The sequence below is a fragment of the Trachypithecus francoisi genome, unplaced genomic scaffold (genome assembly GCF_009764315.1).
Source record: "Trachypithecus francoisi isolate TF-2019V2 unplaced genomic scaffold, Tfra_2.0 Lachesis_group20, whole genome shotgun sequence".
NCBI lineage: Eukaryota > Metazoa > Chordata > Mammalia > Primates > Cercopithecidae > Trachypithecus > Trachypithecus francoisi.
This window is the reverse complement of record NW_022681466.1, coordinates 59729626-59873804: the sequence shown is the minus strand read 5'-3', so window position 1 is coordinate 59873804 and position 144179 is coordinate 59729626. Positions and strand designations below refer to the sequence as shown.

The 144179-nt window shown below is 39.9% G+C and overlaps 1 long non-coding RNA gene across 1 annotated transcript; it reads left to right on the top strand.

Moving 5' to 3' along the window:
* Positions 1 to 54501: 54501 nt before the first annotated feature.
* LOC117067677 lies at positions 54502 to 141925 on the top strand. The gene is made up of 3 exons (XR_004430822.1): positions 54502 to 54611; positions 95086 to 95393; positions 139733 to 141925. It is a non-coding gene; the product is annotated as an uncharacterized LOC117067677 (long non-coding RNA).
* The last annotated feature ends 2254 nt before the right edge of the window (positions 141926 to 144179 follow it).

Genomic DNA, 144179 nt, shown 5'->3' with positions numbered 1-144179 from the left:
TATTACATGGTAGAGCCTGCCACCCTACCATGCACAAGGATCTCCTGCCAAGCACCACTGTCCCCCTTGTCAAAGTACTAGTGCTGCCTAAGGTATAGAAAGAAGTGGAGAAGGCTGGGTGTGGTGGTTCACACCTGCAATCCCAGCACTTTGGGAGGCCGGGACAGGCAGATCACAAGGTCAGGAGATTGAGGCCATCCTGGCCAACATGGTGAAGCCCTGTCTCTATTAAAATACAAAAAATTAGCCAGGGGTGGTGGCGGGCGCCTGTAGTCCCAGCTACTTGGGAGGCTGAGGTTGAAGTCCAGAGGCAGAGGTTGCAGTGAGCTGAGATCACGCCACTGCACTCCAGCCTGGGAAACAGTGCAAGACTCTGTCAAAGAAAGAAAGAAAAAAGCAAGAAAGAAAGAAAGAAAGAAAAGGAAGGGAGGAGAGAAAGAAAAGAAAGAAAGAAAAGAGAAAGGGAGGGAGGGGGGAGAGAGAGAGAGAAAGAAAAGAAAAGAGGAGGGAAGTTCTAGCCCTCTTTTGAGTTACGCTCTGTTGGTGGTAACCTGATCTGTGACTCTCTGTGCTCCATTTTCTCAAGAGATTATATGAACTGGCTCATCCTCTTTTCCATTTATTGTGCCCCTATTCAAGAAAAGACTTGAACACAGGACTGATGGCATACCTGGCTTGACTGAGTGACAGACAATCTGCTAAACTCAGAATGACCTTGCTCCTCTAGGCCCTGTCTTGACTTAGTACCTAAAAAAAAATTAATGAAAGGAGCCTATTTTCCTGTTTCCTCTTTTCCTTTAAATGACCTCTAACGCAACGAACTTCTCCCGTCCTCAGGAAAACTGACATCTGGTTGACCCACAGGAGCATGTCCTGACACATATGAGCTCCGGGGGTTAAAGCAGCTTAGACTAAAACTGAGGCAGCCACTGTACCTCTCTCATTGATGAAATTTATAATCTTTTGTAAAGTTTTCAACTCAGACATCTTATGAAATTGGTTGATATAAGAATGAGTAATGCTGTGTTTTCTGAATGCATTCAACCATTTTTAAATCCTGAATATTGATTTTTATTCCAGAATTTGGTCCAGATATTTGATAATTTTATCAGGAATTTTTTTCCTAAGAGTTATGAGAAGTTTTTGAAATGATTTAAGCATGGGGTTAAACAATATCAGACTTATAGCTCTCTGGCTGCCATGTGAGAATCTGATTAAGAGGAGCTTTAACATGTTTATAGCTGTCCAAGAGAGATGATGGAAGATTGGACTCCAGTGGAAACAATGAAAGTGGATAAACGATCTAAGAAATTTAAGAGATATTTTGGAGATGTGACACAGACTTCATTCATTTCAGGTGTCTTTGTAAGCTTGGGTTGCCATAACAAAATACTGTAGACTGGATGGCATAAGCAACACAGATTTATTGTCTCACCATTCTGGAGGCTGTAAGTTTGAGATCAGGGTGCCAGCGGGGTTAGGTTCTGGTGAGGGCTCTCTTCCTGGCTTGCAGATAGCTGCCTGCTTACTTTGCCTTCACATTTCAGAGAAAGAAGGAGAGCTGTTGGATATCTCTTCTTGTAAGGGCACTGACTCTAGCATTAGAGGCCATCCTCAGGAACTCATCTGTACCTAATTACTTCTCAAAGGCCCTCTCTCTAAATACTGTAACATTGGGAATTAGAGCCTCAACATATGAATTTCAAGGGACACAATTTTGGCCATAGCAGCATGTGTACGCACACACACACACTCACAAACACACACACAAACACAGTGGCCGCAAAATCTTCACCCATGTCTACTTGGGGAGAAGTTACCCTCTAGGTTTCAAAATCAACCTGGGTGATCTGTGATGGTGATGTCTGCAGCTTAAGATTTACACGTAATTAGCAAGTTAAGTTACTGACCCTCTTCAATCTCAGTTTTCCCATCAGAAGACTGAAATTATTAAAATGTACTCTGTAGAAGCTTAGAAGTTCAAGATAGTACATTCTGAGGGCTTGTTTGAGATCCTGCTATATTTTAAGATAGAAATGGCTGTCAGATTTTAAAGCTGATGTTCTGCATGTTTTCTAGAAAACAGAGTCAGAGAATAAGAATTTATTAGTGTTTATCCAACATTCTCTTCAAGTCAGTAGACATGAGTCACCAGCAGTGTACTCTGCATTTAAACATTGGTGTTGTCTGTAACTTTAAAAATGGTCAAAACTATGTATGTAGTCAGGAGTTCTATACATTGAGGACCAGCTCTGTGCCAGGTACAGTGCTGAGGACTTGGGACCTAGCGGTGAGCAAAAAAAAAAGGCCTGGTCTCAGCCTCCCTGGAGCTCGCTGTTTACTATGAGTATAGATTTTGAATAAGTGGCTGGAAGTTAGAGGGCTGTGAAATGGGAAGTCTGTGATGGATGGGAGCAGGTAACAGGAGGAACTTAACCAGTCTTGGCGATCAGTCAAGTCATCTTTGAGGAAACAACCATTGGATTGAGATGTGAAGGATGAACAAGAATGACGTAGGCGAAAATGGGGAAAGAAGCATATTTCAGGCAGAGAACAGTTTGGAGACACAAAAGAATATGGCTCCTTAGAGAAACTAATAGAAAAAGCAGTGCACTTAAGAGTAGAGTGAGCAGGACACAACGGTCCAGGATGAGGCCAGGGCACCAGACAGAGGACAGAGCATAGAGGGTCTTATGAACCTTATTAAGATTGTTGGATAGTTTTTAAAAACTGTTAGGAAGCTAATGAAGAATTGCAATGAAATACCACACAGAGGCTGGGCGCGGTGGCTCATGCCTGTGATCAAAGCACTTTGGGAGGCCAAAACAGGCAGATCACGAGGTCAGGAGATGAAGACCATCCTGGCTAACACGGTGAAACCCCGTTTCTACTAAAAATACAAAAAATTAGCCGACCTGGTGGCGGGCACCTGTAGTTCCAGCTACTCAGTAGGCTGAGGTAGGAGAATGGCGTGAACCCGGGAAGCAGAGCTTGCAGTGAGCTGAGATAGCACCACTGCCCTCCAGCCTGGGCGACAGAGCAAGACTCCGTCTCAAACAAAACAAAACAAAATAAACAAACAAGCAAACAAAAATCACACAGAGATTTTCTACCCTCTAATCAAGAAATAGTAGTAGCAAGAACTATGACAGAGTAGAGGATACCTAAAGGCATCACAAAGAATAGGGACCACCACGACTTTTGAGGGATTCTGTCTCCTTCTTTAAGAAAATGCTGAGCAGTAACTCTAAGAGGCAGCTACCAAGAGATACTTGTAGAAAGAAATGGAAGGTAGTTGTGTCCAGACATAAAGACATTTTTAGGCCTACAAATAAAATTAACACAACATCCTATGACACTAGATACATGGAGTGAAAATATGTCTATCGGTTAAACATTACTATGTTGCAAATAACAGAAAACCCACTACTCACTAGCTTAAGGGTAATTAAATAATTGTCTCAAATAATTGGAAATCCAGCAATAAGGCCACTTCCAAGGTGAGCGGAAGCTGGATTCCAGATCTATTTCTCTGCATTTGTCTTAGCTGTACCATTCTCTGTGATGGCTACGTTTTCTCCTGGTGGCAACATGGCTAGGGTACTACACACACCACCACCCATGAGAGGCGAGGGTGCTTCTTCCAGTGGGCCTCTATTAAAAGCAGAGAAGCTTATTTCCCAGAAACCTTGAGCAATCTTTTCCTCATATGATTCAAATTAAGTCCCATAACCATTTTTGAAAGAATCCCTGTGATTGGGAGGGTTTCCTTGTGCTGAGCAGCTGAGACCCGAGCTCCTGTTCCAGTTAATGTGGCAAACTTGATGGGACCCACATTGGACAGGTCAGGCTCACCCCCACTGATGGGGGACAGTGATCACCTCTTGAAACACCTGAGATGCATGGGAGAGAGATCGAACATAGATAAATCAGGATCCTGTTAGAAAAGAGAAAGTGAGGAATAGATTCTGGGTAGAAACCAACAATTGCTTACCCCAGGGATGGGCAAACTTTTTCTGTGAAGGGACCTTTTAGGCTGTTGCAACTACTCCATTGTCTTTGTAACAGGAAAGCAGCTGTATGGACAATATGTAAATGAATGAGCGTGGTTATGTTCCAATAAAACTTTATTTACAAAAATAGGTCAAATGTGGCTCCCAGGCCCAAAGTTATTGACCCTTGATTCATTCTATCCTATATTAATCCGCACATTTTAGCTTTCTCCTCTAGATTATTTTCCATCTGAAAATAATCTTGTTGTGAATTTTCTTGTTGTTAATTTTTACCTTATTTCATTCATGTATAAAATTGCTGGGGCCAGGGTACAAGTGGCAATGACTGGTTACAAGATAGCAAGATAAAGAATGTATTTTATCCCCAAGTCCTGCACTCTGTGGGTAGATTCCTATAGGGAATGGCTGCTGTGTCATGCTGTGACATTTTCAGATGGTGTTATTTGAAAAGCTTTAAACTTAATCCAAATAAAGAATGCAGACCTCATTTCATATTCATTGCCTTGCACACTAACAAAGCTTTAGAAATTTTGCTAAATGTGGACTTGGACGTGAGTCATATGACTTTTACTAGTGGAGTCATAGCTAAATTAGAAAGACAAGACACAAAGACATTAAGGGACATTAAAGGTGACGAGTATGATATGTTACTGGGACTGAGGAGCCAACGCTTGTATGCTCTTCCTGGTCTTTGTCGATTTTAGAATAGAGATTGGGAAATTAAATTCCAAGAGGGGAAAGAGAAGGATTTACTTTCAAGTTGAAAGGAGCAAAGAAAGAGTAAATAGTTTCCCACTGAGCACGATACTGCTCATTTTCTGGCACCGTGTTTGACAAGAAGTGATTTCTGACTCACTTGCAAAATAATCTCTTCAGATTGCAACTGAGGAGACTTGGATGAGGTCAGGAGTTGCAAAATGGACGCTTGGAATCAGAAGAGCCACTAAAACCAGGAAGGAAGAATGGGGTGGGTGAAAAAGGAAACATAAGGCAGAAAACTGCAGATATCAGAAAAATGTTACATATAAAAGATGCAATAATCCTGATCAATCATGAGACATCATCACTGGCTGGAAGGAAACAGGTGGGATGTGTCACTTCGAATTTTTGTGAGTCTGAAATGCAGCAGTAAAGAATGAAGGAGTAAGTCACATTTGCAAAAATCAAGAAATTATGTTTGTATAGTTTCTAAACCCACTGACAAATTTAGGTTTGACAGAATACAGTGGAGCTGTTACCTTTGGCTGGATAACCATGAGGAGATGTTATCAGTCCAAATTGCCTTGACTGAATCTTTGTTTACCCCAACACTGTAAAAGTTTCTTTTTTATTTTTTGCTTTTAATAATATAAAGAATTAGAAGTTAGGTAACAGTCCTCAAAAATCTTTCTTTGTGCTCTTGTCAAATTCAAATGTTTACTAAGATACATCATGAATAGAAAGTGGTGGAAGACTTGCAGCCTCCTGTGAATACCCAAATAAAGATAATAATTCAGAATAACATTGAAAAACAACTTGACAAGAGGATAGAAGTGTGATTATAGCATCAATTGGGCTGGGCATGGTGGCTCACGCCTGTAATCCCAGCACTTAGGGAGGCCGAGGTGGGCGGATCACGAGATCAGGAGATCGAGACAATCTTGACTAACATGGTGAAACCACGTCTCTACTAAAAACACAAAAAATGAGCTGGGCATAGTGGCGAGTTCCTGTAGTTCCAGCTACTCAGGAGGCTGAGGCAGGAGAATGGTGTGAACCCGGGAGGTGGAGCTTGCAGTGAGCCAAGATGGCGCCACTGCACTCCAGCCTGGGCGACAGAGCGAGACTCTGTCAAGAAAGAAAGAAAGAAAAGAAATGAAAGAAAAGAAAGGAAAAGAAAGGAAAGGAAAGGAGGAAAGAAAGAAAGAGGAAGGAAGGAAGGAAGGAAGGAACAGACAGACTTGACAAGAGGATAGAAGTGTGAATATAGCATCGGTTGTCCTAATTGTAAAACAGATAGAGCTGAACTAATAAAATCTCTACCCAGGCTTCTGCTTAAGGCAAACCCATGAGACAGTGTTATCTTTCAAAACAAAATTTCCAAATGCTTTTATTCACTGCTGGCTTCCCATTATTTGTCTCACGTCTCAGAAATCCATGGCCTAAACTAATGAGAAAATAGAACAAACATCCCTCTGAAAATCCTTTAAGTGTGTTCGGTTGGGCAAGACATTTATTCTTCCTAACATCTCCCTCATTCTATACTCCTGTGAAGATTTAAAAAAAGAAATTCAGGGGCCAGGCACGGTGGCTCACGCCTATAGTCCCAGCATTTTGGGAGGCTGAGTCGGGTGGATCACTTGAGGTCAGGAGTTTGAAACCTGCCTGGCTAACATGGTGAAACCCCATCTCTATGAAAAATACAAAACAATTAGCTGGGCATGGGTGACGCACACCTGTAATCCCAGCTACTTGGGAGGCTGAGGCAGAAGAACCGCTTGAACCTGGGAGGTGGAGGTTGCAATGAGCCGAGATCATGCCACTGCACTCCAGCCTGGGCGACAGAGCAAAACTCTGTCTCAAAATGAATAAATAGATAAATTAATGCAGGAAACTAGCTGGCCTGAATAGGGAAGACTGGAGTGGACTGCTCTATCAGGAGGTGCCATCTCTCAGAGTAAAGTGGGAATGAAATCAGGAAGGATCTCAAGAGCTGTGCATTCTGGGGATTTCTGGTTTGCAGGCACTGCATCAGTCCAGAAACCCAAGAACCAGGTGATAAGGAGTGATGGAACAGGATGCTGTCACAGAAGAATGGAAACATACACGTGACAACCTGCTGGAAGCCAGAAATTAGACTAGAGCATAAAAATACTTTATAAGCTCTAGAGTTTGGAAGTGGATTTACCATAACAGAGTGTACAGATAATAAGACCAAGATCCACCCTTTCACCTAATCTCCATGTGAGAATTGAGTCTGGGTGGGTTTTTCTTGTTCAAGGATGTGAAGAGAGCAACATCGCCAAAAGTTTAACAAGGAGTGCATTAAAATGATACTCTAGCACCATAGAAAAGGACAGCATTTGGATGACTAAGAAGAAGCATCTGAATATTATTTCATGCAGAATCCGTGTGAAAATTCAGACAACTATTTAGCTTTCGCAGTTTGGTTAAAGACGCCATACTCTGTGTGCCTCATCAGAAAGACTGAATAGATTGAGATAAAGGCAACTTGAGTTGGAGCGATAAAATTTGAGAAAGAGAAGATGGAATTGCTTTCAAGATATAGAAACTGGGATATAGATGGTCTGCAAGAAATTAAAGAAGTAATAGTAGAATTAAAATTAGTCTCCAAGGCAGTAAAGGGAAATCAAAAATGATGCCATAGAGGCCAAATTTGCAGACTTCCCAGCAAGGGCATGGCTCCAATATACTTCTTCAGCGTTTAGCCACACACCCCTTGCTCCCTTGTCTTCAGTCACAGGTTTTCTTTTCTTTCCTCAAATACATCAAGCTTCCCCCTCCGAGGACCTGTCATTATTTCTGGCTTGAATGTATTCCTCCCTCCTGTTTACCAGGCTGGGTTTGAATCCCAGCTCAGGCAATTTGCCTGATCTCTTAGAGACTGTCTCCTTATCTGTAAACCCAATTAATACCGTATCTTCTTCACTCTGCTGTCATGAGAATTAAAGGAGAAGTTACTCTTTTAATGACTATCTGGCAGACGAGACAAACAATAAGCTCCAAAATACCAAATATTTGCCTTTTTTATTTGTCCTTATATACTTTATACCTAAAAGACATAGCAAATATTATACAAGTTAAAATTCAAGCTATAGTAGAAGGACATATCTAACTTTTTGTGTGTTCAGTGAGAACACTTATAATCTACCCTGTTAGTAAATTTCAGGTATACAATATTGTTAACTATGGAAGGACATCTTCTGAGCCAAAAAAGAGTTATTTATACAGAATAATGCTCAGTGTGTTTCACTCAAATGTATACCAATACACAATCTTGATAAAACTCTTTAACTACATAGATGAAGAAAATTTCAACTTCTATATAAGAAAATAGTTTTAAAAGTAATCCATCAGTAGATAAGTAAAAGTTAGGCTGATTTATCAAACTTCTTGGCCTTAAATGCCAGAAGACAACAGGGAACCTCAAAGCAATTCTGAGAAGAAAAGGTTGTGATCCAAGGATTTTTTCTAGTGTTAAGCTGTGTTTTTATATGTGAAAGCAACAGAAATACACCCTCAAAAGAAAGGACTCAGAAAATACTAGGCATATACTCTTCCTGGAAAAGAGTTCCTTGAGAAGTATTGCAACCAACTGTAAACTCGAAATCAGATGTTTGAAGCTGGGAAAAATAATCATAAAAGTATTGGCAATGCGCACTGAAGCAAGTTAAGCTGAAGAGAGATCCAAATAATTGTAAACCTGTCATAAAACTGAATGCAAATGACCATTGTCCTCACAAAAGAAGATAAAATATTTTAATGAAAAGTGATATGCATAATCTCAATCTATAAAACCATATTACATTAACAAAGACCAAGATGTGAATGGAGAAAAGAAAATGTAAACATACGTTAAATATTTTGCTTATATTAGGGTGACTGAAAAAATACAATTTCCTTAATTCTAATAATTTGCAAACTGATAGGTTAAAGAATATATTTTAAAAGCCTAAAGATAATTCGTCAGAGAAAAGGAAAATGTTTTCTTTTTTAAAAAAAAACTCTGTCTGCTTAAGAAAAAAGAAAGTAAAGAGAAATCTCAAGCTGCAAAAACAGAAAGGAAAGAAGCCATAGACCAAATATAGTATTTACAAGAATAACTAGAAATGAGATAAACTCAATTATTCTAGAAGAGATCCTCAAATTTGTATGTTAATAAAGCAAAGCCCAGTTATCTTCTATTCACTTAAGGCTTACCTAAAGCAAATTCATATAAAAATATAACAATGCAAATGCAAGCAAAAAGGAAAAACCTGAATTATAATATTAATAGAGGACTGTGTAGAATTTAAGAATGAGAGCATCAGATGAGACTGAAATGAAGGACACTATTTGAGTGTGTAAAAACTAGAAGTTCGTGTGGTGATAGGGCACCGATTAACCTTTCTGTGCCAAAATCAGTGCTTAAAATATATGTAAAGCTAAAATGCTTAGAAGCACAAGGAGAAATTTATAGAGGCATGTCTATCTCCAAGTAATTAAAGAATAAGGAATAATTTGGAAAAACGTTAATAAAAGTAATAAGGTTTATTTTAAAAATACATTTTGAACTATGAATTCTACAAAAAATGAGTGTACCCCCACCAGAAAATAGGGACTTTGTAAAAAGTACTATATATTAAGCTTCAGATAAAATATCTGGCTTCAAAACAGAGAGAAAAAATAAATATAAGAAAAGAAAAGCCTTTCCCTATTTACCACTAAGAAGTATGTAGAAAATATAGTAGAAAAAGATCCTAATCACTAAAGCAATCACAAATATAAACTTCCTGGAAATAAGCTTCAAAATAAAAGTACAGATGAAAAAAAAACCAATAAAATTTATTGACAAGCTTAGAATTCAATGGAAATCCATGGAGAAGCACGTCCTGTTCAGGGGATAGCGGGGCCTAATAGTGAGAAGACATTTGTTCTCCCCTCAGATCTTAAATTTCAATGCAATTTCAAAGAACATTAAAATGGAATTTAGGAGAAACCTAGATTTCCTCTTTGGGGAAAAAAATGTGAAAATAGCCAAGAAAACTGGAAATGCAAGAGTCATTTAAAAAGTATAATGCTATTGAGAATGTCTGAGGAAACCCTAACAAGTACCTCCTAAGTGGAAGTTACTATAGAGGCAACCAAAGTGTGTAGGGAAGAGAAGGCACCTTTAAGAAGAAGAGTCTGGGACAGGTGGTTCTAAGTGTGGTCCTAAGACCAGCAGCTGAGGCATCACCTTGACTCTTGTTGGAAAGGCAAATTCTCAGGCCCCACCCCAGAAGGTGGGGCCAAGGAATCTGTCTTTCAATGTACTCTTTAGAAAATTGCACAGTGAAATCTGAGAACCACTCATCTATGTATAGTATGCTCACTTATCAGAACCAGAAACTTAGTTGCACAGTTATGGTAATGCAATGGAAATTAACAAAACGAAAATAATTCTAGATGGCAGAATCGGGAGGATGAACGAGTAAAGGGAATCTCCTATCAGTGCAGACTAAACAGTCTAGGACTGAGAAGTTCCTTAACAGGAGTTCCAGGTCTAGGTCCCTACTCTTCTATAACACAGCCGGGTGACCTTGGACTCATTGCTTCACGCTTCACCTCACTTGTGGCCTGCATTCCTTCGATCCCTTGTCTTTGTGATGATGGGTGGAACGTGGTGACATGGGAAGTCCCTTTCCATCCTAAAATGCTTCTGAATTTATAATAAAATTGTACATCCACAAAACTCAGTTGGAAATGTATAAAATATCCAGCTTTATTTTTTCTATAATTTAACTTAGTTTCTATCTCAATTTCTATCTCCATTTCTCCTGCTGGCAGAGAAAAACAGAACTTTGTCATTTCTCAGAAGATCCGTTTCAGTATAAATCACTTAATTCTGGATCCTTGGTGGCACTGAAGTCCTGAGGACTGCACATAGAAGAACAATATGGGACTAGGGTGGAGATGCATCTGCCCCACACCTTTCGTCAGTCCTAGGCATGGCATCCACTGGAATGTTCTGTGCTTCCTGGACATCCCTCCCTGTGGGTGTCTGTTGCTCTAATGATCCCATCTAGCCTCCAGAGCTACACAGTGCATGCTATTTTCTGTTACAGCATCTTCTCCTACTGGCAATGAGACTCCTTTAGGTCCACAACCTTTTACCCAGCTAACTTCAGTGCCTCTCATTTCACCTGGAGACCATAGAACTCTGAGAGGCAGTTTGAGATACTCTCTGCACCTTCTATCCCACAAAACCATCTGTCCTCTTTTCTGCTTTATCATGATTGCTGGGGTTACCTGAGAGGTTGCATTTGGCTGTTTAGTGCTGTTCAGTTTCTGATCCACACAGATATTTACATGGTTGTGGAGCACAGATACATGTTTTCTAATTCAAAGGAGTTCTCCCATCCCCAAGTTTCTAGAAGTAAAAAAAAATTCTTTGAAATCAAAAACTCAGCCGGCAAGTTACATTCTAGACTTGACACAATTGAAAAAAGAATTATTGAATTAGAAGATGATACTAAGAAAATAACTTAGAATACAGCATCAAAGCCACTTGAAAACAAGAAAAGTTACAATGAAAGAAAGGTAACTGAGGGGTTTTAACATGTATCTAATAAGAGCTATTGTATAAGGAAGAGACAGAAATATCATTCAAGGAAACATGCTTTGTTGATCAACAAATTAAGGATTTTTGTAAGTGTTCCACACACACTTACAAGAATGTGTATCCTGCAGTTGCTAGGTACAATTCTGTATATGTCCATTAGGTTAGGGTTGCTGCTAGTGTCCCTCAAATAGTCTATTCCTTATTAACTCTTAACCTGCTTGTTCTAGGACTGCAAAATAGATGTGTTTTTTCTCCCATATGGCTGCATAGAAATCCAGAATTATCTCTTTCTGATGAACTGAAATATTTATCATTATGAATTGCCCCTCTGTACTCTAATAGTACATTTTGTCTAAAAGAAGAATCTGATATTAATATAGCTACCCCAACTTTATTTTGGTTCGCGTTTTGCATAACATACCTTTTTCCATCTGCCTTCTTTAAACCTGCCTGTGTCCTTCTGGTTGGATGGGATTCATTTAAATATCATCAGGCTTTTATCTAGTATGATAATCTTTGATTTTCAATTGGAACATTTAGTCCACTTACAATTAGTGATTATTAACGCATTTGAATTCCAAACTGCCATCTTACTCTATGTTGTTTGTCTTGCTCTATTTATTCCACTTTAATCCTTGTTTTATCTTGGAGACAAGAGTTAGTGGTGACTCTGTGGATGACATCACATATTTATAATTTATCAAAAGCTAATACTAACTGATACTTTATTCCCTTCCTGGACAAGGCAAAAACCATTGAACCCTTTAACTACTTTTATCCTCTGACTTATATCCCATTATTGTCATGCATTTTCATTCTTTCCAAATTTTGAACTTCACCAGAACATTGTTAATATTTATGGATAGAGTCAACATTTATATACATTTACCCACATACTTACATATCCTTTATCATTAAGACGTTTTCCATATTCACATTCAAATATCTACAGATCTGTTATATGTTCCTTTGGGATAAATGGATGAGGCAATGTGGCTTCAAAATTTTTAACGATGTTTCACAATCTCTTCGGTTTGCAGTCTAGTCACTGCAGGCATTTCCTGAATGAAAACTCAAAAGCCTGCAGCCTGGTGCGTGCTATGACAATGGGCCACCAAAGTAGTAATTAGAATGACTCAGAAAATCAAGTACGTAGGATGGCTTCGTCTGGAATTGTTTGATTTATTTTAACATGATCCTACCCTCAACCACTTCATATATCCTAATTACAGTTCTAAATTAAAATGAGGTTTCTGTGGCCCTCCTCTGAAATGACTGGAAAAATTCTGGCTATGGCAAGTCCAATGGCAAGAATTACGTAAGTGAAATGAGCCAGTCGGCTCAAATATTTGACTGAAATGCAATGTTCAGGGATTCTAAGTGAGATAACCCGCTCAGTTTCAACAGAGATGGTTAAGCAAGCAGGGTTGCTAGTGAGAGTAGAAGGTGGTCCATCTGGGAGGGCAAGGAAGCATTTCTGAGGTTGGGCAAATTATGTGAGCTAATGCCTTTCAGCAGTTGGTCCTTTTGGAATCCCAGGACTGAGATCCCAGGGATGAGGTTCCATTTTGCCAGATAAAAGACAGTAAATAGAATGCTTGGGACATCCTCTTTTCCTTGTCACTTGGAGAGTTCTGTGAGGTTTTCTGGGCTCTGCGTGACCATGGCTACAGAACAGGTTACTTCCGCACTTCCACTCTGATTTCTCATAAGTGACTTCCCCACTTTCAAGCTTAAAATGGGAAAAAGTGTTGGGGGCATGAAGATTCCAAGTGAATTCATAGGTCTTGTCCAGTGTGATGTTTTCACCGCAGAGAGAATCTTCTGGCCATCCCCAGATCTCTGGCCATGGTGAGGAGAAGATCATGGTACTTTTTAGGATTGTGATTTTTCCCTCCTCTTCTTTCAGTATAGGTCCTATGGCTGCTTAAGTCTGTCTGTCTGGTTCTGATCCACCAACTCCTACAGCCTGGCTGCTACTAAAAACTCCTTTCTACAGTAACACATGACTTCCACCCATGACAGCATGTAGATGCAGAGAAAAGTCTTAAATGCAAAGGTATAAGCTGTACTGTTCTCTCTGTTTTCTTTCATCTCTACACTGCACAGAGACCTAGAAGAATTTAGATCTTATCCACAAGTGAAGACAGCAGTACAAAGGCAAGATATGCATTGTTATTTACTGTTAACCTAAGTTGAGGCCAAAGCTGCCTCCTTACATATTTTAAGTCTGGCTTAAAGTTTCCTCTGGACATAGAGAGCTGGAACCTAACTGGATGTGGAAACAGACTGTAACCTACACTTGTGACAATCACTGAGTTTTGGCCAATCAAAGGTGGCCAAGTGTTCAAACTGGATTCAAATAAGGCAAACACAGAGCTATTACCAATCTGGCTGTTTCTGTGCCTTACTTCCATTTGCTATACGTCACTTTCCTTTTTCTGTTCATAAATCTTCTCTCTAATTTTCTATAACCCTTGTTTCTTAGGACTACAGAGTTAGCAAATAAAAAATGTAGGACACCCTAGTATTGCGTGGGACATACTTATCCTAAACAAATGATTCACTGTTTATTTAAAACTTTAAATTTAGCTGTGCACCCTCTATGTTATCTGGTAATAGCTTTTTTTGGAGTCTTGTCGCACTGCCCTCTCTTGCTCACTATCTGTTGTGTGTCATACATTTTGCTCTACAAGCCTGTAAACTCTCGGGAATTGCCTCTAATCCTTAATTGCACTTGATTCAGAGCTGAATTTGTATTATGACTGAATTAGCATAAGATGAATTTGGTTTAACATGGATTCCTTCATATCACTCTAGACAACAGGTTTAAAGTTGTCGAGAGTATTAGACGACCCAGCCCATAGGATCTAAAGATGTTCACGTCTGGCCCCATTTCTTAGGTATCTTTTTCCAGAAATGATCCTGCAAGCAATGCCTCTTCTTTTAAATCAGCAGGTGTAGCAGCAAGATTTAGATCAGTGCACTCCAACAGAAATACAATGTGAACTTCATGCATGACTTTAAATTGTTCTAGTAACCACATTTAAAAAACAAGAAGAAATAGATAAAATTAATTGAAATTATGTATTAAACTCAGTGTATCCAATATTGTCATTTTATCAGAGTCAATATAAACTATTAATAAAATAGTTTACAGTTTTTCATACCGAACCTCTAAAATCCAGTGCGTATACATTTGTTGAACTTCTCAATTTAAGTGCTAAATTTCATCAGAAATACTCAATTTGTATTGATTTTTCATGAAATGTCATAGAAGTAGATGGAGACATACCCAAGCTAAACAAAAAACACTTGAAAGTTTTCCAGTAATTTAATTGATACAGTTTTTATATTTAAATTTAATTTTATTAACAGTAAATTTAAAAAAATTGAATTCATTATTCCCAACTAGCCACATTTCAAGGACTCGGTAGCCACAGCAGAGCCCTAGATAGTGACTAGAGCTTCTTCTAATATCCTCTTAACCCAACCAAACAAGCCAAATAAAACAAACCTGCAAGCAACAATATCTCCACAGGGTCTGGAATCAACAGTATTCTAATTCCCTCTCATGTCTAGTAATTCCTCTTTGTTGCCACAGAAAATCTCCCTGGCATTTTTTTTTTCCCTGTGACAAAATCATACTATGTACTTTTACTTGAAAGCCACAGAGAAACCTAACACCATCCACGCTGTGTGAATTTCTTGATTTTTCAGGTTGCTTTGCAGATGATGTTTTAATTAGGGAAGCCCATTCGAGAATCTTCCTAAAGACACATAACATCCTCAGCCATCTGAAACTATCTGAACCAGTCTGAAAATCTGAATGCCAGAACCTCCCCCGCAGTCCAAACAGTTTGTGGATTATGTCTAAATAGTCTGTTGCACTAACCACAACTGAGGAATTTATGAGAGCATTAAAGTACTGTAACCAAAATGTTGTCATTCAAAGGCTTGCAGGAGGAGTGGAGTATTCCGAAAGCTAGACACTGGGGCTCTGGCAAGACGCCAGGCAAAGTGTCAGGATCCTGGGATCAAAAGGTGATTGAGAGACATCTAATTGAGGAGTGCCGCCCTGATATTTGTGGTTTCCTTTCCGGCAGTGGAATTTGGTGCAGATCTTTGAACAGCTCCACAGCCAGCTCTGAGGCCCTGCAGGAAAAGGCCAGAGTAGATTCCTGGAAATTACAAATAATGGGGGTTGGGCACTTGTCTGCATCCCTCTGGGACTAGACTCGCCATGTTTAATTGTCTTTACCCAAAGCAGGACATTCTAACCAGTAGCTGGGATCTCGCAGTGTGATTTAATTTATACTTAAGGCTGATGCGAGTGCTCAAAACATTTAATAAGAAAAGCAAAAAGATGGTGAAAAAACACAAAAGTGTACATTTGGGAAAAAGGTTACAAGCTGTTAATACAGTCATGCATTACTTAACAATGGGAATACATTGTGAGAAATTCCTAGTTAGGCGTTTCCGTCATCGTGAGAGCATCATAGAGTGCACTTAACACAAACCTAAATGGCACAGCCTACTACCCCCGTAGGCTATATGGCATATAGCCTATCGTTCCTAGGCTACAAACCTGAACAGCGTATTACTGTACTGAGCACTCCAGGCAACTGTAACACAATGGTAAATATTTGTGTATCTAAACATAGAAAAGGTAACAGTAAAAATACAATATTATAATCTTACGGGACCACCACTGTATATGTGGTCAGTCGTTGGCCTAAATGACGTTATATGGCATGTGACTGTATAAATGTTAACACCACTAATCATCCAACTCATTATATGTGTAATTTCCATAATATGTATAATTTGGATTTTTGGCATCTTTTTGGCTATCATAATTAGTCATTTCATTTGATGTCTTAGGCAAATACATCTCTTTAAAGCACTTCCTTGTACTTGATTAATTTCCCAGACTGTTAATATGTTTTCGCTGTAACTTTTCTGGTGCTTGACGTTACAGATAAGGGTGGCAGGGGATGTAAGGGGAAGAGAAAAGATAAAGTAACTTAATTCTTTCCTTTGTTCCTAGAAAATATTGGAGTCCTGATGAAGGGGAAAACATTTGTTTGGTCATTTAATCAATATTAACTGAGTACTTAATATGTGTGGAACATGAGGGGTACAAAAAGATGGAGGGTGGTGGATCATTATAGAAATTCCAGCTTCACTACCTACTGGTTATGTGCTGTTAGGCCAATTATTTACATCTTTTAAGGCTGTTTCCTCAATTTTTAAATCAAGATAATAATAAAGTGATACAGGAGAAAAAATATGTAGATTACTAATAAATTGAGTCTATTATAATAATGATTATTAAAAATGAGTCATCACCTCCTTAATCACCAGTAGACTTTTTTGTTTTGCTAATTTGGGTTGCCAGAAATATGTTGTTATACCTAGACAACAGGACACCATCATTTAGATTTGATGTGGATCATTCATTGGCTAGTTTACATTCTCACCTTTTTCAAGGTTCAAATGCCTACATTTCTTGCCTAAATCAAAAGTTACGTTTATAAAAAGAAATATACCTTTATATCCCCAAGGGAAGAAGATAACGTGACCCAGGAAAGTCTTTCTTGTTGTAAAATTAACATTTTAAAATGAACTGTGTAGAAATCCAGCCACAGAATCCTAACTTCAGAGAAACACAGGGTAGTAGACATGACTTAGAATTAAGTTCCTGCTTTCAGATAGCACAAGAGGATGAGATGCAGGCATGTTGGGGTCACTTGAGCTCTCTTTTGAAAGTGATTCCACAGGTCACAGTGAAATCCAAATATGCTTAATTTTATTTTAAGTGTTTTTGCTTCATTGAGACATTTTATCTTATTTGTATGTAAAGCCATCCCAGCTTTACATATGGCCACCTTATCAAATTGTCTTATTAATTCTTTTTATTATTATTATTATTATATTTTAAGTTCTAGGGTACATGTGCATAACATGCAGGTCTGTTACATATGTATACTTGTGCCATGTTGGTGTGCTGCACCCATCAACTCGTCAGCACCCATCAACTCGTCATTTACATCAGGTATAACTCCCAGTGCAATCCCTCCCCCCTCCCCACTCCCCGTGATAGGCCCCGGTGTGTGATGTTCCCCTTCCCGAGTCCAAGTGATCTCATTGTTCAGTTCCCACCTATGAGTGAGAACATGCGGTGTTTGGTTTTCTGTTCTTGCGATAGTTTGCTGAGAATGATGGTTTCCAGCTGCATCCATGTCCCTACAAAGGACTCAAACTCATCCTTTTTTATGGCTGCATAGTATTCCATGGTGTATATGTGCCACATTTTCTTAATCCAGTCTGTCACTGATGGACATTTGGGTTGATTCCAAGTCTTTGCTATTGTGAATAGTGCCGCAATAAACATACGTGTGCATGTGTCTTTATAGCAGCATGATTTATAATCCTTTGGGTATATACCCAGTAATGGGATGGCTGGGTCATATGGTACTTCTAGTTCTAGATCCTTGAGGAATCGCCATACTGTTTTCCATAATGGTTGAACTAGTTTACAATCCCACCAACAGTGTAAAAGTGTTCCTATTTCTCCACATCCTCTCCAGCACCTGTTGTTTCCTGACTTTTTAATGATTGCCATTCTAACTGGTGTGAGATGGTATCTCATTGTGGTTTCGATTTGCATTTCTCTGATGGCCAGTGATGACGAGCATTTTTTCATGTGTCTGTTGGCTGTATGCATGTCCTCTTTTGAGAAATGTCTGTTCATATCCTTTGCCCACTTTTTGATGGGGTTGTTTGTTTTTTTCTTGTAAATTTGTTTGAGTTCTTTGTAGGTTCTGGATATTAGCCCTTTGTCAGATGAGTAGACTGCAAAAATTTTCTCCCATTCTGTAGGTTGCCTGTTCACTCTGATGATAGTTTCTTTTGCCATGCAGAAGCTCTTTAGTTTAATTAGATCCCATTTGTCAATTTTGGCTTTTGTTGCCGTTGCTTTTGGTGTTTTAGACATGAAGTCCTTGCCCATGCCTATGTCCTGAATGGTATTACCTAGATTTTCTTCTAGGGTTTTTATGGTATTAGGTCTAACATTTAAGTTTCTAATCCATCTTGAATTAATTTTCGTATAAGGAGTAAGGAAAGGATCCAGTTTCAGCTTTCTACTTATGGCTAGCCAATTTTCCCAGCACCATTTATTAAATAGGGAATCCTTTCCCCATTTCTTGTTTTTCTCAGGTTTATGAAAGATCAGATGGCTGTAGATGTGTGGTATTATTTCCGAGGACTCTGTTCTGTTCCATAGGTCTATATCTCTGTTTTGGTACCAGTACCATGCTGTTTTGGTTACTGTAGCCTTGTAGTATAGTTTGAAGTCAGGTAGTGTGATGCCTCCAGCTTTGTTCTTTTGACTTAGGATTGTCTTGGAAATGCAGGCTCTTTTTTGGTTCCATATGAACTTTAAAGCAGTTTTTTCCAATTCTGTGAAGAAACTCATTGGTAGCTTGATGGGGATGGCATTGAATCTATAAATTACCTTGGGCAGTATGGCCATTTTCACGATATTGATTCTTCCTATCCATGAGCATGGTATGTTCTTCCATTTGTTTGTGTCCTCTTTTATTTCACTGAGCAGTGGTTTGTAGTTCTCCTTGAAGACGTCCTTGACATCCCTTGTAAGTTGGATTCCTAGATATTTTATTCTCTTTGAAGCAATTGTGAATGGAAGTTCATTCCTGATTTGGCTCTCTGTTTGTCTGTTACTGGTGTATAAGAATGCTTGTGATTTTTGCACATTAATGTTGTATCCTGAGACTTTGCTGAAGTTGCTTATCAGCTTAAGGAGATTTTGGGCTGAGACGATGGGGTTTTCTACATATACAATCATGTCATCTGCAAACAGGGACAATGTGACTTCTTCTTTTCCTAACTGAATACCCCTGATTTCTTCCTCTTGCCTGATTGCCCTAGCCAGAACTTCCAACACTATGTTGAATAGGAGCGATGAGAGAGGGCATCCCTGTCTTGTGCCAGTTTTCAAAGGGAATTTTTCCAGTTTTTGCCCATTCAGTATGATATTGGCTGTGGGTTTGTCATAAATAGCTCTTATTATTTTGAGATATGTTCCATCAATACCGAATTTATAGAGCGTTTTTAGCATGAAGGGCTGTTGAATTTTGTCAAAGACCTTTTCTGCATCTATTGAGATAATCATGTGGTTTTTGTCTTTGGTTCTGTTTATATGCTGGATTACGTTTATTGATTTGCGTATGTTGAACCAGCCTTGCATCCCAGGGATGAAACCCACTTGATCATGGTGGATAAGCTTTTTGATGTGCTGCTGGATCCGGTTTGCCAGTATTTTATTGAGGATTTTTGCATCGATGTTCATCAGGGATATTGGTCGAAAATTCTTTTTTTGTTGTGTCTCTGCCAGGCTTTGGTATCAGGATGATGTTGGCCTCATAAAATGAGTTAGGGAGGACTCCCTCTTTTTCTATTGATTGGAATAGTTTCAGAAGGATGGTACTAGCTCCTCCTTGTACCTCTGGTAGAATTCAGCTGTGAATCCATCTGGTCCTGGACTTTTTTGGTTGGTAGGCTGTTAATTATTGCCTCAATTTCAGAGCCTGCTATTGGTCTATTCAGGGATTCAGCTTCTTCCTGGTTTAGTCTTGGGAGAGTGTAAGTGTCCAGGAAATTATCCATTTCTTCTAGATTTTCTAGTTGATTTGCGTAGAGGTGTTTATAGTATTCTCTGATGGTGGTTTGTATTTCTGTGGGGTCGGTGGTGATATCGCCTTTATCATTTTCTATTGCATCTATTTGATTCTTCTCTCTTTTCTTCTTTATTAGTCTTGCTAGCAGTCGATCAATTTTGTTGATCTTTTCAAAAAACCAACTCCTGGATTTTTTGGAGGGTTTTGTGTGTCTCTGTCTCCTTCAGTTCTGCTCTGATCTTGGTTATTTCTTGCCTTCTGCTAGCTTTTGAATGTGTTTGCTCTTGCTTCTCTAGTTCTTTTAATTGTGATGTTAGAGTGTCCATTTTAGATCTTTCCAGCTTTCTCTTGGGGGCATTTAGTGCTATAAATTTCCCTCTACACACTGCTTTAAATGTGTCCCAGAGATTCTGGTATGTTGTATCTTTGTTCTCATTGGTTTCAAAGAACATCTTTATTTCTGCCTTCATTTCATTATATACCCAGTAGTCATTCAGGAGCAGGTTATTCAGTTTCCATGTAGTTGAGCGGTTTTGATTGAGTTTCTTAGTCCTGAGTTCCAGTTTGATTGCACTGTGGTCTGAGAGACAGTTTGTTATAATTTCTGTTTTTGTACATTTGCTGAGGAGTGCTCTAGTTCCAATTATGTGGTCAATTTTGGAATAAGTGTGATGTGGTGCTGAGAAGAATGTATATTCTGTTGATTTGGGGTGGAGCGTTCTGTAGATGTCTATTAGGTCTGCTTGCTGCAGAGATGAGTTCAATTCCTGGATATCCTTGTTAACTTTCTGTCTTGTTGATCTGTCTAACGTTGACAGTGGGGTGTTGAAGTCTCCCATTATAATTGTATGGGAGTCTAAGTCTCTTTGTAAGTCTCTAAGGACTTGCTTTATGAATCTGGGTGCTCCTGTATTGGGTGCATATATATTTAGGATAGTTAGCTCTTCCTGTTGAATTGATCCCTTTACCATTATGTAATGGCCTTCTTTGTCTCTTTTGATCTTTGATGGTTTAAAGTCTGTTTTATCAGAGACTAGGATTGCAACCCCTGCTTTTTTTTGTCCACCATTTGCTTGGTAGATCTTCCTCCATCTCTTCATTTTGAGCCTATGTATGTCTCTGCATGTGAGATGGGTCTCCTGAATACAGCAGACTGATGGGTCTTGACTCTTTAATCCAATTTGCCAGTCTGTGTCTTTTAATTGGAGCATTTAGTCCATTTACATTTAAGGTTAATATTGTTATGTGTGAACTTGATCCTGCCATTATGATATTAACTGATTATTTTGCTTGTTAGTTGATGCAGTTTCTTCCTAGCCTCGATGGTCTTTACATTTTGGCATGTTTTTGCAATGGCTGGTACCGGTTGTTCCTTTCCATGTTTAGTGCTTCCTTCAGGGTCTCTTGTAAGGCAGGCCTGGTGGTGACAAAATCTCTAAGCATTTGCTTATCTGTAAAGGATTTTATTTCTCCTTCACTGATGAAACTTAGTTTGGCTGGATATGCAATTCTGGGTTTAAAATTCTTTTCTTTAAGAATGTTAATATTGGCCCCCACTCTCTTCTGGCTTGTAGAGTTTCTGCCGAGAGGTCTGCTGTTAGTCTGATGGGCTTCCCTTTGTGGGTAACCCGACCTTTCTCTCTGGCTGCCCTTAAGATTTTGTCCTTCATTTCAACTTTGGTGAATCTGGCAATTATGTGTCTTGGAGTTGCTCTTCTGGAGGAGTATCTTTGTGGCGTTCTCTGTATTTCCTGAATTTGAATGTTGGTCTGCCCTACTAGGTTGGGGAAGTTCTCCTGGATGATATCCGGAAGAGTGTTTTCCAACTTGGTTGCATTTTCTCCCTCACTTTCAGGCACTCCAATCAGACGTAGATTTGGTCTTTTTACATAATCCCATACTTCTTGCAGGCTTTGTTCATTTCTTTTTCTTCTTTTTTCTTTACACTTCTCTTCTTGCTTCATTTCATTCATTTGATCCTCAATCGCTGATACTCTTTCTTCCGGTTGATCGAGTCGGTTACTGAAGCTTATGCATTTGTCACGTATTTCTCGTGTCATGGTTTTCATCTCTGTCAGTTCATTTATGGCCTTCTCTGCATTAATTATTCTGGTTATCAATTCTTCCACTCATTTTTCAAGATTTTTAGTTTTTTTGCGCTGAGTACATAATTCCTCCTTTAGCTGTGAGAAGTTTGATGGACTGAAGCCTTCTTCTCTCATCTCGTCAAAGTCGTTCTCCATCCAGCTTTGATCCGTTGCTGGCGATGAGCTGCGTTCCTTTGGAGGGGGAGATGCGCTCTTATTCTTTGAATTTCCAGCTTTTCTGCCCTGCTTTTTCCCCATCTTTGTGGTTTTATCTGCCTCTGGTCATTGATGATGGTGACGTACTGATGGGGTTTTGGTGTGGGTGTCCTTCCTGTTTGTTAGTTTTCCTTCTAACAGTCAGGCCCCTTAGCTGTAGGTCTGTTGGAGATTGCTTGAGGTCCACTCCAGACTCTGTTTGCCAGGGTGTCAGCAGCAGAGGCTGCAGAAGATAGAATACTGTTGAACAGCGAGTGTACCTGTCTGATTCTTGCTTTGGAAGCTTCCTCTCAGGGGTGTACTCCACCGTGTGAGGTGTGGAGTGTCGGTGCGCCCCTAGTGGGGGTTGTCTCCCAGTTAGGCTACTCAGGGGTCAGGGACCCACTTGAGCAGGCAGTCTCTCCGTTCTCAGATCTCAACCTCCGTGTTGGGAGATCCACTGCTCTCTTCAAAGCTGTCAGACAGTCGTTTGCGTCTGCAGAGGTTTCTGCTGCTTTTTTCTTGTTGTTGTTGTTGTTGTTTAGCTGTGCCCTGTCCCCAGAGGTGGACTCTACAGAAACTGGCAGGCCTCCTTGAGCTGCTGTGAGCTCCACCCTGTTGGATCCTCCCAGGGCTTCGTTTACCTACTTAAGCCTCAGCAATGGTGGGCGCCCCTCCCCCAGCCTCGCTGCTGCCTTGCAGTTAGATCGCAGACTGCTGTGCTAGCAATGAGGAAGGCTCCGTGGGCGTGGGACCCTCCTGGCCAGGTGTGGGATATAATCTCCAGGTGTGCCCATTTGCTTAAAGCGCAGTATTGGGGTGGGAGTTACCCGATTTTCCAGGTGTTGTGTGTCTCAGTTCCCCTGGCTAGGAAAAGAGATTCCCTTCCCCCTTGAGCTTCCCAGGTGAGGCGATGCCTCGCCCTGCCTCAGCTCTCACTGATGGGGCTGCAACAGCTGACCAGCACCAATTGTCCAGCACTCCCTAGTGAGATGAACCCAGTACCTCAGATGAAAATGCAGAAATCACCTGTCTTCTTTGTCGGTCGTGCTGGGAGCTGGAGACTTGAGCTGTTCCTATTTGGCCATCTTGCTCTGCCCCTTATTCTGAAATTTTCTTAACTTTCAACATATACAACTTCTTCATTCCTAAATAATGATAATTCTACCTTTTTATTTTCATTATGTACTATTTCTTCATGTTTTTCTCTGTGTAATCCATTACATAAAAATTCTAAAACCTTCCCCAGCAATTATTGTTATTGGAATAGCTTTATACATAATGATTTTATGTTACATATTATGCTGTCTTTAGGTAAACACTCAATGCTCATTTTAAGAACGATTACTTTTTTAGCATTTCTATTAAGAATGAGACTTGATAAGAGTGATCGACATTGACTTTACAAAACCAGATTTGATTTTAGTTGTCACTTCCAGCGACTTTTTTTTCATAAATTATTAATTTTGTCTCTCCAACTTTCTCTATTTTTATTTTGATTTTATTTTTTCAATAATAATTTTATTGAGATACTCACTTACTGTAGAGTTCCCCCACTTAAAGGGTAGAATTCAGTGGTTGTTTGTATATTCACTAGTGTATTCACAGATATTCACAGTAGAACTGGACTCTCAATTCTACTCCATTGGTCTATAGGTCTGTCCTTATGCCAGTACCACATTATTTGGCTACTGTAGCTTTGTAGTAAGTTTCAAAGTCCAGAGTCTTCTGACTTTGTTATTCTACTTCAAGATTGTTTGGGCTATTCTGGGTCCCTTGCAATTTCAAGTAATTTTCATAGTCTATTTTGATTTCCTTGTGCTTTTTTGTCAAAGTAGCATCATAGCTCATTTAATTTCAATTTATTTTTATAAATAACAAAAACAAAAGGTCATAATTTTTTTTTCCAAAAAAAGTTTTAGCTATAAATCGCAGGTGTTAATACAAAGAGTTTTCTTTTTCATAAACTATATATTGCTGGGTTTATTTTATCAAATACAGGCATTAGAATCGTATTCTTTAAAATCCATGAGGTTTTTTTTTTTGACAAAGTCACATTTTTTATGTTTATTTCATGTTTTCTTGTATTATGGTCATGGATTTTGTTCTTTAAAACAGTTTGGAATGTGTTAAGGGTTTCTTTGAAACCAACTACATGATCAAAATTCATAGATATTTATGGGCATAAGAAAACCATATGTAATTTTCCACTTGTGACCTAACAAAGGTCCATACTATCCATCTTGATGATTTAATATCCTATTTATTTACTTTTTATCTACCATCAAGTTTTGAAAAGGTAATACATATGTATATAACTCTATGTATATAGTCTCTGGATCATGCTTTTTTAACACCATACTTTTTTTTGAGATGAAGTTTCACTCTTGTTGCCTAGTCTGGAATGCAATGGCACAATCTTGGCTCACCACAACCTGCGCCTCCCAGGTTAAAGCGATTTTCCTGCCTCAGCCTCCCAAGTAGCTGGAACTACAGGCATGTACCACCATACCAGGCTAATTTTGTATTTTTAGTAGAGATGGGGTTTCTCCATGTTGGTCAGGCTGGTCTTGAACTCGTGACCTCAGGTGATCCACCCACCTCAGCCTCCCAAAGAGCTGGGATTACAGGCATGCACCACCGTGTCCGGCCACTCAATTTTTGTTTTTTAAGATTAAATCATGTGTGCAGCTCTAGCTTATGCATTTTCACTACTAGTTAATATTTTTTAATGGCAATGAACCATTGCCATTAAAAATGTTTTTAACTGTTTGCCTGTTGACAGAGATTTGAGCTATTCCTATTTCATTTGTCCTGCTGAGACATTCTTGTTCATGTCCACTGAGGCACAGGCACAAGAATTGCTGCTGTATATACAGCTATGAGTAGAAATATTACATTTATCATATTTGTGGCAAGAAAGTGTGGATTTTCTTACTCGGACTCTTTGAATTTTTGTAGAATTACTTGATGCCCTAGTCCATGATTAACTTCAAAAAATAAACCATGTGTACTTGAGGAGAATGTACATCTCAGGTCTGTTGGATGCTGAGTTCTACTTAAGTGCATTAGTACAGACTTATAATTTGTATTGTTCAAGCCTAAATATTGTTATTGACTTTTTTGTCTATTTGATTTATACATAATTGAGAGAGATATATGGCTATTTCTGACTCATCTTACTCTGAACGTTTCAGTGTTCTTACATTTCTTATGTTTTAGTTGTGTCTCTTCCAAATGCAATGGAGTTTGATATTTTTCTTAATCTAACCACTCAATCTCTGTTCCTCTTTCTTTCTCTCTCTCTCTCTCTTCTTTCTTTTCTTTTTTTTTTTTTTTTGAAAAGGTTTCACTCTGTGACCAAGCCTCTGGAGTGCAGTGGTATGATCTTGGCTCACTGCAACCTCAGCTTCCTGGGCTCAAGTCATTTCCCACCTCAGCCTCCTGAGTAGCTGCAACTGCAGGTGTGGGCCACCACACCCAGCTAGTTTTTCTATTTTCAGTAGAAGCCAGGTTCTCTGGTCATGGTCTCCCAAGGCTGAAATGAAGGTGTCAGGCAGGATGGATTCTTATCTAGAGATTGAGGGGGAAGAATTTTCCTCCAAGTTCATTTAGGTTGTTGGTAGAGTACAGCTCCATGTGGTGGTAGATCTGAGGTTTTCTTTCCTTACCGCCACCCGCATTCCATCTCAGATGATTCCCTCCAAGTTCAAAGGCAGCAATTGTGTGTGTAGTGTTTCTCACTTCTCAAATCTCTCTGACTTCTTATGCCTTCTTTTTCTGCCACCAAAATTTCCTTGCTTTTAAGGGTTCATGTGAGCTCCCTGGGTAATCTCTGTTTTGACAAATGAACCATGTCATATACCATAACACAATCATAGGAGAGTATCTCATCACATTCACAGTTTCCAGGGATTAGGGAATTAAGTCTTGGGGATGGAGCATTTTAAAAATTCAGGCACCCACAGAAATATTTTGATGAAGAGAAATTATTAATGTTAAAATGGTAAAATTCATTATAATATTTTATTGTATTTAGAGTGTTTTGTATCCTGTTGCAAACACTTTTTTGTTGCATGGTCATAAATATATTCTATATTATCTTCTAGAAGCTAAGTTATTTTGTTTTTCACATTTATATTTAAAACTCATGTGGAATTGATTTGTGAGGTAGAGGTCGTTTAATTTTTTCTGTATATATATTGACCAACTGTCATTTGTTGAAAAGGCCATCCCCAGTACGGTACTTCCCCACTATGCTATAGTTTTGTGACTATGCAGATCTATTCCTGGACACTATTATTTTCCATTGCTCTGTTTAGCTATATTTGCAACAAATATGAGTATTTCTACACTCCCAGTTATTTTAACTTTATGATAAGCCTTAGTATCCGGTAAAGCAAGTCCTTTGATTTTGTTTTCCTTGAAGAGTATCTTAACTATTTTTAACATCTTCTTAACACCTTCATATAAATTTTATAATCAGTTTGTCAAACTTCACCCTTTTTTTTTTTTTTTTTTGAGACGGAGTCTCGCTCTGTCACCCAGGCTGGAGTGCAGTGGCTGGATCTCGGCTCACTGTAAGTTCCGCCTCCCAGGTTTATGCCATTCTCCTGCCTCAGCCTCCCAAATAGCTAAGACTACAGGTGCCCGCCACCTCGCCCGGCTAATTTTTTGTATTTTTTAGTAGAGACAGGATTTCACCATGTTAGCCAGGATGGTCTCGATCTCCTGACCTCGTGATCCGCCTGTCTCGGCCTCCCAAAGTGCTGGGATTACAGGCTTGAGCCACCGTGCCTGGCCCAAACTTCACACTTTTAAATACAAAGTTTGCTAGGATTTTGATCGAAATTGCATTGGGGAAACTTTGTATTTATACAAAATAGAGTCATCGAATCCATGAAAATAGTATACCTTCCTCTTTGTACCTCTGGTAGAATTTGGCTGTGAATCTGAATCTCTCTGGTCCTGTGCTATTTTTGGTTGGTAGGTTATTAATTACTGCCTCAATTTCAGAACTTGTTATTGGTCTATTCAGAGATTCAACTTCTTCCTGGTTTAGTCTTCGGAGGGTGTATGTGTCCAGGAATTTATCTGTCTCTTCTAGAGTTTCTAGTTTATTTGTATAGAGGTGTTTATAGTATTCTCTGATGGTAGTTTGTATTTCTATGTGGACAGTGATGATATTCCCTTTATCATTTTTTATTGTGTCTATTTGATTGTTCTCTCTTTTCTTCTTTGTATTCTTTTTATGTGTTGCAATGCTTTATCATTTAACATCTACTTTGTCTACTATAAATAAAGTTAACACTTTTTTCTGTCTAATTCTGTGCTAAACTTTTATCTACCTTTTTAACTTCAATTTTTCTGTATTATGTTAGATGTGTCTTTTTAAATAAGAAGATAGCTTGTTATAGTTGTTATTTAATCTTCCACACAGTCTATTGTTAAGGAAAATTCAGTGGATCTCCATTTAAAGTTATTACTAATAATTTAGACTGCAGTCTATCATCTTACTGTTCTTGCCTTATTTACATTGCTCTCCTCCTTAATGTCTTTTCTCCCCTTTATTGATGGCTTTAATTTGATTTAAAAAATTATTCTGCATTTGCTTTTATTAGTATAGTAATAATATACTCTTACTACCCTGGAAGTTACAACTACAGTTTTACTTATCAAAGTCTGAAATAAATAAATAATATTATCCTTTTTCTAAGCAATAAGTTTAGAACCCGTAACTCTCTTAGCTCTATTCAGACTTATTTGCCATTTTTTGACATCTGTTTAATTCTTCAAACTTTAAATGTCACAGACATTATTATTATTGTTATACACATTCAATAGGCATTTGGATTTAGTCACATGTATATCACATGTGTATATATATATCTTGTACATGTCACACATATATGTATATGTAGTCACACATATATGTATATCTTGTACATTGCTCTTTGATTTTTCCTGCCTCTTTCAGATTCTATTTAGATTTATAACTGTGTGCTTGAGAACATCTTTTAGCTTTTCCTTTAGTGTGGTCCTGATGGGAATAAATTCTCTCATTTTTGTCTTGTTTGAATACATAACCGTATACTATATTATTAAAAATTAGTTTTCAATTTGCAGAGAATTCTAGAAAGGCAATATTTTTTTAAATTGTGAGATAAAACTTTAACTTGTGGCTTCCGTTGTTTAGGCTGACAAATCTACTGTCTGTCTAAATTTTTCTCCTTTAAAGATAATCTTTAACTCCTTTTAAGATTTTCTCCTTGTATATTTTTAATAGTTTGACTATGATGTACTGTAAATGAATTTAATTTTGATACTTATAAGCAGTCCAAAGAGGGCTTCTTGAATATCTGACTTGTCTCATCAGTTTCAGAAATATCTCTCACTTTCTCTCTAAATATTGCTTCTGTTTCTCTTCCTGCCTTTCTTCTTCTTAGATGTCAACAGTACATTTGACTTTTTCTTTTACTCTATTTAAAATACTTTTAATCCGATCATTCATTCGTAACAAGCATGCTATTTTTTTTGTTCAGTAATTTTGTTCTCTTTTAAAGCCCCAAATATATTATTATAAACATCACTATTTCTCCAAATGTAAGTACTTGGCTTAAATTTTTATTCTTTTATCTGGTTATCTTTTCTTTATACACTTCAAGATATTTTCCTGACATCATTTTTCTTTTTTAAAGTATATCATCTATACGTTTCCTAAGTGCAAGTCACTTGGTTTTAAACTCTGTCTGTCTCTACAAATATCTTTATATTTACCTTCATTCTTGAAGGTAACTTTCTTGGCAACCAATTCTAGGTTGATCATGACTTTCTCTCATCATTTCGAAAATGTTATTCCATTGTCTTCTGGCTTTCATATTTGATGTTGAAAAGGCTGTTATCATTTATTTATTTATTTTTTCCATTCCTATGTATGTGGTGATCTTTCTTACTGGCTTCTAACTTTTTTTTCTGCATTTCAGTTTTGCTGTGGTATATCTAGAAATTTGTTCCTTTTAATTTACTTGTTTTTTTGGCATACTTTGTGCTTCCTGGGTTTTTTAGTTTATGGTTTAAAAGATAATAATTTCTAAAAAATTACAACTATTAGCTCTTAAAATAGTGCCTTTCTTCTGTTCACTAGTCTCTTCTTTGGGTACCCAATAAAATGTGCAATAGACTTTATTATTCCATAATTCATACTTCTTAACATCTATTACATGTTTTCCATCTCCTTGTTTCTCTGAACTGCATCTTTTTTCAGTTCTTATCTCCTATTCAATCCAACTTTGCATATTTTTGTTTCAACAATGATATTTTTCATTTCTAGACCTTTTGTTTCTTCACATTGGCAAGTACACTCTTACTTGTGGTTTACAAATATACACTGCTAAAATACATAAAGCACTGTATTTGATGGTCTCTTGTTGCATTCTGCCCTTTGTAATAGCATCTTTAATTTTTGGAACATTTGAGATACTCGTCTCTGTTTTGTTTTTAACAGTTCCAATATTTGCAATACTTGTGGAGCTAAGGATATTGTCTGTTGTTTCTGCCAAATGCCATTAATAGTAGCTTCACTTGTAATATGTTTGAAAATGTTATCTTTCATGTAAGCTTATTGCTTAATCTTAGTTTCTGGGAATCATTTGGGCCTCAGTTGGGGAAGGTTTTATCCTGAGTGAATTTACTTCTGCTTCTGCTGGTAGCCAGATGTAATTAACCTTGCTCATCTTCAGTTTTTCAGATGGTCTTTATTCATGAGTGAAAATACCTCGCTATGAGAACTTAGCACACCAGTAGCGTTGCTGCTGTGGGCAACCAAATTCAAGCAATTATATTCTCCAAGATATTCACTGCTGTAGTCTGGGCTACCTACTAATTGGAAAACAATTTACTTATTTTCATAGCTTCCTTACCTCTTTTGACACAACTAGTATCTCAGAAGTTTTTTCTATTCATGACATTGTTTTTATGAATTGTCGGTGGAATTTCTGAAAGAATTCATCAAATTAAGCATATGTCTGAAGTTGAAATTTGTATTCTTTCTATAGTTATTGCTTTTCTTATATTTGACCTTTTTTTCTTCTAGAATTTTTCTTATTTGCATATTAGGTATATTGTATCTATCCTCTAAGCTTTCTTCTTCTTCTTCGTCTTTGTCTTTGTCTTCTTCCTTCTTTCTTCTTTCTTCTCCTTCTTCTCCTTCTTCTTTCTTCTTTCTTCTTTCTTCCTCCTCTTCCTTCTTCTCCTTCTCCTTTTTCTTCCTCTTCCTCTTCTTTTTTGACTGAGTCTTGCTCTGTTGTCCAGGCTGGAGTGTAGTGGTGAGATCTCGGCTCATGCAACCTCTGCCTCCCAGGTTCAAGCAATTCTCTGCCTCAGCTTCCTGAGTAGCTGGGATTATAGGCGGCCACCACCATGCCCAGCTAATTTTTGTATTTTTAGTGGAGACGGGGTTTCACCATATTGGTCAGCCTGGTCTTGAACTCCTGCCCTCAGGTGATCTGCCTGCCTCAGCCTCCCAAAGCGCTGAGATTACAGGCGTGAGCCACCGTGCCTCGCCTCCTCTAAGCTTCTTCTATTCTCATTTATGGTTTTAATTTTTTTATGTTCCTTGTAAAATGTTTATTTCATGGGATCTTGCAGACCATTAAAACATTTTCTCAGCAGTAGCTAGTCTGTCAGTAGTTTGATTGCATTTAAAATTTATACATATTGTTTTCAGATCCAGAAGCTACACTTTGTGCTCTCTCCATCTTTTTGAGAATTCTTACTATAATGCTATCTTACTGCAGAATCTTAGTCCATCATGCCCTTAATAGTGGATATGATGATTAGTTTTCTTTTGGAAAACTAAAAAATTTTAAACATATTGGATATTTTTCAGAAATATTAGAAATATTTGAAAATCATGGATATGGTGATTACCTTTGTTTTTGACTGAAAATGACCATCACTGAGTTGTCACAGAGGTTTTCCTTTCATTTTTAAATTTTAAAAATTTTTTTTTGAGATGGAGTGTCACTCTTGTCACCCAGGCTAGAGTGCAGTGGCCACGACCTCATCTTACTGCAACCTCCTCCTCCTGGGTTCAAGCTATTATCCTGCCTCAGGCTCCTGAAAAGTTGAGATTACAGGTGCCCACGACCACGCTGGGCTAATTTTTGTACTTTTAATACAGACAGGGTTTCATGTTGGCCAGGCAGGTCTTGAACTCCTGACCTCAGGAGATCCACCTGCCTTGGCCTCCCAAAGTGCTGGGATTACAGGCTGAGCCACCGTGCCTGGCCAGAGGCTTTCCTTTCTGTAGTTCTTGCAAAAGGAAGCTGCAGCAAGTTGAACAAGCTTTGAACAGTGTACTTCAACCCCAAGATGTAGCTAATAGAACCAGCATGTATATGGACCCATGAGAAAACAATACAGAGGCTCACATCACTTTGTGATCTGTAATAGTGGCCTGTTTGTTGTTCTTGCTGTTGTTGTTGTTTTGTTTTGTTTTTAAAATGAGCTAGACAATGGACTCTCTGTCTCAGGAAGTTGAACAAAATGTATAGAAGGATTGCAGTTGCCAAAAGAGGCTGAAGTCAGGAGGATATGGGCTAGAGTGAAGACCATAGATAGGAGAGTGATAAACCGAAGCCAGGAGCGAGACAGATGAAGTTAAGAGAGAGCAATACTGGGGGGCGGAGCAAGATGGCCGAATAGGAACAGCTCCAGTCTCCAGTTCCTAGCGTGAGTGACACAGAAGACAGGTGATTTCTGCATTTTCAACTGAGGTACTGGGTTCATCTCACTAGGGAGTGCCGGACAATCGGTGCTGGTCAGCTGTTGCAGCCCGACCAGCGAGAGCTGAGGCAGGGCGAGGCATCGCCTCACCTGGGAAGCGTAAGGGGGAAGGGAATCCCTTTTCCTAGCCAGGCGAACTGAGACACACAACACCTGGAAAATCGGGTAGCTCCCACCCCAATACTGTGCTTTACCAAGGGTCTTAGCAAACGGGCACACCAGGAGATTATATCTCACACCTGGCGGGGAGGGTCCCACGCCCACGGAGCCTCCCTCATTGCTAGCACAGCAGTCTGCAATCTAACGGCAAGGCAGCACTGAGGTTGGGGGAGGGGCGCCCACCATTGCTGAGGCTTAAGTAGGTAAACAAAGTCGCTGGGAAGCTCGAACTGGGTGGAGCTCACAGCAGCGCAAGGAGGCCTGCCTGTCTCTGTAGACTCCACCTCTGGGGACAGGGCACAGCTAAACAACAACAACAACAACAAAAAAAGCAGCAGAAACCTCGGCAGACGCAAACGACTCTGTCTGACAGCTTTGAAGAGAGCAGTGGATCTCCCAACACGGAGGCTGAGATCTGAGAACGGAGAGACTGCCTGCTCAAGTGGGTCCCTGACCCCTGAGTAGCCTAACTGGGAGACATCCTCCACTAGGGGCAGACCGACACCCCACACCTCACACAGTGGAGTACACCCCTGAGAGGAAGCTTCCAAAGCAAGAGTCAGACAGGTACACTCGCTGTTCAGCAATATTCTATCTTCTGCAGCCTCTGCTGCTGATACCCAGGCAAACAGAGTCTGGAGTGGACCTCAAGCAATCTCCAACAGACCTACAGCTGAGGGTCCTGACTGTTAGAAGGAAAACTAACAAACAGGAAGGACACCCACACCAAAACCCCATCAGTACGTCACCATCATCAAAGACCAGAGGCAGATAAAACCACAAAGATGGGGAAAAAGCAGGGCAGAAAAGCTGGAAATTCAAAGAATAAGAGCGCATCTCCCCCTCCAAAGGAACGCAGCTCATCGCCAGCAACGGATCAAAGCTGGACGGAGAACGACTTTGACGAGATGAGAGAAGAAGGCTTCAGTCCATCAAACTTCTCACAGCTAAAGGAGGAATTACGTACTCAGCGCAAAGAAACTAAAAATCTTGAAAAAAGAGTGGAAGAATTGATAACTAGAATAATTAATGCAGAGAAGGCCATAAATGAACTGACAGAGATGAAAACCATGACACGAGAAATATGTGACAAATGCACGAGCTTCAGTGACCGACTCGATCAACTGGAAGAAAGAGTATCAGCGATTGAGGATCAAATGAACGAAATGAAGCGAGAAGAGAAATCTAAAGAAAAAAGAAGAAAAAGAAATGAACAAAGCCTGCAAGAAGTATGGGATTATGTAAAAAGACCAAATCTACGTCTGATTGGAGTGCCTGAAAGTGAGGGGGAAAATGGAATCAAGCTGGAAAACACTCTTCCAGATATCATCCAGGAGAACTTCCCCAACCTAGTAGGGCAGACCAACATTCAAATTCAGGAAATACAGAGAACGCCACAAAGATACTCCTCCAGAAGAGCAACTCCAAGACACATAATTGCCAGATTCACCAAAGTTGAAATGAAGGACAAAATCTTAAGGGCAGCCAGAGAGAAAGGTCGGTTACCCACAAAGGGAAGCCCATCAGACTAACAGCAGACCTCTCGGCAGAAACTCTACAAGCCAGAAGAGAGTGGGGCCAATATTAACATTCTTAAAGAAAAGAATTTTAAACCCAGAATTGCATATCCAGCCAAACTAAGTTTCATCAGTGAAGGAGAAATAAAATCCTTTACAGATAAGCAAATGCTTAGAGATTTTGTCACCACCAGGCCTGCCTTACAAGAGACCTGAAGGAAGCACTAAACATGGAAAGGAACAACCGGTACCAGCCATTGCAAAAACATGCCAAAATGTAAAGACCATCGAGGCTAGGAAGAAACTGCATCAACTAACAAGCAAAATAATCAGTTAATATCATAATGGCAGGATCAAGTTCACACATAACAATATTAACCTTAAATGTAAATGGACTAAATGCTCCAATTAAAAGACACAGACTGGCAAATTGGATTAAAGAGTCAAGACCCATCAGTCTGCTGTATTCAGGAGACCCATCTCACATGCAGAGACATACATAGGCTCAAAATAAAGAGATGGAGGAAGATCTACGAAGCAAATGGTGGACAAAAAAAAGCAGGGGTTGCAATCCTAGTCTCTGATAAAACAGACTTTAAACCATCAAAGATCAAAAGAGACAAAGAAGGCCATTACATAATGGTAAAGGGATCAATTCAACAGGAAGAGCCAACTATCCTATATATATATGCACCCAATACAGGAGCACCCAGATTCATAAAGCAAGTCCTTAGAGACTTACAAAGAGACTTAGACTCCCATACAATAATAATGGGAGACTTCAACACCTCACTGTCAATGTTAGACAGATCAACAAGACAGAAAGTTAACAAGGATATCCAGGAATTGAACTCATCTCTGCAGCAAGCAGACCTAATAGACATCTACAGAACTCTCCACCCCAAATCAACAGAATATACATTCCTCTCAGCACCACCACATCACTTATTCCAAAATTGACCACATAATTGGAAGTAAAGCACTCCTCAGCAAATGTACAGGAACAGAAATTATAACAAACTGTCTCTCAGACCACAGCGCAATCAAACTAGAACTCAGGACTAAGAAACTCAATCAAAACCGCTCAACTACATGGAAGCTGAATAACATGCTCCTGAATGACTACTGGGTACATAATGAAATGAAGGCAGAAATAAAGATGTTCTTTGAAACCAATGAGAACAAAGATACAACATACCAGAATCTCTGGGACACATTTAAAGCAGTGTGTAGAGGGAAATTTATAGCACTAAATGCCCCCAAGAGAAAGCTGGAAAGATCTAAAATGGACACTCTAACATCACAATTAAAAGAACTAGAGAAGCAAGAGCAAACACATTCAAAAGCTAGCAGAAGGCAAGAAATAACTAAGATCAGAGCAGAACTGAAGGAGATAGAGACACAAAAAACCCTCCAAAAAAATCAATGAATCCAGGAGTTGGTTTTTTGAAAAGATCAACAAAATTGATCGACTGCTAGCAAGACTAATAAAGAAGAAAAGAGAGAAGAATCAAATAGATGCAATAGAAAATGATAAAGGCGATATCACCACCGACCCCACAGAAATACAAACTACCATCAGAGAATACTATAAACACCTCTACGCAAATCAACTAGAAAATCTAGAAGAAATGGATAATTTCCTGGACACTTACACTCTCCCAAGACTAAACCAGGAAGAAGCTGAATCCCTGAATAGACCAATAGCAGGCTCTGAAATTGAGGCAATAATTAATAGCCTACCAACCAAAAAAAGTCCAGGACCAGATGGATTCACAGCTGAATTCTACCAGAGGCACAAGGAGGACCTGGTACCATCCTTCTGAAACTATTCCAATCAATAGAAAAAGAGGGAGTCCTCCCTAACTCATTTTATGAGGCCAACATCATCCTGATACCAAAGCCTGGCAGAGACACAACAAAAAAAGAGAATTTTCGACCAATATCCCTGATGAACATCGATGCAAAAATCCTCAATAAATACTGGCAAACGGATCCAGCAGCACATCAAAAAGCTTATCCACCATGATCAAGTGGGCTTCATCCCTGGGATGCAAGGCTGGTTCAACATACGCAAATCAATAAACGTAATCCAGCATATAAACAGAACCAAAGACAAAAATCACATGATTATCTCAATAGATGCAGAAAAGGTCTTTGACAAAATTCAACAGCCCTTCATGCTAAAAACACTCTATAAATTCGGTATTGATGGAACGTATCTCAAAATAATAAGAGCTATTTATGACAAACCCACAGCCAGTATCATTCTGAATGGGCAAAAACTGGAAAAATTCCCTTTGAAAACTGGCACAAGACAGGGATGCCCTCTCTCACCACTCCTATTCAACATAGTGTTGGAAGTTCTGGCTAGGGCAATCAGGCAAGAGAAAGAAATCAAGGGTATTCAGTTAGGAAAAGAAGAAGTCAAATTGTCCCTGTTTGCAGATGACATGATTGTATATGTGGAAAACCCCATCGTCTCAGCCCAAAATCTCCTTAAGCTGATAAGCAACTTCAGCAAAGTCTCAGGATACAACATTAATGTGCAAAAATCACAAGCATTCTTATACACCAGTAACAGACAAACAGAGAGCCAAATCAGGAATGAACTTCCATTCACAATTGCTTCAAAGGGAATAAAGTACCTAGGAATCCAACTTACAAGGGATGTCAAGGACGTCTTCAAGGAGAACTACAAACCACTGCTCAGTGAAATAAAAGAGAACACAAACAAATGGAAGAACATACCATGCTCATGGATAGGAAGAATCAATATTGTGAAAATGGCCATACTGCCCAAGGTAATTTATAGATTCAATGCCATCCCCATCAAGCTACCAATGAGTTTCTTCACAGAATTGGAAAAAACTGCTTTAAAGTTCATATGGAACCAAAAAAAGAGCCCACATTGCCAAGACAATCCTAAGTCAAAAGAACAAAGCTGGAGGCATCACACTACCTGACTTCAAACTATACTACAAGGCTACAGTAACCAAAACAGCATGGTACTAGTACCAAAACAAAGATATAGATGAATGGAACAGAACAGAGTCCTCAGAAATAATACCACACATCTACAGCCATCTGATCTTTCATAAACCGGAGAAAAACAAGAAATGGGGAAAGGATTCCCTATTTAATAAATGGTGCTGGGAAAATTGGCTAGCCATAAGTAGAAAGCTGAAACTGGATCCTTTCCTTACTCCTTATACGAAAATTAATTCAAGATGGATTAGAAACTTAAATGTTAGACCTAATATCATAAAAACCCTAGAAGAAAATCTAGGTAATACCATTCAGGACATAGGCATGGGCAAGGACTTCATGTCTAAAACACCAAAAGCAACGGCAACAAAAGCCAAAATTGACAAATGGGATCTAATAAACTAAAGAGCTTCTGCATGGCAAAAGAAACTGTCATCAGAGTGAACAGGCAACCTACAGAATGGGAGAAATTTTTGCAGTCTACTCATCTGACAAAGGGCTAATATCCAGAACCTACAAAGAACTCAAACAAATTTACAAGAAAAAAACAAACAACCCCATCAAAAAGTGGGCAAAGGATATGAACAGACATTTCTCAAAAGAGGACATGCATACAGCCAACAGACACATGAAAAAATGCTCGTCATCACTGGCCATCAGAGAAATGCAAATCAAAACCACAATGAGATACCATCTCACACCAGTTAGAATGGCAATCATTAAAAAGTCAGGAAACAACAGGTGCTGGAGAGGATGTGGAGAAATAGGAACACTTTTACACTGTTGGTGGGATTGTAAACTAGTTCAACCATTATGGAAAACAGTATGGCAATTCCTCAAGGATCTAGAACTAGAAGTACCATATGACCCAGCCATCCCATTACTGGGTATATACCCAAAGGATTATAAATCATGCTGCTATAAAGACACATGCACACGTATGTTTATTGCGGCACTATTCACAATAGCAAAGACTTGGAATCAACCCAAATGTCCATCAGTGACAGACTGGATTAAGAAAATGTGGCACATATACACCATGGAATACTATGCAGCCATAAAAAAGGATGAGTTTGAGTCCTTTGTAGGGACATGGATGCAGCTGGAAACCATCATTCTCAGCAAACTATCGCAAGAACAGAAAACCAAACACCGCATGTTCTCACTCATAGTTGGGAACTGAACAATGAGATCACTTGGACTCGGGAAGGGGAACATCACACACCGGGACCTATCACGGGGAGCGGGGAGCGGGGAGGGATTGCATTGGGATTTATACCTGATGTAAATGACGAGTTGATGGGTGCTGACAAGTTGATGGGTGCAGCACACCAACATGGCACAGGTATACATATGTAACAGACCTGCACGTTGTGCACATGTACCCTAGAACTTAAAAGTATAATAATAATAATAAAATAAATAAGTAAATAAAAATTAAAAAAAAGAAAAAGAACATGGAAATATTATGAAAAAAAAAGAGAGAGAGAGCAATACTGTTAAGTACACAGAGAAGCCACCGCTCATCCATTCCAGGTAAGCCCTAATAATCACCTCCTTTTAGCCGTTATGGCATCCTTATTCCTTGGTTTTGAATACACCTCAATAAAACATTTTCTCCTGCTACTGAGCAGCTGGAACAAAATCATTGCCATAAAACTCAATAGGGTGTCGATCTCTGATACCCAAGGTTTCTAATGAACAGGGTACTGGACAGTAGCAATCTTTGTATATAAAACCTGGGGAAAAAAGAGAATTTCTCTGATTGTTTACAATAACTATATAACCTTCCCTCCAACTTATCCCAAGTCTTTGATTCTCTGGGAAAAAAAGTATAGGTCCTGCTTATGATGAACAGGCTTTAGTGTAGCCATATCATCCTTGCCTCTTGGAGTCCATGCCCTTATGTAATTCTCTCTCCTTGAGGGTACATAAGACTCGTGACTTGCTTCTAACCAATGTGGCAAAGATAATGAATGATTAGGTGGTATTACATGCAATCATAGGTGGTATCTCTCATGATTAGGTGGTATGATATGCAAAGGTGGTGGGATGTGATGGCCATTATTACATTACTTTATATAATACTTCACCTTAGTAGACTGAAACTAAAGTCTCTTCTTAGAGGCTTAATGAAGTAAGCGGCCAAGTTGGAGAAGCCTAATGGGCAAGAGGCCGTGGGTGTGCTGTAGGATCTGCTGTCAGCGTCTAAGATCTCAGAGCAACCTTCAGTCAACAGCTAGCAAAAAACCATGGCCCTCAGTCATGCAGCCACAGGAGATTAATTCTGCCAACATCCTGAAAAAGCTTGGAAGCAGATTCTTCCCTAGTTGAGCCATCGAATGAAAATATAACCTGAACAACACTTTGGTTATAGCCTAGTGACTCTGAAGAAATCACTCAGCTAGGCTATACTCAGTTTCCTAACTATGAAATAAATACTGTTTTAAGCTACTATGTTTATGGTCATTTGATATGCAGCAATAGAAAACTTACACACTGTCAAAGCAAGGGATGTAAGAAAGTACAAAACCGGCCAGGCATGGTGGCTCATGCCTGTAATCCCAGCACTTTGGGAGGCCGAGGTGGGCGGATCATGAGGTCAAGAGATGGAGACCATCCTGGTCAACATGGTGAAACCCCATCTCTACCACACACACACATACAAAATTAGCTGGGTGTGGTGGTGTGCTCCTGTCGTCCCAGCTACTTGGGAGGCTGAGGCAGGAGAATTGCTTGAACCCGGGAGGCAGAGGTTGCCGTAAGCCCAGATCACGCCACTGCACTCCAGCCTGGCGACAGAGTGAGACTGCATCTCAACAACAACAACAACAAAAAAGTACAAAACCAGAAGGCTAACTCTGCCCTTGCCTTACCCTTTTCAGTGTGGCATGACACAGGCAGAGCAATGCCACGTGCTGTTTCTCCACCTGGGTTACTACATTATTTTACCATCTATCCCTCCTTAGGCATTTGCAAGACTCCAGTGTACCACGAGAAAATTGTATCAGGCTATGATTAAGTGTGTTTATTTACCAAGGTAAACTGGCTGTGGAAATTGTTGAATTATACTTGAGCAGAACTTTTGCCAGTTTTAATATGTGTTTACCCCCATTACCTCACTTGATACTCATTATAATCCTGCACGATGTGTAAGTATTCTGTTGAAGTTGAGATATTAAGTCATTTGCTCAAGTTTCCCAGCGAGTAGTGGTACAGCCAGAAGTGGATCTAAGTCTTCTAAAACCAAGGCCAGTTTTCTCCTTTATGTGAAAACCACCTCTTAGAGAGAAGGCCTTACCTGAACCTCCAAAATAATGTTTAATGATGACAATATCGTCTCAGTTCTTTCAAAAGTAGAATAAAATTAGAAAATGGAGATCAGCACTTCCTGCAAAATTGTGGAAGTCATCTGGTAGAGAGTAGGCTTAGTGAAAGAATGTAGATGTATCATATGTGATGGAATTTCTCTGTCATCATCAAAGAACATTAACAGTGGACACATGTACCCTCACACACGTGTCCTTGTGTCAAGTGTGGAATTTATACTGACTAATGTACTCAAAGGAAAACTTCAAATACAGACTTTATTTGTACTCAGAGGTTAGAAGTCAAAAAATCCAAAGTCTACTTACTGTAGGCTTTGGATAGAATAATGAAGTCTTGCTTATCTTTGGAGGAAGATAATTATCCCCTTTGACATTCTGAAAAAAAAGTTCGTGTAACTTAAACGTCTTGAAAGTTTGGTATAAGAATGAGCATGTCCAAAAATACTGTTCTGTTACTTGAAAAGTGATTGTCAGGCTATGCGCGGTGGCTCACGCCTGTAATCCCAGCACTGTGGGAGGCCAAGGCAGGCGGATCATGAGGTTAGGGGTTTGAGGCCAGCCTAGCCAACATGGTGACACCCTGTCTCTACTAAAGATACAAAAAATTAGCCAGGCATGGTGGCACACACCTGTAATCTTAGCTACTCGGGAGACTGAGGCAGGAGAATCGCTTGAACCTGGAAGGCAGAGGTTTCAGTGAGCCAAGATCGTGCCATCGCACTCCAGCCTGGGCAACACCGGGCAACAGGGTGAGACTCCATCTCAAAAACAAAAAAAAAAAAAAAAAGAAAAGAAAAGTGATTGTCAGATGAAAATAAAGGCAAAAAAGATGAGTGAGAACTTATTCTCACTTCCAACTAGTCAAAGAAGTCTTCCAGAATCAATAAGACTTCTTACTTTACAGTAAATGCTAGTTTACATGGTAATATTAACATAGGATTCCTGATCCAAATCAGTTTTCCAAACAAGATTTTAATAATTGTATTTGATGACTACAAATGTGCTCTGCGTTCGGTAGGAAATGCAATGGTTTCAACCGATTTTCTAGGTGCAAGTATATGGTGATAACTCATAGACAAAGATGGTAGCCAGAGATATGATGAATCAGATTCTGCCAACAACCTGAATAAGCTTGGAAGCAGATTTCTTCCCTAGTTGAGGGAAGGAGAGCCTGACCAACACCTTGGTTATAACCTAGTGACTCTGAACAAAGCTTTCTACTTTGAAAGCAGAGAGAGCATTGGATCATGTATGGAATTTGAGAGAAATAGGAAGAGTCAAGGTTAACTAGATAATTTTTTAGCTTAAGAAACTAGAAGAATGGAGTGTATAGGAATTCAGTTTGGGACATACCGAATTTGAGATATTTATCAGACATTCATGTGAAGAAGTTGAATAGATAGTTGGGCAAACAAATGTGGAGTTCAAGAAAGAGATCTGGCTGCAGTGCTAATTTTGTTAACCACATAATTTCTCCAAGGGATTGAATGAGGCAGAGAAGAAGCGGAGGACCAAACATTAAGCCCCAGGAAACACTGAAATTAAAAGGTGAGGCAGAAGTAAAAGAGAGGAGATGACTGAGATGACTGACTCAATATATTATCAGTGAGGTGAAAGGCAAGCTAAGAAAGTGTTTGGTGTCTTGGAAACCAGGTGAAAATGTGTCAAAGAAGGAAGGAATGATCAGTTGAAAATATTGTTGATATGGCAAAAAAAAAAAAAAAAAAAAGTGAGAACTTCATAATTGACATTGGATTTAGCAACATAGAGTTTGCTGGCAACTTTGGTAAGAGGAGTAGTTTGGGTAAAGTTTAACCTCACCTCGGGTGTTTTGGGGTAAAGTTTAATTAGAATGAATTTAAAAGACAATGAGAGGAAACAAATTGGAGACCATTAGGATTACATAACTTTGTTGCGGCTGTTGTTACAAAAGGAGTTTTGCTGCAAAAAAAGAACAAAGAAATCTTATAATAATCAATGAATGAGGTAAGACCAAGAGAGAGGACTTTTTGGTTTTGTTTATTTTTAAGAAACAGTGGCATGTTACTTGACTGATAGGAATAATATGGTACAGAGCTAAAAATGGGTGAGAGGAGTTAACTGTTGAATGAGGTTCCCCGTGTGAGCAAGGGGTCAGGAGCCTGGTGCCTTAGTACAGCTGTTGGCCTTAGATGGGAGTGTGGGTGGTTTTTGCGTAGGACTACACAGAGAGACAGAACATGTGAGTGCAGACATTGGCAGGTGGGTAGAGATGTTGTGGTGGACATCTGTGGAGGTTCTTTGCTGATTGCTTTGAAGATCTCAGTGAAGTAAGAAGTCATATGTCTAACTAAGGATAAGAATGGGGAAGGTTTCTGATGTCTAGTTCTGGGTTTTTAATCTCACTGTAGTAGATCTCCCAGTGGCCCCCTGAGAGGGGTCTGGGAATCACTCCAGTTCTGATAAGAGTCTGCTGTTCTTTGTTATTCTCCAGGTAGTAGGAATCACAGCCACTTGTGAGCTACTTTGAAGAGTAGCAGATCCCTCCTCTTCCTCTCTACCCACAGACAAGTTGCAAAGCTAGCACTCTCAGGCAAGGAAACACCGGCAGGCAGATACTCTCTTTGCCTTTCCTTCTCACTCAAAGTGTTGATACTTGCTAAATAGTATTCATTAATATGTTATTGACAAATTCAGGTTGCAGAGATTTGTTATGAAGGTACAGAATATATGCCAAATCTCACCCTCGAATGCTACAAAAAAAGAAGGGAAAAAGCAAAATAACCTTTTGCCTTTAAGTAGCTACAAATAAGTTCTGTATGCATAAACCATGCCTTAGCATTGAACTGGATTCTTTTTTTTTTTTTTTGGAGACGGAGTCTCGCTCTGTCGCCCAGGCTGGAGTGCAGTGGCCAGATCTCAGCTCACTGCAAGCTCCGCCTCCCAGGTTTACGCCATTCTCCTGCCTCAGCCTCCCGAGTAGCTGGGACTACAGGCGCCCGCCACCTCGCCCGGCTAGTGTTTTGTATTTTTTAGTAGAGACGGGGTTTCACCATGTTAGCCAGGATAGTCTCACTCTGTTGCCCAGGCTGGAGTACAATTGCGTGATCTTGGCTCACTGCAACCTCCGCCTCCCTGGTTCAAGTGATTCTCCTGCCTCAGCCTCCCGAGTAGCTGGGATTACAGGCACACACCACCACACCACCATACAAAAATACAAAATAATTTTTGTATTTTCAGTAGAGACAGGGTTTCACTATGTTGGCCAGGCTGGTCTCAAACTCCTAATCTCAGGCGATCCACCACCTCGGCCTCCCAAAGTGCTGGGATTACAGAAGTGTGCCATCACACTGGCCAGAATTTGTATTATTCTTTTTTTTTTTTTTTTTTGTGAGATGGAGTCTCACTCTAGCCCGGGCTGGAGTGCAGTGGCCGGATCTCAGCTCACTGCAAGCTCCGCCTCCCGGGTTTACGCCATTCTCCTGCCTCAGCCTCCGGAATAGCTGGGACTACAGGCGCCCGCCACCTCGCCCGGCTAGTTTTTTGTATTTTTTAGTAGAGACGGGGTCTCACCGTGTTAGCCAGGATGGTCCCGAGCTCCTGACCTCGTGATCCGCCCGTCTCGGCCTCCCAAAGTGCTGGGATTACAGGCTTGAGCCACCGCGCCCGGCCCAGAATTTGTATTATTCTTACACTGCTTCTAGAGCTTTCATAATTTGCGTGGATGCTTTTTAAAATGAGACATAATCTACATACAGTGATGCATACAATTTCGATCTGTTTTGACAAATTACACCTGGGTAACTTTCTCTCTCTCTCTCTCTCTTGTTTTTTTTTTTTTTTTGAGACGGAGTCTTGCTCTGTCGCCCAGGCTAGAGTGCAGTGGCCGGATCTCAGCTCATTGCAAGCTCTGCCTCCCGGATTCACGCCATTCTCCTGCCTCAGCCTCCCGAGTAGCTGGGACTACAGGCGCCCGCCACCACGCCCGGCTAGTTTTTTGTATTTTTTAGTAGAGACGGGGTTTCACCGTGTTAGCCAGGATAGTCTGGATCTCCTGACCTCATGATCCGCCCGTCTCGGCCTCCCAAAGTGCTGGGATTATTGTTTATTTTTTTTGAGATGGGGTTTCTTTCTGTCGCCTAGGCTGGAGTGCAGTGGCGCGATCTCACACCTGTGTAACTCTCTCTTATCAAGTTAGAGAATACTTAGTTTATCCTAGAAATCCCTTGTGCCCCTCCCAGTCATTCACCGTCAGAAGCAAATACTATCACCACAGGTTAATTTTGTCCATTCTAGAATTTCATCTAAATGAAATAATATAGCACATATTCTTTGGTTTCTGACTTTTCTCCCAGAATAATGTTTCTGAGATTCATCCCGACTGTTAGATAAAGCAGTAGTTCATTCCTTCTTACAATTGAGTAATATTCCACTGTACAATGTATCTGTTCTTCAGTTGATGCTGATGAGTATTTCAGTTTGGGATTATTAAGAATATGCTATGAATATCCTTGTACAAGTCTTTTTGGGAACACATGTTTTCATTTCTTTTGATAAATACCTAGAAGTAGAATTCTGGGTCACAGGATAAAGGTATGCTTTTAAGAAACTTCCAAACAATTTTCAAAGCGATTGCACAATTTTACTTACCTACCAGTAATGCATGAGAGTCTCCGTTACTTTGAATCCTCTCCAGTATTTGATCTGATGTGATCAATCATCATTTTCTTTTTCTTTTTTTGGTCTTTTTTTTTTTTTTTTTTTTTTTAAGTGACAGGGTCTTGCTCTGTCACCCAGGTTGGAGAGCAGTAGTGCAATTATATCTTACTGCAGCCTAGAATTTCTGGCCTCAAACCATCTTCCCACAGAGTTAGTGCTATAGGTCACACCACCACAACCACACCTGGCTAACTTCAAAAAAAGGTTTTTGTGGAGACAGGGTCTTGCTCTATTGGCCAGGCTGGTCTCAAACTCTTGCCCTCAAGCAATCCTCCCACCTCAGCCTCCAAAAGTGCTGGGATTGCAGGCAGGAGCCACCATGCTCAGCCCAATTATTTTCATTTTAACCACTCTAATGGTGTGTAGTAAAACCTTTTTGTGGTTTTAATTTGCATTTCCCAAATCACTGATGCTGATGACAGAAACTTTCTTACACGTTTTTGTCCATTCTCCTGTCTTCTTTCGTGCAGTATCTCTTCAAATCTTTGCTTATTTTTATTAGGTCATTTTTCTTCTATTATTGAGTTATAAAAGTTTTCATATATTGTGGATACGTGCCCTTCACAAGATATATGTGTTGTGAATATTTTCTTCCAGTCTGTGGTTTGCCCATTAATTTTCTTGATGGTTTTTCGATGACAAAGTTTTAAATTTTGATGAACTTCCATCTATCATCTTGTTAATGATAACTGTTTTTTTTTTTTTTTCTTTTTGTGGCTTCTCTAAGAAATCTTTCTATCTCTACGGTGAGAAGATTTTTTTGCCTTATGATTTCTTCTAGAAGTTTTATAGTTCCAGTTTTTACATGTAGCCTGTGGTCTATGTCAAATTAATTTGTGACTTGTTGTGACATAGAGATTGAACTTCTTTCTACCATATTAGATTCCAGTTGTTCCAATATCATTTGTTGCAGAGGTTTTCCTTTCCATTGGATTGCTTTTACAATTTTTCAAAAATCATTTGTATGTAATTGGGTCTATCTGTGGGCTCTCTATTCTGTGCCAATGATAACTTGTCCATTTTTGTTGTTGTTAATACAACACAGTTCTGATTATAGTCATTAAGTTTTGGCCAGGCGTGGTGGCACACGCCTGTAATCGCAGCACTTTGGGAGGCTGAGGCAGGTGGATCACCTGATGTCAGGAGTTCGAGACCAGCCTGGCCAACATGATGAAACCCCCATCCCTACTAAAAATACAAAAAATTAGCCGGGCATGGTGGTGGGCACCTGTAATTCCAGCTACTCGGGAGGCTGAGGCAGGAGAATCACTTGAACCCCAGAGGCAGAGGTTGCAGTGAGCTGAGATTGTGCCTCTGCACTCCAGCCTGGACAACAAGAGCAAAAAAAAAAAGTAAGTCTTGAAATTAGGTGGAATAAGTGCTCCAACTGTGGTTTTTTTTTTGTTTTTTGTTTTTGTTTTGTTTTTTCCACAGTTGTTTTAGGCCCCTTTGGCATGCCCATATAAATTTCAAAATTGTCTTGTCAATTTCTACAAAAAAGAATTCTGCTAGATTCATATCAATTAGCTTTGGGGCAATTGTTATGTTAATAATATTGAGTTTGCAATCCATGAACACAGCGTATCGTTTTTGTTGTTTAGGTTAAATGTAATGTCTCAGCAATAACTTGGTTTTTTTAGGATAGCAATCTAACGTATCTTTGTTCATTTTATCTCTAGGTATTTGATATTTGGGGATGTTTTCTAATTGGTTGTATGAGGCCATTTTTGCATTGCTATTAAAAAATACCCAAGGCTGGGTAATTTGCGAAGAAAAGATGTTTCATTGGCTATTGTTTCTGCAGGCTGTACAGGCTGTACCAGCATCTGCTCTTGTTTCTGCAGGCTGTACAGGCTGTACCAGCATCTGCTCTTGGTGATGCCTCAAGAAGCTTCCAACATGACAGAAGGTGATGGGGAGCTAGTGTGTCATATGGAGATTGAGAACGAGAGAGATGAAGTGATACACTTTCAAACAATCATCTCTCTCGTGAACTCACAGCAAGAGCACACTCATTACCATAGGGAGGACACCAAGTCACTCATGAGGGACCTGCCCCCATGACCCAAACATCTGTCACCAGGCTCCACCTCCAACATTAAGTATTATGTTTCAGCCAGGTGCAGTGGCTCACGCCTGTAATCCCAGCACTTTGGGAGGCCAAGACAGGTGGATCACGAGGTCAGTAGATCGAGACCATCCTGGCTAACACGGTGAAACCCCATCTCTACTAAAAAAAAATACAAAAATTTAGCCGGGCATGGTGGCAAGCGCCTGTAGTCCCAGCTACTCGGGAGGCTGAGCCAGGAGAATGGCATGAACCCGGGAGGCAGAGTTTGCAGTGAGCCGAGATCACACCACTGCACTCCAGTCTGGGTGACAGAGCCAGACTCCGTCTCAAAAAAAACACAAAAAAAACCAGATTATGTTTCAAAATAAGACTTGGAGAGGATACATATCCAAACCATATCAATGGTATTTCAGTACATTTTAAAATTCTGAATAGTTTTAAATTTATAGAAAAGTCACAAAGGTTCTCGTATACCCCTCATCCAATTTCCCCTATTGCTAATGTCCTGCATTATCATGGTGTATTTGCAACAATCAAGAAAGCAACTCTGGTACATTACTGAGAACTAAACTCTACACTTTATTCTGATTTCACTATTTTTTTCCCACTAATGTCTTTTTTTCTGCTCCGGGATACCACATGACATTTTGTCATTGTGTCTCTCCTCTCTCCTCTTATCTCTGACAATTTCTCAATCTTTCCATTTTTAAAAAAAATGTCATTGACGGTTTTGATGAGTCCTGGTCAGGTATGTTGTAAAATTTTCCTCAATTTTCTCACAGTTAGACTGGGATTATGGACTTTGGGGAAGGCTGCCATAGAGGGGAAGTGCCTTTCCCATCATATCGTATCAGAAATTCATGCTACCAACTAACGGCGTTAGCATTCAGCCTCTGGATGAGGCAGTGTTTGTTGCGTCTCTCCACTGTGGAGTCACATTCTTCATCCCTATTCATATGCTACTCTTTGGAAGCCTGTCACCTCCCGGAGAAAGCAATATTTACATCAATTATTTGTCGGCCAGGCATGGTGGCTTACACCTGTAATCCCAGCCCTTTGGGAGGCTGAGGCAGGTGGATCACCTGAGGTTAGGGGTTTGAGACCAGCCTGACCAACATGGAGAAACCCCATCTCTACTAAAAATACAAAATTAGCCCGGCATGGTGGCACATGCCTGTAATCCCAGCTACTCGGGAGGCTGAGGCAGGAGAATCACTTGAACTCAGGAGGCGGAGGTTGTGGTGAGCTGAGATTGCGCCATTACACTCCAGCCTGGGCAACAAGAGTGAAACTCTGTCTCAAAAATAAATAAATAATAAATAAATAAATTGTTATTCTTCTGTAAGGGAAGATTTGTCTTTATTTACTTACATATTTAGATCAGTACAGACTTACGGATTTTTATTTTGCATTTGGGGTTATAATAAAATGCTACATTATTTATTTTGTTGCTCAGCTCGTTCCACCTTCAGTCATTGGGAGCTCTTTCAGGTTGGCTCATAAGTCTCTCTGACATGCATGTCCCCCATCAGTTTGATTTTTGAGCATTTTCTTACTTTCTCACCCTATAAGATAATCCAGGCTCATTTTTGTATGCTTCTTGCACCAGTCCTGGAACCAGCCATTTCCCCGAGGAGCCCTGGTTTCTTGATTGGAGAATGGTAACTGAGATCAGGGCACTTGGTAGGCTTATTGTTACACAGGTGTTACTGTTTCTAGGCTCTCCCAGTGGACAGACCTGCCTGCGTATACACATGTACCATAAGAAGTTCTACATGCATTCATTATATATATATATAGAGAGAGAGAGAGAGAGAGCACTAAACCTGACTTCATGCTGATCCTCATCCAGGACAAATTACTTCATCCTAGCTTCCTGCCTTTGCTTTTCTATAACTCTCCTCTTGAATAGCAAGAAAACTGGCTACTGTCCTCTACCATCCACTTACTTACTTACTTGTCAAACCTGCTATGCATGGAACACAGTTCTGGAACTGTTAACCAGTAATCCCACAAGAAACAACATTACCAACTAGAGTACATTGTATAGATACAGCTGCTTTTGTTTTAGCCTTCCAGTTTTCAGTCAAAATGCTGTTTTCCGAAGTTACTTAGTTCAGTCCTCCCTGTCCCCCACCCATATCCTGCAGTGAGGTTGTGTCATATATTGTAACACAGATTCTTCTATCACATTCTACATTCTATTCTAGGGTCCCCTAACATCCTGTGGGTTTTTTTTTTTTAACTTTGCATACATTGAAATTCACATCTTGTGCTATAAAGTTTCATGGGTCTTGACAAGTGCAGAGAGTCATTAATCCTCTCCTACTTTGCCACACACAATGGTTCTATCACCCTAAAAATTCCCTTCTGCAACCTCCTTGTAACCAACTACTCCTCCTTCCCCAAGTCCTGACAATTACTGATATAGTGTTTTCCATTCTATAGCTTTGCCTTTTCCAGAACATCATATGAATGAAATCATACAATATGCAGCTTTTTTTTAGTCTGGCTTGTTTCCCTTTCACACACACCAGGGAAGTAGACATATTTTTGAGTGCATCATATTTTTATGGATGAGTAGCCATGCAGGAGGATTAAATAAATTAACAGACTTTGTTTTAAAAAAAGTGTTATATGCATATAAAGTCCAGTCACTTGCTGCAGTGCTCTGGCTGGCAGCTAAGCAGAGCAGAGTAAAACACCTGGGACTATTGGGTAAATATGTGGATTGTAGAAAAAATTACTACCACTTAGTAGCTCTGTTATCTTCGCTAATTCTCGCCCACTCACTAAACAATTATGGAAGAGTTTGTTAGAGGAGAATGAGCTTTCTTTGGGCATCAATGCGGTCTGTTTTGCAATAGCATTCAATCGGTTTCTTGCTTGCTTCTTTCTCACTTCTGGGAAAATGTGGCCACAGAGCTTAGTTTTCTCTTGCATCTGTCTCCGTTATTTTTCATGGATGTTGCCCACCATCCTACTCCATGAGTGTCTCCAGCTAACACCCGGTCCCGTGCACCAGTCATGCCCTCTTGCCTCTCAGCTCCACACCCATCCTTCTGCAACCTACGCCCTCATCTGCTGACTTCTTACGTTCTGCCAATAGGTGGTGCTAGAGAGAGAATGGACTCCTACTTTATTAATTTAGCGTTGCTCAGATAGAGGCAGGTGCCTGTAACCGCCGGGCTTTTCTGAAGCTTCCAGAACCTTCTATGTCCTGTAGAGCCGCCATCAGCAGTAGCTATGCCCCTTCCTCAGAGATCTGAGCACCACTGCCTCAACAACTTGCATTTTTTCCTTATGCTGCATCAGCTCAGAGGTAGAAGCAAATTACATATCTAATTCCTGAGACAGAAGAAATGACAGGGCCAATAATTTATAAATGATGTAGGGATGCATGCATGTATGCACAAATTAATATACGCCTATGTATTTTCTTATAGTTTGCCCTGTTTTCCAAGAAGGAAATTGAGATAGTTTATAAGGATACTCATTTATCATATACTGCTTAATAGTATATAATTTTATTTGTGGAAATGACAGAGTTTGGTTATTAAAGGAAACTGAATAACCAAACTTCCTCAGTATTCCTTTTGCACATGCAGTCTTCCAACACCTGAGGAATCATTCCTGTATTAAATCCTGCTTGTTCGAAATTCCTGATGTCATTTCTGCTTCCCTCACTGTATTCTGACAAAACCAGTTAAAAGTCCAGTCTTCCTGCCCCATTCTTGTGGCATCTTATTCCTTTAGAAGATTTCTCATCAGGCCAGGTGCGTGGGCTCACACCTGTAATCTCAGCACTTTGGAAGGCCGAGACGAGCAGATCATCTGAGCTCAGGAGTTCAAGACCAACCTGGCCAACATGGTGAAACCCCATCTCTCCTAAAAATACAAAAATTAGCTGGGCGTGATGGCATGTGCCTGTAATCCCAGCTACTCAGGAGGCTGAGGCAGGAGAATCACCTGAACTCGGGAGGTAGAGGTTGCAGTGAGCCGAGACTGCGCCATTGCACTCCAGCCTGGGCAACAAGAGCTAGATTCTGTCTCTAAAATAAAATAAAATAAAATAAATGAAGAAGATATCTCATTCAGCGCTTCACACGATTCTCTTTTTTGAAGAAAACCTCATGTAGATGTCAAGACATTTTATAAAGACTTTAATATCTATACTTTACAATAGGGGGAGCATGTTTACTGCTCTCAGGGACATCCCACAAATGGAAGGTGGTGCTTTTATTATTCTGAGATGAAGTTTCAGTTTCCTTTAAAAACCAAACTCTGTCATTTCCACAAATAAAATTATATACTATTAAGCAGTATATGATAAATGAGTATCCTTGTAAACTACCTCACTTTCCTTCTGTGAAAACAGGACAAACTATAAGAAAATAAATAGACATATTAATTTGTGCACACCTGCATGCATACCTACATCGTTTATAAATTATTGGCTCCTTTTTGATGGCTGCATAGTATTCCATGGTGTATATGTGCCACATTTTCTTAATCCAGTCTGTCACAGATGGACATTTGGGTTGATTCCAAGTCTTTGCTATTGTGAATAGTGCCGCAATAAACATACGTGTGCATGTGTCTTTGTAGTAGAGTAATTTATAATCCTTTGGGTATATACCCAGTAGTGGGATGGCTGGGTCATATGGTACATCTAGTTCTAGATCCTTGAGGAATCGCCATACTGTTTTCCATAATGGTTGAACTAGTTTACAATCCCACCAACAGTGTAAAAGTGTTCCTATTTCTCCACATCCTCTCCAACACCTGTTGTTTCCTGACTTCTTAATGATTGCCATTCTAACTGGTGTGAGATGGTATCTCATTGTGGTTTTGATTTGCATTTCTCTGATGGCATGGATGCAGCTGGAATCCATCATTCTTAGCAAACTATCACAAGAAGAGAAAACCAAACACCGCATGTTCTCACTCATAGGTGGGAACTGAACAATGAGATCACTTGGACTCGGGAAGGGGAACATCACACACTGGGGCCTATCATGGGGAGGGGGGAGGAGGGAGGGATTGCATTGGGGAGTTATACATGATATAAACGTCATGCACATGTACCCTAGAACTTAAAGTATAATAAAAAAATAAAAATAAAAAAAAATAAAAAAAAAAAAAATTATTGGCTCCGCCATTTCTTCTGTCCCAGGACTTAGAGATGTAATTTGGTTTTTTACACATGTAAAACCAACAAATAAACAAAAGAAAATGGAAAACAATAGTAACGGGGAGAGTATTTACATTTTCAGCTACTCTGTTCCCCAGGGTGCGTGGGGTCTAGAGCTCCAGGTTATCACCATTTTACACATGTGGCTTAAACAACAAAGAAATTAGTGACTTGCCTCGATTATCCAGTTAGTAAGTGGCAGCTCAGCCGGCTTCACTCTCCATGACTGTATGCACCATTTTCCTAAAGTCTAACGGTCCTCTGCCCCCTGCCTCCCAGGTCCCCGATGGTATGCGTACCCTTGAAAGAATGCGGCCGTCCCTGTCAACCTGGATGGAGAGTTCAGCCCCTGGCTTGGGAAGTTACGCCTCTGACCATGAGTTTTACTCTCCCCTCCTTTAACTTTTCCCTCCCGTGAAGAAGAAAGTTATTTTCAAACCTCCATCTGTTTTGTGTTTAACGTGCAGAAAGGTTGCACATTTTCAGGGACCTTGTTCATAAGCAGTAGATCGTACAATAGTTTATTACACAAGTGGAGGTTTTTATGGCTGGCCTTTGTTGAGTTGCCAACTGGGAGAAAGAATATAACGTGCTTAGTAGTCCCTATCAGGAAAAATGAGAAAGCATTCAATACCAGTCAAATCGTTAAGCATCGGAAAGCTGGTAATCAAATCCAGAAATCCCTGGAATACGGTTGATGAGGAGGGTTTTCTCATCATATTTTTACATCCATAATCATTTTCCAAGTCACTGTGTCACAGGCAGTGTCTCAAAGCATTATGTGAGAAGTGCCTCAATGGTGGAATAAACGTATTGACCTAGAAAGATTCATGTCTACTTTGAAATCTGGCCCTGGTCAATGCAGGGCATGAAACTGGAACCCCAGGAAGAACTTGATATATTTTTAATCACATAATAATGTTGAGGACATCAGCTACGTAGAAACTTGCTTAAGACTTACTAGGCTTCCTTCTGTACCCAGGCCATATTCTCTGTACTGCTAGGAGGGAATGTAATTTACTAGTGGTTTGTCCCCAGCCATGGGATAGAGGGTAGAAAACTCCACAAAGCATCCTAGTAAACACTGCATCAGAACCATTCCAGTTGTAACCAGCCAATGCCAATGGTAATGGATCACTCTTGCAGCTTCCTTTTTAATGTTCCCAAAAGCTCAGACCATCACAGAAACTGCCCAATAAAAGTCGGTAGAGAAACATTTCAGTCTTCTAGCAGTTCTCAGCCCAGGCTGAACATCAGAGTCCCTGGGGGATTCCCATCCCAGCCTAATTAAATAAAATCTTTTGGAGTGGGCGAGGACATCGGTACATTCTCCAGGTGACCCTAATACGCTGCTTGGATAGAAAACACGGGTCTAGTCTAGCTACCTAATTTTACTGGTGGAGGTAATTGAGCCTGGAGAAGTTACTGTCCACAATACTTGATTCACACTGCCTTGGTTCTTTCTCAGGGAGGTGTTTTCTCACAATCACTCTGTAACTCCATAACTTCCTGTCTCACGTCTCCTAACCCTGTGTTTATAAAAGCAACACATTCAAACCTAACCCAGTCCGCTTTTTGCTTGTGCACAAATACCGTGCAGTAGCTTGTGGAAGCAATATCAGCTGCTCCCGTGTTCCCGAGGAATAGGAAGAATAATGTCAGGACTGTGGAGAAAATGCAGCTAAAGAACCCACTTTTTTCTCCAGATGGGTCATGGAGAAGGGAGTTAAGAAGTGGTCCTTAAACATGAAGGAGATTCAACTTCATTTTCCTTATTAGTCCGTTATTAAATCCTTGTCTGTTTGTGTTTGAAAAAACAGTTGTGTTGTGTGTTTGAAAAAACAGTCCTACTTTATTCCTGATATAAATGTTAATGGTCTCCCCAGCAATTCCCAAAATGTTCTAAGATGGTTATTAAATTTTATGATCACCCTACTCTGGACGAATCCCACCAAAAGTGTCACACATGCTGTTACTGAAACATCCTTCCTTTTTCAGGTTGAGAATCAAGCCTTTTTCCAACCCACAGGCCACGTTGTAATTGCTTTCTTCCTGGGAGTCTGATAAACAGTGTTCTCAATCTGATAGACAGCTAATACCCGGGGGGGACATTGGTCGGTAGCCTTGGACTTCTCAGCTTAATCGCCCTAGCTTTAATGCCACTTAAATCAGAATGTAAGCACTGAAAGAATTTCAGGAATCCAATGATATAAATTGTATTTTTAGAGCCGTGAATGACTTGAGCGAGTGAAACAGTGCAGTGGCTTAAGATAGTTCGCTTCAGTTTTCCCATGATTTATCGCAAGCAAGTTCACAGCAGGTTAAAATAATTGAATGCGGTGATAGCATACATACTGGCATGATTTTATGAGCCATCAGTCATAACATATTTGTCCCGAAGCATAATTTCCATGATAGAACTCTGATTCACATGTAATTTTTTTGCAGCGACGACACAGTTGAAATAACTCTTTTGTGGAGGCTGGCTACATTTTCACAGCGTCTGGTTCTAAGCTAGATCTTCGGGAAAAGGGAACAAGGAAATGACTATTCCTCCAAATAAAATGTAAGTATATCCTGATAAAATGTTCACTTTTTTGGAGAATAAAGAGAAATGTTCTTTCCGGGAGAATTGTGACTCGGAGGTTATGCCTTGCAGTCTCTACCTATTTCTCACTACTTCTTTTCTTTTTCTTTTTCCTTCATTGTTTATTTTCCACTTTTCTCCTAATGTACTTTTTCTTCTACTTATTAGCTGTGTCCCCTGGGCAAGTAATTTTTCCACTCTGTAATCAAATGCCATAATATGGGGATGATAAAAAATAACTCCACAGGTCAGTGTGCAGAATAGAGATAATGAATGTGTGGGTACCTATGGGCCCCCAAACTCAGCTGTGTAAGAAAAGCAACTTTCTTTTTATATTTTTATAACTCGACTTAGTTTCTATTTTGAGTCCCTATTTGGCTTCATCATGGGGATGTAATCTCAAGTCAAAGCAGGATGCCCTCATCTAAACCTGAGAAGGATGTCGGATCCATGTAGCTTTCCACCTTCAGCCCTGCCTGCATATTCCACCACTGCCCCGCCGGTTAGCCAGGCTGGAGGCAGGTGCTACACGCTAGGACTCCTTCCTGGGAACTCAACCATCATGTCGGGTTTCTTGGCTTCCCTGGCTCTCCTTCTCAAATTTGAAAAGTCTTGTCTGGTCTGGAGAAGAAGTTTCCCAGCTTTTCATTTAATCTTCCAAATCTTTGGTTTATGACCAGAACCTGCCATTTGAGACTCAAAAGCTAAAAATATGACTCCTCTGTTATCTTTGTTTCACTGGTTTTCCCTTCCCTGAAGTTTTACAGAAGGCCTAGCTGCCTAATGGGGAGAAACACAGGAAATACCATGGAAAACATATGGGCAAATATCTCCCAAGAATTTCCCACCGCTTATATGAAGCACCAAGAGGAAGGCCTGACATACGGCAGGAAGCCAGCAAAGGTGACTGCACCTTTATATGAAAGTTCCAAGTCTGGTTCCATGTTTCCTGGTTCTGTGTCCTTGGACAAGTTGTCTAACCTTTCTGTGCCTCAGTTTCCCCACCTGCCACATGGAGATGATAATAGTACTTACCTCATAAGGTCATATGTGTATAAAGTTTTCAATGAATTAGTTATACTATCATTGTTTTTACCACTAGTACAAACTTCTGTCCTCTAAAGCCATTAGCTTAATACTATCGGCAACCATAATGGTGTTGATGCGGTTGACATATACAGTGCATCCCACAGAGGAGAAGGTAAACATATCACAGGGAAAGAGGGAGCTACTGGTGCCAAGTATGAGACTGGGATGAGTTTCCTGGAAATACGTCCTTCTGGGTAAAATCTGGGTATAATGATGCTAAGCGGTGAGTTAAGAAGCAATCAGCCAACCTCAGTCAAGGTAGTTCTCAGGTGCTAGCAAAGAGAGGCAGATTCTTGAGGATCTAGAGTCTGAATCAGAAGATGGATCCAAGCTTGTAACCTACGGGACAAGATGGAATCAGAAGAAAGGGATGAGGAGCAAAGTGAGAGAAAGGCTGGCTAAGCCAGTGTGAGAAATGGATCTGGTTGACGATGGCCAGCAGTTATTGGAGAAGAGAATACGTATGGGACCTCTCCTGAGATGTGAGGCTACTGAGCAGTTTTGCTGAGGGAGGTACCACTTCTGCGAGCAGGGACAATGAGAGGAAACTGTAGGAGAGAGAATGGTCCACCAGTCCCAAGCTAAATAAATCTTTTTCTCTGGCCCATCCAACCGATGAGCATGAGAATGAGAATGTGGGCCCTCCACCCATGCACCCGCCTACCCTCCACTCCCAGAGCCAGTTTGGTCTATGTTCTCCATCCACATTCTGCCAGGACAAATGAGCCCGAATGGGACAGTGGAAAGGGCATCACATGGTAAGTCAGGAGACCTGAACTCCAGACCCAGTCAATGACCAACTAGCCTGAGACCTTAGACATATTCCTTCACCTCCCTGAACCTTAGGGCCCTTGATGAGGAGGTAACACCACATAAGAACAGAGCTCAGTGGGCATAGTTAGCGGTATAGGAGCCAGAGGGCCATTGATACAAATTCTGTCTTCGCCATTTACCAGATGTAGGTCAACTAATTTAATCTAAGCTCCAGTGTCTTCATGTATAAAGACGGAGCTAATAGCACACCCCTCATATGATTAATTTGAAGACGAAATTCAAGAGTATCTGGGACATGTTTAGTACTGTTGTGAAACGCTATGTATACTCAATTGATTGTTGCCAATATCACTATCACGATATCAGTGGAACCCAAGAGCTCTATTAGGTGAGGGGCAACTAAGATGGTTGAGTGGGAGAATTCAAGACTGCAGACCCTGCTTCCTTAGGAAGAGCAGAAGCATTTTTCTGTTTTATTTATCCCTCTCTCTGTCTCTTTTTTTTTTTTTAAACAAAATTAAGTATTCTCACTGAGTAATAATAATAACGTTATAAATCACTGGACTAGGCAAAGGGGTGGCAAACCTTTTTTTTTTTTTTTTTTGTAAAGGACCAAATAGCAAATATTTTCACCTTTGCAGGCCACATGTGGTTGTCCATTGCATATTCTTCTGGTTTTATTAGAGTTAGGGTTGAGTTAGGCTTAGAGAATAACAGCATCTATTAGGGTAGAATAGTAACTATTAGGGCAACTATTATAACACAAAACCCTTGTCTGTGTGTAACAGAAATCTCAGTGCCTAAACAATTAAATCGTATTTCTCACATCACAGTAAAGCATGAGTAGGGGGTTAGGGTGTCTATGCCACATAAACTTTTGGGGATCTAAAATCCTTCCTTCTAGTGGTTTCTTCATTTTCTAAGGCTCCGGAAACTTCTGGATGGAAGGAAAAAAGAGACGGGCCCACATTCAAGAATATTTTAAAAATGTAAGAGCTATTCTTAGCTCAGGGTCTGTACGATTATGCCCCGTCAGCTGCTTTTGGCCTGCAGGCCCTAGTTTGCCCACTCCTGGATTAGACCATCTCTCAGGTCCTTTCCGAAGATGAATCGAACTTCAATGTGAGCAGTCTCTTTCCTTCTCCGTCAAAGTAACCTGGCAGTGAACTCTGTAACATCTCCCACTACCTTTCATGTGATAATATTTTTCGTATTTACAACAGTTGTCATATTAAGTGTTTTTGTTATGTTTTATGCGTAATGTTACACAGAGTTCCTTTGTGAACAGTTTTTATAAAGGTGGTGTATTAATTTTCAAAGCCTGCTATGAGGCAGTATGACTAACCGGGTGGCTTAAAACAGCAGAAATTTGTTGCTTCATAGTCTGGAGGCCAGAAGGCTGCATTCAGTGTTTTAAGGGTTGATTCATTCTGAGAGAGAATCTGATCCATGCCTTCCTCCAGCTTCTGGGGATGACCAGGACTCCTCGGCGCTCCTTGGCGCCCCTTGACTTGCAGACGCATCACTCGGGTCCCTGCCTCCATCTTTACGCTGCGTTCTCCCTGTTGTCTCCGTATTCACACAGCCACTTGGATTGGGGCCCACACTGATGACGTCATCTTAACGTGATTAGAACTCCCAAGACCCTATTTCCAAATAAAGTCACATGCACAGGTACTGGGGCTTAGAACTTCTGTCAGTCTCCTTGATGGACACAATTCAGCTTATAACAAGTGGTGAAAAGCACGGGGTTACCTATTCATAGCTAGGAACTGTGAAATATTAGAAATGAAAAGGGCTGTTGCTGCTGCAGGGATGAATAAGACTGATGGAGTGTCCAAACAGCTTAAGTTTTACCCTTCACTGTAAATGGCAGAGAGAACAGTACTACTATTGCTGCTACCTTGAAGAATATAAAATTTGCCTTTTAAAAGTGTTTTTGTTTTATGGACATGGAACAATGAACTAGAAAATATGGCACATTCTGTACCTTTTTTCTACTTTCAACTTATAAATGCTGTATTCAAAATACCAGAACAGTGTGGCTTGCGGTTACTAACAAAATTAAAAATAAAAATAAAAAGCCCCTTGGCATCCATGTCACCCTCTGAGGGAAATGTAGCTTGGTACCCTGGAGAAGAAATGAACTTTCTGGTGAATTCTCATCCCTTTCTGCAGGGGTCAGGATTTGAAAATTACTACCAGCTGGTTGTAATTCCATCCTATTTTGAAACAGATGACTTAGACTGCTAAACCATCATGGGGCTAAGATTTATTTCCCCTGCTTGGACTAAGTCACAAAGACCCAATTTGCAAAGTAGAGAAAAGGAGCAAACTTTTTTTTCTTTTTTCTTTTTTTTTGGTGAGCTCACCTCACCTCTGCCAGTGGAAAACCTACCAATATCTCAGAATTTGCACAAGTGAATTGGGCCATGCCATGCCACTTCTAATATTCCAGAGTAAGAATTATTTCTCTTTTCCAAATTTTCACAGCACTTTCTGTCTCTGCACCTCTTCAGTGGCACTTATTATGAGACTTACGTTCCTTCCTAAAGTGCAAACTCTCTGAAATCTTAGTAATTATTCAAGGTGGAGAGGAAGAAGCCTGTGGACCTTGAAATGCTGGAAAGGAAAGGAGAAGCACAGGAGCGAATCTTTCAGGAACCAAGAAGGATGGGACAAGGTTCCAAACTGGAATAGTCTTAACCTGCGTAGGAACACCAAGAAATTGGAAATTTCATGTAAGCTTCACTGGAAGCCAGCTAAGCCTGTAAGGGCTTCTGTTGGAATTCAGCATCGGGCCTAGAACTCCAGTGAACATGTCTGAAGAAAATCCTATCCAAAGTTTTTGGCAAAAGCAAGTCACGTAACTTCTCTATCCCTCAGGCTTCTCATCTATATGATAGGATTAATCATAGAATCTACCTCATAAAATTGCTGTGGGAATCAAATATCATAATGAATGAATAGTGCTGAGCACCTAGCCAGCCTGGCATACTGTTCCCCAACCTTCCCAAATTTATCCACTAGGAATTGTAATAGAGTAGATTTGGGTTGCAGCCTGGGAGTCTATGTATTCAGCAAGCACAGTTAAGAAATTCTTGTTTTCAGGGAAATTTGGGAAACAATGCTGTAGCAATAGTGATAGCTCAATAAATAATAGTTATTTTTATTATGCTGCCTTCATCATCATTGACTTATCATCATCATCATCATCATCACCACCACCACCAAGAATTGAAGATAATGTTAGGGAAAAGATTCAGCAACACTAACAGATTCTATAAGCATCATTGAATGAGTCATCTTGACTTTGGTCTGATATGAGTTATTTTCACTCTTTGTAGAACCAGTAGACAGGTAACCAACTCCAACTCACTCCCAATTTGAATCTCAAGGCGATTATTTCCATTTTACTCTTATTTAGCTGAGGAGGGATCTTAACTTAGAACAAGAACTTGGGCCTTGCTCAATAAATTCAGTGGCTATAAAGCTAATCCATGATTCATTTCCATTTTTACCCTGGGGATGAACAAAAAGGAGTCTATGCAGTGCTAATTACCACATTTTGACTGGGGCACCCCAAAGAAGGAAAGAATCACAGGACCACTGCCTTAAAGGGACTGAAAAATCTCATTGTCCAATACTTTCACATAGGGGCTTGTGCCCCTTTTAACTACTGAAACTACTGTGTATCCATTCTTAGACAACCAGGGCAACGCTTTTTATAAACTCCTGTCTGTATCTGATTGCTCTAATGGTTCTCAAAACTCCTTATGATCTATTACACTTATTTTAATTATTTTCTATTTTATGCGATGTTGTTTTCTTTTTTTTCCCCCAATCCTTACACCTGACTCCTACGAAGAAGAAACCAAATCATGTTATTCATTGTACATACTCCAGCGTCTAGCATAGAATTTCTTTCTAGTATCAGTGAGAAGATTAAATTGTATCCAACTATAAGGTGTCTTAATTTAAACTTCTTTATTTTGAGTGTATCTGTCTAAAGCACCTGACTGTTGCTTTTCTACTTCTTTACATATTTGTTGTTAAAATAATAACAACAGTAGATTGCTCTAAGGGGATACTACATTAAGATGGCATCTAGTCCAAAAGGCCTTTAAATAATTGAATTTGCTTCATCTCAGGGGTGCTATCTTTTAAGGGGAAAAAAAGAATAGGGAACAGTGGCAAGGAAAAACAAAGTAACTATTTTTAGCTGGTCCTCTGGCCCAAAATATTTATCTAGAGCTCCGGGAAGCTGGGCTGGATTATGTAAAATGCTTTACCTAGCCTCAGCTACCATACCTCTTGCCACCGAAGCACAACCTAAGGTCTCAAAACTAGCTACTCCCGTTAAGTAAAAATTACATTCTGTAGCGCCAAAGAAAAAGGCCCCAGAAAGACAGAGAATAACAGTGTCTTTTACTTAGGATAGGGCAGCAGTTCTATAACAAAGAGTTACAGCTAAGCACGATTAAGGCTGATTTCTCACATCAAAATACGACGTGAGTTGGTAGAAGAGAAGGACTCTTCTCCATGCAGTGTTTCAGGGATCTATAATTCTTCTAATGGCTCCCCCATCTTTTAAGGTTCTGGAGGCCATTTGTGAATGGAAGGAAAGATATATCGTGGAGCAATGCTGGGGTTGAGATAGTATACATCACTTGGGACCACATTCAAGAATCCAGCCACAGGACAACCCTTTGTTGTAAGAGTGTCACCTCGCTATGTGCTCAGAAGAGAAAGAGAAGTGTCTTGGAGAACTCTTAGCCAGTCTCGGTTACAGAGAGTGAGTGCATGTCCCCTAAACCTAGACGGTAGCTGACCCAACCACGTACTCAAGGTCGTTGTAGAAAGTGGGGTGTCTGCAAAGGGGAAAATAAAGCAATATTTGGAAGAAGACAGAGAAAACTGTTTCCCACACATCCTGAACTTTCAGTCCTAGTAAAAGTGGCTAACCCCAGTATTCTGGGATCTGAATTATTAGATCAAGATTCTATTTTTTCCAAAGAGTAACAGAAGTAAGAGCTTGTGGGTATGGGACAGCTGAGTTCTTTCTTCAGCTAGCAGAAAATGCTTGGTTTCCCTCAAAATCTGTGTTCTTAATGTAATTTCTCCCTATTTCTAATTCAGCTTTCTATGGAGTACTCAGGCACAGTTCCAGAAGCGAGAAATACTATCTATGGTATATGTACCATCACAATAAAACTATGGGTTTTCAAAGTACAATTTTGTTATTTTCTTCCCTAGGGACTATGTCTTCAATTCAGACAATGTGTCACCAGATGGATGATAATGGTGACAGTTGATAGCCAGCATCTACCTTTATTTTATGCCAGAAACTATTCCAGACATTTTACAGTTACTTATTTAGTTCCTCTAACAATCTGTAAGGTAGGCCTTATTACTATTTTCTGCAGTTTACAGCTTTGGAAATTGAAACACAAGGTTAGGTAACTTGTCAAAGGCCACACAGTTCATCACTGGGGCCAGAATTCCAACCAAAAAAAGAACGAGTTCTTTACCACTGCATTCAACCGCTTTGGTGCCAAAAGTTGAACATCCCCTAAGAGTATTTAAGTAAGAAACATAGATAATCGTGATTTTGCATTCAATTCTTGTTTTTTTCTATCAAAAATAGAGCTTTTGAGTTTATCTAATCAGCAAAGCACAACACTAGTGTTACCATGGCATTACATTTTTAAAACTTTAGAACAAGATATGCAAATCTAATTTTCTCAATACAAGTAATCACCTTTTCCACCAATCCTAAAAGAAATCTTGACCCTTTCCTTCTGTAGTTTATACTGATTTAAAACAAGAACTTTTTGTTCCTTTTATTTCTTATTTATGGTACTTTTTAATTCTTTCACTCCTTAGACATTTACTTCATGAAACTTATAGCATTACATTTCTGAAATCACAGAAAAGAATTTACCTCCTTTATTTCTACTTTCTATCAATAGCTTCTTAAATATGGAATACCCTGCAAAATTTTTTCTTCCACTGGAAAAAAAATAATCAGAGCACATTCAAATGCCTTATATATTCTCATTATTTTCCTTTCATTCAGAAGAGTTTCCTCCACTGGTCAGTTGCTTTACTTCATTATATCTTTATGTCATTTGAGACCTAAAGCTCCCACGTTTCCTGTTTGTTATTTGCTGTTGTGCTGGTGAGGACATGCAGTGTACTGTGAAAGGACGAGGACATCACTTTCCTTACTCCAGATCTTCTGGGGAAAGGATTAAGTGTTTCAACCATTACTTATTATGTTAGTTTAATGCAGTTTTTTTAGATGTTCTTTCTCAGACTGAGGAAGTTCCTTTCTGTTCCTAGCTTGCTAATAGTATCATGAATGGATGTTGAATTTTGTTAAATGGCTTTTCTTTATCAGTTGAAATGATCATATGATTTTCCTTCTTGAGACTGCTATTGTGGTGGATTACATTGACTGATTTTTGAATATCAACTTATCCTTACATTTCCAAGGTAAACTTCACATAGTTGCAGTGCATTATTTTTTCGTTTTTTACACATTGTTGAACAAATCCGCTTTTTTAAAAAATTCAGAATTCATGCATCTATGCTTATGAGGGATATTAGTCCATTAGTCCATAGTTGTTTTTTTTTTTTTTTTTTTTTTGGAGACAGAGTCTCACTCTGTCACCCAAACTGGAGTGCAGTGGCATAATCACAGCTCACTGCAACTTCAACCTCCCAGGCTCAAACATCCTACCGCAGCCTCAGCCTCCTGAGTAGCTAGGACTACAAGTACACACCACCATGCCCAGCTAATTTTTGTAATTTTTGCAGAGACAGAGTTTTGCCATGTTGCCCAGGCTGGTCTCAAACTCCTGAGCTCAAGTGACTGTGCACCTCAGCCTCCCAAAGTGTTGGGATTATAGGCATAAGCCACCACGCCTGGCCTAGTCTATAGATTCCCCCTTCCTTCCTTCCTTCCTTCCTTCCTTCCTTCCTTCCTTCCTTCCTTCCTTCCTTCCCTCTTTCCTTCCTTCCTTCCTTCCTTCCTCCCTCCCTCCCTCGCTCCCTTCTTCCCTCTCTCCCTCCCTCCCCCCACTTCCTTACTCCCTCCCTTCTCTCTTCCTCCCTTCTTCCCTTTCTTGCTTCCTCTCTTTCTTTCTTCTACTTGTCTGCTTTTAGAATCAGAGTTATGATGATCTCATAAATTGAGTTGGGAAGTGTTTTCTCTTCTACATTTTACAAGAGATATTGTAGAATTGGTGTTCTTGTAAAATGTTTAATAAAATTGTTCATAAATCACATGGGCCTGGAGAATTTTTTCAGAGAGTTTTAAACTGCAAATTCAAGTTTTCTAAAAGTTATAGGGCTATTTAAGTTGTCTATTACATTTTGAGTGAATTTAGGTAATTTGTGTTTTTCAAGGAATTGATCCCTTTTGCCTAACTTGTCAAAAATGTGTGTATATAATTATTCACAGTATCCTCTGTATGCCCCTATTATTATTAAATGCCAGTGGGGTCTGTAGCAATAACCTCTTTCATTCCTGATACTGGCAATTTATTCTTTCTGTCTTTTTGTCTTTGTCCTTGCTAAATTTTATTGATTTTATTGATCATTTTAAAGAACCAGATTTGGGTTTCTTTGACTGTCTCTATTATTTTTCTGTTTTCAATCTTCTTTATTTCTACCACTATATTATTTATTTTCTTATTTTTGTTTGAGTTTATTTTGCTCTTCTTAAGATGGAAACCTAGATAACTTGTATAAGGCATCTCTTTTCTAATATAAGTTTTTAATGTTATACGTTTGTCTTTAAGCACTGCTTTAGTTGTAGCTCACAAATTTTGGTATATTTTATTTTCATTTTTGTTTAATAGAAATTATTTTGTAATTTTTTCTTTTTGACTCAGATTATTTAGAAGCATGTTATTTAATTTCCAAGTGTTTGGATATTTTTCTCTTATGCTACCTGTTACCCTGTTCTTGATTTCTAGTTTATTTTTATTATGATTCAAGGAAAATACTTTGTCTGATTTTAGATTTTATTTTATTTTTTACATAATTCTAACTTTTGTTAATGTGTCTTTTATGACCAAGGTATGGTCCACCTTGACTATTCCATGTACTTCTGAAAAGAATGTGTGTTCCACTGTTATGGGAAGAATGATTTTTTAAATATTATTTAGATTTAGTTAGTTGATGATGATGCAGTTCAATTCTTCTGTATCCTTGTTTGATTTTTTTTTAAGTTCTGCATATTACTGAGAGAGGAGTGTTGAACTCTCCAAATATAATCGTGGATTTTTAAAATTTCTCCTTTCACTTGCATGAATTTTGCATCATGTTTTTGAAAGCATTGTCAGTAGGTACACACATATATTGGATTATTATGTTTTCATGATGAACTGACTCTTATATCATCATATAATGTCTCTCTTCATCCCTGGTCAACTTATTCACTCTGAAATCTATGTCTGATCAGTTGTCTTTTGATCAGTGTTTCCATGGTATATTTTTTCTTGCTTTCTTTTTTTTTTTTTTTTTTTGGTCTTAAGATCTCTGTTTTAATGTTTGGTTATTTTAAATTTCTTTTTATTTCAGTAGGTTTTGGGGTAACAGGTGGTGTTTGGTTGCATGGATAAGTTCTTTAGTGGTTAGTGGTGATTTCTGAGATTTTGGTGCACCCATCACCTAAGCAGTGTACACTGTACCCCACGTGTAGTCTTTTATCTCTCACCCCCCTCCCACCATTTCTCCTGAGGCCCCAAAGTCCATTGTATCATCCTGATGCCTTTGCCTCCTCATAGCTTAGCTCCCACTTATGAGTGAGAGTATATGATGTTTGATTTTCCATTCCTGAGTTACCTCACTTAGAATGATGGTCTCCAATTTCATCCAGGTTGCTGTGAATACCATTATTTCGTTTCTTTTTATGACTGAGTAGCGTTCCATGGTATATATAATACCACATTTTTCTGTATCCACTTGTTGATTGATGGGCATTGGGGCGAGTTCCATATTTTTGCAGTTGCAAATTATGCCACTCTAAACATGTGTTTGGAAGTATCTTTTTCATATAATGACTTCTTTTCCTCTGGGTAGCTACCTAGTAGTGGGATTGCTGGATCAAACAGTAGTTCTACTTTTAGTTCGTTAAGAAATCTCCACACTCATTTCCTTAGTGGTTGTACTAGTTTACATTCCCACCAACGGTTTAAAAGCGTTCCCTTTTTACCACATCCATGCCAACGTATATTTTTTAAAATGTTTTTATTAAGGCCATTCTTGCAGGAGTGAGATGTTACCACATTTGGGTTTTGATTTGCATTTTCCCTGACAATTAGTATGTTGAGCATTTTTCCATATGCGTTTTGGCCATTTGTATCTTTTCTTTTGAGAATTATCTATTCATGTCTTTAGCCCGCTTTTTGATACAGTTGTTTGTTTTTCTTTTGCTGGTCTGTTTGAGTTCTTTGTAGATTCTTGATATTAGTTCTTTGCTGGATGTTTAGATTGCAAAGATTTTCTCCCATTCCGTGTGTTGTGTGTTAATTCTGCCGATTATTTCTTTCGCTGTGCAGCTTTTTAGCTTAATTAAGTCCCATCTATTTATATTTGTTCTTGTTGCATTTGCTTTGCGTTCTTGGTCATGAAGTCTTTGCCTAAGCCGATGTCTAGAAGGGTTTTTCCAATGCTATTTTCTATAATTTTTAAGGTTTCAGGTCTTAGATTTAAGTCTATGGTGTGTCTTTTCTATTTATTAAGGCCTGATTTACTTATTATTTTGCAAATGAGTCTTGCAAATAGCACAACATTGGATCATTCAAAAAATATATTTTGACAATTTCTATCGTTTAGTTAGTATGTTTAGATCATGTACATTTAGTGTAATTCTTTATGTTTAAATTTAGATCTATTATTTTATTTGTTTTCTGTTTAGTCTCTGGTTTTTGTTTCTCTATTTTCTCTTTCCTATCTTCTTTTGGGTTTTTTTTTTTTTTTTACATTATTTATCATTCCATTTTAACTTATCTACTGTATTTTTTACTCTATTTTACACATATATTTTTCTTTGTGTGTTTGTGATTACTACATATTTACCTTTTTTCACTGTCCCATTTTATAGGGGAATGTAAAAACTTTACCATTATGTAGGTCCTTTTATGTTGTAACTGTCTTGTATATTACATCTATATACATTGAATAGCCCATCAGACAATATTGTCATTGTTTTCTTTTAGCCATTTAATATATTTTAAACTCAAGAGGAAAAATAATCTCTTTTATTTATCTAGTTATTTACCATTTCTGTTCCTCTTCTTTTAATCCTTGATATTTTGAAATTTCTTTCTAGTATCTCTTTTCTTCAGTTGCAATGGCTTCATTTAACAATTTGTTTAGAGCACATCTCCTGACAATTTTATCTCAACTTTTCTTTGTGTAAGAATGTTTCACTTTCACCTTCATTTCTGAAGAAAATTTTTCTGGACCTAGACTTCTTAGTTGATAGTTCTTTTCTTTCAACACTTAAAAATTTCCACTACCATTTGGCCTACATAGTTTCTAAAGAGATATATATACTTATTTGAATCTTTGTTCCTCTAGTTAGAAGTAGTATGCCATTTTCCTCTTGTTGCTTTCAAGATTTTTTCTTTGCTTTTAGTTTTCGGAAACTTGAGATATCCCTAAGTGCTCATTTCTTTAATTAATTGTGTTTGGGGTTCTCTACACTTATATCTCTAGGTTTATTTCTTTTTTCCAAACTTGGGAAGTTTTCAGCCATTGCTTCTTCAATTTTTTTCCACGCCATACTCTTTCTCTTTCTAGGACTACAATGACATGAACATGAGATTTTTGTTACTGACCCACAGGTCCTGAAAGTCTGTTCTATTTTTCCAATCTTTCTTTCTCTCTCTCACTCAGCTTAGATTGTGTGTATTGATTTAGCTCTATCTTTTTTCTAAGTAAAGATATCCTTAGATTTCATGAAATGGTGATAAAATTCCCAATTGATAGACAGGCTGATTTTTAAAATGTACTTGAAAAGGTAAAGGAACAGGAACTGGAATAACCAAACAATATTGAGAAAGGAAAACTAAAGTTAAAGAAATAGTTTTTTCAATTTCAAAGATGTTGTTATAAATCTACAGTAATCAAGACAGTAGTATTAGAAAAAAGATAGATACAATAATCAATGCAATAGAATAAAAGTCTAGAAACAGATCCACACAAATACAGACAAATGGTTTTTCACAAAGATGTGGAAACAATTCAATAGAAAAAGGATAGTATTTTCAACAAATGGTGGTGAAACAATTTAGCACTCATATACAAGAAAATAAACCTCTAACTAAATCTCACACCTTATTCAAAAACTAACTGAAAATGCATCATAGATGTAAATGTTAAATGTAAATCTATAAAACTTTTAGAAGAAAACAGAAAAAAAGTCTTCATGACTTTCGGTTAGATGAAAAGTTCTTAGATACAACACCAAAACCATAATCCCTAAAAGAAAAAAAATGATATGTTGGAATTCATTAAGATTAAAATTTTGCTCTGAGACAGACACCAAGAGATGAATAGACAATCTACAGACTTGAAGAGAGTGTTTTAAAGTCACGTATCTGGCAAAGAACTTGTATCCCAACCATATAAAGAACTCTCAAAATTCAGTAGTAAGAAAACCTTCAACCCAAGCAGAACGTGGGCAAAGTATTTGAATAGACACCTCACCAAAGCAAGTGTACAGAAGGAAGAAATAAGCACATGAAAAGATATTCAACACCGTTTACCATTAGGAAAATTCCCACGTGGAGCCAGAGCATTTGGATTTAGATGCTTTACCGTATTAGAATTTTCCTTATAGAGGAAATCACTATTATCAACAAATATTGAAATATTAAACATGCCCCATCAGAAAAGTTATTAACTGAGAGAAGAAACATAAATTCACAAATTGGTTACTCAAAGAGGGAAAGAGGGACTGGTGCTGGCAGTTTCTTTTACTCTGGAGAATAAAGCCCAGAAGGTCTGATCTGGACCCAAAACAAAACGCCTGAAAAACTAGGATTTGGCATCTAAGCAAGAGGACTAGTACTAGTCAAAGAGCTCTTCCAACAAAAATTAATTTTGTTGTAAAATTATGTCACCTTCTAAAACCACATTCTCAGGAGGTGTCTTCTAGGGTCTCATAGGATAGGTGACTTGAGCTACACATTGTAGGAGCAAACAGATGCAGCTATCTGAAGGAGGCAACCTACTGACACATGGAGACCCCTATACATTCTGACACATCAATTGCATGGCTGAGAATCCAGGTATAGAAAGTTGGAAAAAAGAAAAAGGGAGGTGCAAGAGAGCTTGTGATTTGTAAAGACGTTGTTGGATACAGTCTCCATTTTCTCATCTATCTTCCTCAAGAAAGTTAGAAGTTTTGGTACCTGTATAAACCTACCAATGTAGGAATATGCATAGTCATAAACCCCTTAGAAAAATGATACGAATAATTACCTATCACAATATCTGGATTGCTATGTTTTTATACAATGCTATGTTTTAATGCTAACTTTCAATAGTGTAGTAGTTAAGAGTGAATCCTCAGGAATCAGGTAGCCTGGAATGGAATATCAGCTCTACCACTTCCCGGTAATGTGGCCTTGACTTTTCTTGGGCAAGTGACTTGACTTTTCCTCAGTTTCCTTAACTGTAAAATGGCCATAACACTTACCCACTTACCACATGGTTTAATAGTTATAAAGCACTTGGAATAACTCCTAGTCGGTACTGGCTTAATAAATTACATCATCATCATCCTCATGTCATCACAAGACAACTGTGCTTATATATTTCCAATAGAGACTTTTATGTTGCCCTTAGCTGTGATTAACAGCTACACAGGAACATGTCAGCTGAGTGGGAGGCAGAAATCACCTGCAGAAATAGTTCTTCTGCCTTCTAATTTTTAGGAAGAGAGCAAAAATTTGCTTCACTTACTTAATTGTAGGATACCCTGAAAACCTTCCCACCAGGAAAAATGAAAGCCTTCCTTCTTTCCAACTTTCTTAAGTGTGCATGAAATTGATTCTATATGCTTATTAAATCTGAAAGAGAAATTTCATGATACAAGCACTTCCTGCAACTGAATGGTCTTTGAAAACTCAAATTGACTATAATTCATCTGGAGAGTGGCCACACAGTTTGACAAGAAATCCCAGCCTGTATGTGCAGGCTGCTGAGGTATGTTTCTGCACCTGCTTCACACGAGACTCTCTGTTTCTTTTTTAAGGCAATTAAAATATTTGTAATACACATATTGAAGACACACACCGCACCTTTGGGTCTTGAGCTGTGTGGGGTGTGGGAGAATGAAAGAGCATCAGAGGGAAATTGTGTATAGGGGAGAACCCAGTCTTATTTAAGACATGGACATGTGAAAATATTTACTGAAGAATGCGGTGATGAGGAGTTTGGGAGTCAGGAAAAGTATTGTTGTGTGTTTTTAATCCCCAGATAGTAGGATGCAAAGGTTTTGGGGGAGAGAGAGATGCGAGATTGGCTCAGGAGGGAGGAAGCACAGAGCTTGTGAAAAGAAGCCTGCAGGCCGGGCGCGGTGGCTCAAGCCTGTAATCCCAGCACTTTGGGAGGCCGAGACGCGCGGATCACGAGGTCAGGAGATCGAGACCATCCTGGCTAACACGGTGAAACCTCGTCTCTACTAAAAATACAAAAACTAGCCGGGCGAGGTGGCAGGCGCCTGTAGTCCCAGCTACTCGGGAGGCTGAGGCAGGAGAACGGCGTAAACCCGGGAGGCGGGGCTTGCAGTGAGCTGAGATCGGGCCACTGCACTCCAGCCCGGGTGACAGAGCGAGACTCTACCTCAAAAAAAAAAAAAAAAAAAAAGAAAGAAGCCTGCAGATGGCCAGAGGGTGTGGTGAGCATGGCTGGACTCAAGAGCCTGAGGGTTCCCCTGGATGCTGGTACATTCAGACCAGGGCCCAGTGTGGCTCTGGCATGGGACAGAAGGGCCTCAGCTTACACAAGATGGATGGGCCTGGGGGTGGGGCAGAAAATGCTTTTTTCTTACACCCAGGGATACAGACAAAAGTGGAAGCAAAGATATCTGATGTTCAAGAGAGGAGTAAAGAAGGAGGGATGAAATCCAAGAGCAGGCACCCTTGCTGGTCCTTTGCAGTGTCTAGCTTGGGCTGTCGCCCACGGTTACTTGAAACTATGTGTTGGTCTCCTGGCAGCTCTCTCCCTCTGTCCTTGCTCCCTCCCTCTCACTAGCCCCAGAGGGATCATTCTTATATGTGAATCAGATCACATTACAAAACCCCTCCACCCATCCTGGGTCCCTTTGGGCAGCCGCTCCTCTGTCATTCATGGGTGCTGAACCAGTTTCTATGCTCCATTCTTCAGGTGGCAGGTTTTTGTACTTTTTATTTTCTGCACAGGTTCTGTAAATTTGGACCCTGAATCTATAATAACAAGTTGAACAGGGCTTTCAATTTCTTATAAGACCTGGGTTTTTTTTGTTTGTTTGTTTTTGTTTTCCATCCAAGGCATCACATGGAAGGCGAGACCGCTCTTCACTTTGCTGGGCCAGTGAGCCAAAACCTTTACCTGGCAGGGCCCTCCTAGAGACTCCACACTTTATGGAGGAGTCTAGGTCTAGCTTCCTTGCCTTGGCAGTGAATAAAGCTGTGCCTTCCTTTTCCTGCTGGTGCTAGGATCCCAGGCTCCCGGCCTCTAAGCTCTACATTCGGACGGACCTGGGGTTTCCAGTTACTCTTACCACTTGAATATTAAATTTCTTCCTTTTTCTTTTGGCAGCTAGTGATTTCCTTTATCTCTTATGAGTTCTTCTAGGCATCTGAATTTGTTTTTCTATTCTATGCGTCATTTTTAATGCTTCTATTCAAGGAAGAGCATCCATATTGTTAAGTCACCACAAGCTCCATGGTTCCCAGGCAGATTTTTCAGGATTGCGTTTCTGACACTTCGCTCCCTGTTTGTTTACATGTCTGTCTCCCTTCAGAAGTTACTCTGAGGTTGACAGCATGGCTTATCTGGCTTATATCCTGGTGCCTAATACACCACATGGAAGGTGCTAATTAAATCATGGAATGAGTGAGAGAGGGAGTGAGGGATAGTTTAACATGTATTAGGCTCAAAGTGAAACTTTTGTTGTTGCTGGTTTTTTTTTTTTTTTTTGAGCCACACTATTGAAAGCTATTACTGTTTGTTTAATATGAGATAGAGTCAGATCAGTGAAAGCAGTTTTGAGAAACATACAACTAATACCTGATCATAGTACTTATTAAGTGTAACAGCTTAAAGAACTGCAGAAAGCCAAACATAAATCCTTGAAGAACCCCACTGTTTTAAATTTGTGTTTGCAACTGAAATCAGCCACACCTCCTTGGGCTGATCTTAAAATAATTCTTTACTCAAAAAGTCACAGTATCCTGGCACTTAACAATAACATAAGAGAGCTCCAGCCTGGAGCGACTGTTTGTTTTGATAGGAACAGAAACAACTCTTTTTTAATGAACTTAAAGCTCTCGATAGGTTTGGGGGTTTTATTCAGCTGTTTTCTGAATCTCTCAAAGCTCATCTTATGAAATTTTAGCAAGATCTGACCCGCCCCCTCCCTAGCCTGGATGCCTCCCTCAGGTTGCTGTTCACCACCTCTGAGCTCAGACAGACAGACAGACAGATGGGCCTTGCTGACCAGCGAGCTTCGATGCCCTCTCATTCGCTTTGGATCCCTGCAGCAAAAGTGTTCTGGCCCAGAGCCTTCTCTGTGTATCAGAAATGACACACAACTCTCAAAGACATGGCCCTTGTCTGCCAGGACTTGAATTCAGAGGAGATAACACCAGCCAAGGCATAGCAGGGCCTGGAGACCCTTGCTCTGTCCACTGAAGTGTGGCAGACATTTAATCCCTTCTCCCGATGCAAGAAGGAATAGGCAGGGGAGAGAAGGTGGAAGAGCAGGTGTCTGAAACCCCCAGAGGACCTCCGGGGTGAGTGGGGCCTGAACCAGCATGCCAGATTGACACAAGGCCGTGACCTCCACACTCAGTCCTCTCTGGGCAGCTCTGAAATGCTTGTTTTTCACCAGAGAAGCCTAGCATGTCAGCTGAGCAGCCAGCGAAGAAAAGCCAGTGCTGTCTCTGGCAGAGAACTTGAAAAGGTGCAGCCAAAACCATCTCCTGGTGTCCAGCTGGATCAGGTGCACCTGTGGAGATCTCTTTGCACTCCAGAGCCTGGTCTCTCCACAAAACCAGAAAGCAGAGAGAAAAGCAGAGAAAGGGAGTGGGTTCCTGTCTGGTAGAGTTCCATACATGCAATGCCAGACGATAAACATACAAGGTATGATGAAATAGCTCTGCCCCTGCACGTGTCAAGTGGGCTAAGCACCAATGCCTAAAACTCAGTTATTCAGAGTTGAGTCTGGAATGCAGCCGGAGTCTCCGTGGAAGATAGAGTCTCCCCGGCTGCCACTTCAGGCCCCGCCATGAAGCGATGCATCCTGGAGCAGGACATAAGTGTCTCCTGCTTCCTGCCACAGGCCAACCAGGAATGCTGGTGGGTAAAGCCCACTGCAGGAACCAGGCTAAACAGGAAGCACTCGTTTACTCATTCGATGCTTGTGAATCAGGCACCTATGCTGGGTGAGGTACCCCCCCTGGGCTCTGGAGAGGAGGTGTGAGTGAAGGGTACTGCCCCGGTAGCCCTGGGTGTCTCTGTTGATGCACCCTAGCAGTTGGGCTTAGACTGCGAGGCTTATTTGCACACAAATTGCTGCTCTCCCACGGGGTGCACAGCACAGCCACCTGTGGTGTAGAGCTCCCTCAACAGCAGCAGGGCAGGCATGCTCTCCATCTATAGGGGCTGACTCAGCAACAGGGCTCCCTCTGACCCAGCATCTTCACTTCCAGATGCTCTGCGAGGCCCTGTGGTTACTTGTCTAATTGACGGAGGACCACTAACCAGAGATGACACCACTCCAGAAGCAAAACAGAAATTCACTTGCACTGAGCCCATTCAAATTCAATATTGAAACATACGCCAATGCAAAAGTCAATGAGACCACATATGAGCCAAACTCCGAGTACAATTAAGCTAAAGGCTAGAGATTAGGTTCTCATTCAGGCTCCACTGATTAAATATGAGAATGCAGCAAGTCACAAGACCACACTGGTCTCAGTTTCCTCATCTGTGAAATGGGGATAGGGAGAGGAGATGGAGGAAATAATTTCTGCCTAGGGTTGCTAGATAAAATACAGGAAACCCAGGTAAACTTGAATTTTAGATACTTTTGAATAATTTTTTTTTTGGAGACGGAGTCTCACTCTTGTCGCCCAGGCTGGAGTGCAGTGGTGCAATCTCAGCTCACTGCAACCTCCGCCTCCCGGATACAAGCGATTCTCCTGCCTCAGCCTCCTGAGTAGCTGGGATTACAGGTGCCTGCCACCATGCCCAGATAATTTTTGTACTTTTAGTAGAGATGGAGTTTCGCTATGTTGGCCAGGCTCTCTCGAACTCCTGACTTCAGGTGATCCGGCTGCCTTGGTCTCCCAAAGTGCTAGGATTACAGGCGTGAGCCACCGTGCCCGACTGAATAATTTTTTAAGTATGCCTCATGCCATTTTTGTCCCATGCAGTATTTTTACTTGTGAAATCTGATGGCCCTGTGCTGTCAACATTCACCTGCCATAGAGTAGACAATGTGGGCGTCATCTTTGTAAACTGTGATATGACATTGTCTGGTACTTTGGGCTAGTCTCTTCCACTTGCTTGCCAGCTCCTGGAGGCAGGGCTGTGTATTACCAAACTGTAACTCCATAGTTTCCATATATGGTAAGTGAGCTAGGTGTAATGATTAAACGACATTTAGGTATTCTTTACAGCAGATCAGTTAACGAGAAAGGTGGCTAAAGAGAATATTGCAAAGAACCCAAAGCAACTGCAGCCTGACTGTTGCTCCGGGCTGCTCTCTGCTAACAACAGAAGTGAATGGTGGAACCTGTTCACCACCACCCAACTGGGTGGAGAAGGAAGCAGTATAGCAGTGAAACTGAGTCTGAGAGCTGTCGGAGCAGAGAGAGGGAGAACATTCCTGGTAGTGAGTTAGTGGGCAAGTGACAATGTTACTACATCACTGATGCACATTTTCCCCAGATTATAAAAATAATTTATGTGCATTTGAAAATTGGGGGAAAAAATGCAGAAAATATAAAGAAGATTGAATCCATAACCTCGCAACCCAGAGCTAACCACAATTAATATTTAATTCTATACTTGTAGCATTTTTGATAAGACATATACATATATCTTAAATATAGGTCTATGAATTCAGAAAATAAAGTCCATATTATACTTTTTTTTCCCCCTTTGAGATGGAGTCTTGCTCTGTCACCAGGCTGGAGTACAGTGGCGCTATCTCGGTTTACTGCAATCTCCGCCTCCTGGGTTCAAGCAATTCTCCTGCCTCAGCCTCCCGAGTAGCTGGGACTACAGGTGCACGCCACCACTCTCGGCTGATTTTTGTATTTTTAGTGGAGATGGGGTTTCACCATGTTGGCCAAAATTGTCTTGATCTCTCGACCTCATCTGCCTGCCTCGGCCTCCCAAATTATGGGATTACAGACATTTGCCACCGCGCGTGGCCTATACTTTATATATGATTTAGCTCTTTCAAATTAACACTTTATTGTGAGCATTACTCTATGTCCTTTAAATATTCTTTGAGTGCATAATTCTAATAGTTTCCTATCGTCAGTTTCTAGATGGGCCCTAATCTGTTAAACCAAGCTGTAAACATTGGAAATTCAAGCTGTTTTTACTGTCTTCCCATTGTAAGTAAAACTGTTATAATCATTAAATTGTACATACCTATATACACCTCGCAAATTATTTCCTCAACGCACTACAGTGGAATTACTAGATCAAAGATTACGCACGTGAGATTTTCATTTATTTTTATGGGTACATAGTGGGTATTTATATTTGTGGGTTATAGGAGATACCTTGATACAGGCATGTAATGCATAATAATTACATTACGGTAAATGGAGTATCTATCCCCTCAAGCATTTATCTTTTCTATTACAAACAATCCAATTATATGCTCTTTTAGTTATTTTTAAATGTGTCATTAAATTGTTATTGACTATAGTCACCCCGATGCGCTATCAAATACTAGGTTTTATTCTAACTACATTTTTTTACTCATTAACCACCCCTACTTCCTCCCACCCTACACTGCCCTCCCCAGCCTCCAGTAACCATCCTGCTATTCTTTTACCTTCATAAGTTCAATTGCTTTCATTTTTAGTTCCCACAATGAGTGAGAACATGCAAAGTTTGTCTTTCTGTGCCTGGCTTATTTCACTTGATAGAATGACTTCCATTTCCACCTATGTGGTTGCAAATGACAGGATCTCATTCTTCTTTGTGACTGAATACTACTCCACTGTGTATGAGTACCATAATTTCTTTATCTATTCATCTGTTGATGGACACGGGTTGCTTGCAAATCTTGGCTACTGTGAACAGTGTTGCAATAAACATGGGAATGCAGAAATTCCTTTGATACACTGATTTCCTTTCTTTGGTGTATATACCCAGCAGTGGGATTGCTGGATCACGTAGTAGCTCTATTTTTAGTTTTTTGAGGAATGTCCAAACTGCTCTTCCTAGTGATTAAGATTTTTGTTTAAGTATTAACATTTACTGAGCACTTACTCTGTCCCTTTCACTATTTTAAATATTTAACATTATTATGTTAATTACTTAACTATTAATTATTAATTAACTATTAATTACCTACTATTAATTAATAATTAATTATTAATTCATTATTGCCTTCATCTCCTACCCCCAGCCCCATCTCACAGATGAGGAAACTGAGGCTTAGTGAGGTCTTGTGACTTGCTGAAATCTCATGCCTAATTAGTGGAGCCTGAATTAGAATCTAATCTCTAGCTGTTAGCCTAATTGCACTCAGAGCCTATCTCCATCTGGGGCCTCATTCACTTTTGCATTTGCATGTGTTTAATATTTTAATGAGTTGAAATTTTGTGTTGCTTTTTGTTTTGTTTTGCTTCTGGAGTGGTGTCACCTCTGACTGACGATCTCTGTGAATTAGACAAGCAAGCACAGGAGTTCTCAGAGCATCTGGAAGTGAAGATGCCGGGTCAGAGGGAGTCCTGTTACTCACTTGACTCTTGTATTAAAGGTCACTACTATTGTTTTCCTCGTAGTAGAGAGGTGAAAAATACAGCACAGAAAAATTCAGTAACCAAGTTTCACCCTCAGAAAATAAAAGGAGGGACCAACACCGTCAAACTCCAATGAAGCTGTCTAATTACCCTCGACTTTCCCCGCTTTCCCACTGTTGCTTTAGTTTATGAATGCTCATCTCACACTCTGAGAAACACAGATGAAATATTTTATCCTTACCTTTGGTCTGTTCACAACATAGGTTTTTTCATTTGTATTTTTTTATAACTATAGAGATTGAATTTTTTCATATTAAAATTTTGCTTTTTTGTAAACTGGCAATTTTTGGTTAACAGTAATTGCCCTTTACTCTTTGGTATATGTGTATGTGTGTATAAATATATATAAATAGCATATAAATACACATGCATGCATACACACATACATACTTTCTATAGTGAGAACAGTAACGCTTTGTCTATCATACGTATTCTGTGTTTCCCAATGTGGCCTTAGCATTTAATTCTATAGTAGTTTTGATGTCTTTAATTTTTCTACACCTAAACTAATTTTTTAATTGTCTCTTACTTTAAAGAGTTTTACTTAAGACTTGCTTCTGTCTTTAATACTCATATTTTCTTTTAGCCTGCCATAATTGTGGTAATTTTTTCATTCAAATATTTGATCCATCTGGGGTTTATTTTGTAAGTGTAATTTTTGTCATTATAGTATACATAATTGGATTTTAGAACTAACAACCAGTTTTCCTAGTAATATTTACTAACGAATGCATCATTCCTCCAATTATTTAAAAAGTTACTTGTCATATATGTTTTGGTTGTCTTCTATTTCTTTCATTCCTTTATCTGTCTTGGATGCTATCATATGGTTTTGATTATTGCAATTTTATAAACATGTTAGCAGTGTCTCTACAGAACTCTTCTTTTAAATCCTGCAATTATCCATTTTCATTCCTCTATGTTTTTTAATACTCCTCAAAATCACTTTTTTGAGTTACAAAATAACATCATTAGGAAATTAATTGGGAAATATCTTAAACTTGCATATTATTTAGGAAATAATTACATTTATAACCAATGTCTTTCCTTCTAGTAATACAATTTATTTCACTTTTGTGCCATTTTAATATATCTTGATAATATCTTGGAGCTTTTTTTTTACACAGATCCTGATTTTTTAGCTTGTTCCTAGTTATTATGTATACTTTCTTGAATAAAATCTCTTTTCTTTAAAAAATGCTCTTTGGTTTTTGAAATGTCTAAAAGAGTTATTGTGGCTTTTGTTGTGGTGGCTGGTTCTTGTTTACTTTGTTTTTAGCCAACTTTCTGTGTAACTCACTAGTCTGAATAGATTTTTACTGCCTATCTTGATTTTCCAAGGGAAAAAAATGAAAAAACATCATATATCACCTGAAAATGACAATGTTGTCTTTTCGCCATTGACGACCCTTCTTGTTAGAATTGTTTGTTTTATTGCCTTGACTGGAACTTCCAAGAAATGTTGCATAATCGTAGTGATGGAAGATACGTATCTGACACTTCTGTGAAACTCTTCTGTTGTTTCACCATTGCATATAATCTTCAGTGGTTTAAAATAAATAGATTTTGTATCTCATGTCAAGAATTACCTTTTTCCCAATTTTGTAATATTAATATTTGATTTTTATCTAATACATTTTTATTATGGTGATTATAGAATATTTTTCTCTGGCCTATTTATGTTATGTATTTTAATAGTAGCTCTCCTAATTTTCTTTCTTTAGAAAAAAGTGCAACTTGGCCACGGGACATGATGTTTTTGACATAGTATCAGATTCAGCTTCTTTCTGTCTTCTTTCTGATTATACAAATGGGAAGATAGTTTGTGTTTTCCCTCTCTGGTGCTAGTGCTGTCATTTTAGAGCCAGAGTTAGGATAGCTTCATAAAACCAATGAGGAAGCTTTGGATCTTCTATCTTCTCAGTTTTATAGAGCAGAAGGATGATCTGTTCTTTCAACTTGGAAAAACGCTGTTCATAAAAACATTTGAGCCAGAGCCATTTTTGGAGGTAAGCCTTTGACAACACTTTCAATGTCTTCCCCAGTTACTTTTTTCTATTCAGGTTTACTGCTCCACCCTGAGTCAATTTTGGTCATTTATATTTTCCTAGAAAATCATCCCTTTCATTGAGATTTTCAGGTTTATTAAGACAGAGCAGCACTCAGTAATTCTCTAGCAGTGCTTTTACACTCTTTCTTATCTATAGCATCATTCTCTTGTAACTAATTCTGTATATTTGTGTTTTCTTTTTTATTTTTAGTTACACTTGTAAAGTTTGTTTATGTTATTGGTTCAGATATGGTACTACAAAGGTCCAGATCTCAGATTTTTAAAATAAATTTTAAGACTTTCTTCTTTGCCAATGAATTTCTGCTTCTTTCTCCATTTTCTCTTTCCTGCTTTCCTAAAGCACTTATTATGCCATTCTTTTCTCATATCTTAGTTAAGTACTTATTTAATATTCACCTTTTCTTATTAATAATAAGATATTTAAAACTATGCAATTGCCCATGAGTGCAACTGTGGCAATGTTGCATAGTTTTTCATAAGCAGCCTTCTTATCAATATTTTCAAAGTGATTCCGAATTATAATTTTTCCTCTTATAGAGGAAAAGAAAATATATAGAAAAGCTATTTATTTAGGACGTTGTCTTCATTTTATGAGTTTGGGTTTGTTTCATTTAAACTGGCATCAGTAATTTACATATATTTTTACCACGGTATGTTTAGATCCTGCTATTATACAATTTCTGCTTTGGGAACTGTATTAAGGTTTATTTGTAAATAAATATGTGATCAGTTTATATTAATGTTTAATATATATTTTTAAATAAAATGAATTCCATTTTTAGGGCTCAAGTCTGTACTACCAATGACTATTATAGTATTTTCATTAGCTTTCTTAAATTCATTATAATCTTCATTATTTGTGACTTTTTGTATCTTTTAGAAACCAAGAGTGGTAAATTATTTTATTGGGTTTCTATACATTTCTCCTTGTATTTTTAATTGGTGTTCTTCGTGTACTTTGAGGTGATGTTGTTCAGTTATGTGTATGAGTTATATTTTCATAGTGAAGTGCACCTTTTGAAATATGACTCCCTTTTTTAAAGTAACATTTTGTGCCTTGCATTTTGATCCAATATAAATATTTGCACCCATCTTTCTTTGAGTGTTCATGAGTAAGGCTTTAACTATCAATGTTACTTTTAACTTTTCTGCGTCATTTTGATTAAGACGTGTTTTCTTTAAAGAAAAATAACATTAATACATGCTTCTAATAGTTGTTTCAAAAGATTAAATAGAATAACAATAAAAACAAATAGTGTAGTATTTGACATATAGAAAATGCTCAATGAGTACCAACTAATAATTTCATGAAAAGCATGCATTCAATTTTCTTTTTGAGATGGAGTTTTGCTCTGTTGCCCAAACTGGAGTACAGCGGAGCAATCTCAGCTCATGCAACCTCCACCTCCTGGGTTCAAGTGATTCTCCTGCCTCAGCCTCCCGAGTAGCTGGGATTACAGGTGCCTGCCACCACACCCGGCTACTTTTTTGTATTTTTAGTAGAGACGGGGTTTCACCATGTTGGCCAGGCTAGTCTCAAACTCCTGACCTCAGGCGATCTGCCCATCTGGGCCTCCCAAAGTGCTGGGATTACAGGCATGGCATTGAATTTTTAAAACAAAATTGAAATTTCGGAATTATAATTCCAGACTATAGTCTTCATTGTTACATATTTTATTTTAGGCATTCTTCTTAACATCTGCTCTCATCCTTTCTATTTTTCATATGCTTTTCCTGGTTCTTTCTTGTTAAGTCTACTTTACTTCCTCAGGCCCTGTGCTAAATGTGATGGATGCTACCATGAGCAAACCTAAAGGGCTTACATTCTAGAAGGAAAGGCACACTCAAATCAAATTATCGCTCAAACTACCGTGTGAAATTACAACCATGATACATGCTCTGGGATACATGAGCGTAGACTCGCAACTACCACCTTAGATTCATATAACATTTGCAAAGCGCTTTTCATACATCGTGTCCTGTGAGAAAAATTACAGTCATAGAAGAGGTATCCCTTGACACTACATGATTAAAGGGTAGATGGTTATTTCTTTCAAAACAGACATTTCTTATACAAAATGTCATGTACCACTCACTCTCAGAATCTGTTATTCTGAGAATACACAGAAATTTTGCCCATGAATGGGATTCAACATTTTCAGGGGAGAAAGGCAGTAGAACATCCCATTTCTTTCTTTCTTTCTTTCTTTTTCTTTCTTTCTTTCTTTCTTTCTTCTTTTTCTTCTTTCTTTTTCTTTCTTTCTTTCTTTCTCTTTCTTTCTTTCTTTCTCTTTCTTTCTTTCTTTCTCTCTCTCTCTTTCCTTTCTTTCTTTCTTTCTTTCTTTCTTTCTTTCTTTCCTTCTTTCTTTCTTTCCTTCCTTCCTTCCTCCTTCCTCCCTTCCTCCCTTCCTCCCTTCCTCCCTTCCTCCCTTCCTCCCTCTTTCTTTCTTTCTTTCTTTCTTTCTCTTTCTTTCTCTTTCTTTCTTGCTTTGTCACCCAGGCTGGAGTGCAGTGGTACAATCTCGGCTCACTGCAAGCTCCGCCTCCCAGGTTCATGCCATTCTCCTGCCTCAGCCTCCCGTGTAGCTGGGACTACAGGCGCCCGCCACCACACCCAGCTAATTTTTTGTATTTTTTAAAATAGAGACAGGGTTTGATCATGTTAACCAGGATAGTCTCGATCTCCTGACCTCATGATCCGCCCGCCTTAGCCTCTCAAAGTGCTGGGATTACAGGCATGAGCCACCACGCCCGGCCTGAACGTTCCATTCCTTAGGTAAAACATCCAAGAATGCAGTCTGCAACCCTACCACTTTAGAAGGCTGGGGGGAAACTACTGAGAGATTAGATGTTCAATAAATATGCATTACGTGTCTTCTATTGACTAAGAACTGTACTAAGCTGTGTAGATGCAATGAAAATAAGACAGAGTTCCTGTCTCACGGACTAGGCCACCCGTATGAGAAGTTCCGTAGTGAGGACCATGGAACACAGAAGACTCAGAAATTGAATAGTACTTGGGGACAATTGTAGCCTTCTCCATATATTGAAATACAGAAAAGCTGTATCTTTCCTGCAATCAGAATTGTGTAAAGATGGAATGAGTTTTCTGATGAGAAAATATGTTTTTCTCCCACCAGTCTGTGGACTTTCAACTTCTTTATCTCCTCTTTTGTCAATGATAGATGTCCCATATGCACGACTCTTTAAAGTGTTTATTACAAGAATTTTCAAAGATTCAGTGATACTAAAAATAATATCATAATTATCCACGTACCCAATCTCCAACATTATTAAACGATAACATTTATCCAAATCTGCTCTGGATCTCTAATTAAGAAGCAAAATTTTAAAGATGAAGTTGAAACCTCATTTGTCACCCTACTGATCCCATTCTTTTTCCTCCTGTCCCAGAGTTTGTGTGGCCCTGAAGTTGATGTCACTCTTTTTCATTCATGTTCTTGTATATTCACTGCATCAATACATCTGACTTTTTTTTCTGGAAACTTTAACCCCAAACCACTTTCTTGCTCAAAACCCTTCAATGGCTCCCAACTGTCTACACCAATGATCCCCAAATCAAGTCATCTTCTGAATCTTCTCAGGAGTTTCAAAATTATATAGATTCCTGGGTTGTCTTTGGGGACTTTGCAAATTTTCAGGGTTTCTCAACTTTCAAGCTATTGAGACTAGGGGCTACACAATTCCTCATGGCAGGGTCTGCTCTGTGTCTGATGGGATGTTTAGCAGTGTCCTGGCCTCCACTCATTAGGGGTCTGTAGCTCCCCCACTAGTTGTAACAACCAAAAATATTCCCAGAAATAGTGATATTAATCACGTCTTTTATTTTCTGTATTGTGAGGCTTTGATACCTGGAGCCTTGCTCACCCTGGAAGGCTGCTCTTCTCAGAGTTAGCCAGTTCCTAGGTATAATAAACAACTCGTCTGTAAATATGATTTTCAAATACAAACCAACCCATCCAGAGCCCACACAACAACCACCTTCTCTATTGGGCTGTCACACTGCAGGCCACTCTCCACCTGCCCTAATAACCAGGGCCAGGGGCCAGACAACTAGGGACAGCCCTGTGCCCCAGAGCCACTGAAATTATCCAAACTAGCCGATCATGAATCTGCTTACTCTGCCTCAACTGTTCCTTGCTGCAGGAACCACAAGAAAGCTTCTTGCCCACAGTCCCCACTCCCCTGACTCCTGACCGATCGAGATGCTTCCACACCCGGCCCTGTGTGGTGTGGCCTGCCCTCACTGTCAGCAACAACTTTGTTGTCAGTGGAAGCTGTTTTCTCATCTTTTGGCCTTATTACACCTCAAATTTTCTACAATCCACTGTATTTTATTTTGTTTTATTTTTTGAGACAGGGTCTCGCTCTGTCACCAGGTTGGAGTGCAATGGTGCAATCTCGGCTCACTGCAGCCTCCGCCTCCTGGGTTCAAGTGATTCTCGTGCCTTAGCCTCCTGAGTAGCTGGGAGTACAGGCGTGGGTGTGCCACCACGCCCAGCTAATTTTTGTGTTTTTAGTAGAGATGAGTTTTCACCATGTTGACCAGGATGGTCTCGATCTCCTGACCTTGTGATCTGCCCACCTTGGCCTCCCAAACTGCTGGGATTACAAGCATGAGCCACTGTGCCTAGCCAATCCACTACATTTTAAAGCAATCGCCAAGTGTCTTGTCCCAGATTGAGAAGGACTAGGTTAATCTGAAACCTGGAAATCTGTATCTTAAAAAAAATTATCTAAGTGATGTGAGATCACTGGATTTGGGAACCATGAACCTTTAGACTCTAGGCACAAGAGCTGAGTCTGGCCTTCAAGGCCTCTGACAATCTGGCCCCATCACACACGCGTTCCTTCTCCTCTCTTGCCACACATGTTGCTGCCTTGCCCCTTCGTCTGCAAAACTGATCCTTGAGGACATGCTGAGCCCTCTCACTTTCAAATCTTTGCTCTAAATGCAGACTCTGGCTTTTCCAATGACCTCTTAGACTTCTAATCTCACAGGCATTTTTAAAAACAATACATGTTTGTTTACTAAAGGAATTAACTCCCCCCTTCATGGTGACACATCTGAAGCAGTTAAAAGGCTACTCTCATGCCTTAATGTTTTACAAACCCTCACACAAATATGAGGCAGTAGTTACAAGTTTACACTCCTATAACACAGGCTAAGGCCCTTCTCGCAGTTTAATTTTATATCTGTTGCTATGGTTATTTGATTCCTGTCTCTCTCCCACACTAGACTAAAGATTTCCCAAGGTCAAAGATCAAGTCTATTTTTGCTCATATCCACATTACTTTACAAAGTGTCTGGCAGTAAACATTTGGTGCACAAATGAATTAATTGATTAATCAACTGACTAATTAATTACTGTCTTGTCTTTTCAACTGGATTTCAAACGTTTGAGGATTATTTTGCTTCCAAGTGTCCTTTCAACCCTGTAAACATAGTTATGTTTAAACAGTACGTATTGAAACAATAAATGATTACTATTATCTGAACTGCATTAGTGTTATCAGTAGTACTCTACTGAGACTACCGACAGAAGCCAAGTACTCATTCGATTTATGTTTTTAAATGAGCAGAATCCCTTTGAACAAAAAAACAACTGCATTTGCAAAGCAATATGATGTTATTTATGACCATTATGTCATCGCCTATTCAGAAAGGACAGATTTAATGAAAAGTGAACATTAGTGCCTAAAACCAAAAACTATCCTCGCGTTTGACAAATGTCATTATGGTCAGGATAATTCCAAAAATTGAATTGAACTAGCAGCAAGTGTCTTCTGACATTTTTTATTTCTGTTTAATATATGGAGATACATTAAACCTGGGGAAAACAAAGTTTGTTTTTCCATACTGGTGTTTTCCCTCCACAGTGTCTTCATTTCTTACTTACAGGGAAGAATGCTAGCATTTTCCTTTTTTTTTTTTTTCTTTCTTCAGAGTGATAATTGTGTGTGCCTAGGAGACGCTGACTTGGCAGTTAACTGTGAGAACATGGGAATTCCGAGCCCCAGCCCCAACCCCTGGGCAGGTGGGGCCTAGAAGCTCTGTGTAGACAGTTACACCCCTGGCCATGGTGGGGAGGGCGTGGCCTTCGGAGGGTTGAAGAGCAGGAGCAGTGAATGGTTTATTCCCAAAAGACTTCTTTCTGCCTTCATCATTTTAACACAATGAAGACCTAATTGCTCCCCCAATTTTAGATGTAGTTTGTACCTACAGGGCTTGGAACACTGAAAATAAAATACTGAATTACAGACAGCCTACAGGCATTCTAGAACAGTCTGTCTACCTCTCTCAAAGAATAATTATGAAGCAGCGCCTCAGGGTTCAGGGAATTTGTCCACCATCGTTTGTATAATAACTGCCAGTGCAGAGATTCTGAAAAAAAGTCTCTGTTCCTTCTATGATGTACAAAATTCCTTAAGAAAATAAACCTGCACTTTGCAATTTATATTCCAAGGCTTGAAAACAAAAGCACATTGCTGTTTCTCAAAGCAAGAAAAGATTTGTTCTAAGTGGCTCCAGAGGTGATTGCTGTTGAAAGAGCCGAGATAAGAACCCACAACCACTTCACATCATCAGCAGACAGGAGCAGTTCATGCCAGACAGCAGGAATCAGCTCAAATCCACCCTGTGTCCTTGCTCACTCTTTCTGTCTGGCTCCCAGTCCCACCCCACCTCCGTCCCCACCTCTATCCCACGGCCTCTTCCTCTTCTCATCCCTGGCATCTCCCCACTTTCTTACCTAGTATCTGACTCTCTCCCTCCCTTCCTTTCTTTCAGTTGTTCCCTCCCTCTCTCCTCTTTTCTGTGCCCCATAACCATCCTTTTCTCTCCTCTCTTCCTTCCTACCTTAGAACTGTCTGCATCCCTGTTTAAGGTTTGGATCTGCCATTGATCCCTATAAAATTAGATGCACTAAAAATAGATGTACAGAGTTGCCTTGAAGTCAAAGTGGAGAAATCTGAGAACTCTTTCTCTTTCACTATATTTGAACCTTCTTTATCATTAATAATGGCTGCTTAGAGCACCTTAGAATGGATGTACCTTATTTTGGGAAGCTTTCTGAGAGTGGGACTTCCCACCCTCTAGGAATTCAAAATGCAAACATTCACCCATCTGTTGGTCTCCAATAAGCCCATCATGTATTTACTACAATGGGAATTGGTTTATCTAGAGAATACATGAGACAAACAGGACTCTCAATGAGTCCAATAGAAGTGACAGCCCAAGTGATAGGGACAGGAGGCAGGGAAATTCTAGGCAGAAGTGGACCAGTCTCTGATGAGGGCCCCATCCTTAAGCCTGGAACTGTGGCCCAAAATGAGAACTTACATTCCTGTTTTCCTGCTCAAATGTTTCCTTTTCCAAGACCACCTGTGCCCTGTCCCAGCCCCATCCTGTGCCCATAAAAAAACCCAGGCTCAGCCAGCACTGACAGGAGAAGCAGTTGGACATCAGAGACTATTGTTGGATGTTGGAGAGAGGTGGCTTGACTTCAGAGGGACAGCTTGATGGTATAGCTTCAGACAGGAGTCTGGCCAGGGACAGCTGGATTTCAGGGGAAGATTACCTTCCCACTCCATCCCCTTTTCAGCTCCCCTTCCCACCGAGAGCCACTGTCATCAACAATAAAATCTCCTGCATTTACTACCTTCCATTCGTTCTTGTGACCTCAGTCCTCCTGGACGCTGGACAAGAACTCGGTGCCACGAGTGTGGGTGCAAAAGGCTGTCACACTGACTCTCCACTGAGCTGTTAATACTTAAGCTGTCTGCAGACGGCAAAGCTAAAAGGGTACTCTAACACTTTTTCTCGGGCTTTGGGGGATGTGGACACCTTCCCCCAGATGCTGCCATGGGGCCAATATGGAGTTCGTTCTTGCCAGCACCCAAAAGTGCTCACCCTGGCTCCTGCACCTGGTCACCTGTGCTCCCCCTTCTGCAAGCAGTGGAGCCGTGAGTGAGTGGAGTTGGCCCCTGCTGGCACCCATGCACTCCAGTTTCCACCCACGAATGGGGTCAGGGAAATATCCTGCTTCACAAGCACCAAGTTTGGTTTAAAAAACCACTCAGTTAAATGGAAGAAGAGGGAGTAGAAAGAGCAGGAAATAGGGGTTCAAGGCCAGGCCTTCCCAGCCCAGAGAGAGTAAGTCATGGCACCCAGACACTTCATTGACAGAAGCCCTGTCCTTCCAGGGCTTTTAGATTCCCTCCCTCAATCTGGCCCCAAGTATAACTGCCAGCCCCTTGGAACTCTGCATTGGTAACCCAGCCTGAAATTTACTGCGAAGCTCAAAGCTGAACAAGCTGATGACCACAGCTTCTTCCTTGTCCTTCTTCCCTGTCCTTGTCCAGCTCAAGTCATAGCAGCCCACAGATATTTTGAACAGGACAAGAGCCTCATGATCTTCACTTGCCTTTATCACTTTACATCCAGAGATCAGCTTATGAAAGCCTCATAAATGAACATGTGTATAAGCCCATTTTGATGACAGATCACTTTCAAAAAAACACTTTGAGATATAATTGAAACATAATAAACTGTCCATATTTAAAGAACACTATTGGGTAAGTTTTGACATAGGTATATGCTGTAAAACCATCACAAAATATATCTTATACAATTAAGATAATAAATGTATCCATCACCTGTAAAGTTGGCTTTTCTGTTTGTTTTGGGTTTTTTCAATAGACTTTATTTTTAGGACAGTTGTAAGTTCACAACAAAATTGAGAGGAAAACACAAAGATTTCTCATACATCCTTGTGTCCACACATGCACAGCCTGACTCCTTGTTGTTCTCCACCGGAGTGGCACATTAGTTACTGCTGATGAATCTTCATTGGCACATCCTTATCACCCAGGTCCATAGTTTATATTAGAGTTCACTCTTGCTGTCATACATTCTATGAGTTTGGGCAAATGCATACACCAGTATAGTATCAGGCAAAATCGTTTTTTGCCCTAAAAGTCCTCTGTGCAAATGAATAGGATACGTAAAGCACAGATCACTTTTTAGTAAAATGTTGCCTTTTTTTGATTTGACAACGTAGGTGATACTACCAATCACTGGAGAGAATGTAAAAATAGAAAAAAATGATGACCTGAATCCAAATCTCTTTTTCCTTCTGAAGTTCACTGTTGATTCCTTAGCCTCCCCCTTTCTTTCTTACCCTATTTATAAAGTTTTTACTTTCTAATACAGCCTGTCAATATTTTAAATCCTTTTTCATTAGCAGCACACTGCATAGTGTGGGGTAAATATCTTTATTTCAAAACTAATTGTACATATAATCCATGTTTACATACATGTAGACCATAAGACAGTTCAAATATTTTGGGGTAGTATGAGCTCAATCTGAGTTCAGGCATTCCAAACCCTGATAACCCAGCAGAAAGTTAATGCTGGGTTATAGGATTTGGAGTGCCTGAACCATGTCATTGGGTAATGAACTTTGTTTTACACTGCCCTCTCCCTCCATCAATTTGCCCCCTCCCTGGTTCTCTTTCAGTTCCTGTACATGTCACATATTCTCCTCCCTCAAGGCCTATGCATTTTTTCCTTTCAGTTTCTAGTGATGTTCTTCCACATCCTTTACCTAGATATCCTCTTCTTACCTTTTATGTCTCAAATAAAATATAACATCTTTCTTGTGAAGCACCCTTAACTAAACTTCCTCCCTGTTCTATCTCATACCCCTTGTCCTTTCCCTGTAGAATTGCACTGTCCAGTAAGTAGTCACTACCTGCATGTGGGTGTTCAAATGAAAATTAATTAAATTTAAATAACATTTGAAATACAGTTTCTCAGCACATTGCGTGCATCTAAAGTGCTCAATAATCGTATGCAATTAGTGACTACCATATTGAACACATAGGTACAGAAGATTTCCATTATCACAGAAGTTTGCACTGGAGAGTAGTCCATCTAGATCATTTAGTATAGTTCCTAATTTTACATTAATTTTGTGGGATATTTTTGTTTGGTTGGTTGATGTTTACCTACTTCTGGACTGTATACTTTATGAGTGCAAGAATCACAAAATATTGATCAGGGCTCCATATATATTTTGGGGATGAAAGAATGGCATGAATCAAGTCCAAAGCCAGTACATTGCAAGAATACACAAGAGAGGAAACATATGTGCAGATGAGAGGCAATGACCCTCATATTTCTAGCTCTGGTTGGAACAACCATGAAAGTATACAGAGGGGAAAAAAAGGATACTGGGCTGTCCAATTAACAATGGAGTAAAAACATTTTTTCCCATTCTCCTTCCTAAAATCAAATAAAGGCAATAAGAACAAAAAAACATAGAAGAGAAAGCCTCTTGAAACCGAGAAGCATCTGCAACCACAAACTACAAAATACAGCTGCTAAACAAAATGAAAGTTGGATCAAATTGGTGGCAAATATCAAGAGTGAATATACTCCACGGCACAGTACCGCAAATGTCAGTTCCATCAACTTAAAGAGGCCAGCCAATGGCTCCTTGCTGGAACGTCTGGATGTGGGGACTGCTTGAGCACTGGAAACATCTCCAAGTCCCATTCCACGTTATCTAGTGACAGGGAGAGCCGGTGCTGGATGATAAATTACACAGACACAGTATCATTGTGAATAGCCAGTGGCCTGCATGGCGAGGTAGAGAGGTGGCAGTCACCATCTACTGAAATGCGATACACACTAAATCCCGTCCCATAAGTATGACTACTTATTACACACAGGTAATCGATGTAGTCATTCCTTGGAGAAAGTGGGAGGAAATTGAGCTGTTAGCAGAAACCCACTCCAAAGTTTGAGGAAGAGTGCCTCGTGCCCTGTGAAATGTCCTCCCGTACTCCTCCTCCTCCAATTTTTTAGCAAATGCTTGACCCAGGCAAAAACGTCTCCCATTTAGAGATAAGTAATCATCAGAAAAGATCCAGCCTGAGAAATATGCATGGATATAACTGGATGGAAGAAAGAAACATGCCAAACAAAAGCCAGATGGAGGCTAGACCTCAGAAGAATTACTCTGCAAGCAGAACAACAGTGCACACAAACGTTTATCCAGAGTCAAAGAATTGATGAGGGTGCCTGCGAAAATCGGAGCTCAAAGAAGAGATACAGGGATCAAAGAAGGCATGATAAGGCAATACAAAGAAATAAATGTGAGCTGAGAGAGATCTGGTGAAAATGCAGAAGAGAAAAAAAAGTTTAAGCTAAAGCCATGCTGAAATTACAATAAATATTGCTGAGAAAGAGAGACATGAAGGACAGGCTGAGTTAGAAAGAAATGAACAAAGCATGTGGAAAAGCCAAAGAGTTACAGAGAAAATAAGACGTAGTGAATAAATATGCATGGAATTTGTGAACCCCCCTAAAGGAAACTGAACAAATGTGGTAGAAATAAAATATCCAAACATATGAGAGAAGATATTTTATAAAACAAAGGTAGATATGCATCTTATGATTGAAAGATCACACTGTGTCCCAAGAAAAACTGATCAACCAAAACATAGCCATTAAATTTTTTGGCTTCCATGATTAGAGGTAGTATCCTATAACATCCAGCAACTCCTCTGTATGTCTCCCCAGCCTCTCAATAAATAACCAAGCAAAATAAACACATACATTTTTAAAAGCTACCTATAGGGCAAAAGAAAGAGTCAAACTGGGTTCAAAGTTCTGTAAAGCAATGTCCACAACTCCTCAGTAAGGAATGGAACCAAATGTTTTACAGCAAGGCGAACATATTTAAATATGCAGGAACAAAATAAACATAACATCCATAAGTCCTTGTGGGAAAAAAACAAAGTATCTGATAACTTAATTGAGATTTCCAAGAGACAAATGAAAAGACATGAAAAAAAAAATTGAAAATGTTCGTTAAACCAACTTAAAGAATTTCGAAAACTATAGCCACAGAAAACAATATAAATTTTTCTTAATGCTGAAAAAGTAGAAAACATAATGAAATTTTCTATTTGGAGGGTAATCTTTTCCTTAAAAATTCCTTGTAGGCAGGGTCTGGTGGCTCACACTTGTAATCCTAGCACTTTGGGAGGCTGAGGCAGGTGGATCACCTGAGGTCGGGAGTTCAGGACCAGCCTGACCAACATGGAGAAACCCCATCTCTACTGAAAATACAAAATTAGCTGGGCGTGGTGGCACATGCCTGTAATCCCAGCTACTCGGGAGGCTGAGGCAGGGGAATTGTTTGAACCCTGGAGGTGGAGGTTACGGTGAGCTGAGATCGTACCATTGCACTCTAGCCTGGGCAACAAGAGCGAAACTCCATTTCAAAAAAAAAAAAAAAAAAATTCCTTGTAAAGTGATTTATCAAAATAAAAACATAATTATAATTGTACTTCATTCAGTTACAAATAAAACATATCGCCTCAATATTTGAGTAATTGGATCTTTAATTTAAATAAAAATAAGGCCAGGCACAGTGGTTCATGCCTATAATCGTAGTACTTTGGGAGGCGGGAAGATCTCTTGAGCCCTTGGCGTTCAAGGTGGCAGTGAGCGACAGCTCACTGAACTCTAGCCTGGGTGACAGAGGAGCGAGACCCTGTTTCTAAAGACATGAAAATTGTTAAAAATTAAAAATAAATAGTAGGCTGGGCACGGTGGCTCACGCCTGTAATCTCAGCATTTTGAGAGGCTGAGGCGGCAGATCACAAGGTCAGGAGATTGAGACCATCCTGGCTAACACAGTGAAACTTTGTCTGTACTAAAAATACAAAAAATTAACCGGGCGTGGTGGCGGGCGCCTGCAGTCCCAGCTGCTTGGGAGGCTGAGGTAGGAGAATGGCGTGAACCCGGGAGGCAGAGCTTGCAGTGAGCCGAGATGGCGCCACCGCACTCCAGCCTGGGCGACAGAGTGAGACTCCATCTCAAAATAAATAAATAAATAAATAAATAAAATAAATAAATAGTAAGTGACCCCCAAAATCTGTACAAATGATGCAAATAATTCACAAGATCATCACCACTACAAACCAGCAAATCATGGACCTGCCAGGATTTACTAAAACCTGTGCAAACTATACTACTGAGAACGTGGCTGCATAGTGGCACTCACTATGGCTGAGTTGCTCATAAATGTGCTTGCCAGGAGATGTCTCATAATCTGAATTTCTCACATATCATAATTCTCATGAGTCTCACGGGACCATCTTACGCCATAACTTTAAAAAATCAGACAGATGTGGGCAGGAGAGAAGCTAAAGAAAGTATCATTTCTTTGGTTTCCTCACCTTTCATAGAAACCATCAACAGCTACTGTCTGAAGATGATAAAAATAAAGACATATGCATGTGGTTAGACAATTGTATGAACATATGTATCAGATGGAAAACACACACAGCAAAACAAATACCCATCGCAAAAGAAGAAAACAAAGGAAGTATTTATAATGAAGTCATTTAAAATAAACATGAACGTAACTCCCCGAGTGACCTCCCTAAATAAATAGCAGCACTCCTTCCCATAACCATGATCCTTATTCCTATTTTCCTACTTTATTTTTTTTTCCACAGCACTTAACCACCACCATTGCATATTTATTTGTTGTTATTATTATAATTTTTCGCCTCTCCTAACTAGAAGTCAGTTCTACGAAGGCAGAAATTCTATTTTGTTCACTGCTGTATCCCAGCATCTAACATCATAGCTGGTATAACTGTCAGTGCTCAATAAGTACTTTTTAAAATAAATGTATGAGTAAAAACAGAAAACTGATACAAAATGAAACTATAGAAATGAAGCCAAACAAAGATAACATAACAATAAATGTGAATAAAACAAATTCAGTTATTCAAAGGAGAATAATCACAGTATGGGTCAAAAACATTAACCAAATAAAATATACTGGTTAAAATATGTAAGCTCTGAAGTAAAAATGCAAATTTGATTTCTGAATCAAAAGTCTTATCAATCCTCTTTTAAGATGACATTCTGAGGCTACAGGTGGCTAATCTGTGTAAGGCAAGACACAGAAGAGTGCCCAGTACATGGTGCACAGTCAGTAACTATTAGGGGCAATGGTAAAAGCAGAAGTGAGCTTGGTTTTATCAATGGTGACAGCAGTGGTAACTCAAACCAAATGACTTCATAGGGTTACAATGAAAAGCATCAGTGTCAATCAGAATGCCTATAATTAAAAAGTCAAAAATAACAAATGCTGGTCAAGTTGCAGAGAAAAGGGAACACTTATATACTGTTGGTGCAAGCATGAATTAGTTCAACCATTGTGGAAGACAAGACAGTGTGGTGATTCCTCAAAGATCTAAAACCAGAAACACCATTCGACCCAGCAATCCCATTACCGGGTATACACCCAAAGGAATATAAATGATTATATCATAAAGACACATGCATGTGTATGTTTATTGCAGCGCAATTCACAATAGCAAAGACATAGAGTCAACCTAAATGCCTATCGATGGCAGACTGGATAAAGAAAATGTGGTACATATACGCAATGGAATACTACGAAACCATGAAAAAGAATGAGATCATATTGTTAGCAGGAACAAGGGTGGACCTGGAGGCCCTTATCCTTAGTAAACTAAAGCAGGAACAGAAAACCAAGTACAGCATGTTCTCACTTATAAGTGGGAGCTAAATGATGAAAAACATGGATACATAGAGGGGAACAACACACACTGGGGCCTACACGAGGGAGGAGGAAGGGAGGAGGGAGAGGAGCGGGAAAAATAACTAATGGGTACTAGATTTAATACTGAGTGATGAAATAATCTGTACAACAAACCTCCATGATACAAGTTTACTTATGTAACAAACCTGCGCATGTACCCCTGAACTCAAAAGTTAAATAAAAAAAAAAAGAATCTGTTATCATGGACAGTATAAAAGACTGAGTCTGATGTGGTCTGGAGACTGTGAGAAACATTCTCCAAGGAAATTATATTTAAGCTGAGACCTGAAGGATAGATGGGAACTAGTCAGGCAAAGAGCAAGACAGTGGGCAGAGAAAATGGAAAACGAAATTCGTGTGTGTGGTAGGGGAGGAGAGGAATAGCATTCAGGCATCAGCAACAGCACGTGTGAGAGGAATACATTGCAGAGAAGTGCCAAATACTCCAGCCTCGGGAAAAAGTCTCATCCCCACAGCACACACTTTAGTTAACAGACACTGCAATGGGAATTTTTGTTGTTAATGTATTCAATTGACTTAACAAATACGTATGTCAGCTCTTATGTGCCAGGCAGTCTGTCAGATGCTGGGGATAGAACCAAGGTATGCAGAGCCCCTTGGCTTCACGGAGCTTACAGTGGGAAATTTTTAAAAGTCAATGATAGGCACACTGGGTTTTACTATGAAAAATAGCAGAGTGCCACAGAAGCATACAGCAGGTAAGCCTAATTTAATTCTGTGGTCCAAAAATTATCCTAGAAAGCGTAACTTTTAGGAGAACACTCAAAGGAAAATTAATTGCTCTTAAGGTGAGTGAGGAGGAATGAACAAAACATTTGTGAAGCTATTGAGGTAAAAGAAAATGTAGCAGTAGAGCATTTGAAAGAAATGCAGTATGTCTGAAACAAAGAGAACCAGAGAGAGGGAGAGCAAAAGAGTGTGAGAGAGAGAGGTGCAAGCAGAGAGAAGCTGGAAAGAGACAAGGCATGATAGCCTCCATTAAGAACTGTATTTCCAGTTGGGCGCATGGCTCATGCCTGTAATCCCAGCACTCTGGGAGGCTGAGGAGGGCAGATCACGAGGTCAGGAGTTCGAGACCAGTCTGGCAAACATGGTGAAACCCCATCTATACTAAAAATACGAAAATTAGCCAGGCGTGGTGGCAGGCACCTATAATCTCAGCTACTCGGGAGACTGAGGCAGAATTGCTTGAACCGGGAGGTGGAAGTTGTGGTGAGCTGAGATCATGCCACACCACTCAAGCCTGGGCAACACTGTGAGACTCCATCTCAAAAAAAAAAAGAAAAGAAAAGAAAGAAAAAGAATTCTATTTCCTAACTCCATAAGAAATCATTGAACATAGATTGACCAATCCATTTTTCATGTAATTTGAAAGATTGTTCTGGTTATTGTGTGGAAAATTGCTTGGAGCAGACAAACGTGGAAGCTGCAGAGGCCACATGTATTTGTCAGTGTAAGTTTTGTTGTCCTATGGTAATAAATATCCCCCAGATCTCAGTGGCTCAAACAATAAAAATGTTTTTCTCACTCAGGCTGCACATCTTTCATGGATTCTGGTCCACCTCGTCCTCACGCGGGGATGCAGACTGACAAGTTTCCACCATGAAGGGTTGTTATGTGCCATAGCAGGGAGAGGAAAATGGAGCAAATCAGTCACCAGCTCGTCACACAGCAGAGTGTCCCACGTCACATCTGCTGATATGTTATGGCCAAAGTACATGACTATCTCCAAGGAGCTGAGAGGTGAAATACCGACATTCGTCTGGATGGAGTAGAACCAGGAGAGTCGTAAACATCCTATGGACTACACACCGTTTAACAAGATGCAACAGTATTCTAGGTAAGAGACCATGGAGAGTCATTTATGAAAGCATTTTTAAATCTAATTAAAATTACTAAAATTTGTCGATTAATTGGATGTGAGAGTTGAGGGAGATGGAAGAGTCAGGGATCATTTCCCTGCGATGGATAGAACAACTGGATAAACGCTGTAAAGTATCCTGAGTTCGAGAACTTAGAAGATATTTTGGAGTGGGAGGGAACATTCAAACAGAGATGTCTAGTACACAGCTGGAAATGAGATCAGAAGAGAGGTCTGGGCCGAAAAATAAATTTTAGAGTGTTTGACATCCAAAGGGTACTTGAAACCAATGACACAAAGATTTGTATGGGAGGGTAAGCAAATCATTCTTCTTTGAGACTGTCTCGATTTTGGCACTGAAAGTCGTATGTCATGCGAACGTTCTCAGGCTCGAACGAACCGCAGTAGTTGGTCACCCTGTGAGAGTGTGTGAATTAAAAGAACACCGAGACAGATTTGTGAGGAGAAAACACGTACTGGTCAGGTTGAACAAGAGGAGTTGTCAAATGATACTGAGAAAAATAGTCATGAAGACAGAAGACAAGTCAGAGGAGTATCAGAGTCCCAGAAAGCAAGGAAAGAGTTTCAAGACGGAGAGAGTGAGGGGTCAACAGGGCCAAATGATACCCCAAGGTTAGGTAGGACTCAGATTGCAAATGTCCATTGCTGAGGGACTGGAAAACAGCTGAAATAGGACTCCCAGTTGTTCACACAGCCAAGCAGAAATCAGGCAGGGAGGGGATGGCTTGTCCAAACACAGGAGGCTGACACATCAGGAAGGGGTCTGAGCTTGTCCTGGGTGTAGTGACCAGATACAGTAGATAGCATGGCAGCTTCTCACATAGCAGAAAAGAAATGATGCAGATCTAGGTTCTTGACTTGCAGTTCACTGCACACCTCCTCAGGCTGCTGGACTGCAGAATTCCAAAGGAATTCATTTAACACATAAGAGGAATCAAAAAGGATACTCCTCAATTATACAAATGCAGGATACAGATAAAACTCTCTTTTAAAGGTGAATAGAGAGAAGATAGCCAACTGGGGCCTATGGAGAGACTCTGAAACATAAATGAAGATAAACTATAAGAAACATAAAGAAAATTTTAATAAACATGATTTTTCTTTCTCAGTACAATTCAAGAAAGCATGAATCAGTTATTGGGGTTTTTCCTATAGAGTTGGAGGAATTCCTTACATATTTTGGGTATTAACTCCTTATTAGATATATGGTCTACAAATATTTTCTCCCATTCCACAGGTTGCCTTTTCATTCTGCTAATTGTTTTCTTAGCTATATGGAAGCTTTTTAGTTAATATAATTCCACTTACCTATTTTTGCTTTTTTTTTTTTTTTGCCTGTGCTCTTGGTGTCTTATAGAAGAGATTATTGCCCAGACCAACATCTAGAAGATTTCCCCCCATGTTTTATTTTAATATTTGATGTATCATGTCTTGTATTTAAGTCTTTAATCCACTTTAGTTGATTTTTGTATGTGTCATGAGATAATGCTCTGATTTCATTCTTTTCCATGTGAATATCTCATTTTCCCAACACAATGCATGAAAGAGATTCTTTTTTTCCATAGTATATTCTTGTCACTCTTGGTAAATATCAGTTGACCATATATGCCTGGGTTCCATTCTGGGTTCTGCATTCTATTCCATTTGTCTATATATCTGTTTTGATGTCAGTACCACACTGTTTTGATTACTGTAGGCTTTAAGGGTCTTTAGTGTTTCCAAATGAATAATAGGATATTTTTTCTATTTCTGCAAAAATGCCATTGGGATTTTGTTGGAGATTGCATTGAATCTACTGATTGATTTGAGAAGTAGGGACATTTTCTTAAGTTTTTAAGCTATCTCCTACAGGAAGGAAGAACATTTTAACAATATTAATTCCTCCAATCAATAAATATGAAAAATATTTACATTTGCGTCTTAAAAAAAATTTTGTCTGTGTTTGTAGTTTCGAGAGTACAAGTCTTTCACTTTCTTGGTTAAGTTTATTCCTAAGTATCTTGGTTTTTTTGATGCATTTGTAAATGGAATTGTTTTCTTAATTTCTTTTTCAGTCTATAGAAATTAAACTAATTTTTTGTATGTTGATTTTATTTTCTTCCACTTCACTGAATATGTCTATAAGTCAACAGTTTCTCTCTCTCTCTCTCTCTCTCTGTGTGTGTGTGTGTGTGTGTGTCTGTGTGTGTGTGTGTAGACTTTAGGGTTTAAAATATATGTATATATATATAGGACTACATCATCTGCAAACAGAAATCATTTTACTTCTTCCTTTCCGATTTGGATGCTTTTTTTTTTTTCTGGGCTAATTCTCTGGTAAAGACTTCTAGTACTATGTAATTGAACAGAAGTGCCAAGAGTGGGTATCCTGGCCTTGTTCCAGATCTTAGAGTGAAAGATGTTAGCTTTTTACCCTTGAGTATGCTGTCAGCTGTGAGCTTGTCACATGTGGCCTTTCTTGTGCTCAGGTAAGTTCCTCCTGTATGTAACTTATTAAGAGTTTTTATCACGAAGTGTTCAATTGTGTCAAATACTTTTTTCTGCATCTATTGAGATGATCATGCTATTTTTATCCTTCGTTCTGTTAATGTGGTATATCGCATTGATTTATTTGCATAAGTAGAGCCATCTTCACATCCACTGGATAAATCTTACTTGGTCGTGATGTATAATTTTTTTTAAATGTTCTGTTATATTCAATTTGATTGTAGTCTGTTGAGGAGTTTTGTATCTGTTTATCAGGGTTATTGGCCTATAGTTTTGTTGTGTGTTTTTTTTTTTTTTTTTCTTGAGGTGCTTTCATCTAGCTTTGCTATCACAGTAATGCTGGCTTCCTAGAATAACTTTAAAAGTGTTCCCTTGTCTTCTATTTTTGAAATAGTTTAAGAAGCAATAGTATTAATTCTTCTATATTTGTTTGGTAAAATTCACCTGCAAAGCTTACTGGTCTTGGGTTTTTCTTTGCTGAAAGTTTATCATCATTATTATTATTCCTTCAATCTCCTTGTTTTTTATTGGACTGTTTAGGTTTTCTATTTGTTCTTTATTAACTCTTGGAAGAGTGTATGTTTCTAGGAATTTCTCCAATTCTTTTTGGTTGTCCAATTTGTCAGCATATAATTTTGTACAATGGTTTCTTATGATTCTTTTCTATGAAATCTTTTGTAATGGCTCCTCTTTCATTTCTGGTATTTTATCTTTTTTTTCTCAGCCAATCTAGTTAAAGTTTTATTAGTTTTATTTATTTTTTCAAAATACCAGCTCATGGTTTTGTCAGTTTTTAAAAAATGTTTTCTATTTTCTATTTCGTTTATTTCTGTTCTGATCTTTATTTTTTTTTTGCTAATTTTGTATTTAGTTTATTGTTATATTCTAGTTCTTCAGATATAGTTCGGTTGCTTACTTGGGATCTTTCTTTGTTATAATGTAGGTGTTTATTGCTGTAAAATTCCCTCTTAGTACTGTTTTTGATACATCTCATAAGTTTTGTTTTGTTGTGTTTTCATTTTTGTTGTCTCAAAATATTTTCTAATTTTCTCTTGACTTCTTTGTAGACCCAATAGTTGTTTGAGAGTGTGTTGTTTAATTTTCATGCGTTTGTAAATTTTTCTGTTTTTATTCTATTTTTTATTTCTAGTTTCATTCCATTGTAATTGGAAAAGAGACTTGAAATAATTTCAATCTTAAATTGTTAAGACTTGTTTTGTAGCCTAGCATGTGATCTATTTTGAAAAATGTTTCATGAACACTCGAGAAGAATGAGTGTTCTATTCCTGTTGCACTGGTCTAGAACCAAACCTACAATATCTCCGATGTATGTCTGAATACTTACATTGAATAATTGCTCTACATAGAGAACCACATTAGACAGTGTTACAGCTTTGTGTTTCGACTGTCAACGTATAGAAAACTCAAGAGGAGAAAGTCTATTGTCCTTGTCTATATTTTTGCTCATGTATAATTTCTTCCTTTCTAATGTTCTGAGTCTTTCTTTTATTCTGTTCTTTATGTTTAGAGAACTTTACTGAGTCATTTTTTAGGGTAGATCTGTGGGTTTTAAATTCTCTTAGTTCTCTTTTATCTTATGTCTTTATTTTATCTTTATTCCTGAAGAGTATTTTCTCTGGATATAGGATTCTGGGCTGATAGGTGTTTTTTTTTTCTTTCAACATTTGAAAAATATTGCAGCACTTTCTTCTGGCCTCTGTGATTGTTGAAGAGAAATCTACCATTATCCAAACTGTTTTTCCCATATAGCCAATATGTCATTTCTCTCTCATTGCTTTCAAAATTTTTTCTTTGTATTTAGTTTTTAGAAGTTTCACTATGATGTGTTTTGATGTAGATTTCTTACATCCTTTATTTATTTATTTATTTTCTTTTTTGGTCAATTTGGGATATTTTAAGCCATTATTTCATCAAGTATTTTTTTGGCTCCACTGTCTTTCTTCTCCCCTTCTGCAACTCAAATCATACTAATGTTACATCTTTATTAAAGAGCCATATGCACTTGAGATTGTGTTCTTTCTTTTTTTTTTAATCTATTCTCTCCTTGTTGTTTAGAGCGGATAAGTTTTATTGTTATGTCTTCAAGTTCTCTGATTCTTTCTTCTATTCTCTCAGTTCTGTTGCTCAGTCCATTTGTTCAGTTGTCTGTTTTGATTATTATATATTTTAGTTCTAAAATTCTCATTTGGTTCTTTTTATCTTATATTTCTTTGTTGAAATGTTCTATTATTATTATCTTTTTTTTTTTTTTTTGAGACTGAGTCTTGCTCTGTTGCCCAGGCTGGAGTGCAGTGGCATGATCTCAGCTCACTGCAAGCTCTGCCTACCAGGTTCTAGTAATTCTCCTTGCCTCAGCCTCCAAAGTAGCTGGGATTACAGGAGCCCACCACCACGCCCAGCTAATTCTTGTATTTTTTAGTAGAAATGGGGTTTCACTATGTTGGTCAGGCTGGTCTCGAACTCTTGACCTCAGGCGATCCACCTGCCTCGGCCTCTCAAAGTGCTGGGATTATAGGCATGAGCTGCGCCTCACCTGAAATGTTCTACTATTTTGCTAAAAAGTTCTTTGCTCTTGGTTTGATAAGTGATTTTTTTTTTTTATTGAAACCAGTATATCTTGATACATTTGCATCATAATACAAAACATTGGATCATACTGAAATCCTATTGTAGCAGGCCTTCTCTGACACCACTCTAGTGAATGAAAGGGGATACTGCCTCATTTCTGCCGGTGGACTTGAAAGGTCTAGCTTCTCTTCTGTTGACACATGGTGGCCAAGGGAGAGGATTCCTCCTAACTTCTGGATGCGGATGGGAATCGAGGCTCCCCCTAGGCATTCTCTGACACTATCCCAGCAAGAAGGGCACCTCATTACTATTTTTTTTTTTTTTTGATACAGAGTTTTGTTTTTGTTGCCCAGGCTGGAGTGCAATAGCACCAACTCGACTCACCGCAACCTCCACCTCCCGAGTTCAAGTGATTCTCCTGCCTCAGCCTCCCGAGTAGCTGGGATTACAGGCATGTGCCACCACGTGCGGCTAATTTTGTATTTTTGGTAGAGACAGGGTTTCTTCATGTTGGTCAGGCTGGTCTCAAACTCCCGACCTTAGGTGATCCACCCTCCTCAGGCTGCCAAAGTACTGGGATTACAGGCATGAGTCACCGCGCCCGGCCCTCATGACTGCTCTGTACATGGCCCCCACTGACACTATGGAGAGGGGAGCAGGTGGCCTTGTACCCACTGAGTGGGGATGAAAGTCCTGAATCTGTACTAAGCGTCTTTTGACACCGGCTGACAGGGATATTTTAACCTGGCAACACACTCTGGGCTCTTCAGTTGGTCTTAACTGGAGAGTATAGGGTATAGTTGCAGTTTTTTTCTGTGACATTTTGCTGGAGTGGGAAGTTATGGTCTGAAAGTTTTCTGTCTTGCAAGGTTGACTCTTTACTGGTCCATTGTCTAATGAGAACAGGCTTTCATTATGATCGCGCGCGCGCGCGTGTGTGTGCCTGTTAGTGTTTCTGGGTTGCTGGTTTCTTCACTTCCAAGTTTGGAATACATGAGGCAAAAAAAAAAAAAAAAAAAAACGGAGGGGACCCACCTCTGCGTCATTCATTGGCTCTCAGCATCTTTAGCCAGTCCCCTCCTCTCCATCTTTGAGACTCTTATTTTGTTTCTTTTGTACAGAATATCCAGAATTTTTAGTTGCACCTAGCAGGAAGAAAAGGGAAGACTATGCTTACTCCATCTTTTCAAAAGTGGATGCCCAAGCTGTAATAATTTTAGACTGTAAAATATTAAAGTGTCAAATGTTGTAACAGAAATAGATATAAGTCAGATAAAAACCACTTAAGATCAGTAAGAATCCTAGCCAACTGGAAAGAGTAGAATTCGACCTCTGCACATACAATACTCCCAAATTAATTCCAGATAGATTAATTGTATAATTAATTAATTTAAAAAGTGAGAAAAACATATAGGAGAAAATATAAGCGCATTATATAATCAGAGAAGTGAAATTGTAATATTCTCTACACAAATAATGGTTGTCTTTAATACATAAATAATTCTTACAAATCAGCAAGAGAAATATGACTACTATAAGTAAAAAATAATTAGGGAAAGGCCCAAACAGATGATTTGCATGAAATACCTAACAAATATGGGAAAATGCTCATCTTTTCAAATAACTGAAGAAGTAAAAATTAGACAAATTAATTCCTTCGGATTTTTGGTTCAGTTTAGTTTCGTTCCTTTTTGGCTTACTCATGAGCCTTTCAAATAAAATGAAAGCAATATACCTTTAGGTAGGTCTGAGCTGGGTCCTACCTTGCAAATCCAGCTGTGATGGGAACCAAAGTAATACAGTCTTTTTGGCAGGAACTTCACCAGTAAGTATCAAAAATCGCAAATACCATCATTTTTTAGACCAAATAATTTCACTTTTGGAAATTTATCCCAAGAAAAACATGATTAACATAAAGATTCATGGAGAAGAATACTAATAACATTAAGTATTAATAACTGTAAAAGCTAAAAAACTAAAAATCCTAACAAAGAAGAATTGGTTAACTAAAGTGTGGCATGTTCGTAGCATAGAATACCAAGTGGCTATTTTAAACCATGTTGTATAAGAATAGTTAACACCATGGGAAAAATGCTCATAATTTACCATTAAGTAAATAATAAAAGTCAAACATTACAGTAGTTTAGACACTAATGCTATTTTAATAGGTAAAAATGTTCACAGAAATAACATATTAAGAAAACACAGAAATATTAGTGCTTGAAAATTAAGCACGGGAATCATGATGTATTTTCATTTTTCTTCTTTGTATTTTTTTAATTTTCGAAATATATGATTACAAAGCATACTTTTATATTTAAAACAAAACAATAAATGTATGTGGAGGACGTCCGGGGATGCCTTCAACTGCTTAATGATGGCTCTTTCTGACATTTTTATTCTGCCATCCTTAGCATTTTGGTTTTCCTTGTCACGCTTGTTGCTGCCTCATTATAAGACAGCTATGGCACCTATAGATATCACAAATGCTCCAGGCTGGAAGAAGAAAGAGAGCCCACCCTCTACGCCTATACCTCTTTTAATCAGGACTATTTGTCAGAGACCCCTTTCAACAGACTTTTGCTTACATCCCCTATGAACATCCAAAGCTACAAAGGAAGCCAAAAAATCAGTATGCAGTTCTGCCTTAGCGTAGATCAAGACAAGAAAGAAGGGACCAGGAATGGATGCTGAGTGGGCCAATTGCAGTTTTTAACATAGTATTTTTATGTACAAAATTAAAAGCATATTTTGTAGAGTGCATGGACTGAATGCAGTGACAACCAAACTATGCAAGAATTGTGCTTTGCAGGCCCTGTAAAAAGCATTTGTGACATCTGACCATTACAAGAAGTTAGGAGATGTACTTACAAACTATTCAGGCTCTGATCCCTGCCTTGCAGGAGTCTGACACTATAAATGGTGCGTCTTCGTACTGAGAAAAGATTAGAAGGTTGATGTCGGGGTATACATGTCTTAACCATCAACTCACTCACAGGCACTTTGTTGTACGGCATATGGAAGAGCCCTTTCAAGCTGTGTTTGGTTACATGAAACCTAAGTCAGCCATCCAGTCATTGCAGAAAAAAAAATCATCAAAAAGCAAGATTTGTCATACAACTGAAGGCAGCAAGCTGTTGGACAAAGAGCAAACAAAGCCTGCGGAGGTCAGGAGATCTGAGCTTTCCATCAGGTTCTGCCACTAAACAGCTGTGTGCCTTTGTGAATATAATTAACATTGACAAATTTCAGTTTCCTAATCTATAAGGTCAGGGGTGTGCAGAAAAGATTGCTTAGGGCACTTTGAGCATAAAATGGCTATATTCTATTATAATTGATATCTTATAAAAATTAATAACTGCAAAGGTAATGAATCACATTAAATCCCTCATTGCAAGTTGACAGGAGGGAACACAGAGAGATCTGGAGGAACAGAGATGGCAGAGTCACTGGCTCAGGAACAGAGATGGCAGAGTCACTGGCTCTGGGTCAGCTGCTGTCATTTGCCATAGACGGTACATTCCACAGAGGAAATGCAACAGATATAAACCTTTAGAACCCACTAAAACTCTGTCAACATTATCTTTGCATAATTAGGAAAATGGGTTTGCAGTGCAATATATTGAGCCCACACCCCAGTTCAAGACCTGCTGTCCTTGTTGATTTAATTTCATAAAGCAAAAAAGAAGATACATTGGGAGTGAAAGGAATCACACTGGTGAGGAAGTTGTCACAACAGTCACTAAAGTCTTTCAGTCCGGGAATCAGAGGCCATGCAAATGTATCAACTTCCAGGGTCAGATGAAAGTTATGGAAAGCTGTGGTTGTCAGCACAGGTTGTGATGGAGTTGGAATTCTCGCTGCACCATTTAGAGCTGTGTGACAGTCTGCAAGTTACTTACCACCTCTGTGCCTTTGTTTCTTATCTATAAAATTAGGGACAATATTTGCAGTTATCTCTGAGAACTAGGTAAAATTTAGATTTTTTTAGTCCAATGCCTGGCCTCTAGGTACTTATTATCAGAGAGGTAATTTTTAATTCTTTAAGTAACTCAATGAATTTGCAACTAAGCTTATAAACTGTTAGGTAGTTGGTAACTTGTGGTGGATTTCTTAATTTGAGAAATAAAGTTTCTGTATGCAGAAATGTACGAAATGGCAAAAGTAGAAAGCTTAACTAAAGCTTAGGGACACTTTTACTGGAATACCTTTCCGGAGACTCATGCAGTTTTGCACAGAGCTGTTGCTTGCGGCCCTGAGCCCCTTCCTAGTACAGCTCTGCTCCTGGGTAAAAGGCAAGAGACAAGAGAGCTATAAACTCTGTGTAGTGCGGGAATATAAATGTACCATTGTATTCTGCTAGGACTATGTCCTTCAGCAAAGTGACAATTTAACTGAAAATGGTCATACAGACAGAACTGGCAGGTTTCCATTATTGCCTATTCCTATTTCTCTTGCTGGAAATCTCTCCAGGATCCTTAACAGGTGGTCTGCTTCTGGTCCCTAAATTTGGAATGTCAAAATGGATTCTCAGATCAGTGGGTAAAGGCTGGGTTGTTCACTAAATGGTGTTGAGACAGCTGGCTAAGCATTTGGAAAAACAAAGTTAGGATCCTATCTCAAACCAAATTAAACCACAAGTGGGTTCGATGTTTAAAGAAAAGCAGAGAGATTAAAATATCAGAAGAAAATACAGGTAAATAGCAAAACAGCTGTATTATAGGGAAAGGTTTCATGACTATAATACTAAGAGCAGAATGTATATTTATAATGGGAAAAATAATCATTGACTACATAAACAATGTAAAACCTCCCTTTATATATATAAAAAGTACTATGAAGAAAATAAGGAGAACAGAATCTTAAGAAAAGTAACTTTCCTATATCAGATTAAAGGGCTACTGTCCTGTCTATGGAAAGAGCTCTTATAAATGAGTGAGTGAGGAAAAAGATGACCCATCCGTTCCCCTCTCCCTGCCCCACCCCTGCCAATATAGGCATACCCATAAAAAGAATTTTTTTTTAAAAAAAGGCAAAAGGGTAATAAACATGAAAAAATTTCGGCTTCACATGTAATCAGCCACTTCTCATGTATCAAGTTGTCAAAGATGAAAAGCAACAGAACTCCACGTTAGAGAAAGAAATGGTCTGCAATATGCAGTTGCAGACATGAATATTGGCACCACAAATACACAAAAACTAGGGCCGGGCACAGTGGCTCATGCCTGTAATCCCAGCATTTTGGGAGGCCAAGGTGGGCGGATCACCTGAGGTCAGGGGTTCGAGACCAGCCTGGCCAACATGGTGAAACCCCATCTCTACACAAAATACAAAAATTAGCTGGGTATGGTGGTGGGCACCTGTAATCCCAGCTACTGGGGAGCCTGCGGCAGGAGAATCACTTGAACCCAGGAGGTGGAGGTTGAAGTGAGCTGAGATCGTGCCACTGCACTCCAGCCTGAGCAACAAGAGCGAAACTCCTTCTCAAAAAAAAAAAGAAAAAAATACACAAAAACTTTTTGGAGAGCTTTTGGGCCATGTAGATAATATTCTAAGTGAAAAGTCTTTGACATCTTGTAAAATTTTACCCTTAGAAAATTATCAATCAAATGCTTGGAAATTTAGATCTAGGAGTAGCTAAATTTAGATAATAAATTTAGATAATGAATGTATCTAAATGAATTTAGATAATAAATTTAGATACATCACAGCATGGTTTGTAATTTCAATATAGAATGTTAAGGAGATATCTGTCATCTGAGGCTGGTTAATAAATTAAGGTTTAGTCTACATAACTAAATACTATGAAAGTTTTTAGGAAGGTAAGTTTTAAGGTACAATGACATCCGCAAATGAAGAAAATATATAAAACGGGTTTAGTACAAGTCATATTTGTATTAAAATTCTATAGCTTGTTATGTTTAGTATTTTAACACATACATGGAAAAATATGAATATATGATTAAAAATAAGTATCCTTCCAGTCCAGGACCACTTAAGACTGTCGAGCTCATAAAAAAAGCAAAAGAACAACTGAGAAAGTGTCATGGATGTGGAAAGACGTTAAAATTAGAACCTAGTGTCGTTCCCTGGATTGGAACCTAGAACAGAAAGAGGACATTAATGGAAAACTGGGGAAATCTGGAATTGAGTCAATAGTAATGGACCAATGTCAGGTTCTTGGTTTTGACAAACGAACCACAGCAGCATAAGGTGTAAACAATGGGAGAAACAGGGTGAAGGGCATATGGGAACTCTTTATAAGCTATCTGTCATTTTTATAAATAACAAGTTTACTTAAAATATCAAGCCATTCGGCCGGGCACAGTGGCTCACACCTGTAATCCCAGCACTTTGGGAGGCCTAGGTGGGCAGATCACCTGAGGTTAGGAGTTCGAGCCTGGCCAACATGGTGAAACCCTGTCTCTACTAAAAATACAAAAATTAACCAGGTGTGGTGGTGAGCACCTGTAATCCCAGCTACTCAGGAGGTTAAGGCAGGACAACTGCTTGAACCCAGGAGACGGAGGTTGCAGTGAACTGAGATCACGTCACTACACTCCAGCCTGGGCAACAGAGCAAGACTCCATCTCAAAAAAAAAAAATCAAACCATTCAAAATGTGTTATCCTGAAGAGTGAGATTTGAATACGGGACATAATGACTTCCAGATTTTATGTAGAAAATGTTGTACAATGACCACACGTATTACATAATAAAGGATAAACTGACATAAAAAATATTGTAGAATTATATTTGTGAACATGGAATCATAAAAAAGCAAATTATAACATAATATAATCCAATTTAAATATATTTTAAAGTTAATTGTTTGCTTTTGCTTATATTTATGTTCCAATTTTAAATAAAAATATACATTTCTTATAGGACAAAGGATCATTGAAGTTTAAAACATCCCTGAAAGTAGGTGTAGGGCAGGCAGAATCCCCAAATCTCCAGTCTTACAAGTTGGAATCAGGGGTTTCCTGATCATGTATCTGCTCCTTAAAACTCTGGGGCCACAGAAAGAAGATCCTCTTTGTTGCTGAAGACTCTGGCTCTTTATTTTAGTAATACATTTAAATGAATATCCCTTTTTTCTAACTATGATCCAACACATCCTGTCTCTGCTTAGATCACTCTATTCAAGACACAAGGGTGAAGGTATGTATTAAAAAGAAAAAGAATAATTTAACAGTATCAAGCATTATTTTCTGCTGTGTTGGTTATTTATAATACGATTTTCAGAGAGAATAATGGCCAGTTAAATAAGAGAAAATACAAACTGACTACACTTAAACCCTGCTAATAGAAAATTGAAGACAAAATGTAAACAAGCATTTTGCCTTTTTTCATGTTTATCACATAATCACAGCACTGCCATATTTGGGAAAAAATCGCCTAATATTTGAATGCAAATGTTACTGATATTTATTGTAATATTTTGGACACATATCCACATAATGCAAGATTTTCATATATTTGTCTTACTCAGAAATGAATTTGCTGGATGGTTTCCAAGCTGTAATTTGGATTTATAAGAATGTAAATACATTATGATTGAGTTCCCAGTAGCGTTTAAGCTCATGGATATTAGGCAATGCCCGATGCCAAGCGACTTCGGAAGCCCTGGAGACTCAGCGGCTCACAGCCCTTTCCCACGGGCCACCCACTCTCGAGGGCCATGTTTCCAAAGGCGTTTCTGCGAGTCTCAGAGACTTGAGGATTTGCGAGGGCCTTCCTCACAGACACGGTGGCTTATGCCCACTTCACCCAGTTTCTCCCATTGTTCACACCTCATGTTACTGTGGCTCATATGTCAAAACCAAGTGGGAGTTACCAGGGGGCCAACTGGTCATTAAACAATGGAGAATGACGTGCTGTCATTGGTGAGACAATACGATTTCACGGGCGTGCAAAAGAGAAGCACCTTGAAACCTGGACCCCTGGGCACACAAAAGGCTGGCCAAGATAAACAGTCCATGGAACATGAGGCTCGGAGGAAGCAGAGTCATTTCCCAGGAGAATGGGAGACCAGGGAGAAGAAACGGTGCTCCAGGCAGAAGTGACTGCACCTGAAGGAGGTGAGGTGAGGGAGGGGAGTGAGCATGGTGGGTCTAAAGAACTGGACAGAGCCCCCACCAGACCACAGGATGCCAAGAGGTGGGTGAGAGCCGGAGCCCAGCAAGAGGAGCAGTTCCATCATGAAGGGCCTTGAACACCATATTAAGGAAATTGGATTTTATTCCATGATTGCTATGGGCTACATTGCATCTCCCCAAAACCCATATGTATGGAAGCCCTAATCCTATAGCATTTCAGAATGGAACTGTATTTACAGAGAGGGTCCTTAAAGAGGTAACTCAGTTAAAATGAGGTCATGACGGTGGGCTGTAATCTGATCTGACTGAAGTCTGAAGTCATTTTTTTTTTTTTTTTGAGATGGAGTCTCGCTCTGTCGCCTGGGCTGGAGCGCAGTGGCGTGACCTCTGCTCATTGCAACCTCTGCCTCCTGGGTTCAAACAATTCTCCCTGCCTCAGTCTCCTGAGTAGCTGGGATTACAGGTGCCCACCATCATGTCCGGCTAATTTTTGTATTTTTTGGTAGAGACAGGGTTTTGCCATGTTGGCCAGACTGGTCTTGAACTCCTGACCTCAAGTGATCCGCCCACCTTGGCCTCCCAAAGTGCTGGGATTACAGGCATGACCCACCATGTTGGCCCTGACTGATGTCTTCATAGGCATAGGAAATTAGGACACAGACACACCCAGAGGGAAGACCACATATGTCACGGGGAATATATAGCCACCTGCACATCAAGAAGAGATGCCTCAGAGGAAACTGACACCTTGCTCTTGAACTCCCAGCCTCCAGAACTGTGAGAAAATAAATGTCTGTCTTTTAAACCATGCAATCTTTAGTACTTTGTTAGAGCAGCCCTAGCAAATTCACGCAAAGGACAACGAAGTGTCCTAAAGAAGGGCAGGGGGCAGGGGAAGGATGGTTAGATTCATCCTTTTGAATGATTACTCACTGGTGGGCAGAATGGATAGGAGAAGATAGAGTTGGGGGCAGGGAGTTCAAAATCTCTTTAAGAGCTAGACGATGGTTGCAGCTGCTGTGGAGATCTGTGCAGGCTGAACTTACACGACTCTGGGGGGTAGGTGCCTTCTAAATACAGACATGCCTCAGAGATGTAATGGGTTTGATCCAGACCACCGCAATAAAGCAAAGATTGCAATAAAGTGAGTCACACAAAGGTTTTGGTTTCCCAGTGCATATAAAAGCTATATTTACACTATATTGTAGTCTATTAAATGTGTAGTAGTGTTATGTCTAAAAAAAAACAATGTACATACCGGGCCGGGCGCAGTGGCTCACGCCTGTAATCTCACCGCTTTGAGAGGCTGAGGCGGGTGGATCACCTGAGGTCAGGAGTATGAGACCAGTCTGGTCAACATGGCGAAACTCTGCCTGTACTAAAATACAAAAATTAGCTGGGTATGGTGGTGGGTGCCTGTAATCCCAGCTACTTGGGAGGCTGAGGCCAGATAATCACTTGAATCTGGGAGGCGGGGGTTGCAGTGAGCTGAGATCACACCACTGCACTCCAGCCTGGGAGACACAGTGAGATTCTGTGTAAAAGAAAAAAAAAAATGTACATAGCTTAATAAAATATACTTTGTTGCCAAAAAGTGAGAATGATTATCTGAACCTTCAGTAAGTCATAATCGTCTTGCTGGTGGAGGTTCTTGCCTCAATGTTGATAGCTGCTGACTGATCAAGGAGGTGGTTGCTGAAGACTGGGGTGGCTTCAGCAATTTCCTAAAATAAGACAACAAGGAAGTTTGCCTCGTTGATTGAATCTTCTTTTCACAAAAAATGTCTCCATCGCATGCAATACCGTGTGATAACATGTGACCCACAGTAGAACTACTTTCAAAATTGGAGTCAATTCTTTCAAACCCTCCCACTCATTTATCAACTAAGCTTACGTAGTATTCTAAACATGTTCTTGTCATTTCAACAAAGTTTACAGCATCTTCACTAGGAGTAGTGTCCACCACAAGAAACTGTTTTCTTTGATCACGTATAAGAACAACTTCTCATCCTTTAAAGTTTGAATCATGAGATTGCAGCAATGCAGTCACATCTGCAGGCTTCACTTTTAATTCTGCTTCTCTTGTTGTATTTACATCTGCAGTGACCTCCTCCACTATAGTCTTCAACCCCGCAAAGTTATCCAAGAGGGTTGGAATCAGTTTCTTCCAAGCTCCTGTTAATGTTGATATTTTGACCTCCTCTCATAAGCCACAAATGTGCTTAATGGTACCTAGAATGGTGAATACTTTCCAGGAACTTTTCACTTCACCTTGCCCAGATCCATCAGAGGAATCACTACCCATGGCAGCGATAGTCTCACAAAATGTATCTCTTAAATAAGGTTTGAAAATCCAAACTACTTGATCCATGGACTGCAGAATGGATGTTGAGTTAGCAGGCATGAAGACAACCTTCGTCTCCATCAGAGCTCTTGGGTGACCAAGTGCATTATCAATGAGAAGTAATGTTTTGAAAGGAATTCTTTTTTTCTGAGCAGTAGGCCCCAGTGGTGGGCTTGAAATATTTAGTAAACTATGCTGCAGTCTAGGTTGTTATTTCTTGTAGGAAGCACAGGCAGAGTAGATTTAGCATAATTCTTAAGGGCCCTAGGATTTTCAGAATGGTAAATGAGCATTTGCTTCATCTTTTTTTTTAAAAAAAATACATTTATAAGCCTTTAATAGTGACATGCCTTATTTCAGTTAAAATTCTCAATCGAAATACTGTTACTTCACCTGTTCTCACTGATGGACATAGTTTATCGAGGCTAGCTAATTTGTCTAGAGTCATACAGCAAGTCATCCTATCAAGATTAGGTGGACCATAGGATCACAGCCTGTAAGTACGCTGTAGGATGCATTTGAGAAGCCAAAGTTTAGATACAATGGCTGATAGTTACATAATCTTTATTGTGTCCCAGGCTTTGTTAGGTGCCTTTTTATACTGACTGAATTCTAATTCTGACACAATTTTCAGATCTCGTGTCCCCAAACCAAGGTGTAAGGAGGTATTACGTGACTCACCCAAGACCACACAGTTGTGAAATAATGGAATTGGAATTAGAACCCTGTCAGTTTATTCCATAATTTAAACAAAAAAATGGTTAAGAGGGGGGAAAAGTCATCTTTCCATTTTAGCAGTTAAAAAACATGGAGTCTTTTTGTTTCCTACAGTAGATCTCTTTAATTTATTCCTCATATCCAACCAGCTACATTTGTCCCTAACAAGAGAATCAGATTGTTCTTTGAAACTTTGAAGCTAGACATTGACTTCTCTTCTCTAGCTATCAAAGTCCTAGATGGAATCTTCTTCCAACAGAAGGCTATTTTGTCCACATGCAAAATCTGTTTTTATTTATTTACTTATTATTTTTTGAGACCGAGTTTCACTCTCATTGCCCAGGCTGGAGTGCGATGGCGCGATTTCAGCTCACTACAACCTCCGCCTCCCGGGTTCAAGCGATTCTGCTGCTCCAGCCCCCCGAGTAGCTGGGATTACAGGTGCCCACCACCACACCCGGCTAATTTTGCATTTTTAGTAGAGATGGGGTTTCTCCATTTTGGTCAGGCTGGTCTCAAATGCCGGACCTCAGGGGATCCACCCGCCTCAGTCTCCCAAAGTGCTGGGATTATAAGTGTGAGCCACCACGCCGGGCCACAAAATCTGTTTTTTAATGCAGCCACCTTAATTAATGATCTCAGCTAGATCTTCTGGATAACTTGCTGCAAATTCTACATCAGCACTGGCTGCTTCACCTTGCACATTTACGTTATGAAGACAGCTTCCTTCTTTGAACTTCATGACCTAACCTCTGCTAGCTTCAAACTTTTCTTTCACCTCTTCCTCACCTCTTTTGAGCTTTCATGGAGCTAGAGTTAGGGTCTTTGCTCTGGATTAGGCTTTGGCTTAAGGGGATGTTGTGAGCTGGTTTGATCTTCTATCCAGACCACTAAAACTTTCTTCATATCAGCAATAAGGCTGTTTCGCTTTCTTATCATTCATGTGTTCACTGGAGTAGCATTTTTCATTTCCTTCAAGAACTTTTCCCTTGAATTGACAAGTCGGCTAGCTGTTTGGCACAAGGAGCCTAACTTTCAGCCTATCTCAGCTTTCAACGTGCCTTCCTCACTAAGCTTAATCATTTCTAGTTTTTGACTTAAAGTGAGAGATGTGTGACTCTTCCTTTCCCTTGAACACTTACAGACCACTGTAGAGTTATTAATGGGCCTAATTTCAGTATTATTGTGCCACAGGGAATGGTGATGCTCAAGGAGAGGGAAGGAGATGGGAACTCCCAGTAAGTGGAACAGTCAGGACACACACAACATTTGTCAATTAAATTTGCCGTCTTACATGGTGTGGTTCTTGGCAACCCAAAACAAATACATGGGTAACATCAAAGAACACTGATTGGCTGGGCTTGGTGGATCATGCCTGTAATCCCAGCACTTTGGGAGGCTGAGGCAAGTGGATCATGAGGTCAGCAGTTCAAGACCAGCCTGGCCAACATGGTGAAACCCTGTCTCTACTAAAAATACAAAAATTAGCCAGGTATGGTGGCACATGCCTGTAATCCCAGCTACTCAAGAACCGCTTGAATCCCATGAGGCAGAGGTTGCAGTGAGCCGAGATCATGCCACTGTACTCCAGCCTGGGTGACAGAGCGAGACTCCTTCTCGGAAAAAAAAAAAAAAAAATTACTGATCACAGATCATCATAACAGATATAATAATGAAAAGGCTTGAAATATTGTAAGAATTACCAAACATGACACAGAGACATGACGTGAACACGTGCTGTTGGAAAAATAGCACCAATGGACTTGCTTGACACACAGGTGCCATAAACTTTGAATTTGTAAAAAAGAGCAGTATCCGCAAAGCTCAAAATAGAAAACAACCCAAAGCACAGTAAAATAAGGTATGTCTATGGATGATAATACAAATCATGTGCCGACAGGTCATACAATGCACGCTTTGGCATTGCAAGTATATTTGAGATACCACTAATGACAGCATAGGTAAAGGAATTCAGAAGAAATGAATAGATTCAAGAGAAACTTAGAAAATAGACTTAATTGTGTTTGAAGGTTGGTTGGATACTACTACTGAGGGAGAAGAAGGAGTAAAACATGAAGCTATTTTCAGTCTTGGGCAACTGGGTGGATGGGGGCACTGGCCTATGAATTAAGAAACCAAGGAGGAAGATCTATGTTGGAGAGGATGATTGAGTCTGTTTTGGATTTGAGTTTGAGGAATCAAAAGGAGCTGTTCAAATGGAGATTTTCACTAGGAAATTGAACATATGAAGATACAGACCTTTATATGCATCATGATTTTTCATGATTTAAATAGCTTAATATTTTAAATCATGAAGGTTGATAAGAACTGAAGGAATACTGTGTAAAACAAGAAAAGAACATAAAAGGGGCCGGGCACAGTGGCTCATGCCTGTAATTCCAGCACTTTGGGAGGCCGAGGGAGGTGAATCACCTGAGGTCAGGAGTTCGAGACCAGCCTGGCCAACATGGTGAAACTCCGTCTCTACTAAAAATGCAAAAATTAGCTGGGTGTGGTGGCATGCACCTGTAATCCCAGCTACTAGGGAGGTTGAAGTAGAAGAAGTGCTTGAACCCAGAAGATGGAGGTTTCAGTGAGCCAATGTCGTGCCACTGCACTGCAGCCTGGACAACAGAGCGAGACTCCATCTCAAAAAAATAAAAGAAAAGAAAAAAAGAAAAGGGGAAAAAAGAAGTCCTCTTGGCATCCAAACTCTTAAGTCAGAAGCTCCTTATGGGACTTAGCAGGCAAAAATAAGAAAAATGCTGTTGCCCATTTTCTTCCCCCGTTCCACCTACCTGCTGGTTCCAGGCACAGGTATCTCCTCATGTTGTGAAGGTTTAAGAGTACCCTGGAAGCAGCAACAGTGATTTGTGGGGTGATCTCATTCACCCAGCAAATATGGGGTATTTACAGTGTATCAGATACTGTACTAAGTTTCTGTTGATCAAAAAAAAAGGAAAAAAAAGTCATACTTCTCTCCGTTCTCAAAACAATTCAGATGCTTGGGCTAGGCTAATGCATGGCCCCTAGAATTATAATTCCAGTGGTATTACAGGGCCTTCAGAATTGTAATTCCAGCATCAGAATGGAAGACCAAGATCAGGTCTTTGTCAGTGTCCTGGAGATAATCAGAAGACTTCCGCCTTACAGATTCACGTGACTGTCTTGCTAAAGGAGGTTAATTCGTTCAAAGATGGGAAGTGGGAGAATCCAAGAGAGTTCAGTTCATATATTCCCTGATCCTACACCTTGGGAACTTTTTTTGCCCAGCAGAGATCTTTGGTGTTACATTTTCTTGTCTCTCTTAGCTCTTGAGTGTCAAAAATATATATATATATTTTTTTTTTTTCACAGTTTTGAGGGGACTGTTTCTATCACACTTCCTTCACTCCTTATATAGGGTATAGTGGGCAATATCCATCCATCCTTTACTTTACGAGTCAGATCATCTTATAAATATCAATTATTGAACTGAGTAATCACATAGTGATGTCTCATTGACCTGCGTGCTAAATGGCTGTAGATTGAGATGCTCTTTGTCTTTTGTCTTTTTCCTTTCTGACATTGAGCATTTTTCTAAGAGTCGTCTGTAACATGAAAACTAGAAAACAAAATTGGCAAGCTGGGGAGGCTCTAGAATATCTGCATTGTGTGTACAACAACAGAAAATAGACTCTTTGTAAGGGTCTTTGTGTGAAATTTTGGGCATGGCTACTGAAACACCTATTTAGGTATGCAGGGGTGCTTTCATTCATTCATTTTTGCCTCCTCCTGAATATATAGCTGAAATTGCTTTAAGAATACATATGGATTTGGGAATAGTAAAAAACAAAGCCACTGCCTCCATTCCTGTATTGTCACACCTGATCAAGGGATAATAGCTGAAGGTTGTGCTTTGCAACTCAGAGTCATACAGCGCCTGTCATTATCTAAGCCGGGGTTCCGATAATGCTAGTTATCACCCACTCTCCAAATATTTTTTTACATTCATGAACATGCCTGAGTGTTTTTGTCTAGTTATTGAAAAAGACGAGTTTAGAAATTATGCTTTGCAACAAGACAGGCAGGGACAGAAGAATTCTTCAGCTGAAAGCATGACTTGTGCACACCTGGGAAGGACCCCTTTGGGATCACATGAAAGTCACTAGCAATAGGAAAGGCCGCTTTATTCTTTCTTGAGCTCACAGTATCATAATTTGGGCATAGATGTGGATGTAACCTCATTCCCAGCCCCAGGCTGGTGAGGCCTGGAGACATTTGGGCAATATGACATAAGTAAATATATATTCAAATCCTGCTGGGAACCTGGGATAAGATAGTCTTGCTTTTTTAAAAAAAGAATACTTGTAACATGAAATAGCCATTTATGTTGATATTTGACTTAAGATGGCAGTTTGTTCAGCTTAGTTATTCCATCAACAGCAAAAAAATTCATATGTAGGAGATTATAGGAAAGCAGGAAGATTTACTGTTTTGGCAGGAAAAAAGGGAAAACACCAGCCATGATCAAGAAGTCAACAATCCTTAACAGAGTTGTAAAATTCAGTTCTGGAAGCAGTGGTGGAATTCATAACTAGTTATTCAATCTGCGTCCTCGTAACGGGATGGTCACATCAAAGGAGAAACTGGACTTGGATGGGTGAAAAGGTTTGAAGCGATTTCTCACAACTTTAAGTCAAATTTGATTCCAAAGCATTCCAAGGGGCTATTTCAAGTCTTTTTACTGTTTTATACGTGTTCAATACCATTTCAGCCCAAATGAGAAAGCAGCAAGGAAGACTTTGTTTACAGAGATGTGAGAGATGCAACAAAGTCCTATCAAGTCCATAAGGAGAAGAAAAATGCACAGATTGGAATTCTAGGAAACAGGCTCTATGTAGATAGATGTGTCACCTGCCTCTGTTCACCCATCTTACTTTAACACAGATTAGCTGCCTAACAAACATCCAGGTGACTCTACTGGGTATACTGACATCCTGTGTGCAGTTCTTACAAATCAGTTCTAGGGAACACAAAGCTGACTGTCAAAAGCCCATTAATAGAAGACACATTCTTCTACAGTCCTTCAAGCAATGCTTCTCAACTGTGATGCACATACATATTTCCTAGGAGGTATTGCAAAAATACAGCTTCTGATTCAGAAGGTCTGGGTTGGGGTCTGAAATTTCATATTTCCGGATGACACTGATGCCATTGGTCCAAGTCACACCTTAGCAAGTTGATTGTTTCTATACCATTCCACAGATGGAGAAAAATCTCAATGCCCTTTCTCATCTAGAACTGTAGGAAAAAACTATTAGCTACAGAAGCAATGATTGTCCTTGTGTAGAATATGGGTTTAATTCTAGGCTGCCTGCTCTCGATGGATGAGCCTTGTAGGTAATCACCAACTTAAAATAAAGAAAGGTCAGTGTAATCTTTACTAAAATTAAAAGATAATTTTGTAATCCCTGTCATCTGTCACAGTTATAAAATGCCATGTTGTGAAATGCTGAATTTACTCAGAACCCCCCAGTTACTGGCGAAGTGTCCATGCCAAGTTTCTAATTTCAAATATGCTTTGTTGAAAAGCTTAGAAATTATATTATATCACTTCATGGAAAAGAGATCACTGAGAAATTATATTATATCGCTTAATGGGAAAGAGAGCACTGCACTGAGATTCAGAAGACTTTCAATACAGTCTCAGTTTTGTCATCCATTTGCTGTGTGACGTTGAGTAATGCCCTCTACCCTTCTGAGGCTCAATATGAATTGGATAGTGCCAACTAGATGCCTTCTAGGAACGCTTTAAACTCTAATGCTCCCTATGCTATATAACATATGGAAACATAATTTCTCAGTAGCAATTAGGAAATTGTCTTGCTAGTGGGGTGCGGTTCATCATTAGTGTTGACGTCTCTGGTTTTATATCAGTGGGAATGAAGAGGTGAGTGTGTAATAGTTGAGAGCACTGACTTTGAAGTCAGGCAGAGGTGGGTTCAAATCCTGCCACCTCATGTTCTAGGAGTCTCATGGTATTACAAAATTGACTTAATTTGTCTGAGGTTCAATAGGTCATCTGTAAAGTCCGATCTGTGAAATGGGTAAGAAAATAAACCAGCCTCATTGGAATATTGTTAAGTAGAGTGGCCTAGTGTTGTGGTTTGACTGGAACTGAGGGCTTTCCCAGGAAACGGGACTTTCAGTGCTCAAAGCAGAACAGTTCGAGGCAAACTGGGATGGTTGGCCACCCCATAGTCACAAGTGTCACCTGAGATAAACCTGTAAAGCACATAGAAAATGTTCAATGGACACTAGCCATGGTTGTGATATAAATATATAGCGCATAAATATAAAGATGTCAGGTTGATTTTTTTTTTTTTTCAGACAGAACTTGGCTCTTGTTGCCCAGGCTAGAGTGCGATGGCACGATCTCGACTCACTGCAACCTCCGCCTACTGGGTTCAAGTGATTCTCCTGCCCCAGCCTCCTGAGTAGCTGGGATTACAGGCATGCACCACCACGCCCAGCTAATTTTGTATTTTTAGTAGAGACAGGGTTTCTCCATGTTGGTCAGGCTGGTCTTGAACTCCCGACCTCAGGCGATCCACCCACCTCGGCCTCCCAAAGTGCTGGGATTACTGGTGTGAGCCATTCAACCAGAGCACGACCCCACTTTGCCTTTTTGACTCTAAATTTCTACTTTTTAAAGGTTATATGGTTTTCTTTCTTGAGAAACAGAGAGGACTGTGTAAATATGACATATCAAGCAATACAAAATGACTGCCTGTCTGCAAAATAAAATTTGAATCAAGGAGCAGAATAGCCTCTCAATGACGAGCCCCCTGCGGGCCTGGTTTGGGGATGCTGATGTGGCTACAGGCAGACATAGGCAGCACTCAGCAGCGCTAATGGATGCAACACCAGCCAGGAATGTGAGCAGCTGTCCTTTCTAACCCCAATGTCATTTGCTGAGGCAATGCCAACATCCTTGTCTTCCATCAAAACATTCCAGAGCTCATCCTTTTCAGGCCATATACAGATATATCTCCTACAATTTGCATAAGGCCATTGTCTCTGGAATTTGGGAATTTTCCAGCTAGAATGCCTCACGTATACTATTCTGCACAGATAATTGAAGAGAATATAGGAGCCAAATTCTCTTGTTATGGCTACTTCTAGCCTCTAACTAGTTCTGCTTTGGGAGCTTTTCTCCTCTTCTCTTCCTTTCTACTCTCTGCCCATCTGGGCTACCCACTCCTATGGGCTTGAGGTCCAATCAACCAGACGCAAAGCTTCAATTCTGGTTGTAAAGCTGTCAGCCACACCAGTTTCTCGTATTTTCGCGTTCTTCCTTCTCTGTAATTTCTCCTGTGGCTTATTAACTGAAATGTTGTCAACTTCATCCCAGCTTCAGGTGACCTGGAAACTATAACAGGACAACAGGTGATCCGTCCTGCTTGTCCAGGACAGTCCAGGATTACACCTGTTGTCCCAGGTTACTAATTAATCGAACCCCCTTTCACTTTCAAAAATGTCCGGGTTTGGACGGCAAATGATACAATCACACTATCCAGACCCAACCTCTGGAGTTCTACTTTCATCTGTTTTATATTGAGCAATGATCTCCCTTATACGATTTTAATTTGAGTGTAACATTTTGATATGTTTGAACAAAACAAAATGAAAAATCAATCTTGCCAGAAAGGGCAAAGCATTCATAAAAACAGCCAACTGGTCAACTCATTGTTTTGCCAGGCAGAGCAAAACATTTATAAAAACAGTCAACCGGTTTGAGGAGAAAATTCACCAAAAGCAATATAGCTAGAAGTCTAACATCTTAATGAAGAACAGTGAGATCCAGATTTTATTGCTTTGGGTACAAGATGCCCAAAACACAAGTTTGTACCTTATGAGCAAAATGGTGAATTGTATTTAGGAAAAAAAAAAAAGGAAAAAAATATGAAGGTGAATCACCAAGCAAATGGGTCCTTAAAATGAATGTCTACAATTCTACCTTAGGAGAAGCTTTTGGAGACAAGACTGGCAAATAAGTGGGCAGTATGCATGACCCCATAGAAAGTCCTGGGGCTTTGGGATCCATCAGACTGGCATTAGAATAGTGACTTTTCTTCCAATGGTGTCACTGCGGACAAATGGCTTCATGTCTCCGAACATTATTTTCAGGACTTATGCTTTCATAAAAGCTTCAATTAACCATTGGTTTTCAAACTCTGCTCTGCAGAGCCCAAGGATTTTTAGCAGAGGTGCCCTGTGCACCCTTGGGAGTTACACTTTTATTCATTTTATCTCTAGCAATGATCTCCCTTGTAAGATTAAAATTTGAGCTTAAGATTTTGATATGTTTGAACAAAAGATTTTGATGCAAAAATGAAATGTGAGCATTTATGGTTTAGGTAGTCTCTGAGCTCCCTCCAGTTCTGGTATATGTGATTCTAAGGCCTTAGAAAATGTCAGCAGTTGGAGAACTACAGATTGTGACGGACAAAAGATTCCTCTGATGTCTGCAAAGCCCTAAAGTAACTTGCTAATAAGTGCAGACCAAGAGGGCCTTAGGCCGTGTGCTCTGGTCTAGTAGAGAGGCTGACGCTGTGAGGTGTCTTCGCTGGAAAAGCGCATTCTGAACTCTGAAAAGTGTTCCCGGAGATGTTCTCTATCACTCGCAAAGAACCGGAGATTCTAAACAGGTCCAAAGCTGATTCTAGATTTTGGCAGAAGGCCTGGTGTCTGCAAATCATTACCAGTATGTCCAAAATTCTTCAAAAATTATAATAATAATGAAGTCTGGAGCGTTCTAGCACTTGGGGGGGTGGGGTAGCACGTATAAAGTTAAAGAGATAAACACTCTTCTGGGGTGAAAATTAAAATTCAAAAGAATTAATTAAGATACTTTCACGAGGGCAAAGGTAGATCAGGAAATCATGCTCCTTTCCTGTATTTCAGGTATCAGGAGAGAAAAACAGATAGTGGAAAGCATGTGGCAGAAGGACTTGCTTTCACTGGCCTAGAGGAAAAGTCAAATTTTGAGCCAGAAGAAAAGGGGTAGCACCACTGAGAAGTCTGTCCTGGCCTCTTGTGTGGCCAGGTGTACTGCTGGTAATCAAAAATATGAACTTGGGGGCCATATTTTCTTCTCTTTATAAAAGCACCAGATAAGTTAGGGCTTAAGATTGAACTGCAATGAAAATTATTTTTGCTCTCCTTTTTTATCTTAAAAATTTTTAAAGGGATTTTCCACAGTTTATATACTGTTTATCTCATATAGGGAACACTTTTAAATTTTGGTTAGATTTGGAGTAAGTTTGATTATAGTCTTTCCTATAGTCTTTTCTTGATCCTTAAAGAATGATTCATTTGATTGTGGTTTCTTATTTCATTGAACTTTTAATCATGCCACAATACTATTTTTAGGAGTATCTATGGATTTCTACTGCCTGAGAAGATAAAGCCCCAAGTCTTCACATTAAAGGCTTTCATAATCTCAGATTGGCTTTCTTTCTAGTCTTTATGATCCAGAAGCACCAGGCTACCCATTAGTTGCCAAGCACATTCCTTACCTTCTTCTTAGTGTCCATTCATCTACCCTCCCACCACCGTATCTCCTCCTTCATGAAGCTTTCCCAGCACAGGAGCCCCAGGTGGAATGAATCACTTCTGCTCCCAGAATCCTCTGTTCCCAAGATGGCCATTGTGGATCCTGCTGTTCCTATGTGTATAACCCCCTTGCTATGTAGGCTGTAAGAGGCATGAGGACAGGGAATGTGCCTATTCCTTTTTATAACTGGCATTTAACATAGAGTCTGGCACATGACAGATGTCCAACAAATCATTTTAGAAGAAAATATTTTTTTAATTAATGAATTTTTCACTGCATCTAAAAATTAGGGGACTGAATAGTCCTTTAAATGGTGGATGCTTCTTTGGTCTGTTTTAACTTTATAAACTTACTTAAGTGGTTGTAAAATGAAGAGTGCTGTAAATCTGTTAAGACTGCATCGTTTCAGTTAAGGATGACTGATTAAGCACATGTTTTTAATCCCACTCCCCTTCCAAATGTCCATAGAACTGCCATTCCCCCACACAGAAAAACCAGCAAAAATATCTGCATTAGTGTTGCAAAATCGGGAAGGGCATTATCGACATGAAAACAACTTGGAGGAATTTCTGCTGAATATAGTGCAGAGGCAGGAAGTCAGATGAAACTCACCCATAGTTGAAGATATGCACCGTAGCCCCACCTGAGCTGTCAATGGAAAAGCACCCCTTGAGGTGAGCTCCTGGAAATCTCCTTGAATCAAGGCCTTGGCGCGCCATCTCTAAAGGCTGCTAAAATGTTGTGGATATAAATGGAAAAGTTGAGTCCGATTGACAAAGTTGATAAAACCTTTAAGAGATGATTCAAATGAACAAAATGTGTGGAAAAAAATTATGAGACAATCAGAGAAATGTGAACCCAGACTGGATGTTTAATTATTTCAATTATTGTGAAATTTCTTGTGGAATAACGGGACATGAGACTTTGGTTACACTTTGTATTTGTTTATTTAGTTTTTACTATTTTACTTTAAGTTCTGTGATGCACGTACAGAACGTGCGAGTTTGTTACGTAGGTATATGTGTGCCATGGTAGTTTGCTGCCCCTACCGACCTGTCCTCTAAGTTCCCTCCCCTCGCTCCCCCACCTCCCAACAGGACTGGTGTGTGTTGTTCCCCTCTCTGTGTCCATATGTTCTCATTGTTCAACTCCCACTTATGGATGAGAACATGTGGTGTTTGATTTTCTGTTCCTGTGTTAGTTTGCTGAGGATGTTGGCTTTCAGTTTCATCCATGTCCCTGCAAAGGGCATGATCTCCTTCCTTTTTATGGCTGTGTAGTATTCCATGGTGATATGTACCACCTTTTCTTTATCCAGTCTATCATTGACGGGCATTTGGGTTGGTTTCATGGCTTTGCTATTGTAAATAGTGCTGCAATAAACATACGTGTGCGTGTGTCTTTATAGTAGAATAATTTATACCCAGTAATGATATTGCAGGGTCAAATGATATTTCTGGTTCTAGATCCTTGAGAAATCACCATACTGTTTTCCATAGTGGTTGAACTAAGTTACATTCCCACCAACAGTGTGAAAGCGTTCCTGTTTCTCCACAGCCTCACCAATATCTATTGTTTCTTGACACTTTAATAATCGCCATTCTGACGGATGTGAGATGGTATCTTATTGTGGTTTTGATTTGCATTTCTCTGATGATCAGTGATGTTGAGCTTTTTCTCATATATTTGTTGGCTGTGTAAATGCCTTCTTTTGAGAAGTGTCTGTTCATATCCTTTGCCCACTTTTTAATGGGGTTGTTTGTTTTTTTCTTGTAGATTTGTTTAAGCTCCTTGTAGATTCTAGATATTAGACCTTTGTCAGATGGGTAGATTGCAAAAATTTTCTGCCATTCTGTAGGTTGCTTGTTCACTATAATGATAGTTTCTTTTGCTGTGCAGAAGCTCTTTAGTTTCATCAGATTCCATTTATCAATTTTGACTTCTGTTGCAGTTGTTTTTGGCATTTTCATCATGAAGCCTTTGCCCACGACTATGTCCTCAAGGTTTATCTAGGTTTTCTTCTAGAGTTTTTATGGTTTGGGGTTTTACATTTAAGTCTTTAATCCATCTTGAGTTAATTTTTGACTACGATGTAAGGAAGGGGTTCACAAGCATGGTGCTGAAATCCTGCATAGTGTTCCTAAGTACAAGAAGGCTATGTGTGCCTTACAGAGAATATGCGTGTGTTCAGTAAGCTTCATTCTGGCATTAGTTATAGTGCTGTTGGCGGTAAATTCAATGTCAATGAATCAACAACATAAATAAGGTGTCTTTAAACAGAAACATGCATTAAACAACTTTATGTATTAATCAGTTGACAAAAATGTTGTGGCCAGAGGCTCTCAGGAACCTAATCCCGTATTTTCCCTAGGAGCAGTGATTCAGTATTCACTAATTCAGTTTTCACAGTGACTTTAAAAAACATAACTGCCATGAATTACAAGAATTAACTATAATCAGAGATGAAATATGTGTCTGAAATTTGCTTCAAAGTAATCCAGGGGACTGGAAGTAGAAATATACATGGAACAGACTGCCCATTTGCAAACTGTTGAAGGTGTATGATGAGTATATGAGTGTTCATTATACTGTTCTCTCATCGTTTGTATATATTTGAAATTTCCAATAACAAAAGTTTTAATTTTTAAAAGAGAGAGACAGAACGGCATAGCAGAAATACAAGTTTGGATCTTCTTCAGGCATTAAAAAATCATTTAGTGTAGTATATAAAGAAATATAATTATTTAGAAGTAGAATGAATTAAATTTCATGTTAAGTATAAATGATCCAGTGCCATGTAAAGTCAGTATATACAAACCCCCCAAAGCAAAAGACAGTGTATGAGTGTGGGCTCTATAAATTGTAGGTAATATAGAAACTTACATGTCATTTTTAGAAAGTGAAAAGAAAAAGGCAAGAGACATCTAAATAAAAGCCTACGTTCTGCCATTTAACTGTAATAAAGCTCAGTTTCTAACTTTCAGGCTTGTCTATCCCATTAATAAATCTGCTTCAGGCTCCTGGGACAGCTCTGCCTGCCTCTGCCCCTCCTTACTGGGAGAGTTCGTAACAGGTCAAGTCCAAGGGCTAATGCCCCACTCCATCACTGCTTGTTTCCACTGCAATGCCTCAACTTGCTCTCCAGCTCTCTGACACTTATTCAACAGTTAAGTTTGCCAAACTAAAGCCTCTATGTCCTTCCATCCTCCCCCATCTCCTACCACAGTGTTTTCCAAATCCATTTGAGGGGTGCTGCAGCCCCAGAGAGACTCCCCAGGAGCACAAAGGGCAGAGAAGCTAGAGTCCTGGGTGCTACTGCAGCAGGGAGGGCTCTGCTTTGATCTGTTTCATATTTTGAGTTTTGCAAAAGATTTTGCAAGAGGAAAAAATGTTCTGTTTTTTAGGGGAAAAAAAAATTGAACAAGCCAGACTTCTGAGACATTTTTTTTATGATGGGAGCACATGGAGCTCAATGTGTGTATGTGTGTGTGTGTGTGTGTGTGTGGTGTGTGTGTGTGTGTCCCAGCTGTTCCTGGTGAATCCTGGCTTACACCAGGTGAATGACTCAGACTTACTCTACATCTTTCATTCTGTTTTCTTAACGAAAAAAAGAAAAAAGGCTCTTTTGCAGCCCAAATCAATATAGGTTCCTCCGAAATGCTTAGCAGTGGCTAGATTTGCATAAAGCTGTGTGTTGCTTTGGGATCTTTAGCTTGAGAAAGATTTGGAGAACTCTGAGAGATTTTAAATCATCACTGTCATTATCATTTTTTGAGAGCCTTTTGTATGCTGGTCATCATGCTAGTTACTTTGCATTTATAATTTTATTTAAGGCTCTTGATAAACTTACAAAGTAGTTGGTGGCATCCGCGGGCATCAGCATTCTAGCACAGACAAGTGACTGACACGCATATCTCATTAGCATAAGCCACGGAAGCTCATAAAAGCGAAATGCAGGAAATGACGAGTAGAGACTGTCTCTGGAAGGACCAGAATCCAGAGCTCCCATGCCAGCAGAATGCCCCCTGCCTTCTCTCCTCTCAGCCTTTATGTTTACCTAACATTTGTACAGCTGGGAAGATGGTCACTTTATATGCCTTTTGTGAAAACTTTATGTAGTCACTTTATATGCTTTCTGTGAAAACAGAGACCTTTTTTGTTTATTTGTTTTATTTTCCTAAGGTCTTTTTTTTTTTTTTACAGCAGTGTTAGGATAACAGCAAAAATAAGTGAAAGGTAGAGAGATTTCCTCTCTCTCTCTCTCTCTATATATATATATATGGATATATATGTGGGGATATATATATGGGGATATATATAGATATATAGATATATATATGCCTTCTCCTCGGCTTCACATGTACAGCCTCCCCTATCATCAACATTTCCCACCAGACTGGTACATTTGTTGTAATTAATGAACCTACATTGACATGTCATTATCACACAGAATCCTTAGTGTGCATTAGGGTTCACTCTTGGTATTGCATTTTTTATGTACAATGACATGGATCCATCATTAAAGTATCAACAGAATAGTTTCACTGCCCTAAAATCTCTGTGATCTGACTATTCATCCCTTCTTCACCCTAACCCCAGGAAACCACTCATCTTTTTGCAATTTTCGTAGTTTCAGCTTATCCAGAATGTCTTATGGTTGGAATTGTAGTGTGCAGCCTTTTTAGATTGGCTTCTTTCCCCTTGCAACATGCGTTTGAGGCTCTTCCATGGCTTTTCATTGCTTGATAGTTCATTCCTTTTTCATGCTGAATAATATTCTATTGTCTAGATGTACTGATGTATTTATTCATCTACTGAAGGACATCTGCTTCTAAGTTTTGGCAATTATGAATAAAGCTGCTGTAAACATCTGTGTGCAGGTTTTTGTGTGGACCTTAAGTTTTCAAGCCCACGGAGTGAAACTTCGGGATTGTATGGTGAGATCTTGCTTTTTCACTGCAATATTACCAGCAGCTAGAACAATGTCTTGCACATGGAAGATACTCAAAATATACCTGTTGAATGAAGGGATGGAATGAAAGCATGATTGGAATTTTGCAATTCCCATCACTCTATGCTCATACCAAAGAGACTGCGGCACACACATCCTGTTGTACAGTATATCATTGTGAGCATTGAGTATATCATTGTGGGCACTGAGTATATCATTGTGAGCATTGAGCAAATGCATCACCATACTGTAGCCTATCTCCAGCCAGCTTTCCGCATGGCCTCCACTGGTGGATTATTGTATCTTATTTCTTACTTTTACCTAAGTTATTCCAAATAAGGTGTTTTTTGGTTTTGTTTTGTTTTGTTTTTGGCATGATGTGTGTGACTCTAGAGATAAAACAAGACCAGAACATTGTCTTTTCATGAAACACAGGAGCAGGTATGCATACACAGCAGCCTTTGACTCTGGGTGACCACGGACGTCACTGTCATTTATTTAGGGGCAATTCCTCTCAGCTACAACCCACCAAATAATTTCACTGTGTTTCTATAATTTCAGTTTGAAAAAGAAGCATCCTCCCAAGAGTTGAGTCCTGAAGAGTGTCAAGCACTCAGCCTCAGGTATCCTATATATTAAATGATAGATTTGGAACAATGGTTCAAGGAATCATGTGGCTCATTCTGAACATCCAATCACCTGTCTCTTACCCACACCTAGGCCTAGCTCCTATTCATATTTTTTTACTATTTGGGACCAAATCTAGTGTATTTTCCTCCCCTAGGAGTTCTGAGAAGGTGCTATGTTTCTTCTATATAAATCACACAAAGACATTCCAATATTAGTACTTAAAAGATGTAAGGCTCTAGTAGGACTTCTACAGAAACAAACAGATAATACAGAAATAATACATAATATTTATATTGTATAATATAGAATCTATTAAATATATAATGTTAGGTAATAAAAAGGCAAAGTATAGAGCAATGCTATCCCATGGAAAATTTCGATTTCTAGCAGTTACATTAAAAGTAAAAAGAAAGCAATAAAATCAATTTAATAGTATATTTTATATAACCAAATATATCCAAAATATATTTATTTCAACATGTAATAAATATAAACATTAACGAGATGTTTTGCATTTTCCCTACCTAATCTTCCAAATCCATTAAAAATCTTTGAAATTCAAATGCATTTTACACTTACAGCATATCTCAGTTTGGAAGCTAAATGTTCCACGGTTAAAGAGAAATGTAGTTCCATCAAACAATAGAGTTGTTTTAACAGAGCAATATTTTACACTTCTTCAGTTTTCAAATTTAAATTGGCTACAGTTAAGTACAAGTAGGAATTCCGTTCCTCACTTGCAGTGGTCACATATCAAGGGCTCAATACTGGACAGCAAAGTACAGTATAGGAAGTTATGTTGCAGGGAGAGGCTGTTTGAGATAAAGAAGTCAGGGAGATCTTGTGTGAAGATGACACTCTAGCAGAGACGTGAATGGAATGAGAGAGGGAGGCTGCCAAGATGTGAGGAAAGCATATTCCCGGAAAGGAGAAATAAAAAGAGCAAAGGTCCTAGAAATGGGATCGTAAACATCCAAACACACGTATAACCTTCAAAGCTGTGACCTTGTGGGCTGGGGAGGTGGCGTCTATCTGCTTATTCTAAGGATGGTACAAAATCTTTTTGGTATCTGGGACACAAAGTTCCTAAAATATGCACTACTTCTCCTTTATGCTGTTCATTGGAGCAAAACATGAGATTCCTCTTTGTTATTAAAAAAAAATAAGTAAAAGGAGCTTAAGGCTCTGAGTCTGGACCCAGGATTATCCAGCTGTGCCCCTCCAGCTCTGTGATATGCACCTCTAAAGAGAAACAACAAAAACACAACTTCTAGATATAACGCCACCTGGCAGACCGATGTCGCTTGCCATCGCCGCACCCGTGCCCTGGAGAAGGGCTCACGGTGGCCATCTGCATTTAGCTAATCTCAGTGTTATTTTCTCTCGGCAGTTTTCTGGACAGCTGACACCTTTGACAGTGATATGAGAAGTAGGCTCCCAAATAGCACTGTCCAGAGTCCACTCAGAGAATCCAAGCAAATGGATGAAAGCGTCCTTATCTTCGCTTTTTCTTAGGCAAGTTAGACAGAGGTGTGTACGCTGCTGAATAATCTCAGTCAGGGACAGAAAGTCTAGAAGAGCCAAATGGCCAAGAGCTGAAAGCTGTCTCAAGTGGGCCCTCCCCTCCAGGGAGCAGGAAGGACACGGAGTATAGGGGAGAAGGTCGGGGGAAAAGGCTCCCAAATCCGTGCATATGGAAGTCCCTGCCATACCCACACTCTGACATCTGCATATAAAAAGCAAAATGCCAAGTGTGTGCCCAGTATGGCTGAAATAAATAAGAAGAAAGAAGGGTTTAAAATAACCAAAATAGATTTGGTTAGAGTGACTGGTTGAATTCTTTCTATTAAATTATCTTAATGATTTGCATTAGTTAAAAGTTGTAAAGCAAACAAAGCTTGTGCTTTTTAATTTAGGGTTAGCCCTGTTTAGTCTTTCAGTTCCTCTGATCGCTACAGAATTCTCAATGGGCGTTGAAAAGGAAAAATCCAGAGGTGGTTTGCTGAGGCCTGATTCCAACATGTCTCCTGAGTTAAAGCCCCATAAAGATACTGTTCAGTCTTTAAAAAGAAAGAAAGAAATATTGTCATTTATGACAACATGGATGGATCTGAAGGACATCTGACTGAGTGAAATAAGCAAGTCACAAAAAGACAAACAGCACATGATCTCACTTCTATATGGAATCTAAAAAAGTCAAATTCGTAAAAGTTAGAGTTGTTACCAAGAGCTGGGAAGGCCAGAGTGGGAAGCTGTTGATTGAAGGATGTAAAATTTCAGTTAGGAAGAATAAGTTCAAGAGTTCTATTGTACAACACAGTGACTATAGTTAATAACAATGTATTGTATGTTTGAAAACCCTGGGAGAATAGACTTTCAGTGTTCTCACCACAAAAAAATAGTAAGTAGCTGAGGCAATACATATGCTAATGAGCTCTGTTTAACCATTTCACAACGTATGCAGATTTCAAAACATCATGTGTATGCCATAATAATGTGCCATTTTTATTTGTCAGTTTTTTTTAAAAAAGCCCTATGAGGTTGAGAATACTCCTACCAGGAAACTCCACACTCAGAAAGTATTTATTGAATGAATGGCCAACAGCATGTGGTAAGTCACAGCCCCAACAAATGCGTAGAAGAGGAACCATGTGCCCAGGGAGAAGCAGAGGCTTTTAGAAAATGAGCCCCCAACAAAAATTAGCCAGGCGTGGTGGTGGGAGCCTGTAATCCCAGCCACTCGGGAGGCTGAAGCAGGAGAATCACTTGAACCCGGGAGGTGGAGGTTATAGTGAACTGAGATTGCATCACTGCACTCCAGGCTGGGTGACAGCAAAACCCTGTCTCAAAAAAAAAAAAAAAAAAAGGAAAGAAAAGAAAGAAAAAAAAAAAAAAAAAAAAGAAAGAAAGAAAAAAAAAAAAAAAAGAAAAGAAAAGGAGTCCCCAAAGGCATTTCTGGAGTCTGCTGAGGAAAGAGGTTCCAGACAGCTGCTTTGAAGTTTATCCAGTGCCTATAGATTTTTAAGTCAAGGGACAAAAGGGACTGGGGGCACAATAACACCTGCCCTGACAGGTTCAGGATGCCTTTAACTAGCATATGTGTTTGCCCTGCCATTTGGGAGCTAAAACAAGTCGGGCAATGGACCCAGCCTCATGCCCTCACTGACCATCCAACAGTAAAGATGAGCACCTGGCACCCTGCATGGGGATATGCAGCTGACAGATATGGGGGAGGGGCGGGGAGTGCGCCTCCTCACTGCCCTTGGGAGAGATCTGGGAGAGAGAGGAGAAGCAAATGATCTCTCTTGACCCTCCGGTCAGATAGCATCTTTCCATCCTCTGGCCTCCCATACTACCATCTAAAGTGTCATCAGGTGGAAGGCAGAGCAGATGTCCTCTGCCCTTCCAGGAGGTAGCACTCAGCTCAGTCTGACAAAGAACTCCCTTGCCATCAGTGCTACACACAGGATAGGCTGCTTCTCGAAGCCAGGTCCCTGTCCCAGCCTGAAGGACCATGTCTGCAATGTGATAGAGGAAAAATCTTGACTTGGAGGAGTCTTGAACCCGATGATCTACCTTTCTAATAACAGGGAGCTGGCTCTATGACCAGCACCAACTGGCCTGCCCCAGCAATGGACGTGGGTACATCATACTCCACTCCAACCTCTGGACTTCAAAGCCTGGCATTCTTTGTCCCCTGGCTGTGGGACAGTCTATAATTTATCATGCAAACTTAGACACTTTTTTTTTTTTTTTGAGACAGAGTCTTGCTTTGTCACCCAGACTGGAGCTCAGTGGCGCCATCTCAGCTCTCACTGCAACCTCTGTTTCCCAGGTCCAAGTGATTCTCTTGCCTCAGTGTCTGGAGTAGCTGGGACTACAGGTGCACCCCACCACACTTAGCTAATTTTTGTATTTTTAGTAGAGACGAGGTTTTGCCATGTTGGCCAGGCTGGTCTCGAACTCCTGACTTCAAGTGATCTGCCCACCTCGGCCTCCCAAAGTGCTGGGATTACAGGCATAAGCCACTGCACCCGGCCTTAAGACACCTTCTCAAGTGAAAGAGGACAGTAATAATAATAATAGCAGTGGTACAACAGGGCAGATGAGGAGGTATAGTCACCATGACTAGAGTGCACTCTCAGCAAAAGTGCCCAGACTTATGGTGGAATCTATAACTCTAAACCACAACATTTATTTTATTCATATTTTTATTTTTAGAGACAGGGTCTTGTTCTGCTGCCTTGGCTGTAGTGCAATGGTACGATCACAGCTCACTGTAACCTTGAACTCTGAGCTCAAGAGATCCTCCTGCCTGGCCTCTTGAGTAGCTGAGACTACAAGGCCTTAGCCACCATGCTGGCTAATTTTTGGTAGAGATGGGAGTCTCTCTCCATGTTGTCCAGGCTAGTCTTGAAGTGGACTCAAGCGATCCTCCCACCTCAGCTTTCCAAAATGTTGAGATTGCAGGCATGAGCCACCGTGCTTGGCCTAAACCACATTTATTAATGTGCTAAAAATCTGTCTGGTGCCATTAAAGACTGAAGCCTTTCAATGAATATTGCAATAAATATAGCAAGGCAGTATCACATAAAAACCTGTGGGCTGGGAATTCTGGTGGATATGGAATACTTAATGGGGGTGGCGGAATTACAGAAAAACGGACGTCCTCTGGTTTGAAGAGAAGGAGAGAAATATTGAGAAAGTGAGAGTGGTAGGGGATGAATCAAAATTGTATTTCATTTTTTTTTCTTTGACATGGAGTTTTGTTCTTGTTGCCCAGGCTGCAGTGCAATGGCATGATCCTGGCTCACTGCAACCTCTGCCTCCTGGGTTCAGGCACGCACCACCACACCCAGCTAATTATGTATTTTTAGTAGAGACGGGGTTTCACCATGTTGGTCAGGCTGGTCTTGAACTCCCGACCTCAGGTGATCCGCCTGCCTCGGCCTCCCAAAGTGCTGGGATTACAGGCGTGAGCCACCGCCACACCCAGCCTCAGAATTGTATTTCTACAGATACTTTTAATCATCCTTAAAATAACACGAAGGAAAACTCAACTCTTCATAAATATGATTTATTTTGGGGGGCGATTTGTGGGATGTCTGGAATAGAATTGGGGGAGATAAAGCTTCTGCTGTACTGTCGCCTCACAGCACCATCACCAAGCCACACCTCTGTGCTGGCACTGCCTAGATTTACTATGAGCCACACATGTGACGAAGCACATTTCTAAACATCTGACCCTCAGAGTCCTCCGTCTGTCAAGCCAAGCACCCAGAGGCCTTTGCTACCAGCTTTCCGTGTAGCTTGGACCTTCTGCGACCTCACTCTCCTGTTGACCTACGGCAAAACAGCTGACGTCATGCCAAGTCTTGCAGACCTACCAGAGTGATTCATTTAATAATATTTGTAATCTTTGAAAGATGAAGTTGCTCCATAAAAGGGTTAGAAAATAACTGTGACTTTTGTAATGTGTTAACATATGCATACCTAGGAGTCTGTCCTGTCCAAACAACATTATAATCGCCTGCTCTCTTTCTTTCTTTCACTGGCTTCTTATTTTTTTTCCCCCTCTGGGGCTCCTAAAGTCGAACTCACACTGGAATGGTTTGCAAACTCCTGTCTTTCCTGATTGGGTCCATCTGAATGGAGCCGTCACCAATGTCTTCACAAATGGCATTTCCATTAACATTTCTATTTCTGTCCATTCGGGGCACCTAAAGATTTCCCACCAAGATTTACATCAACTATTTTAAGAACGTGCTTTTAAAAAGCCAATGAGTTTGCTAAGTTTAAATCTGACTTTCTCAAGGGATGCTTAAAAGAAATATACAAAGTTTTTTTTGAAAGAACCTTTGTAAGTTCAAAATAACATTCCAAAAGGAGTCACTAGGAAAACATTCAAGGGAAGAGAAAAAAAATTTTTTTTGCATTTGTGGCAGACCTGGCTTCATCCTAATATTCTATGTTTGTTTTTCGACGCAGAAAAGTCAAATAGCCGTAAGAGTCACGAAATAATTGAAAGAAAAATGGCCTGATGCTTCTCATGTCTAGAATATTTATAGCAGAGGGAGGAGCTAGGCTGTGTATATCCGTTATTCAACAGGCCAGGTAAAGACAGAAGATTGGCCAATGGCAGCTCAAAGACAGAGCCCTGGAGATTCTCTTAAGTCTTACGGAAGCTGCATCAGAGCTATTCCTAAACTATGTCAACTGGAACTTTCCATTAGGCTGATGACCCCATGATCCCAACGCCACAACATGACTGGAATGCTCAGACAGTTACCAAACAGGAAGATAAGCCATAGGTGATTATTTCCATAAAAATTTAGAGTTGGAGTGATTGTTCCCGTAAGAGTCTATTAATTAGAATTAGATTTTGCTGCTAAACTAAAAAACTCTCCTAGTAGTGGTCTAATCATAAAAAGAGTCCAGAGGCAGGCAGCCTGTGGCTGGTGTGATGTTTGGTATGGTGACACCAAAGAGTCATCAGGGACCCAGGCTCTAAACTGTATCCTCTGCCAACTTGAGCATGTGGCTTCCATTCTCCAGGTTGCTTCATGGTCCTACATAGCTATTCTCTATCAAGGCTGTCTATCGGAATGGCACACTTCAAGTAGGAGGAAAGAGAAATGGAGGGAAAGTGTGGTCTCCTCTATTTTAAAGAGATTTATAGAAGCCCCACACAAACACAACGCTTCCGTTACAGCTCATTGGCCAGAGCTTGGTCACATAGCAATTACCAGCCCAAAAAAGACGGGGAGCTGCTAATTTCCAAAAGTACCCATCAGTCTCTTTCACAAATAGCAACTGTGCTCACTGAGTCTTTTCGTGTCTTTTGGAGGTGCCTGCTTGCCTCAATCCATCACTTCACTCTGGTAAAGCCTTTATGAACATTTGCTTACCATTGGGTGTAAAACAAATAATCCAGAAGTTTAAAGAGAATGCTGTTTTCCATCAACTATAATAAATGGTAAGTATTTAAACCTTAAAATGGGCCGGGCACAGTGGCTCACGCCTGTAATCCCAGCACTTTGGGAAGCCAAGGCAGGTGGATCACCTGAAGTCAGGAGTTCAAGACCAGCCTGACCAATATGGTGAAACCCCATCTGTACTAAAAATACAAAAATTAGCCAGGCATGGTGGTGGGCACCTGTAGTCCCAGCTACTCAGGAGGCTGAGACAGGAGAATTGCTTGAACCCGGGAGGCGGGGGTTGCAGTGAGCAGAGATCACACCACCTTACTCTAGCCTGGGCGACAGAGAGAGAGTCCGTTTAAAAACAAAAACAAAACAAAGCAAAACAAAAAAACCTTAAAATGGTAGGTAAGAGTATCTTCCTGCACTTTCTCCAGAAATAAATAAGAAAAAAAAAGTCCATGTTATAAATCTAATAATGATACATTTTCCTAAATTTACTTTTGCAGGAAAGTAAGAAAACCACTAGTTTTCCAGAGAACCCACGCTCGCTCTGACATGCTTTCAGCATTCATCACCAGAGATCCTAAGGTCTCCATAATTCTGTATAGAAGAGTTCAAGGGGTAACAGTCTGGTTGGGAGGGCAGAAGTTAGAGGTAGTAAAATTCTTCTTGAAGTTGCATTTCTACAGCACAGTGCCCATAACTTGTCCAAAATCTGCTAATTTCAAGAAATGTCTCCCAAACTTAGTAACTGCCTCTCCCTTGAGGAAGCAGCTTTGCCACAAAAGGTAGTCGTGTGCTGGCAGCTTTCCCCATGATGCTATACGATAAATGTTTATAGAGAAGGTGCCCCCAACAGAACTGAGCCTTATTCAGACATTGTTCTATAAGAGGGCTGCTTTTTCCTGGCAACATGAAAGATTCCTGGCAGGTTCCAAGATCTTGACTGATAATGGGTCTTCTGGCTTTAACTATTTCTTTCCATTTTAACACAAAATAAGGAGTTCTTTACACCAAAATATATAATAATCAAAATAAAGGGCTTATTTGAGAATAACTGTGCCTGTTATTTATACACTATGGGAGGAACTATGTACCAGGCACGGAGCTGTTAACTTAAACTTTGATCTACACAAACTACCAATAACACGGCACTAGTGTTATCTGCCACAACGGCTTCAGTAGGCAGGTTGTTGATTCAGTTAACGGGAAGGTGTTTCCATTCTGGTCTTCTCCGCCTCCTCCTCTTAAGCCTAGAGCCATACAACCTCATGCTTACAAACAGGTTTAGGAACCTCCTGAAATCGTGTGTTAAGTTATGTGTATTTGTGTGTTTGCTTTGGGAGCAGGACGCTCATGAGAGTCCCAGAGAGGCCTGTGGTTCTTAAAATTGCTGCCGTAACATTCTATATTTCAGCCAATGCAGATCTCCTAAAGAGGAAACAAGAAGGTTGCCTGTTTCCTCTCTATCTGCCAGGGGACAAGGAGAGGAGGCGTCCTGGGTAGACAGAACACCTTGTCTACCTGGTAAACTCCTGCTTAGACTTATTATCCCAGCACCACATCTGTCTTTTCTGTAAAGCTTTCTCCCTACTTGTCTGTGAATTCTCTGAAGCTCACATTGACGTTCCAGATATAGACGAATGAACAGATAGAGCCTCTCCTTGTGGTTGCCAGTTTTGCATTATTCACAGATCTACTTCTCTTCTGAATAAGATTAGTCTTTTGCTTAATTTGGGGTAAATATTAATTGCAGCGCCTGAAGTTGTGGAATGTTTATGCTTCAAACTAAACAATCCTAATTCATTGAACTTTGATCCATCTCTTTCTCTTTTGTCTGTGCAGATTCCAGTGCCGCAACTTTTTTCAATATGTGGGCCTTGTTCACATCCTGAGTACAAATGCTGTCTTCTCTTTCATGGGAGCTGTTTCATGCTTCTGACTTTCTGTAGAAGGAAAACAACTTCCATTCTCAGGCTTATCTGAATCTAGCACCACTTTTCACAAGTTGTTTTTGCTTCAAGCTACTTTATGTGGTTCTCTATTAATTTCCTATCTCCACCCTCAACAGTAAGGAGATACTAAAAAAACTGTCCATTCGGTTCCCCTTGTGGGATTTTACTGATTTTTAACTTTGCAATGCTGTCTTGCATATTTTAAATCTGTGTATCTCTGAGACGACTCTCCAGAGCTGGTGAATTTTCTCTTCCATGCTGATGGAGCCGGCCATGGGAGAGTGGAGGAGCGGGGAAGGAAAGAGTTACCGTCTCGCGAGCCATGAGTCCGCCTGCTCACAGCGGCGTTTTGGATGAGACTCATTATTTGTGGAAATGGTGTGTTCCACAGGCAAAAATAACTTTTTAAAAAAAGAACATCTCTGCACTCTCCTGAAGTCATCTCAAAATGAATTCAAGATTTCTCATGAAACGGAGAAAGCTTTCTGATGGCCTGAATGGTTCCTTGTGTACTTGGCCATGCCACGTTAAATCTAATCTAGGTAACATTAGGGTCCAGGAAAAGCTAATAGAGGCTTAATGATGAGGTAATGAGCATAGAGGTCAAGGGTAGGAAACAGGTTTTCTATTTGGAGCCTCATAGCCGTGGGAAAATCTCACTTGAGAACCAGAAAGGAGCAATTGAAATAGAACTTCCTTTACCTGATATTAAATTAAACACAAAGGGTACCACGTTTTGGATAACAAATTAATATACATATGTCAGCGTCACATGAGGATCTGTTAAGGAAAAAAGAGAAAAAAAAGAAGGAAAGAAAGAAAGGGAGAAGGTAAGTAGGGGAGAGGACAGGTAAAGGAAGAGTTGACAAGATGTCTGAAAAAAAAAAATAACCAGGCCAGGTGCAGTGGCTCACGCCCGTAATCCCAGCACTTTGGGAGGCCGAAGTGGGCAGATCCCCTGAGGTTGGGAGTTCGAGACTAGCCTGACCAACATGGAGAAACCCCGTCTTTACTAAAAATACAAAATTAGCCAGGCATGGTGGCACATGCCTGTAATCCCAGTTACTCGTGAGGCGGAGGCAGGAGAATCGCTTGAACCCGGGAGACGGAGGTTGCGGGGAGCTGAGATCGCGCTACTGCACTCCAGCCTGGGCAACAAGAGCAAAACTCCGTCTCAAAAAGAAAAAAAGAAAAGAAAGAAAGAAAAAAAACAACACTTTCTGTGTGCCAGGCACTGTTTTAAGTGCTTTACACTTATTAACTCTTTTACATTATGAGAATTCACAAAGCCCGTATTATTGCCTTCTCTGAAGAAGTAAAGCACAGAGAGGTTAAGTAACTTATCCAAGGTCAACACAGCAAGTATGTAGAGAAACTGGAATTCAGACTGAAGCAGTCAGGCTTCAGAGTCTGTGTCCTTAAAGATAATGTGATGGCAGTTGTGACTGAGGGACTGGGATAGCCAACCTCTCCTGTCCACAGAACCCCTGTTCCAAATCCCATTTAGAGTCCTCAGATCCCCACTGCTCAAATCCGTTCTCTGTACTTTCTACGCCTCTCCTCATGCCAGTAAGCTCTTATTGAAACATTTCTGAATGCCCAGCTTGGCCAGTCACCCCTCCTCCAGGTATAACCCCTGCCTAAATCCCCTGACCTATGAGATCTCAAGTCCTGTCCCTATTGGGTCTGACGCCCTTGATGACACGGTCTCCAATGGCCAAGCCAAAGTATTGTTTTTCCGCCGACCATGGCACCTGCAAGGGCACCTCTGGCCTGTTTCTCACCAATTCATCTCATTTTCGTTCCAAGCTGATGGAGTCCCATGTAGAATGCAGCAAGATGAACATGTCTGAGCCTCAATGTCAGCATCCAGGGGTTCGACAGACATCTACTATGAGAGAACATGCAGAAAGTCACATGTAATTGAGGCACTTATCAGAGGACACATGTGTGGTGGAGTTGGAGGCTAATGGTGAATGAATTCAGACACTCCTGGTCTCATCTCTGTTGAAAACTAGAAGTCTTCACTAAGCCAAGAAACTCCCTGGGGCTTAAGTTCTAGCCTTAGTAGAATGACCTTTGCAGATGGAAATAACAGCACACAACTCTTGAATTGACGCATAAATAGTTCCAACCCTAAATATCCTCCTTGATAAAACCACATGATATTGGAAATTTTTATTTTGTAAACAATACACTCCGAGCAGATTTCCCGCCATAGGAGTTCTAACCTAATGACAAGATTTGCCCCTAGTTCAGAGAAGGGGACAGCAGGGAAAGCCCTGGACTTGAGGTTTGTTGCATTAGGAAGTGTAGTGGATACAAGGCTTTAACTCCCAGAGCCAACCAGCTTCTGGGGGTGTTGGGGGCTTCCAGCTCTCAGCTAAATCCTATTCAGAGATTTGCTCTCAGCTAATGGGAGTCACCCAAGCTTACATCTTCTTCCTAGGCGCAAATCTATCCAATAACTGGTTCTGGGGATGGGAGAAAAACAAGGCCTGATCTCATCTCCTTAAGGCAGGACAACTCTGAAGGATTATCCCAGATCCAGAGTTCCCTAGGATTCAAGGTCAGAAGAACTAGGGTGAGGCAAGTGAAGAACTTGACTGAGATGTGAAATTTAAGGGAGAACCAAAAAATCTCAAGAAACAACACACATATTTAAATCAATATTTTAAAAGCTTAATGCAAAAAGTTTATAATAAAGTATTACAATTTGTGTGCGTGTGTGTGTGTAAGACAGAGTCTCACTCTGTCGCCAGGCTGGAGTACAATGGTGTGATCTCCGCTCATTGCAACCTCCGATTCCCTGGTTCAAGCGATTCTCCTGCCTCAGCCTCCTGAGTAGCTGGGATTACAGGCACGCACCACCATGCCCAGCTATTTTTTGTATTTTTAGTAGAGACGGGGTTTCACCATGTTGGCCAAGATGGTCTCGATCTCCTGACCTCGTGATCTGCCCACCTCGGCTTCCCAAAGTGCTGGGATTACAGGCGTGAGCCACCATGCCCAGCCCAAAATATTTTATAGGGCTGTGGGCATGGTGGCTTTCTCCCGCAATCCCAGCATCTTTGGAGACCAAGGAGGCAACATGGCTTGAGAACAGGTGTTTGAAACCAGCCTGGGCAACATAGTGAGACTCCATCGCTACAAATGAAAAAAATCAAATCAAAAATTGGCTGGGCGTGGTGGAGTGTGCCTGTAGTTCCAGCTACTCAGGAAGCCAAAGTTGGAGCATGGCTTGAGCCCAGGAGTTCGAGGCTGCAGTGAGCTGTGATCTCATCATTGCACTCCAGCCTGAGCAACAGAGTGAGATCCTGTCTCTTAAAAAATATAATCATAAATTTTTAAAATATGTCGTAAAGGCAAACCCTGACAGGGTGGAGATTAGGGCGGGGCGAGTGAGGTCAGCCATGTAAATACAGGGTTGGATTTTGCCTTTTATTTGAAATTTTGGTTCTTTGATCATCATGAATGTTTTTTACATTAGTTTAAATGTTTGCATACTGCATTAAAATATGTATCTTGATTACTGAGTTTTCTGGCACCCCTGACATTTTGCCCTGAGGTGAGTGCCTAACATGTCTTACTCTGCTTGAATCTGCTGAGACCTCGATGGGAAACACATCACAGTTTAACTTCTCCTTATGCTCTATCCTGCTTTCCTCACTCCTTTGTAGGAATTATTTCCGAGCCATTACCCAGAAAGCCTCCTACCCTGAAACCCAACATTGGCAGAGTCGGTTTTCTAGAGGCCCCCGCCAAAGACAGGGAGATGACTTGGTAGTTTAGAAAGTTTATGGTTTAGACAAAGCTAAATGCAGTTTCTGAATCTCAGTTTTCCTCTATTGTCAAATGAGAAAAGTAATTCCTCTCTCTCATTTAATCCTGGAGCGCTAAGAGGAGTCAATGAGCTATCCCAGGCAAAGAACTCCATTTAGTGGTTTGTAGCAAATAACAGGTGTTCAGGAAATTGTATTATCCCTTCCTGTGTTTCAGTTTTGCCTTTCCTAGAGCCCCTAAACAGGCTGAAGTGAAAAGCACCATGACCTGTCACTACAAGACAAGAAGCCTCGGGAGAAGGACGGAGATCCCCTTTCATTGGTTTTGCTGAGTTTCCCAAGCTCCATCCTCCTACAGTTAAATCAACACTCTTTATCCTTAGGCTGCTGATAATCTCACTAACGGCTTCCTGGTAAGATCTGTAATGTGTGAGGTCTTCCTTCTTAGTTGTTTGCAAACATCAGTGATTAGGGACAATTAGGGACTGGTGTGCCTGTCATTCTTCTCCTTTCAGCTGAGGAGGAAATCCTCATGCACCGTTATCAGGAATGAGACATTATCTGCCAGCTGCAGTCTCAGGAATCCACGGGTTGGTTCAGTCGCAACTCCAATCTCACTAGCTTTATCTGTGTTCCCCAAATGCCTTAGACTATTCGCTTCCCACTGATAGGGAAACCTGGCATCTCATTTTCTCAATGTCCAGACAAAGATTCTTACATAGCAAGAAACTAAGATAGGTGTTACGGAACGTTGAGGGAACCAGAAAAGCCAAATAGAGGACCCCCTTCGTGGGGCTTCCAACATGACAATAGACAAAAGAGAAGAAACGTACATGTAAGAGACAAGCAAAACCCAGCACCATCACTTATGAAGGATGTCCTCATCACCCCTCCTTTGCTGCCTGTCAAAACCCGTGAGGGCTCATATGACACCTTAACTATTAATTAATCTTCGTCCCTCCTACACCAGCACCTCGCCTCACCCAGGTCAGAAGCCATCTCTTTATATTTCTATAGCTTAAAATGCTATTTTTGGTTCTAGATGCTTTGCCTCTAGATTCGGATGCCTACATCCATATTGTTGTATATTTTTTCCTTTCTATCTTTTCCACAATGTTTTTTGTTTTAACTTTTAAGTTTAGGGGTACAAGTGCAGGTTTGTTCCATAGGTAAACGTGTGTCATGGGGGTTTGTTGTACAGATTATTTCATCGCCCAGGTATTAAGCCTAGTACCCATTAGTTACCTCTTTCTTCTCCCACGCTCCACCTTCCAAAAGGCCCCAGCATGTGTTGTACCCCTCTATGTGTCCATGTGTTCTCATCATTTAGCTCCCACTTATAAGTGAGAACATGCGGTATCTGATTTTCTGTCCCTACATGAGTTTGCAAAGGATGATGGGCTCCAGCTTCATCCATCTCCCTGCAAAGGACATGTTCTTGTCCTTTTTTATGGCTGCATAGTATTCCATGCTGTATATGTACCAAATTTGCTTTGTCCAGTCTACCATCAATGGGCATTTAGGTTGATTCAATTTCTTTGCTATTGTGAATAGCGCTGCAATGAACATACATGTGTAGGTGTCTTTATCATAGAATTATTTATATTCCTTTGGGCATATACCCAGTAATGGGATTGCTGGGTCGAATGGCATTTCTGTCTGTAGGTATCTGAGGGATCGCCACACTGTCTTCCACAGTGGCTGAACTAATTTACACTCCCACCAACAGTGTCTTAAGTATTCCTTTTTCTCCAGAACCTCACCAGTGCCTGTTATTTTTTGACTTTTTAATAATAGCCATTCTGACTGGCGTTAGATGGTATCTTATTGTGGTTTTGATTTGCATTTCTCTAAAGACCAGTGATGCTGAGCTTTTTCTCGTGATTTCAGCCACATGTATGTCTTCTTTTGAAAAGTGTTCATGTCCTTTGCCCACTTCTTTATGTGGTTGTTTGTTTTCTTTTCTTGTAAATATATTTAAGTTCATTATAGATGCTGGATATTAGACCTTTGTCAGATGCATAGTTTGCAAAATTTTTCTCTCGTTCTGTAGGATGTCTGTTTACTCTGTTGATAGTTTCTTTTGCTATTCTACAATGTTTTGTGCAAGATAAGTGTTTAACAAATGCTTGTAAATGAATGCCTGCACCAAGAAAGTCCAATAGCTATGAATAAGGAAAGAAAGGACAAGTTCCAGCGGAGGTGATTTTTTTTTTCATTTTCATTTTTTTAGACAGCTTTTGAAGGAATGGGGTAGCATGTTCTTCTGTAGCAGGAGTTACAAATTGGACCTCTAAGGGCCTCATTCAGCCTATCCACATGGTTGCAGCACTGACAGAGTGTTTTGAAATTTTCAACTCTGAATACTTGTAGATAACATATGCATTCCACAGTAAGCTGCCTTTCCATCACCTCATGCTGCTCTCAGCATCTATGGCACACGCCTGACTCACGGGCCGTTTGAATTTGAGTTCTGGCTCTGCAGCCTGCTGTCTATAGCACTTCCCTCTCCAGAGTAAGTTCTCCCTGTCCAAAGCACGTTGAGGATTGTGTAAACGTGTGAGTGTTTCTCTAATTTCTCTAGTCTTCTCCTTCTTCTTCTCATCCTCATGCTCCTTCTCCTCCTCCTGCTCCTTCTTCTCCTCCTCCTCCTTCTTCTCCTTCTCCTCCTCCTCCTCGTTCTTCTTCTTCTTCCTACTTCCTTCTTTCTTCTTCTTCAGACAGAGTCTCACTGAGTCACCCAGGCTGCAGTCCAGAGGTGTGATCTCTGCTCACTGTGACCTCCACCTCCGAGGTTCAACTGATTCTCCTGCCTCAGCCTCCCAAGTAGCTGGAATGACACCACCACACTCGACTAATTTTTGTATTTTTAGCAGAAACGGGGATTCACTATGTTGGCCAGGCTGGTCTCAAACCCCTGACCTCAGGTGATCCTTCTGCCTTGGCCCTCTAGTCATCTTCTTAAATGTACATTAAGATCTTTTATTTCTAGGCCAATACCAAATCTGGGGAAAAAAACATAGCAGTCGTTGAGGGACAACCAAATAACAAGGCTTTATTCCAATTAATCCTCACAACGACCTTGAAATTCGGCATTTTCATACCCGTTTTACATATGAGTAAACTGAGGCTCGGAAAAGTGAAATAACTTGCCCAAAGCTTCAAGAGCTGGGAAGCTTGGGAAACAGGAATTCAAACATAGATCTGAGTGCTTCCCATACCCTTAATCGTCTCATAATTTGGAATTGCCAGGGAGGCAAGCAGGTGCGTAGAACGTTCATTTCCACAGGCAGAATTGCAGGGCGAGATGCGACACGTGTTTTGTGACACGTGTCCTGAGCAGCACAGGGGTCTGCATACAAGTAATTTCTGTTTCTCTGCAGCCAGGCAGGCGAGTCATGTGCAGATAATCCAAAAATAGTTTCTAATTTTTCTTGGGATAAATATAAATTTTTGGCAACAGGCACCCCTTTCAACGTGTGTTTTGATTAGAGTTACACGAAAAGGCATTTTTATTCGCTGAGGGTGTGCCAACTAATGGGCAGAAGGGAACTAAGGAGAGTGCCAACTTGATCTCCCTTCTCCCCTCCAATAAAAGGGCTGTGTACGGTCTACAGAGCCGCTGGTGAAAGACTTGGGGTGGAAATAGGGCACCTGGGCTCCGGCTGACTCTCCACCGCTCTCTAATATAAACCCCAACTCAACCCTCCTCTTTTTACTGATGAGGAATTAAGATCGGGTTGTGAGATGTCTTGGCCAAGATCACATGGCGAAGTAGTAGAGAAATGGAATTCAGAATCTAGGCCCCTTAACCTCCTCTTTTTTCAATATAAATTCTCCTTTCTGATTTTAATTTCAGACAACTCCTAAGTCAGTAATGGTCAATAGCTGAGACAGAGATGTTTGCATATAATTCAAAGTATGGACCCAATTATGAGAGACAGAAAATGGTAGATGGGCAAATCTGTTCTAAGCCCAGAAGCTGGTCTTCCATGAATACCTGTCTTCTGACAACTCATTAGGAACCTGGAGACAGTGGAGAGGCAATTTGTGCAGAGTAGACGGAGCTGAACCATGGGGACAGGCCGACCTGTGTGATTGTGGACACATTACTTAAACTCTCTTGGTTTTTTCTCAACTGCAAAATTCAATTACTGTGAGAATTCATGGTGTGCATAGAAGCATCTGGCCTGGAAAAGCCTCAATGCAAATGGATGGTCTTGTTCCTGTGGCTCAGTGCAAACGAAATCAGAGAAATCAATAAATTAGCATGGAAGGGAAAATAAGATCTATCCTTCCTGCCCCTCAAACTCAAAACCTATACTCTTCTATCCCACAATCAGATGTAAGAGTGGAAATTGTGACATAGTGGACAGGGAATGTGTGAAACGAAAGAAGCAGGAAATGAAGCTTGAGTGACCGAGGTTGACCAAAGTTGCCCAGCCAATGCAAAGAGGAGGGTCATTCTGCCCAGAACAGACAAACCAGTGAGCATCCATGTTTCTACCTTTGAGATGAGACCTGAGAAGGCCAAAAGTTTGCCATTAGCATGTTCTTTAACTGTCATTTATTTGACCTTAGCAGAGATTTAGGAATGATCAGACAAGATTTAGTAACCCCATTTTATAGATAAGGAAATTGAGGCTCAAGGAGGTAAAATAGCT